We start from the raw sequence: 144,179 nt of genomic DNA on the forward strand, positions 1-144,179 counted from the left end.
ATAGGAAAAAGAAGAAAAGTCCAGGCTTTATAATCTGGATTTTTATAAATACATTTTCTATATGTCTTCAATATAAGTGACATATAGTGTGAAGTATGTGTTTAAACCTTATATGTAGTAAGATGGTCCTTTAATACCCAAATTAATGGATTATTTAGTATTAGCAGTTTGTTAGAATTAGATATGTTAGAGGTATTAGCATAAAGAATTTTTGGTATCTCTTCCATTTGGTTGTATAATGATTATCTACTAACAGAGAAATAGTTTTAATCACAGAGGAGATTGACTATAGTTCAAGATCTGGCAAACCAATTCCACCGCTAGACCAATCTCACAAATGATGAGCTAGTGCTACTCTAGGGTTATTTGGGAACCACAGAAACTTTACAATCATGGAATTTAATTATTTTCTATATGATTTAGAGGGCGGTGAGGATAATGATTGTATAATATATAGTACTTTTGGTAATATTATCATTTTAATAATAGAAAGCCTCTCTTCCATTATAAAAGAAAGCTTATTCCATTTATTTATAACATTGTTTATAGAGTATAAAATATTGTTATAGTTACCATCTAGTAATTGATGTTTTTAGATAGACATTTCCCAAATATGTTAATTCATTTCTTTGTACTAAACATTTAGTAAACTTCTCAGCTAGACTATTCATATTAGAGTAAATAGGAAGTATTCTTGTTTTACTATTATTAAATAATAAACCTGATTTCCTTTGGAAAATTTCTATAATCTCAAAAACAGCAAAGAAGTATGCATTATTTCCTTTAGTAGTAAGAAGAATGTCATCAGCGAGCAACTGGATTTTAGAGGTGACATCATGACTTAATTTAAAGCCCTCGATACCTGGATTCATCCTTATCAAATTAACTAATGGCTCCATTACAAGAGTAAAAAGTAAAGGAGACAAAGGACAATCCTGCTTAGTCCCTTTGAGTATTTGTTATGTTTTGGGAAGTGTAAGTACCTATTTTGATATAACTTAGATATCCTCTGTAAAAATGCATGATAAGTTGTATAAAATTATTAGGGAAATTTAATTCTTTCAAAATAAAAAAAAAGATAATCCCAGTTAACAGAATCAAAAGCACAGTTTATATCCAAGCTTATTAGAGTTGAAGTCTCCTTTAAGATCTTAGCAGAATCAATTATGGTTAATACTCTCTTAATATTGTCATATGTATTCCTGTTTAAAATAAAACCTGTTTGGTCTTCATCAACCAAAATTGGAAGAAATTTCTTTAACCTATCAGCATAAATAGATATAAATATTTTGTAATCAAAATTTAAAAGAGAGATTGGTCTGTATGAGGAATATTTAATAGGGTCCTTATTAGCCTTTAGTATAGGAGAAATGAGAGTATATTTCCAAGAAGTCGGAATATTGGCCAGGTCTTGGCATATAGAAAAAACTTTATGTGACAAACTTAGGGCTTCTTTAGGCATTATTTTGTAAATTTCAGGAATAATTCCACCATTGCCTAGAACTTTATTTTGTTTTAAAATATTAATTTGGTTTTGAATTTCAGCCATTGAAATTGGTTTGTTTAAAGATTCGACTTGTAATTCTGATAATTCATTTTTGGTGTATTTTTTAACTCATCTACTCCATCAGGTACAAGTAAGCAAAATCTGAGGGTAATGCTACTTGATGCAAGAAGTCTAAACTTCAAAATGCACTCACTCAAGGCAATCCTTAAAATGGAGAACATCGACATCTATGCAGTGACAGAGACCTGGTTCAAAGCTCCAGAGACCACCCCTGAATTACGAGGCTATAATTCATAACACACTTTTCAGCCACCTAACCTGGACCGAAACACTAAAGGCAGAGGCATGTCCATATTCATTAAGGATATCCACTCCTCCAGGCTAGCTGCTCAGCATAATGCATCCGAGATTACCCAAGTGCAACTAACTCAGGTCAAGACCGCAATCCAAATTGTAGCTTGCTACAGATCCCCCACCATGCCCCAGGATTCCCACTCCTCATGTCTTGATACACTGGAAAATATTAGGGTACACCCTAACATTCTAATAATGGGTGATTTCAACTACCCCACCATTAACTGGGAAAACTACTTGTGTATCATCTCTTTTGCTCAACATTTTCTGGAATTCATAAATTCCAATGCCTTAGATCAACTTATCCACACCCCCAGCAGGGGAAGCAATATCCTAGACCTGGTCATTACCAACATGGGCAACTGGTGTTCCACACCAGAGGTCAATTCCTCATTGGTCAGATTCGACCACAAGCTAATCACCCTAGATATCCACATCCCGCCCCCACCCACCATTAAGGAAACCATCATAAAAACTTCTTAAGACAGAAGTGGCAAACTTCACAACACACATGCCAGATGGACAATAGAGGTACAACTGCTGAATCCTACAGAAATGCACTTTATAAGCATTTACACGAGTGCATGGATTGTGCAATCCCTAACAGAACCAAGATGCTATCCTCCAAAAAAGGAAGCCAATCTGGTGGTCCCCTGCCATAAACAAACTCTACAACAGAAGAAAGAAACTGATGCAAAAAAGAGTAAACTCCTATGATTGGAGGAACTCCCTGGTCAGCCTCAGTGAGAAGCTGAGATCCCTCATAAACTCCTTCAAAGCTAGTTACAAAAACAAAATCACCACTGATTCTAAAGACAACCACAAAGCATTCTATAGCTATGTCAAGAATCTCAATGGCAACACTCAGATCTGCTCTGAGTTACAGCACAATGGCACTAAATATACAGAATCAACTGATATTGCCAACATCCTGGCAGATAGGTTCAGTGCTAACTTTACCCACATCTCACCCCCTAAAGGGCCCATCTCTATACTGGAAGAATGCAAAGTTCCTGTAATCAAGGCTGCACAGGTAAAAACCACACTCTCCAAAGCCAAGAACACAGCATCCATGGGACCTGACAACATCCCAGGCTGTGTTCTACACAAACTATGGAACAAACTGGCATACCAGCTAAGTACCTGGTTCAATCATAGCCTAACCTCAGGCTTTGTGCCCACTGAATGGTGCACAGTGACAGTCATCCCACTCCACAAAGGGGGAGCCACCACGGACCCCAGGAACTACCGCCCCATTAGCCTGATGAGCCTGGTCTGCAAGGCTATGGAACATATCATCATGGAACTTATAAACAGTGACATTGGTAATCTCCAAACTCTGGACCCCACCCAGTTCGGGTTTGTAAAAGGCAGAGCATATCTCCTAAACTTGACAGACTTCTTTGAAGCAGTCACCAAAGCCATAGATAAGGGTAAGGTGGTTCACACAGCCTGTCTAGATCTCACGAAGGATTTTGACACCATCCCCCACTCTGGAGTTATAGATAAACTCACTAAACTAGGTATAAATCCCTGTGTCACAAGATGAGTTGCCAACTGGCTCACTGACAGAACTCACACTGTGAAAGTAGCAGACTCCAAATCCTACTTCAGACCAGTGACAAGTGGAGTACTACAGGGTTCAGTCATGAGCCCTCTCCTGTTTGGTATCTACTTCTCTGAAGTACAGGCTAACACAGAAGGTCTTTGGCTAAGGAATTTCACGGAAGACTGCAAACTAGGAGCCATAATCAAAACTCCTAATGATGTGGACATCCTACAAATGGGCCTCACTGAGACAAATGCCTGGTGTCAAAGCCATGGCCTCAAGCTCAATGCCAAAAAGTGCAGTCATCCCTTTTGGTAAAAACTCTGTACCCATGAACTACCACATAGGTGGTAGTCTACTTAACACTGAAAGTGTGATAAGAGACCTTGGGACACAGGTGGACAGTAGTCTCTCCTTTGATAATCACATCACCACAGTAGTCAGGAAATCCTTCTATGTGGCACACCTCATCACAAAAGGTTTCTCATCCAGGAAAAAAGAGGTCATTGTTCCCCTCTACTCATCACTCATTAGACCCATTATAGAATACAGTGCCCCTTTTGGTATGTACCTCACAAGACATCTACAACAACTGGAAAGGCCACAGAAATATCTCACAAAGAGGATTACCAGCCTCAAATAGATGTTGTACGCAGACTGTCTCAAAAACTCCAGCTTTACTCCGTAGCATATCGCCTGCTCAGAGGCGATCTCTGCCTAACATACAAAGCTATGTCAAACCCAGAGCTGTTGAACATGCTCCACTTAAAGAAATCCCAATCCCTCTGAGCTGCACGCTCTAGGGCCCTAAACCTTGTCACAACAATAAACAGAATGTGCTGAAGGGATAGATTCCTGTCCCAGAGACTCCCATACTCTGTAAGAAACTAACTATCTATATCAAACAAAGCTCCTCATTAGCACTCTTCAAGAAAAATCTTGATGAATTGATGGGAGATAGGAAATTCACCCCGGGGTTCACTTCTGTGGCTCTGCTCAACAGGTGCACAGAAAAAATATTTTTTTGGGTGCAAAAGCCAGGGTACCTTTTTGATTAGGCTTATATAGGCCCTAGGGCCAATAGCCTAGTACCTACCTATGAAACTATGAAGCTCAAAAACTTTGCATTGTAACTTCCAATGGGCAGAGCTTAAGCCTTTTGACAGACTTAAATTATGTCCTCACATTTCAAACAAATGTTCATATTTATGGAACCATAGAGGTTATGAAAGAAATATAAATGGCAAACCATTCAGCACAAATTATTTTTATAGTGGTAGTATTCTTTAGGTTTTAGGTCTTAAACTGAATTTTATAAGTCCCAGTAAATAATATTATGTTTGCAATCTTTGCAAATAACTTATAATATCTCAGCGACTATTCAGGTTACACACATATTGTCAGCAGCATTCTATTCAGCTAGCAGAGAGCTTTCATATGAGGCTAAGGACTTTTGTCTTTGTTACTTGGTTGTTGAAATATTTAGAAAAATATGAAAATAATATCTATATAAATTAATATAATAAAAACAACACTTGATATAATTTTACCTGCATTAGAAAGAGGTTAAATATTAATGCAGTTGAGTTTGCCATTGTGTAAGCTTTAAAATGAAATATTTTAAAATATTATACAAAGCATAGTTTTGGAATTATTGATGCAAATATGAACAAGCAATATTTGACACCTAGAGGCGTCAGTAGGAGTTAACGTCAGATGCACCAGGAGGCATCACTCAGATGTAATGAGTTAATAAAGGATCTAACTACTTCCTTAGTGTCTATTGTACTTGGTTTCTGGTTAAGTTTATTAAAATATTCTCTGAATTCCATCAGTATATATACTAGTTCTGTAACATTTTTCTTTTTTTAGGAGAGTCAATCTCTTTGATATGGTTAAGTTTACTAAGTTTCTTGGTCTTATTAGCTAAATTATTTAATGACTTGGGGTTAACAGAGAAATTAATGAATTTAAACGTCTCTAAGTTAATCATAGTCTTGTTATTTAAAATTTCTAAATATTTACTATTTAACACATTAATTTCTATTTCTTCTTTTTTATTATTTTTATCCATTTGGTTGAGTGATTTTAAATTGTCAAGTTTCTTTTGTATCTCAATTAATTCTTTGTCCCATTGCTTTTTTCTTGGCATACCAACTAGTAATTCTCCCATATAAGTAAGCTTTTAGCACATCCCATATGTATATCTCAAAAGTATCAAAAGTACTGTTAATCTTAATGAAACATTGAATTTCTGAAGTAAGAAAGTTATATAAGCAAAGATTCTATTAATTTGTACATAATAATTTGTAGTGATTGGTAGCTCAAATTATATAGCATTTGGTCTATATCACAGTCAAAGTTTTATAACTTCGAACAGGGAATATTCAAAGTAAAAACAAAATAAACTGTTGTAAGCAGGGGGGGCAAGCCCCCCTTCACCCCCCACGACTTAAATATACCAACTCCGAGATTACACCACATTAAAATGAACGAAAACCTCCCCTTACAGAGATTTCCTTTTAAATGCTCGAACTTGTACAAGTTCAAACTTATGGTCTCGACCATATAGGGTTCAAACTTGTACAAGTTCGACTATGTGATAGGTACCCTATAGCATTATGGTCCGAGAGGGGACATGAAATTACTTTAACCTTACTCAAACTATTAATCAACTCATTTGAATGATATACTCTCAATTCTGGAAGGTATGGTTGCTATGTGACAAATGTGTGAAAAAGAGAGATTCTGGATTGGAAAAGTCATTAATATCTCTAATATGATATGTGTCAGTGAAATCTTTCAAATATTTGGCTGAAGATAAAATTCTCCTTTCACCAGAAGCATTAGAATCCTTATATGTCAAAATGCAATTAAAATCCCCCACCAGAATAATGTTTCCTTTTGATTCTGTAAAATTTTATTTAAATGTTGTTTCACAGTGTTGGCCCTAATTCCTGGAACTCAGTATATATTTATGAGTAAGTATCTTCCTGTTAAGTTGTAATGTAACAGAACAAAACATAACCTTGTCTTTATATGTATCAATAATTCTAGTAATGGGGGAGGAATTATTCTGTAGAATAGCTACTCCTCTTTTCGTTTGCGAATGGTGGGAATTTGATAACACGGATTAATGTCTAGTGTTAAGTTTATCTATTTGCTCAGCCAAAAGATGTGTTGCTTGTAAAACAACAGCTTGGGAATTGTGTAGTTTCAAGTATTTGTGTAAACTTTCCCTCTTACAATCATTATTCAGACCATTGATATTAATAGTGATACATTTAAGAAGATACATGTTGCTTATTGAAGAAGTTTGCATAAAATTTGACCATTAATTTGTTTTGTATACATAGAGAAAACATCATTCCATCAGCACTGATGTGTATCTTAATAAACATGTGATCAACTGTAGATACGACAGTTATAAAAATCAAAACTGTATAAGCAGTAGACACCAAAAAAAGAACACAAATAATCAAAATAAAGATCAAAGGTCTGTAACCACACAACCCCTCCAGGAAGTTAAATACTCCTAAACTTTCAATGACAACTCCTGTATATTTGTTAGTAGAGACTGAAGTTCCTTTTTAAGTGCAGAATCCTGAGACTTAGCCTTGGAGAAGCTCATCTTTTAGTCAGGGTGATGAGAAGAAATTATCAAGTTTCTGTTTGACAGGAAAAGTTCAAAAAATATATAAAATTTTTGATACAATCCTAGGTGATACTTATAGGTATCATATATTGTATAAAAAATCCTGCTAGGATTGTTTAAAATTAGTAAATCCTGTCAGAAATCTTTAAAGTGACAGCTGAGGAGAACTGCTGTTAACTGGAACACATCTTGGCCATGCCAACCAAATGAATTCTTCAATCACTTTGGAGTGTAGATGTCTTCTAAGAGGTGGTTTCAGGGGAGAGACAGAGAGAGAGCATATGGCTTATTAGCATATGCTTCTTTCCCAGACTGCTGCATTAGGGTTCAACATGGCTGTGTGGCTAGCTCTATGCGGTACTGCATGTTTTTTGTGTTAGAACAACATGCAGCAGCATGTTAAGGTGGCTGATGAATAACAAAAGGTTACCATGACATATACATGGATGCCTGGGAGGTGTACATGTCTTGGTACCTTTATGAATCCACCTAATGTTTAGTTCCCCAGTACATTTCATTTTGTGTATCTGACTTAAAATTATAAACCTGATACTTTGAAAAAAGTAATTTTAATTATTTTTTAACTCTGGTGACAATGAGTATTCTTTTAAAACTAGATTACCAAGCTTTTTCCCAAAAGCTGTTATGTCTTGTATTCACACATTAAAAATGTTGATATCCTGTTTGTTTATCTCTTTGTCCTAAGACATTAAACCATAGGTACTTTCATTATATTACTAGTCACTTAGCCACATTCATGCTATAGGCTATCAAAGCACTGAATCCATCTCTGTGGCAGTGAAGGCTCTAGAAAGTGGGAATAAAAGAAGGTGAACAGGATGCACCAGTAAGCAGATGGGAGCAGAGATTTGCAGTGGCTGCAGTCAGCCTAGTTCTGACTTAGGCAACCCCAGCTTCATAGACCTACACTTCAGTAGTTTTTTTGGTCCCGTCTTTCTCTTATTGAGACTCCTATTGACTGTGGTGCCTTCTTGTACTCAGCCCTTTCACAAACTCCTAGGCAGGAATGAAGGTGGAGGAAAACTTATTTGTGCTGTAAGGAAAATAAGGATCAGGATTCCACATGTGGGAAAAACAAAAGGGTTAAATGGCAAAATATTAAACAATGGTTACATGCTTAATGGTGCTTCTTTACTAAAACTCTTCTAAAAGGATGTTCTTTATGTTTGGAGACAGATCCAATGAGATTTACAAATGGATGCCTCAAAAATAAAGTCTCCCCACATTATCCGCTATTTCATTAAGACATTTGTAATCAAGGTTAGGCAAAGAATGAAGGATTGTGGGGGTAATTTACTATGAGTGTGGAAGAGTGTTGCGCTGACATTCAATTAACTATCTTAAGATAATTTTCACTGTTTCCTAATTTGCAGGAGCATCAGCTTATAAATAAACGGTATTGGATTCCACTGGACAAGAAGAAGGTTGGATGCTCCACTTCTGATATCTGAGTGAGATATGGAAGTAGAGGGGTGGACTTCATATGTATGTTTTGGTCTTGACCAGCTATACAGAACTTTTGGTACTTTATTCCCCTATGTTTAAAAGACTTCTTAAGACTAACTTGAAACTAATGACAGAATCCATGATTTTAATGCGATCTGTTTCAGTTAAGTCATTATGTTATAGTGAGTAGGGATGGCTTGCCTGATGTTTAGATAACTGTAGGTGTGTTATAACTGCTACTTGGAAATCCCTGTACTCTTTTGTATACAGGTTTTGCAAAAAGCCCTATCATGTTACTTTAGAAAGATGTATGCAGTCAGTTTGGTGAGATGAGCTGCCATACTAGGATTAAGAGACTACTCATCTCAATGGGAACACTTTATACAAAATTGATTAGCAGAGTATTGTACAGAAGAAAGAGATTTATGTTTTGTGTATGTATAATCCATGGTTCTATAAATATTAACATTTTTGTTATTTTTCCTCTGTTTGTATGTGTCTTTGTGTGTGTGCGTGTGCATGTGCGTTCATGTCTGTGTGTGTGTGTGTGTCTGTTTCTTGTAGTATCTCTCCTTGCCTCTATTTTTCCCCTTATATCAAGACACTCTCTCCCACTTAGGTGTTTTGTTTTTTCATATTTAGTCATTTGTAGGATGGTTGAATAAGGAAAGCACAAGCAACTTGTTTTTAGCAGTATGTATTTAGATCTGCTTAATTAAGTACACCAGCACTAATGTATTTTTTAATCTTTGATGTTTTGTTAGATAATTGTTTCTAAAGTTGTTGAATAGAGCTGTTTCTCCTGTTCTTGGACCACATGGACTATATTTTGTCAAAATAATAAATGAACCACAAGCCTCCACTACTCAACAGCTACCAGATAGATACAAAATAGTGAAGATAAGTCCAAAATACCAAGGTAGCAACCAGCAGAAATCCAAACTTGGATATTTTCAAAATATACTCCAACACAATTTCTTCAACCAAGGGTGTAGTTTATTCACAAGCAGATAAAACCTGTAAAACAGGTGAGCGCTTTCACAAACCAACTGTTTGCTTCATCAGACCATCCCATTAACTCTCCCATCATCCCCTTAAATACTCGAACATCACAAAATCATGTTCAAAGTAACCAATCACACATCACAGACAAATACCTTCACAGTTCTCTACCATTTAAAGCACCAACCATCTAATAATGCATATCAAAAATCCTAACATACATACATATAATATCTAAAAATATATACATACATGCACACACACACACATATATATATATATTTTTATATATATATATATATATATATATATATATATATATATATATATATAAAAATTACAAACATATAAAAATCGTAATACTTAATATAGAACAAGAGATTATTTCATCAGCCTCCTGTTCTTCAATCTAGGGGTAATAACTATATGTTCATTCAGCCCTTTTCCCAGATGTGCCCCCAAATTCACAATCCATTTAAGTTCTTTCTCTTCTGTTCTACCACTAATATTGCCCATCCTAACATCCTCAACTAAGTCCAACACATTAAATCTAAATTGGTGGTCAGCTGCATATTTAGCACATGTTTAGCAATAGCACTATAATTCTGTCGTCTCTTCAGGCAGTACATGTGATCTCTAATACATTCCCTCAAACATCTGTTTAGTTTGCCCATGTAAAATGTTTGCAATATATACAACGGGCAAGGTACACTAAGTTTTTACTGTTACAGTCCGCATCAACTGTAACAGTCAATTTCTTGCTGTATCAGGATGTTCAAATACCAAAACCTCAGAAATATACACACAAAAATTATACTTGTTACATCACTATTACTTCTTGGATAACATAATCTCTGTTTAAGTGGTTTACTATTCCTGTATACCATGTGGGGTTTCTCACCTACTAAGTGTGCTATTTTACTATCAACTTGCAGGGCATGCCAATTTCTTTCCAATATCCCTTTTAACACCCTATTGTCACTAGTATATGTGAACATGAATGCTACACTGTCAAGACTTTTATTCCGTTTAGTACTATTGTAACTACTAGCTGAGTAATAAGGACTTGCTCTATTTACCCTAGTATCTCTAGTATAATTGCATGCCTCCATGATGTAATTGCCATCATAACCTCTACCCTTGAAGTCACTTTCCAGTTGCCTAAGTTCTTGTTCAAAATCCCTGTCTCTATCAGCAAGCCTTGAGCACCTTATAGCTTGCCCTCTCAGTACATTACAAAAAATGTGTGGAGGGTGCATACTAGAGAACCCTGACTTTTAGAGAAATGCTTCAGAAACAGCAAAATGCATCATCACATTGATGACTAGTGTTGTTTAAATAGTTTATATGAAACAACTTGCTTCTGTTAGGAATAATGCTATTACTATAAATAACATCTGTATATGAGAGAGAGTGAGTGAAAAAAGAATTGGCTTTATATCCTTTCAAGTTTTTTCTTCCTAGTATACTTCATTTCATAGGCACCAGCAGACTGAAGTAACTTTTCTACACCATTGATGGTTTTGCATGCATGTTAGTCAGTGCTTCCAGAAAAAGGTATATGATATTATAGATCATTGGGTAATCTTAAAGAATGCTCCTTAAGAAAGAATCAGACAACTGGATGGGTATTCCTAAATTCACACCCAGTATGACTGGCCTATCACTCTAATTGAAAAAAGAGGTGTGGTCTAAGGGTGAGTACAACCAGGGCATAAATGCCTTGCAGACTGTATCACGATATGAAATAAAAGGCACACCTTACTGATCACAGTAATGTCCACTAAGGAAGTAAATGATGCACTGTGGCACTTATAATGTTGTTCAGAGGTAGCCCAGAGAGAATTTAAAATAAATAAATAAACAAAGGGCACCTCTTCATTAACTACAGTAATGATCACTCCTGTTAAGAGGCACCCTAGATTCAAATAAAAAAATAATATAGAAACAAAATGTACTACCTCACTGACCAATATAATGTCCTCTGAGACAAAAACTGCTACTATATTTTACTGCAATGATTGTTAGTAACATCTAGCTGTCCTTTGAACTGTTTTATGAATGTGTGGCTCTGGGATTTTGCCATGCTGTATCTTAAAAGGGAAATGGTCTTTAGCCTGCTCTGATATTTGTTATAATCCCCCATTCAGATTAGACTACGTTGCTCTGTACCAACAGCATAACGGCATTTTCACTCTCACTGAACTTCACATGTATGAGTGCATACAATTGATCTCCTGCACGCTAAAATTGAGAAAGAAAAGTCTTGACTCAGTTATTTGGCTTTTTTGTGTGAACTAGTGCCTTAAAAATACACATTAAAACAATGCTGGTAGTATTTTCCACCAAACATTCTAAAATTCCCTTAAACTTACCAGATTTCACACTGTATTAGGCTGGACCACTCCAGCACTTGCTTCATTGCAGTAGATAGAGGTGATGCTTTTGCCCTGATCTAGTGGCTGTTGTCTCTTTCTCTTGTTACAATTCACAATTTGTCACTAACCGGCTTGCTTGGAGACGTTTATTTGAGTTGTAAAGTATAACATCAGTGTATTATTCCTACAATATCTTATACTCTACGTGTAACCCCCCCATAAGGAACTGAAGTTAGACGCTCCTTATAGCTGAATGTACCCAAAGTATGTGATAACATTTTGTCTTCATGCATAAGCATCATTGTTCAGATGTTGAACTGGTTTTAATATAATTTGCTGTTGTAATCTTTTTTCTCTTATATTGGTGTTGTGGACATGTTCAGTCAATAACAATCTGCTGTAATGTAATAATGATGATGTAATGTACCTGCCAGTTTAACATCAGTAGACCAGACACTACCCCTTCTGTAACATCTGCATGCTAAACAGATTTGCTTAGATTATGTCTGCACTGCTTTTTGTTACCTGTTAGCTTTAGCCTCACGTTACAATTTCCCTCTTGCACCTGCATCTGTCCTTAAATATTTCTTTCTTTACCTTTTTGTTTACTAGTGCTGTTACAGGCTAACCCAGAAATGACTAAAACCAACAAATTAAAGAAACAAATAATAGGCTCTATCCCTGCTGACTGCAGCAACATCTTCTAAGGCAGATACTGATACTGCATCGAACTGTGCACTTCTTAAATAGAGTCGAGTAGTCCTTTGATCTGTTTTATGAATGTGTGCTCTGAGAGTTTGCCATACTGTGTCCTTGCAGAAAAATGGTCTTTAGCTTGTTCTAATAGTTGTTTTAAGCCCCCATGCTGATTAGACTAAATTATTAAGTACCGATGGGCACAGCAGCACCTGCACTGTAATTGGATGCCTTATGTGTATGCAGTTCAGTTCTTGCACACTAAACTCAAGAAGAGAAGACTTGGCTCAGTTATAAGCTATTTTTGTGCAAGCTAATACCTTAATAATGCACACTAAAAGAGTGCTGGTAGTATTTTCCACCTAACATCTTCAGGTTCTCTGATTTCTGCATCCTATTAGTCTGGGAAGCATTTCGAATACTGTTCTCTGCTAGATGATACTCATTTGCTCACATGCATACTTAGATTGATTCCAGCACCTGCTCCACTGCATCCTGGTTTGATCTTCTTCATTTTTAAACTTTCTGAATAACCACAACCTAAAAATCAACCAATAAATTGTTAGCCTCATCTTCATTCAGACTACTTCCAAACCCCCTACTCAGTTAGAGACATCTAATTTAAGTAAGTAAAAAAAAAAAAAAAAAAAAAAGAGAGAGAAAAAGAAAAAACATACATTTAACTACAAGAGCCATCAAAATGCTTGACATCTGTCATCTCACAATTCTTACAAATGTCATTGTCCTTTCCTCATTCCTGATGTGTTAATGGATAACAAACTACCACTCCCTTCAAAACTTTGATTTCTAGTTACTGTCAAAATGCATACCAATACCCATCATATAATCCTATAGTACTGTCAAATACCCTACATAATTTGCATATGAATGTATTCAAAATAAAATTCTTCCCTACAAAAAACTCCCCAACCAACAACTGAATTACTCTTTAAAGTACTACTGAAACTATTGTGTTATTACTCATCTTTTTCCAGTTTTTGTATTTTATGCTTTATCAATTACCATCATTCCTATCATGGAATAAAAATCTGAATATACAAAGTATTAGCAGCAAAATAACTGAACTCCAAAGCTGGATTGACTACGGCAAACTTGATATTTTAGCCATAACAGAAACTTGGCTAAAGCCATATATCTCTGATGAAGAAATACTGCATTCTAGATATAACATAAACAGAGTTGATAAACTTACAAAAGAGGAGGAGGAAAATATATATATATATATATATATATATATATATATATATATATATATATATTCTCCAACCAATTTTACCTAGCAATTACCTATTCCCTCTTTTAATTCAGTTGAAATATTGCTAGTCAATTTAATTTTATACACTTACTAACAACTCAACATAGCTTGTCTTTATATACTTAACATGCTAACTCTACAAATATTTTCACTTTCAAAATAGCAAATCAAAAATCCACACAAGGAAGCTATTAGGTTGTATATAAAAAGTCCAACAAAAGCAACCAATGAAAATACTAGGAGAGGCTGACGTGAATAAATAATTTTATTACACAAAACAAACTGTTAAATGCTTTCAACCAAGCACTAGGTCTTCATCAGAATAACTAACACTTACTACACAGTCCTTTTTAAACACATTAACTTAATCACATAATTACATAATTAGTACCAAATGACTTATTCATAGATGTCTTCTTTTGTTCCTATTTCTTTTCAATGTTGTTGTTGTTGTGTCTTTTGGCTTTTCCCAGTTAGGGTTCGCCACAGCGGAACTTCGGTCCGCTAATGATTGGCAGTAGATTTTTATGTGCCAAGTTGCTGGCCCTGACACACAACCTTCAACGAAGGTACACCCATTCATGCATGTCTCCACACAGAAGACACTCTAGCTGAGAATCGAACAGGACAATGTCTTACTGTGAGGCGACAACGCTACCGCAGCTCCATCATTTCTTTTCAATACTATTGAATAATTAACCAGCCTATGTTTTGCTAAAGCATTCCTATAATTTTTTTATTTTTAATAGCATGCTTTAGCAAAACATTCTATGATTTACAAGAATTTTAAGAAATTTATTTTTACAGTAATTGACTGTGTTCCTAAGGATGTTAACAGTAAAAGACATGATGAATTAGAATTTTTGGAAAGTCTGTGGTAAGTCATTTTTAATAGTTAATTATTTAGTAGTACTGAAAAGAAATACGAACACAATAAAGATGTTAACGAATAAGTCATTTGGTACTAATTATGTAATTATGTAATTAGGATAATATGTTTAAAAAGGACCGTGTTGTGAGAGTTAGTTATTCTGATGAAGACCTGGTGTTTGGTCAAAAGCACTTAATGGTTTGTTTTGTGTAATAAAATCATTTATTCACTTTAGCCTCCTCTAGTATTTTTGTTTGTTATTTTTGTTGAAATATTTCCACTTTGTTGGATGTATTATCCAGGATCTCAATGAATACTAAGTAATATAGAATCATAATAGATAATGTTAACATAGACTGGCCAAACCCAAAAAACATCAACAAGAATTTCCAGGTAGTAACCTCTTTGACTTTTTATTATTTTTTTCATTTACTTATTTGACATTTGTTAACCGGGTTAGTCCAACTGAGCCAAAGGCCCATTTTCAGAGGAGACAGAAGGAGAAAAGCTCTAATTAGTTCACAAATCTTGTAAAAATTATAAGCATAACAAAAAATGGACAGTTGTACAGAAGACATAATATGAGGAATATTAGCAACAGTTATCATTACATACAGTAGCTAAAGAATAACAAAAAGTAAAAATAAGATTACAGAATTACTACAAGATATAAGATACACTTATTGTATTTGATAGAAAAAGACAAGGTGCTGATACAATTATTATGTAATAATTATTTTTAGTTTTTGTTTAATGTGTTTAAACTAGTAATAATAGACACCATACAAAAAAGATAAAACCTGTGGGATAGAATGCATTAGAGACTGTATGCTTATTAATACATTTCAAATTAGGAACTCTAAATAACTCTATCAGTGACCATCACCCCACATTTATCTTTTGGATTAAACAAATACTAAAACAAATTGTTACCTTCAACTGGGTACAATGTAAGAGGAGTTTTAATGACACTTTCACTAACTTAGTTAAACCATGCAGCAGTTATCCTCTAGAAACCCTCCATTTAGATGTGGATATTGGGCCACACTGACTACTTTAACTATGAATTCCTAACTATACTTATCTCCATTGTCCCTATCCTTAGGGTTCCACTTCTAACCATCAAAATTTCAAAACATCGAAATTCTGATCATTGAGACCAGAACATCGCATTTTGAAACATCGAAGGTTACAAGTGTACAAGTGTAACCAAAAAAAAAAAAAAGAAGAAATTTTAACAATTGCATGCAGAGGGGCTGTGCCCCCCCCACACCCCCCTACTTTAATATTCCAACTCCGAGACCACACTACAGTGGAGTAAAGGGAAATCTCCCATTTAGAGCTATATGCAGAAGCGCTAAACGGGAGATTTTCCATATCCTATCTGTAGTGCCATCACACAGATAGCACATAGACACACACAGTATGCAGGGCACCACGGTGCCCTACAAAATCACAAGCGTTCTCCTACCTACACTTACCTTTTTCTTCCCCTTCAAATCTTCGATGTTTTAAAACTCGATGTTCTGGTCTCGATGATCTGAACTTAGATGTTTTAAACATTTGATGGTTTGAAGGGGAACCATCCTTAGCTAGAGAGTTAAAAACACTATCACCCCTTGGTTATTGACTACAATTAAACAGTTAATGACAAGCAAAGATAAGACATGGAAACAATGGAAAGCCTCCCAAACAATACAAGCTAAACAGATCTTTGATTTCCTTATGGTTAGGGTTAGCACCCATTACTAAAGAGGGCAAAGGGTTCTGCCCCCCTGCACCACCTTATTAATGGGTGCTAACTCTAACCTTAATGCTGCCCCTTCCCTCAACCCTAACCCTACAACTTACCTACATAAAAACCTTCCCATAACACTGCCACTACACATGACAAACGCAGACACACAAACATTCACGAATACACACAAACAATACTATATCTGTCCCCTAACCCTGACACTAACCTGTGAAATATCCAAACTTGCACACAGATATACAACACCTGTCCTTCACTCATCCCCAATCATAACCCTAACTCACATGCAAATACACAAATGCCCTCACCCCTCCAAACCCACTTGCCTGTTTCAACATTATACACCATTGACATTTCCATTGCTTGGACCCAAGTATCTTATTAGAAGTATTTGAATTTATTTATTTTATTTTTATTATTATGAACTGCCTTCAGAAAACTTGCATAGGAGTTGTTATATGCAGCAAGTAAATCCAGCTTTTTAGTGGGCATTTGTTGTCACAGTCTGGCCCTATGCCTGATGTCCATCTGGGAGTTACTTAATCACAGCACAAATGGACAGATAAAGATAATCTCCAGAATATATGAGTATTAAGTTTTCATTATGTCTGAAGTAAACATCCTATATATTCATCAGATTTTTTTTTTATTGTAATTTTTCATATTTTCAAATGGCTAACTCAGTGGAGTCCAATTCGGAGGTATGCCGTACTAAAGGTTATGAGGTAAGATTTTCAGTTGTAGGGATGTTTTGTAGCTGAGTACATTACTGAAATTAGCTAAAGGTGTTGTAGTAACATTTGGCAGCGATATAACCTTTCAAAGACTGCCCTGTGCTTTTAATTCATGTTCCTTGATTGTCAGTCTGACATTTTGCATATATTAATTTTTTATTGTGGATGTTGTGTTGAGCTTCTAATCAGTATGATAAGTACAATCATGGCTTAAAATACTTATTTACTGATTTATCATTACATCACAAGTAAAACTCATATATAGTTCTCTTGAATACAGATGTTTTGCCAGTAGACTTGTGTACCACCCCATTTACAATTTACACTCATGTAATAAACTGCATTACAAGAAGATAAAATTGTGTATGTGTCTAGACAGCTGGAATGATCAACAAAGTGCATTTTGTATTGGATCCCCTTCATAGGATTAAAATTTCAGAACATCTAACCTCTGATCATCGAAACCAGATGATCGAAGTTGTGAAATATCGACCCTTGTGAATGGAGATCGCTGTACAGTGTGGAACAGGAACTTTACCATTCTCTTCACTGTAGTGCGATCTCAGAGTTGGTATATTTAAGTAGCAGGGCGTGCAGGAGGGTTTGCTCCCCCCTGCAAAAACATGAAATAAGTTTTCACATTTTACATTTTTTTCATAGATTCAGTATTTCAGAACTTCAGTTCTCTGGTCTGTGATGATCAGAGGTTCAATGTTCTGGAATTTCGATTCTATGTAGTAGACCCTTAGTATCACAGCATCATGAGATATTGGTGTGAAGAATTTGCTATAGTATTTTCTATGGTTACAGAAAAAATGGTCCTTTATTTCTATGTACCATTAGCATGGGTTGGTTTTGCCATTCATTTCACACAAAAAATGTATATTTAGTAAATATCTGATTTTTCAAACCTCATTTACTATGAGTCTAAGAATAGTCTGTCTGAATGTGAGACAATGTGGACTTACAGCAATCTTGCACTTAGTGTATGTTTTTTGGAGTATTCCTTTTTTCAGAGGTGTAGTAATATTGGAACTTGTCTATGTTAGTTCATGGGATATGAGGAGTTTTCCTCCTATACTGGGGGTTGCATAGGGGGATTACCTTACTACAAAAGAAACATAAAAGAAGAATAATGATGTTTGATGTTTGCTTTTCTGTACTTTCATAGTTGCTGTTCCTAATTCATGGGATCATACTTGTAACTCTTGAAATTACAATAGGGAGCCATATATTTTGTATTTGTTAAGCTGATAATCTCAGTATGTATCAGAATCAAAAATTCTACTGGTGCATTGTAATGGTGGAATTTTTATGAAATGAGAATCAAAAGTAATACTGTTTTCTAAGGCAAAAATATTTTCTGTCATTTTTACATATTATAGCAAAATGTAAACATTTTACATGCTCTCAGAGATGTATTCATATCTGAGATCCTCTTGCCTACTTTCGCTAAAACCTATTGATCTGTGCAAAACAGAATAAAGGTAGGACTGTCAAGAGATATTTTCTGGAAAATTTTAGAATGTCTTGAAGTAAAGTGAGAGAATGGTATTTGAAGTTAGGGTATAATTCAGGCTGGAATGATCTTTGTAAATTAAATTGATGGAGTGAAACTTGTAACAAAACAGTCATCTGAAAATAAATGTGAAGCTTTCAGCTCTCCTCAGACTAAGGCTACTTCAAGACATTCTAAAATTTTCAAGAAAATATCTCAGATCCTGTATCCCATCTCAAAAAACTAATTTCCTATGACTAGGCAATTCAGATCCTGTATCCCATCTCAAAAGACTAATTTCCTATAACTAGGCAATTCAGATCCTGTATCCCACCTCAAAAGACTAATTTCCTATAACTAGGCAATTCAGATCCTGTATCCCATTTCAAAAGACAAATTTCCTTACTTAGCCATTTGCTCACCCAATATTTCTGATAGAATATTCTTGTAGGGACTTTTTTAAATCTGCCAACTCATTACACTCCCAAAACATATGCTCCCAGTTATCTCTTTCTTCTCCATCACACCTCCAACAATTGTTATCTACCAGAGGAAAATTCTTTGATTTCTGCTTGGGGAGTAAAAATACCTGTGCAAACACTTCCAAGCAAAAATCCTAAACCTTTTGGACTTAGTTGCATAGTTGGGAGCCATGCATATGTCTTTCCATTGTTTTCTTGTAAAATGCTTTTCCAGTCTCTCTTCCCAATCTTTTCTAACCTCCGCTGAATAATTCTTATAGTTATTATGCAATATTTTAGGTGCCCTACTAATTATCCCTTTTTTAACAGCTGCTTCTGTTCTACATTTGACTAAAAACTCTAATTGAGCAAGTATTTCACTTAAAATTCCCCTTTACCATTATCTTTGCCTGTTCTCTGAGATCAAGACCTGGTAGAGAAGGCAGTCTCTAGCTTACAATCCAAATGTCTACTTGACCCCATCCCACTCTATTAGCTTTCTTGCTTGAGATACTTGCTCCCAATATCTTGATTCTTTGAGAGGTTTCACCAGTAAATTCCAACCCCTTTCACCTATGTTCTGTACCCCTACTTGCAGTCATCCCTATTGGCAAAATCTCCTTTCTCCATTTTTGCATCAGCTTAGTTCTTAGAATACTTTGGGATCCTTTATGAAAGTAATATTATGCATGGATATTATTCTCCTCAAGGATCTACATCCAAAATCCCACTCTCTCTCTGTTTCTTGTATTTCCCCCTTGTTTTTTCATCATCCCCTTCCACTCTGAATTATAACCAGAGACTCCTAAAAATTTCTTAAGCTCCATAATAGCAGTTTTTGGTAGAATATAAATACATACCATTGTAATACACCTTACTTGCTAATAGCCTTTACTATCACAAATCTACAATTTTGTCTTTTTGTCTTTATTCCCCTCATCTATAAGTATTGGAGCACCTCTGATAATTAGTAAAAAATGCTCCCTTTTTCCTCTGTCCAAAATATTCTGCTGAATGTCCTTTCTGAAATCCTCTCTTTGTCAAATTCACATGCTCATTTCTTTCCAAATTAATTTCCTGCAGCATTGCTATTTGCAATCTGTATTTCTTAATATAATTCAGCACTCTTTCCTTTTTATCTATACCTATAATGTCATTTATATTCCAGGATAATATGGACAGCATAGCCATCATGATAAAAAGCTATTGTTCCCACCTGTTATACATGACAGTTTTTAATGTATATTTCCAGCTTTTGTGTTACATGCATATACTAATATTTGGCAGGCTGATCTTTTGTACAGTTCTTTTTTCTCATCTCCATTTGAGCCTGTATCACATTTTCAACACTTTGTTTTAATGAAAACCCTCAAACAAAAAAACTAAATACAAAACACCGCCCACCCAGTATTAACTTGGAACAAACACACAAAACTATGACATCATCAAAACATGAAGTTTAACCCTCCAAAAGGGAAAAATTGTCCCAAATTGACAGCTATACCTACAGGAATTATCTAACCTGAAATTAAGAGTACCCATGCTAAAGCACATGCTACAGCCTGTGCTTCCACTTACACTGATTGCTGTCTGTTATTTTCTTATATCTCTTCTCCTTCTCTGATATGAAAAACAGCTTGTATGCTTTCAGAAAACATTAAATTTTAGCCCTAAGTAAAAGTGTAGTGGCTATCTTTAAATAAAACTAAATTGTACACTGTTCTATTAACTGCATTCAAGTATTAAGGCTGCTAGGGAGGTTGTTACCTCTAATTCACTTCTCATAATTTCAATCTTAATTTTTTCACTGAACTACTGCAAATTGTAGCATTAAATTTTGCATTTCCCTCAGCAAAGAATAATCAGAATTCTTAAGATTAACTGCTTGCCCCAGCAGACAGCTTGCCTCCATGGAAATGTGCTCAGCAATGTGTCTTTGTAAATTTCACTCAGAAAAAAATACATAGCTGTGCTCAGCTGCAGACAGCTTGACTCCAGTGAACATTTGCTAGTGGAAAAAAAAAAACAAGCTAATATCTTTACAGTTGTAAGAAGCTTAGCATTTTCATGGTTTTCAAAACTTTGTCTTATTTTTAAAGCCTACATGCTTATAAAAACAATTGTTTACAGCCTAAGTCAAAAGCAGAAATCTAGACATTCACCCTTGTAAAATAAAAAGAGATAATATCCTTACTCTACATATAATATAATCAGTGCATTTTTACACTCCATCCCTACTCCAGCAGCCCAAGATCACAGCATATGAACATTAAACTTGCTTTTCTCCAGCCTTTTTACTCTTGTTGTAGCCTAACACCTATATATCTTACAACTAAATAATTTACTTGTTTAATATCTTTAAAATATACAACAGTCACTGAAAAGACTCCATCCACCATTTAAAATACTCCTGACTACACACTATGCAAAACTATTTTACTCTACATAACATGCAATTTACATCATGAAATGTTTTATATAAATACTAATAAGAATAAAAATTGTTTTATTTACAGTTAGTTTTCCCCTTTTTAGTGTCCTACTAAACATTAATGATATCAAGTGGGGTATATGCTTTACAGTCCTCCCACAAGTTTAACAAGGCTAACAAAAGTCCTGTGTTTTTCAGGTGCTGTTTCTTGTATAACCTGTCTTACAAATGTTATAAGCTGCTTTATAGTCTTCCATTTATTCACACAGAGTTGCTTTCCTCATTTTCCTGTTCATCTCCACTGCCAAACACCAAAATCTGGTTCAAGTCTAAGGCACTGCCTATTCTTCTATCAACTCCTGTGCTTTTTTCTGTCTCTCAAGAATTTTACTTTAGAATATTGGAAAATGTTTCACTGGCAAAGTCTCTCTATGAACCTTTCTGCCAGAAGAATGACAATCAGAGGCCTCATCTGCTTCTCTTACTCACTTTTTTGTTGGATACATTTTTTATTTTCTCCTTAGTCTGTTCTGCATCAAAAACTGACTTTGATCCTTCAGGAAAAAACACTTTGAAGACAGCTGGATAAAGCAGCTCGAATCTCACACCTGCCTCTTGATATTCCCTGATTGCTGTGATACATTTATTTCTCTTCTGCCTGGTGTACAGTGAATAATCATTTTCTACAAACACTCTGTTGTCTCCAATTTTTAATACTTTGCCCTTCTGCCACAATTTTGTCAAGATCAACTCTTTTTGCTGTTATGACTGAATCTTTAGTAATATAGGTATTGACTGTTTTTTCATGGCCAGGTGTGGAGGATACATTTGATGTGCCCTTTTAATTAACAAATTCTGCTGTGGAATACCAGTCCAGTTGCTTATTTCTGTTTTCATAAAATTAATCCAGTCTGTCCCTTCCAGTCAAGTTTTCTCTGTGCACTCTGTCTTCTAACTCTATTTTTAAACAGTTCTTCTTGAGAAATCTCATCTCCATACAGCTTTTTTCATGTCATCTGGTGATTTTTGCAGTTTAAAGATTCTTCTATTTTTCCAGGCTTTTGTGGTTTGAATTGATATACTCTATCATGCTTAATTTATTTTAATCACTTCTGTGTACATTAGATTTATTTTTTCCTCTAAATTACCAGAAGCCATCTCTTGAACCAAAGCTGAAGCTGGAACTGTTTTTGCTGAACAGCTGCAGATAATTCCCAAACAGTGTTTTCTCTTGATTTTTTCTGGTTGATTTTATTTCAGGTTTTCTGATTTTTCTTTGCTGACTTCCAGGCAGTATATTTACTAGCCAGTAACTGAATTTAACAAAAAAAAAAAAACAAAAAAAAAAACACATGTTCAATGGCTCTTGTTTTACTCAGTTTCTGTTTTCATATTGGGAGAACTGATGTTATGCTGTTTATTAGTGTGCAGCATACCTCTCCACTGCCCAGATTTTCTCAGAATGTCCAGATTTTTGCCTTATATTTTTGGTCTGTTCCTTATAAAGAAATTTTTGGTTTTCTGACAAATGAATGGCAAAGCCTAAAAACTTTGAATCACTGTTTGTATTGATATTGTCTGACTGGCAATGATTCTTAACTGAAGAGTGATCAGCTTTTTGCAGCTTAGGGAATTCTACTTCACTACCTTAAATATTGCCCAGTTTACACCTGACTAAGGGTAGGAGAAATTGATGCAGAGTACAGCATCATGTTGTCAGGTTTTATACTGTTGAAAGGTAATAAACTGATTTTGCTGCCATCTAGTGTTTTAATATGTTTTATGTGGGTTTCATCACATGTTTAGTACATTGAAAGGTTTAAAAGCTGCCTTATAGCATTGATAAGTAGCAGAGGGTATGAAGATTGCGTAAAATATTTTTTTTAACTGTCAGCATTTGTGGTCTATTTTCTGAATGCTCATGCAATGGATTAGTTATGTAGTGAACAAGAACCATCTTACATACTTATACATTCAATATATTATGTCGGAATGTAAACCAGGAACGAACGACCAACTAGAATAATTATGTTTATTCCACAAGTAACAAAATACGTATTGTGAGTGCTTTCATATAATAAAATATTATACTTCATCAGACAAAGATCCAGCACATTCTGTTCATTTTAAACTTTCAAGTAATGGTGTCATCATGATGTAATTTCCTTTATCTAATTAATTACTTTCCAAATCAAACAATACATATTGCAAACACCACATTCACTAACATCAACAATTAAAATAAATAAATAAATAAATAAATTAATTAATTAATTAATAAATAAAAAGTATTATGTCCCTATTGCCCTCAGCAGCCTACCTACTATAAACATGTATATATACTTATATAAAATACTTAAAATGCAATTATGAAATTTATATTACATCTATTGTTTTATATAAATTAATTAACCTAATATAATTAACCATTAAATACAACATAATCAAATATCAATTCACTATAAAAAATGTATATATTTTCTAAGATTCTAAAAAACATTTGCATGTATATATCTCTCCTATACTACATTTTATCTCTCCACCTCTCCTATTAATATAGCAGCTTATTATGAATAATCAACTTTAACAACTTCTATATTTCTTTTAACCTTTCTTTAATGGTGACAAATTTTATTTCTTTTTAGCGCTTTTAATTTGACTAAAGGTGCTATGGCACTATGCTCTTTAATACCTGGCCAAGTGTCTGCTTGCAACCTTACTTGCCATTCTAATTCTTTAATTTCTAAAAGTACATTCCATGCTTTTTTGTCGTCAATTATAACTTGATCTATGGTGGTATAAGTAAATGAATGGTCTGGATGACTATTAATGTGTTTGGCTAAAGCATTATTCATATTCAGTTTTTTTATTGCATATTCATATTCATATATATATATATATATATATATATATATATATATATATATACGCTGAGACAATTTTCTTTTGGTTTTCCCTATATAATATGCTAAGCATGATTTACTCTTGCTTAAATAAACTACAACTTTTGATTCACAATTAGATTTACCTTGTATTTGATATGTTCTATTTCTTACTAAAAACTCAGTGCCAACTTCTATTTTATGGCACCATCTACAAAAACCACATTTTTTCATACCTAGCATTTTAACATTCCTATGCAGATCATTATATTTTAACAAATCTTTCAAATTTCTCCCTTTTTTATGCATTATAAGTGGCTTATCTCCTACTATATTCCTTAACTCTTCTTCCTGATTTAGTACACTCCAATTTTTCTCAAAGATCCATCTTAAAATGTTAGCTTCTTTACAATATGTAATTACCAATGCCACTGCGAATTTATTATTCTTATCTTGGTTTGTACTCTTGAGTATTTTATATAAGTGTATATATACATGTTTATAGTAGGTAGGCTGCTGAGGGCAATAGGGACATAATACTTTTTTTTTTTTTAATTGTTGATGTTAGTGAATGTGGTGTTTGCAATATGTATTGTTTGATTTGGAAAGTAATTAATTAGATAAAGGAAATGACATCATGATGACACCATTACTTGAAAGTTTAAAATGAACAGAATGTGTTGGATCTTTGATGAAGTATAATATTTTATTATATGAACGTGCTCACAATACGTATTTTGTTACTTGTGGAATAAACGTAATTATTCTAGTTGGTCGTTCATTCCTGGTTTACCTTCCGACACAGTGCTTTGTTGTTTTTTAGTTGGTTTTCTATTTTTTATTGTTTGTTGGTGATATGGAAGGCGCTCTGTCGATTGGAACCCAAGGAGAGAGTCATGGGCCAACTGAATCTAATTTAACAAATGGACAAGGAGATACTGAAGGGTCCGTTGCACAACGTTTTGCCCTAGTTATGCAGCTTTCTAAGTGTATGAATAATTTGTATGAGCGTATTGGGCGTAACACGAGTAAGGAACTTCCCAATAAATTGGTTGCTCATCAAGGGAACAAAATGTTAACACTTTACTTGCTCAGCAAGTTAATAATAGTAACAATACGAATGCAGGAATTGGATTTCATCTCACACCGCAATGTCTTAGACTGGCCCCTAACACTGGTTCCGGTGGTAATCTTGCTGGCGGTAACTGTTTGAATAGTGAGGCAGGAGCAAGCATGCAAAGAATGAATATGAATCATAACAACAAAAGGGATGTGCCAGTACTAAATGAGTGGTTGACTACAACGCTTTCTTTCAGAGCTTCTCAAGGAGCGGATAACATGCTCAATGGTAAGCTGCCTGAATTTGACTACAAACTTATGCGCTGTAAGAAATTACAGCTTGAAAATGCTTACCTTTCTGAATGTTTGTGAAGTAAAGTAATTACGAAACGGTTACGCATGTGGCGTTTCCCTTCAGGACTAATAGAGAATTCGGCTTTACATATAGAGCTATTAAAACTCTTTGATAGAACAGGACAGGAATTGCTTGAATTTTTAGTAAAACATAATCAAGCAAATATTGATGAGCTCAGTAACAACTTAAGCACATTAGATAGCACTATTCGTGAGCATAACTCATACGAACAGGCACAATATGAGCATTTGCACATTTACAATAGTGTTGAACAACAAACTGAATACTTGAAAAGGAAAAATCAGCAAACTTGAACGTGATCTTCGAGATTATGCTAACGGAGTAGCATATCCTAGGCCCCCTAAACTTCAAGCACAGAAAAGGTTTAATAACACTAACATAGATGAACACGAAAGAGTTTATGAATATGATAACAGTGAAGAAACATACAATCATAATTATCCTGAGCTAAGAAGATCTTAAAAATAGAGGCAATGTTCCTTTTTCAAGTAGTCAACAAGCAGCGGGGTTTCAAGGAGTGAGACCCAAAATGAAACAATGGAGGACTTGAATAATATGGAACACAATGGATTGATTAGCAGTGACACATTCTAATCAAATATTAATGATGCTTGTGCAGTGGTGTTTAATAGTAAACAAGATTTTAAAGTGCACAATTTTTCAAATGTAGCTTGTACTAGTGAAACAGCTGACTTATTGGCAAAAGGAATGACCTTTGTGCCTTCTGCTTATAGTAATTTCTCTAATACTATTTTAGATTTAAAGTTGTATCTTAGGAAAATTAATTTAAAAGTATTGTACCAGACTAACATAATTAGACATACAAATATGTCCAGTATTAGTAGTATTTATAACCCCCCTCCACCCTAAACTGGTAGCATATGAGAAGATCTGCGAAATAGACATTTAAGATTTGAAAAAATATCATTATGGAAGAAAGGAAGTGAATAATCTTAGTACAATAGAGCAGCAGACCTTGACTCAAATAAGACAGGAAAAGATACGTATAATGAAACCAGACAAAGGGGGGGGGCAGTGATCATGGATATTCAAGATTATAATAGAAGGTTAAATAATATTTTAAACACTGACACATATTTGAAAGTGTTAATGAATTAAATTAATGGAGCATATAAAACAATCTATATGCAGTTAAATGATAGGTTCATAGATAGACGTATCAGTATAGAATTGTATAATTATTTGAATGCATCACCTGCTAGAGTCCCTGTGTTGTTTGGAACCCCTAAAGTGCATAAATCTATTTCTGATCCACCTATGCGTCCCTTAGTAGATGGAAGGGACTCTATTACATCAGCAATCGCAAAGTATATATATTTTGAATTTAAAAATATTCTTAAAAATCAAGAACAAATTTGTAAGGATTCTTGGTCATTTCTACAATATATGAATAACATAGAATATAACAGTAATGACATCTTGGTCACAATTGATGTATTTGATCTGTATACGGTTATCCCACAAGAAATAGGTTTAAAATGGACCAGTGAAATTCTACAAGACAATCATACGCAACAAGACAAAATTAATTTATTAATGGAGTTATTAGAAGTAGTTTTGAATTATAATTTTTTTAGTATTTAATAATGAATATTATTTACAGACAAAAGGCATTGCGATGGGCTCCCCATGTGGGGGAGCGTATGCTAATATAACTATGGCCTATTAGGAGAAGAAATATGTTTTTAATAGTAGATTTAATAGATTTATTAAATCATACTTTAGGTTTCAGGATGACATTAACATTATTTGGCAAGGAACACAAGACATATTGGAATAATTCCTGTTGTATATAGGTCAAACTACAATATTTTTTTAAGTTCACATGGAATATTAGTAATAATTATATGGAATATTTAGATATTAAACTTATTAAAGACTACAAAGAAAATAGATGTATAGCTCGTATATATAGGAAAGAGACATATTCCAATAATTTATTACATTATAGCAGCTCACATCCTGAACACTAAAAGAAGTCCGTCGTAAAAGGACAGTGAGTTAGAGCTGCACGTATGATTACTAAAGAGCAGCATTTTTTTGAAGAATGTTCTAATTTAAGATCCATGTTCCTTGCTAGATCATACCCTAGAATTTTTTTTAAATGACATTATGGAAGAAGTAATAAAAGAAAGAGAGGTTATTTTAAACCTATTTTAGATTAAAAAAAAAACTTTAATATGCAAATTGAAAATTGTAGCATAGAAGGAGAAAAAGAGACTAGTGTTGCATCCCAAATAATCGAGAGTACAAACCAAGATAAGAATAATAAATTCTCAGAGGCATTGGTACTTACATATAGTAAAGAAGCTAACATTTTAAGATGGATCTTTGAGAAAAATTGGAGCGTACTAAATCAGGAAGAAGAGTTAAGGAATATAGTAGGAGATAAGCCACTTATAGTGTATAAAAGAGGGAGAAATTTAAAAGATTTGTTAAAATACAATGATTTGCATAGGAATGTTAAAATGCTAGGTATGAAAAAATGTGGTTTTTGTAGATGGTGCCATAAAATAGAAGTTGACACTGAGTTTTTAGTAAGAAATAGAACATCAAATACAAGGTAAATATAATTGTGAATCAAAAGCTGTAGTTTATTTAAGCAAGTGTAAATCATGCTTAGCCTATTATATAGGGAAAACCAAAAGAACATTGTCTCAGCGTATATATGAACATGAATATGCAATAAAAAAACTGAATATGAATAATGCTTTAGCCAAACACATTAATAGTCATCCAGACCATTCATTTACTTATACCACCATAGATCAAGTTATAATTGATGACAAAAAAGCATGGAATGTACTTTTAGAAATTAAAGAATTAGAATGGCAAGTAAGGTTGCAAGCAGACACTTGGCCAGGTATTAACGAGCGTAGCTCCATAGTACCTTTACTCAAATTAAAAGCGCTAAAAAGAAATAAAATTTGTTACCATTAAAGAAAGGTTAAAATAAACATAGAAGTTGTTAAAGTTGATTATTCATAATAAGCTGCTGTATTAATAGGAGAGGTGGAGAGATAAAATGTAGTATAGGAGAGATATATACATGCAAATGTTTTTTAGAATCTTAGAAAATATATACATTTTTTATAGTGAATTGATATTTGACTATAGTGTATTTAATGGTTAAGTTAATTATATTAGGTTAATAAATTTATATAAAATAATAGATGTATATAAATTTCATAATTGCATTTTAAGTATTTTATATAAGTATATATACATGTTTATAGTAGGTAGGCTGCTGAGGGCAATAGGGACATAATACTTTTATTTATTTATTTATTTATTTTTAATTGTTAGTGTTAGTGAATGTGGTGTTTGCAATATGTATTATTTGATTTTGAAAGTAATTAATTAGATAACGGAAATGACATCATGATGACACCATTACTTAAAACTTTAAAATGAACAGAATGTGTTGGATCTTTGTCTGATGAAGTATAATATTTTATTATATGAAAGTGCTCACAATACATATTTTGTTACTTGTGTAATAAACAGAATTATTCTAGTTGGCCGTTCATTCCTGGTTTACCTTCCAACACAGTGCTTCGTTGTTTTTTAGTTGTTTTTTTTATTTTTTTATTGCTTGTTGATTCAATATATTATGTTTTAGCCATATTTTCTGACAGGCTTTCGATATTTGGTCTATTGACTTTGGTCATTCTGCATTTGGTCTTTTGGCATTAGGGAGTTATTCATGCTCTGTATGAACTAATGTACATTGAAAACAAAGCTCAATAGTTAGCTTCCCTCCTGTTATATTCATTGTGTTCTCTGTGTATCAGTTGTACTTTGTCTAACAGTCTTTTATATGTACATTATATTGTCTTATCTGGTTGTCTGTGGCTACATATAACATGAAGCTCATGCCATAAGTTTAAAAGGCCCACCTATAAGGTTAAAAAGCACTAAATAAATAAAGTTAATCTAGATCAAGGCAGGGTACCAGTGCAAATAAAATGCATGTTTCTGAATGGCGTAAATGCCAATATACATCTGTCAAATGGGAATCTTGCACCCCCTTAACCCAGTCTCTTTATCCATTGCAGCCCTAAGGTGTAGATGCAGTTTGGATCTGGCATCTAATTCTGGATTAACAGCCACATTTATATCTCCTCTTAATGTTATGACAGCCTGGAATATATCTATTTTCATATCTTGAAGCTTTCTGGTGTATTTTTCTGAGTGGATAGTGGACAACTAAGAGGTATAAATGTGCATGTCTTATGAAACATCTCCATGAAAATATAGGCTGAAGAGTAAAGGACAATTTCTAAAGAAAATAGAGTAATCTGAATATAAAATAACTGTTTTACTTTGGAGCTAGGAAGTCACATTGTGTTAGCAATAAGAGCCCAGGGCTCTAGCCTTCAAGAACCCCTACTGACACTGTACTGTAGAGGTTGTTTTAAATCATTTAACTATCGTGATAGATCAGCACAACTCATTTTATACTCAGTAACCTACCAGCTGCTCTGAGGTGACCTGTGTCTCACTTTTTCGAGTCACAGAAGTCTCATTACTATTTGACCTCCTATTTCTTCTCAAAAGCAATGACTCTACAAACACTTGTACTAGGAATCTAAATTTACACCAAGCAATAAACAAGACATGCTAGAGTATTAATTTTTAATGCAATGTGTTCCCAGCCTGTGGAATAAGCTACCACTACAGATCAGGCAAAATGCTATCTTGTCAGCCTTTAAGGCTCTTCTTGATGACTGGAATGATGGACACAAATTTACACCAAGGTTATTGTATATGGAGCTACTTGATTTGTGAGGTGGGCTTACCAGTTATTGTTCCTGTCACTCCTATGATTTTTGCATCAGTTGTTTGCCCTATGGATAGACCTGATTAAGGATTCCTTGAAAGTTAATTGAATAATAGAAGTAAAAAAACTGAAAAAAAAAACGGCAACCGAGTGTAGAAAACTCTCAAACCTTTAATAAAACAACAAAAGTAATGTTACAAAGTGCTTTTCATCTAGCTCAGTGCCTTGACTTCCTCAGGCAATTCCAAATTGTGAACAAAGTGATATTTAAATGTTAAATAAATTAATCACATGACTTCTTCACATAATTATGTATAATTATGTCTCATATTTAAATTTAAAAAGACCACTGTCACCAATAAATACTGTTAAAATATATATAAATATGTTAAATATGTATAGTAATTCTTCCTCAACAACACCAAATTGTTCCTACTACCAAAATATTTTAAATAACTAATTCACTCACATTGTACCAGTAGCTATCACATTAAAAGAAGTACCTAACTTGTATAAATTAAAGTATTCATAAAAATTCTACTGAGTTGCAATTTCCAACTATATAATTTTTAACCATCAAAATCATTTTTTTAAAAAACTGTTAAGGTTGTATCATATAAAAACAAGAATAATAACTTGATAAACTTAAAAATTCACACCACATGACTACGGTTAAAGTAAAACATTTTACCTCCACGTACTTTTTAAATGCAAATATGGCAAAATAGTACAAGCTTTGTTTAAACCCGGATGTTGATGGGCATTCAAACGGAGTTGCCATAATAACTCCAATTGTGCCAAAAATAGTGAAGCAGGTCTATTGTTATCATCTTGTTTTATTTGATCAATAATCAAGAACTTAAACCTGTGGTGTGGTGCTGTAGAAATGTGTCTAGCCAGTGCGTTTTCTGTCCTTCCCTTCCTAATTGCATACAGATGTTCATAAATTCTTTCTTTAAATTTTCGGTCAGTTTTCCCGACATAGAAGGCAGGGCAGAGAATGCACTGTGCAAGATATATTACCATTTTACTACTACAGTTGTACCTACCCTTAATTAAATACCTATAGTTGTTAACTGTAAAATACTGGCCTGTTGCTACAGTTCCACAATAATTACAACTTTCACATTTAAACATTCCTGGTGTTCTAGTAGTTCTAACTAATGGGGTCTCTACTAGATTTTTCAAGTTCCTACCTTTCCTAAATGTGAAAGTTGGTTTAACACCTATTTTCTGAACAATATCAGATTCATTTTTCAAAATGTTCCAATTTTTATAAATAATTTTCTTAATCGCTACTGCATCTACACTGAAAGTCAATATAAAACTAATGTTGTACGGTTCAAATATTTTCTGAGTTGTACAATTGGCTCTACTTAATTCTTCACTATCGGACATTAGTACCACATTTTCAATATTTACATTACTATTGTTTTCCATTTTATTTAAAATGGGTTGACAGAACCCTATTTGATGTTTAGTTGATACCGCTAACACCAGTTCATTAATAAGTTTTATAGGGTAACCCCTTTGTACAAACATTTTAGTTAACAAATTGCATTCAACATAAAAGTCTTGGATCGTAGAAATCATTCTAGCAGCTCGAACTAACTGTCCGTTAACCACTGATCTTTTAGTGGAAAAGGGATGTGCACTTGTGTAGTGCAAGAATGAATTACAATAAGTAATTTTACAATGTATTTTTTATGTATAAATGTTATATTCGTTGTCTTTTTTTATTAAAACATGTAGATAAGATATAATGTCCACTGAAATTAGATGTACATTTAAGTAGTTAGAACTGTTATTCATTGTATCAACAATGAACTTCGCTACAGTTTCATTACCGTTAAGTACAATGAAGATGTCATCCAAAAAACGCGTGTAGTATACCACATATTGCATCGCATCGATATTTGAAAAAAATATAGGTGTATTCCCAATGGGACATCACCATGTTTGCAAAACTAGCACCACATGGTGATCCCATTGCCACATCTATCAGTTGAAGGTAAATTTTGTGGTCAAAGGACACATAATTATTGTACAAAATGATAGTTAACAATTTCTCTACAGTTTTAAGTTCATTTTCTGGGGCCCCTAAAATGCTCATCCAGGCTAGTACAAATTCTATTCCATCTTCATGTGGGATTGAACTATATAAATCACTTACGTCCACGGTCAAAAAGTTGTTGTCTTTATTGAATGTAAGTCTATTAATTCCATCCAAAAATGACCAGGAATCATGACTAATGTGCAATTCCTGTTTAACATATTTTTTAAGGATGGAATCAACCAGTTTTACACAAGCATAAGTAGCGGACTGGCAAGCATCTACTAATGCTTGCATAGGGGGTCGATTGCATTCTTGTGGATTTTGGGTACACCAAACATTTTTGGTGTTCTTGGGTGGACCATTGTTAGATAATTTAAAGTACTGGTGTCTAGATGTGCTTCTATAAACAAATCAGTCAAATAAGTGTTTATCCTATGGTAAGCAATATTCAATTAATTTTTGCTTCCTTGTAAGTATCATTACTTAAAATTTTGTTCATTCTAGTTAAATATTCCTCACAATCCATAAAAACCAATCCACCCCCTTTATCCGGTTTCATAGTTCTAACTGGTTTATTCCTTAAGTCATTTAATAAATCCCTTTCTACTTGACTTTTGTTGTTTCCTGTAAATTTTGAATTTAATAGAGTTCTAATGTCTAGCTCACATATTTGGTCAAAAGTACGCAAAAGTGGATGCATAGGTGGATTGTAGGTACTTTGAACACAGTTCACTATGATAGGAATTGTTACCATTAAACAAAATTGCTAAATTAAGTTTCGTTAAATACACCTTAAAATCTAACAATGTTTTTTCTAAGTTAGATCGACGGGTCGGTACAAACGTAAATCCTCTATAAAACACTTCTACCAAGTTCTTATCGATGTTATAGTCTGTAAAATTGTAAACTTTGAAATTGCCGTTTGTATTAAATATAATGTCACATTTTTTGGTATTAGGTACAAGTTCATCTACCTTTTTGCTTTTGCTTTGCCTCTCGTGTTGTAGGGCGTTTTTTTTTGTTGTTGCACCTGTAGTTTTTCGTGTTGTTTGTTGTTTGCTGAATGAAAATTTTGGCAATTAGATTGTGCAACTGAAGCATAAGAAGAAGTTCCTTGGTTAATGTTAGTTTCATTTAATTTTTAATTTTAATTTTTTTCAATTTGCTGATTTATGCTCTCAAAAATACGTTGATGATCGTAAACATAACATGAATAATCACAGTGATTAACAATGTCCCTATTTAACATTTCTACTTCACAGGATATCTCATTCATCTGTAGTTCATAGTGTTTACACATCATGGACATTAATTCTTTGCCCTGCTTATCAAACAGTTCAATTAAGTTTTTATGGAACTGAGAACCAGTCACAAGCCTAGTTAGGTACTGCCACAACCTTAACCCTTTTAGGGACTGTGTTAGCTTTTATGTTTTCCATAGAATACATGAGTTCCAACTGTAATATTTTGTGTTTTAATAACTTGTAATCAAGAGTTTTTAAATATGAAACAAGCGTCTGCTCACCGTTTTCAGTCGGTTGTGCCACATTTGATGATGAATTTTGTACTATCAAGTTTGGGCTATTTCGTAGCCGAACTGAAATGTCCAGTGCTCCAAATAGCCCCATTCCTATGCGTGGCAATTGTTCCCTAGATTGGGAACTAACAGATGCAATAACTGATACATTATTTATGCCCACATTTGTAGGTATTTGTTGATTAGTGAGCATATTCTGTCCCATATTGGTCATGCCATTGTGAAAATTACTGGATAATATCTTCCCCTCAAATCTATCGTTCTGTGAATTCCAGGTGTTAGTAATAGGAGAAGTAAGTCTTTGAGACAACTGGTCTACTTGAGTTGCTAGCTCGTCTAGCAGTTGATTCATTAGTCCTAGTAACATGGTTAAATTTCCAATGTCCGACTGTGAACTTTGAGAACTTTGAGATAGCTCAATAGTTTGGTTTTCAGAACCCTCAGCTGCCATAGTAACACACAAACTCTGACGAAATCACACACTGCTGTAGTCCAAACTATACAAGCTGAAAAAAACAGCAACTGAGTGTAGAAAATGCTCAGATTTTTGGTACACATAGATACCTCTGAGGTAGGCATAGCCACAGTCTTGTCTCAAGTTGCAGAAGGATAGAAACATCACATCTGTTATATTATCACAAAACGAACAACAACCCTAAACTGTCTTGTTGGACAGTGACCCATCACCTTATAAATTGTTGGTCATCTGTCATCCAGGCTGCAGGCACTAATTTATGTATTTATTAAATTATTAATGTTATTTATTTATTTATTTATGTATTTATTTTCATTTATTTATGGTACAAGGAAATTCCAAATGTGAAAAAATATTTTTTAGAAGAGAATCATGGAGACAATCTCTATAAAAATACAAAAATGCAAAATGCAAGTAAAAGAATAATGAAATGGAAAATACAGGAATGGAAAATGCATGAAAATATCACAGTATAATTTACAAGGAATGAAAATTGAATCAGCTATCTCTTGGAATGTAAAAAAAAACAGAACTAAGCAAAAAGATGATGTAATGCGAGCTAAGTTTCCAACAAATAAAACTTATAAAGTATTTTCTAGTACTGTGTATTCGGATATACTATAGAAAAGTATGACAGACAAGGAAATTAAATTAATTCAAGCAAATCATTTTTATTATTTATTTTTATATTTATTAACTTGGTAATCACACTAGTCTGAAGAAACTTTTCAGGCACATTGTAGGCCAAATGCCTAAAAAATTACATTACCACATGTCGAACAAGGAATACAATCATATTATACTAAAACAATTATACTAAAAAAAAAGAAAATCAAATATGACAATGCAGTTATTTCTTAATAAAATACAGTACTGTTATTTCCAGGTCATACATTGGCAGTTCTAGGTGAGGATTCATACATATGTGCTATGTCACCTGTAGGATTTGTATGTCTGCTATCTTCCAGCATCTTCATATTAGAAGAATACAAGAAGTACTACTCTCAAACATATTTTCTTTAATTGCAGAAATAAGCACTTTCATTTGCTATATTCATGTATGTGATATGAGCACATGATATAGTTTGTGTCATTTATATGCTAAAATAAAAAAAAAAAACTATGTAAATAGCACACCATTTTTTCCACAACTTACACAACAATGACAAAAATGTGTGTATATGCATCTCCTTGCAAAAAGCCCAAAACAAAACTGTAAAGCACAAAGAAATTGTTTCAATGTCTGTACAGTGCTGTACAAAATTGTAATGCATGTATTGCAAAGCCTGAAACATCTATTTACATTTATGGCAAACAGCTTTTTGGGCATCTGCACAATATAATCTTACACTCTAAATGTTGGACCTACTATGCCTGGTTGAAAGAATAGAGCATGTTCATCATTTGCCTGCGCTCAGTGGCTTGAGGGGAAATACTTTGTCTTAAGTGCAGCTATCACCTGCTCAAAGCATCAAATGAGCAAATGATTTTTATTTCAGGAACACCCCACCATGGCAATCAGTAACTCCACTCCTGCAACATTTGATGAAAAGTAAACAGTAGCATGGCCATAAAACCCATGCTCACAGGTACAATACACTAACACCACAGAGCAACAAAGTGTGTTCCAGGATTAGGGGACACATTTACTCCATATCCAAGGCACAGCAAGAATGTCTCAGACTCCTATGACTATGCCTAGAACTTTGATAGGAATTTGAACGGGAAGACCTGCTAGTACTGCATACAGAAGCTGGCCTGATGCCATGGGACAACAATAACTTTCACTCCTAAAGAGAAAGGGAAACTCAAGAAAATGAACCCATGTCATCCTGCTCACATAGCTCTCAAACTATACACTCAGGAATCAGGTACAAAGTCAAAAATAACTGGATAGGGAGGAAGAATATCAAAATCAAGGACAGATTTTAAATATTATTCTAATTCACATAAAAAGTTAACAGAACAGTGGGTTTTGCATGATCATCATTGCTCATTTTTTGAGCAATAAAAAGTATGAAACTACCCATTCCCGTGGCATAGAGGTATGAAGCCCTACTTGTGACCCAAGTGACTTATGTCCATTTATAAGGCATGGGAATGGGGTTGGAGGATGGCATTCAGTAGCATAAGGGAATCTTGGGGGACTTGGCACCTCAGCTTAGTGCAGTTCTTGGAGTCCAGACCAGAAGAATATGTTGTCATGCCATAGCTGCATAGGTCAGGGGGCAGTCATACAGGGAAACTCATGTGTTCCTCCCCCAAAATGGCAGCATTAACATCCTCTAGAAGCTGCTGAGATGACATTAGGAAATCCTGGGTACAGGGGAGAATGTGACTTTTGCTGGGATAATGGCCTTACAATCAGCTCTTTCATCATGGGGGAGCAAATAGGCCAGTAGTGGCTCTCACACCTCATGAAGAAAGACTGGGATAGATAAGACAGTGAAGGAAGAGGGCTCTGGGTTAAAAAAAAGAAGTATGAAACTCTAATGGTTGGCATTATTGACTGCCTGTAATCTTCTGTGATGTACCAGAAAATCACCAATTTTATGAAGGACAGGGCAAATATAAGAGGCAAAATCAGAGACAGCCTGAAAAATCAAGAAACATTGAAAGATTTGCCTGCTTCCATTTCTGCTAAGGTAATGATCAATAGATTTGTATGTGGGCTGAAGGAGGAGGTAGAAAGAAGCCTGGACATCCTGACTACCTTAGTCCAGCAGTACACTACCTCCACATTAGCAGAGGTTATGTATCACATTCCTTCCAAACAGTGTCTAAACCAGATGATAGCCAGAATCAGGAGTAAGATGGCAAACACACAGAAATAATTATTTCTTTCCTTGAAGAGACTGACATCTGCCAGAACTCTAAACTACCGTCAGGGTAGGGCAGAATTGGATACATGTCTTGCAGAATCAGATCCTTTGTGGAATGCGACTGTTGTCTTACCATTGTAAATAGAGGAGCCACAAAGTCTATTTATCATCTATATCTGCCTCTTGTAATGAGTATTCTATAGTGACATGTATACTGGCACCATCTCAGGATATAGTATGGAGTGTTCCTCTGATGAGTTACTGATGTGCAACTACAACTTCAGAGTCCACCTCTTGTGGTTTGTGTATGTGTGTGTATGTTCGGTATCTGCTGTTACTGAATGCTTTTCCAGGTTTTTGATAATTTAGTTTGTGTGTATTGTTACCGGTATTTGCTCAGAAATCTGATTTTGTTTAAGGTATTTCCTGTTTTTTGATTAGTTAGGTTGCATATGCATTACTGTATTATGATTTACTCTAACTATACTTGGGAACATGATGAACTGCCTGCAGAAGATCTGTACATGTATCAAAATCAATAATGCTAGATGCACTGGCTTGGGTGGGTTTCATCTCCCCACAACCTTACCTACATGTGGTTACTGTAACCCTAACCTTGCCCTCAACCCCTACCCTACATATTAAACTTCTAAAACTTCTTTCCTCAACATTACCAGTAAACATGAGACACACACACACACACACACACACATACACACACACACACACACACACACACACATATATATATATATATATATATATATATATGTGTATGTATATATGGTAAACCATAGACAGATAGATATAGATACAGAGAATATTTTACTTATACATCATTTTCACAAGGAAACAAGGGGAACAGGAAACTATAGATATTTAAATAACTGAATTAAAAAACATGAAGGACTGTGAGTTTGGTGATTTTTCACAATTCGCTGATAAGAGTTTAAATTGTCTATCATATGCTAACACTAGCTAAAATACTGAATATGTGCATTGTTATAAAAATATAAGTATACAGTTAAAAAAATACATTTTATTTTGTCATTTGTTGGCTGAGTAATCCCACTAGGTACAGGTCTGTTTTTAGGGGTGATCCAGTAATCAGTGTTTTGTTAGCAGGTCATTGTCTTAATTCACTATGCTTCACTATGTAAGTATTGCCAGTAGGTAAGATTAAATACTTAGATATAGATCCTGCAAGCTGCGTTATAGAATTGATATACACAAAGTTATACTCAGCCTCTTGAACATTTTCACAGTAGTCTCACTAAACACTTCCTCTACAACAGTGCTTAATGAGGCACCATAATTGTGGAAATGGCAATATTCAAATTCTGACCATATGTACACAGGTAACAACTGGAATGCCCACAGAGATACCTTACTAAAAGGATACAAGACCTAAACAACATGTCCTACATGGACCAACTCAAAGCCCTGTCACTATTGAAAAATTAATTATCAAGATGCTGCTTACTGTGATGGATCCAAAGTCTTCTTAAGACACTAAGGTCTTGCTGGCTGGATTCTGCTGAAATCAAAGTCTAGTTATAATTGCATTCACAGTCTGTTGCCCACAGAAACCTGCAGAATATACACTGATGCAGCACCAAACTCTGTCACTTTTAAAAGCAGTAATTAATAAATAACTTTTTATAACAAACCACACGTACTACTTTTGCAGCTTTAGTTACACTGTACCACTTTACTTCTCAATTAGCATAGAAGATAACTTTCTGTATAAAATACTTCTCTTAACAATTTAATTTGCTATAGTATCTTTATAGTGGTTTTACATCCTTTTTTGGTCTTTCTATGAAAACATCTGTTTGCTGGTGTTTGCAGAAAAATATGTTTTCATCCTGTAGAGAAATAATGCTGGTATTGTCTTTATCCATTCAAACTTCCATGCTTAACAGTGTCATATGATAGAAACACATACAGATTTTATACAGATTGTTTTCCTGTTGTCCATTCTTTAAAGAAGCAGGTTAGCTTTCTTACTGACAATGTGAAATGCATACATCCTGTTTTTTACATTTTTACTAAGTCTGTAAGAGGTCAGCTTTCTTGATGACAGTGTAAAATGCATACATTATTTAATGATTTTGTAGGAAAACATGTCCATTAAGCAAATTTCTTATTTTTTCAAGTCACAGTAATTTAGTATGGATGCTAATCACATATTGCTAAACTCTATTTCTACATTTAACCAAGCTTTATTTTATACCTTATTTATATTGCATATTTGTAGCAGAATAATTTCAACCTTAATACCTTGTTGAGCATACTCTTACAATTCCCTCTTTTTTAAACATACTAACAAAACACTTTACACTGATATGTATTTTTTTCTTTTGATACAGCAACTCAAAATGCAATTTTATACAGTTAATACAATGATAAAAAGTATTGCTACTAAACCTGAATGTATCTAACAACTTTTTCTTTTGCAGACCATTCTTTGAAAATATTTTATCATTTATGGGCTATGTCTGCTTTAGTTTCATTTTTTAACTTGATTAATTTATTCTTTTGCAATCACAGAATTTAATTTATGACTTAGATCTCCTTCATTAACTCTTTGCAGCTGCTGAATTAACTATTTACTTTTATTAATCATTTTATACCAAAAGATTAGAGATAGACTAATGTCTATAAGAGACAAGAACTATGTGCTACTGCAAATGTTATTTAGTGCTAAAAATATAGAGTTTCAATGTCATTTTAACCATAACATTGTGATCATATCTCTGAACTGCCCATCAACATCTTGGTTGACAGTGAAGTGAACATATTAAACACCTTGATAAAGTACTGAACTGGGCTTAGATAAGAAATATTTGAATGTAAATATTTCAGTATATTTAATATTTGAGGATTAAAAAAAAAACATGATTTATACACTAAAAAAGCTATGCACATATTAGTCCATTAGCTGTATGAGTACAATATTTTAATATAATTTTCCTCTAACTGGGGTAACCAATACTAGTACAGATAAAATTATGGTCCAAAAAAACAGTGATAACATTACAACTAGTAATAAAATTACAACCTGACAAATTAATTTTGAACTTGTTACTTTACAATGTGTCTTATACAGTATATATCTACACAGACTGTTTGCTACTCATGCATTTCAATCTAGTAGGTACACTGGACCCATTTTTTAAACATGGTTCTCCATACATATTCATTGCTAGACATTAATTTAATTTGTACTGAATTATTCTGTGTTTGTACATACAAAGACTGTAAAGTACATTTAGTCTAATCTTACAAAATTAGTAACATTAACATCAAGCAAAATCTTAGAAAAAATGTATGTCTCTTTAGAAGTATCTAGTGGAATTGCCACCAGAGGCAACTACATACCCAACAATTAGAAACATTCATGCTTTTTACATACCAACATTGTCTTGCCAAAAACATATTAAAATACAATAATAATTAGCATGATAGCTATTAAAATATCTTATCCTGTCAGGTTTAATCTGTTTACCAGTATTTCTAATGCACTAATACCTGTTCCCCTCCCCCAAAAAAGTATTGTCAAGAAGGAATGAGATATTATTTCTTCCTGTAGCTTTATTTTCGACCCTTTGCAATACTGCTCACACAGTCAATGTAAAACTGAGAAAGTACCCCTCCCCCTGTAGTACTGCAGTATTGTTTATTTGCTTTATGCTGTGAAAATAGAATGTATACCAGCTCAAAGCTTTGATTATACATTTGCTTTATTATGCAACTAACAAACTATGGACCTTTGTCTGATTTGATAATTTTTTGTAAAGCTTTTGCTGCTTACTACTACTAGTAGGTATTTATACCCTTATGCATAATTTATTTGAACTGTATACATATTATGGCCCATCTGCTGGCTGTAACTGTGTTTTTTTTAACTTTTTATAACAAACCACACATACTACTGTTGTAGCTTTAGTTACACTGTACCACTTTACTTCTTGATCAGCATAGAAGATAACTTTCTGTACAAAATACTTCTCCTAACAATTTCATTTGTTATAGTCTCTTTATAGTGGTTTTACATCCAGTTTTGGTCTTTGTATGAAAACATCTGCTGGTGTTTGTAAAAATATATATTTTCATCCTCTAGAGAAATAATGCTGGTATTATCTTTATCCATTCAAACTTCCTTGCTTAACAGTGTCATATGATAGAAACACGTACAGATTGTTTTCCTGTTGTCCATTCTTTAAGGAAGCAGGTTAGCTTTCTTACTGACAATGTGGAATGCAAACGTCCTGTTTTTTACATTTTTGCTAAGTCTGTAAGAGGTCAGGTTTCTTGCTGATAGTGTGAAATGCATACATTCTTTGCTGATTTTGTAGGAAAACATGTCCATTAAGCAAATTCCTTATTTTTCAAGCCACAGTCATTTAGTATGGATGCTAATTACATATTGCTAAAATCTATTTCTACATTTAAGCAAGCTTTATTTTATACCTTATTTATGTTGCATATTTGTAGCAGGACGGCACAACGATTTCCCAGCTGGAACAGGTCACAATTTATTAACAGAATATGAATAGTACAACACAATATATCCAAAACAGACTCAGTATTGCCAAGAGTTAAGCGCTTTCATCAGTCTTACGCAGACTTCATCAGAACTGCCATTTTTTTCTCAAATTTCACTTTTATAGTCCATTTTGGCGCCAACAACTTTTTAAAAATTTAAAGGCATCCTAACATATCTACCAAAGCTAATTCAACACATTTAATAAAATATAATATAATATATATGTATGTATAAAAATATAGTAATAAAATCTGTGTGTTTACACTACTAATTCCATCTGCTGAACATATATATATATATATATATATATATATATATACACACACTATGTACTTGTTACAAGTCAATTGTGCATTCCTATCTCATACTTGAAATTGAAAATAAAAGATGTCATATAAATATGACAGCTAAGATGTCGTATATATGACCATATGTATTGTATTAAGAAAAAAGATAAAAAGAATGCCCTATGTAAACACATTGCATTAAACGGGGACACACACAGTTTTAAATTTACCATAATAGATCAGGTTGAGATGACAACAAGGGGTGGTAATGTGTAAGACAAATTAGCCAAAAAGGAGAGTAAATGGCAAATTTTTACGGACGCTGTTAGGTCACCAGGTATAAATGACTTTATTAGTATCAAACCATTTTTAAGCCTGGTATAGAGTCTTTTACAAATATATTGTTATATATGACATTACAACATATTATATGTATATATGTTTTTTTTAGCTCAAGTATTTACCAATTGTACATTTATATTTATATGACATCTTTTATTTTCAATTTCAAGTATGAGATAGGAATGCACAATTGACTTGTAACAAGTACATAGTGTGTGTATATATATGTTCAGTAGATGGAATTAGTAGTGTAAACACACAGATTTTATTACTATATTTTTATACATACATATATATTATATTATATTTTATTAAATGTGTTGAATTAGCTTTGGTAGATATGTTAGGATGCCTTTAAATTTTTAAAAAGTTTTTGGCGCCAAAATGGAGTATAAAAGTGAAATTTGAGAAAAAAATGGCAGTTCTGATGAAGTCTGCGTAAGACAGATGAAAGCGCTTAACTCTTGGCAATACTGAGTCTGTTTTGGATATATTGTGTTGTACTATTCCTATTCTGTTAATAAATTGTGACCTGTTCCAGCTGGGAAATCGTTGTGCCGTCCTGTACCTTTGGTGGATTTATGTTGTGGTTCCTTTCTATTATATATTTGTAGCAGAATTACTTTCAACCTTAATACCTTGTTGAGCATTCTCCTACAACTATACTGGGTATCCTACAGACTGCTAAGAGCTGATTTGTCTCTGGTATACAAGGTGTCCTCCAACCCATTACTTATGGATTTACTGCATTTAAGCAAGTCAAATGGCATCAGAAATACTTGGTCTAGGGATCTGAACTTCTTCTGTAATATAAACAGAATGGTTTGGAGGGAAAGATATACCTTGCAGTAGATACCTGCTGTGGAACAGACTTCCCAGCTACTTAAAACAAAGTTTATCCCTGTCCATATTCAAGCATGGCTTTGATCTCTTGGTGAGCAACAGCAAATTTACCCCAGGACTGTCCCCTGTACTATTAATGGCAGAGGGAGCTTTTAAATGCAGCAGCTCAAGGAATTACTCAAGCCTCTAGCACTCCAAGAAGAGGAGGAAATAGGTGGAGTTGAGTGGCTGCGCATAAAAGCAGCATGTTAGGACTACATAAAAGATATGTGGCCAAGCCAGGTATGGAAATAAGATACATAAGTAAAGCTGGTGGTGGAATGCAGAAGTCTAGGAAGTCATCAAAAGAAAGAAAGAGTGCAGGAAGAAGTGGGAGATAGAAAAGACTGACCAGGCTAGGAAGGACTACTGGTTGGCTAACAAAGAAGCTAAGAAAGAAGTTGCAATAGCAAAGAATAGGACATTGGAGGAACTCTACCAACTTCTAGAAAGGGGCACAAAGAAACTATATCAAGTTGCAAGGCAAAGACAGAAAGATAAAGAAGATAGTCAGACACCCTTCATAAAGGATTCCAGCAACAACCTGCTCACCAGTCCACAGGACATCAAAGGCAGACTGAAGGAGTATTTCCAGCAGCTTCTGAATGAAGAAACCCCTCAGAATCTGTACTGCCCCAGAAACAGCATACAGTGAGAGAAGAGGAGCCCACCTTAGAAGAAGCAAGAACAGCACTAAGGAAGATGAAGTGAGGGAAAGCAGCAGGCTCAGATGAGGTCACAGCAGATTATCATATCTGCTGTGACCTCATCTGAGCCTGCTGCTGTCTGGGTGAGATAGGGGAGAAATGGCTTCTGAGGGTACTAATAGCAGTTTGGAGAGAAAGGTGTATCCCAGATGACTGAAAAATAAGCATACTCATGCCAGTGTGCAAGAACAAAGGGGACATCCACAACTGTGGGCAGTACAGAGACATCAAACTTCTACCACATTGCATGAAAGTTCTGGAGAGGATGATTGATAAATGAATACACAGAGTAGTAGAATGTAAGATGGGAGATGAGCAGTTTGGATTCAGATCAGGATGCAACACAATTGACCCGATGTTTGCATTCATTCAGACAGGTATTTGAGAAGAAGCTAGAGATGAGGATAGAGTTCAACTGGGCATTCCTAGACTTGGAGAAAGCATCTGACAAGGTCTGAAGAAACCTGATTTGGGCAGTACTGCGGTAGTTTGAAGTCCCAGAAACATTGGTAGAATTAGTGTAGGCTATGTACAAGGTCCCAGTGGCTCAAGTATGAACAGTGTTCAGCCTCACAGAGGGGTTCCCAGCATACCTCTCAATGACTTAGCACAAGAACTCTGGACAAACCCTGATATAATGGGGGGACAAAAAAAAAATAGGGACGTATTTTAAGTGTTGCTCTTATAAACTTAAAAACTTGCTAAAATAATAGGATTTGTCTTAGCATGCGTTTTTCTTGAGAATATGAAATCTGAAACTCAAATATATGTCATTATTTTGTGACTTCAGTCCTCAGATCACCCCAGCAATTTGCCAGAAAACACAGGTTTTATGAGGAACAGACCAAAAATATGTCACAAAATTCTGGACATTCTGCGAAAATCTGGACAGTTGAGAGGGATGGTTCCCAGTGGGAGTGGGTGTATACCATGGTTCAGCTCTGAGCCCACTGCTGTTCATACAGTTTGGAGGGGACAGATGAACAAAGCTGCTGCATGCAGACAATGGTGCAGTACAGACAGACTTTGAGCTAGAACTTCAGCAAAGGATAGGAGAATGGAATGCAAATCTGAAGGCACATGGGATGAAACTAAGCACAGATAAGACAGTGGTAATGGCACCAAATTGGGGAAATCAGAAGAAGCTGAGAATAGTGATAGAAGGGAAGATAGTGGAAGAGGTAAACAGCTTCAAGTATCTCGGAGGGGTGGTTGAGGAGAAGGGTAGACTAAATGGAGAGGTCAAAGCAAGAATCAGAGGGGCTGCAGCCAACTGGCATAGAGTATCAGGTGTAGTCTATGACAAAAGAATGTCAAAGAAGCTGAAAAGTAAGGTGTACAAGACAGTGGTGCGACCAGTACTACTGTATGGTACAGAAACATGGGCAGTAAAGGCAGAACAGTTGAAGAAGCTAGAGGTGATGGAGATGAAGTGCCTGAGAAAGGTGGCAGGATGCACCCTGCAGGACAGACAAAGAAATGAGGACATATGAGCAGAAGCCAAAGTAGCTCCAATTGCAGAAAAGATCAAAGAGAACAGATTACGGTGGTTTGGGCACGTGTAGAAAAGCAGAAGACAGTCTGGTAAGGAAGATTTGAGACAGACAGGAAGGAAGTAAGAGGAATCAAGGACGTCCAGCAAAGAGGTGGATGGATTGTGAAAGAAGATCTGTGACAATCAGGCATGAGTGTTGAAGAAGGCAGGAGTGTGGCACTGAATCGAGAGAGTTGGTGACAGTTAACACGATACCACAACCCCATGCAGACAAAATGGGAAAAGGGGGGATGATGATGATGTCATATTTATTGTACTTTTCATGACAGACATTCCCAGAAAATGTCTATGCACAATTAAAATTAATGCTGTTGAAAAGATAAAAACTTGACTTTCATGTAAATACCATCTGACTTATTAAAATTTCATTAGTGAATTTTGTTCACCAGTACAGCCTTTCCTTCAGTACACATTGTGCATGTTGCCTGACATTTCTAGATGCTGTCAAAAATGAAGTTTTATGTGCAAAAAAGTGAGTTCCCTTTTCTGCGTATGACACTATCTGACAAAACTGAGGAGACACTTTGGTGTCATACCTAACCATTTGCTGATCTTCAGTTAACCATTACTGCAACCTTCTGCATAAAGAGTAAAGCAACACCTGACCTGTCAATGGCAACTACTTTTTTAAATATTTTGATTTGCTGTTCTTCAGAAACTTCATCTGCTGACTCCCCAGGTCAGACCTATCTGTTTTTCAAGATCTCCTCAAGACAGAAATCAGATCTGGCTTGTTCAAAAACCAGCAGTACTGTAAATACTGTTAAATGGTCACATTTTGGTTATATGTTTTCTGTGGTTGCTAAGCATTATTTGTAGGGTTCTACTCATTTTGTTTTGGAGGGGAGGGGAGAGGCTCAGAAGGTTACAGAGACCTTAGCATCAAATCTGTTAAAGTGACAAGTAATTCTTTTCTGTGCAAATTATTCTGTGTGTTCACTTTAGCCATTTCTGTATCATTGTCTTAGACCTCACTATTCTGTCCAACCCCAGGATTAGACATCATATTTCATTACAGTAACATCAAAATACTTCCAAGACAGAGAGACCGAAAGAGAGGGGTACACAGTTCAGTACAGAAAAGTAGCTTGCTCAATCTGGTCTTTGTCAAAATTTTCTAATAATTCAGAAAGCTTCAAACTCAATTGAATCTTCTGAACATGCCTTCTCAGTTCATAGATCCAAATCTGGGATGTGATCAAATGGCCTTTGGAGCTCCAAAAGAATTAGGGAGTTGAGATAAAAGTCATTCTCAGCTACGAGAAAGGGCAATTTGTGCCTGCATTTCCAGCCCCATTATTCACAGGTGAATACTAAGCTAACTGTCCTGAAGGGCCATTTTAAGCCAAGCCAATAATCTGAGGTCAGAATAAAACCTTATACTTTGTGCTTATAATTGAAGACCTTAACCATTATGCCAAACCCACCCACGAAAAATGTTCTATGAACTAGCCATTCTGTGTGGAACATTGTTACAATTAATCCTACACCTTTACAGCTCAACTTCAAATGCAGGCATCTGTCATGATCTAGCAGATGAAAGTGCACTCACTCCATGCCTTCATTCATTCCATTCATTCAGTCAGTCATTCTTTTATTCATATATTTTCTAATATCTGCTTTATCCCAATTAGAGAAGTGAAAACCTATTCAAAGAAACAGAGGTAATAATACAAAGAACAAGTCCTTTACAGGAACAGTGGTCCATCAAAGGATATACTTTCACACATGGCTAGTATGACAGTTCCCTTAACACTATTACCTTGGCAAAGAAAGTGAAACATCTGGAAAAAATTCAGGTAGGTACAGGGAGGACAAAGACTCATCACAGAAAGCACCACATTCCTGAACCAAACCAGAGAGCCAACAGCTGTAAGGCAATAATCCTAACTGCTGTACCACTTTAAATTCATATAGGTGTGTGTGTGTGTGTGTGTGTGTGTGTGTGTGTGTGTGTGTGTGTGTGTGTGTGTGTGTGTGTGTGTGTGTGTGTGTGTGTGTGTGTGTGTGTGTGTGTGTGTGTGTGTGTGTGTATATGTGTATATATATTGCATTTGTTTCTACATGGCAGCATTATCCCTTGTCATAAACTTTAGCAACACAGTTTTATAATTCTACAGTTTTGTAAGAGATTCTGGTGCATCAGTGAAATTCTTTGCATCAGTTTCCAAAGAAGGAAAAGCAAAATTAATTAGGCAGCATTTTAGTCCTGTGTGACTTATGCTTTGGAACATGAGCATATGTAATTTGCTATCCTGACTGCAGGGAAGCAGTGCTTGTTTTTGTGTGTGTGTGTGTGTTTTATGTCTGCATGCTTGCTATTGTATTAATTCTGGCAAAAAATGAAGGCAGTTGTTGTGCTTAATGAAGAATTAATATACAGACTAACCATTAAGAATCACTAATTTAGTAAGATTACTGTTGGTAACCCGCGGTGGTGGTGCTGCGGTAACGTTGTCACCTCACAGTAAGACGCTGTTCGGTTCAATTCTCAGCTAGAGCGTCTTCTGTGTGGAGACATGCATGAATGGCATACCTTCGTTGAAGGTTGTGCGTCAGGCCTGGTAAGCCGGTACATAAAAATCAACTGCCAATCATTAGCGGACCGGAGTTCCGCTGTGGTGACCCCTAACCGGGAAAAGACGAAAGATACAAACAAACTGTACTGTTTAGTAAAAAGAGCAGGATGTGCTACATTTGATCAAAGTAGATTTTTAAATACCATTTTGTTGAACAAAAATGAATTAAACTGCTTTAATTGAAAAAAAACACACTTTGATGTAAAGTGAGACTACCTGTACCTAATTATAATTAGCTTCTCTTCCCCTCCTTCCTGCCAACTTTATAGGCTATCCTTCACTGCGCCACAGTGTTGATCTTTACTTAGTCAACCTGCTAGGCCTCTGTCTTTCCCATCTATTCCCCTCCTCCACTCTCTCTCCAGATCCCCTGTCTATTCCTCAGTGCCTCATCCTTTTTCTCCTTCTTTCTGAAGTGCTGTACTATGTCGTACTCTAAGTTCATGTCTCTCTAGCCAAAGTATAAATAGTTATAAAACATCTAATAGTATCAAAATTATTAGCTGACCTCTGCCAATCCTGTCTGTCAGTAGTATTGTTGGTTTAGATAGTCCCTCCATTATTTATTGCATTAACAAAAATTAGGAATTATTCTTGAGGGACGTTGATTTGGTTGAAATACTAGGGGACAAGCCTTTAGTTACATATAAAAAAGATAAATCTTTGAACGTTTTTATGGAAAGGAAGTGGAGTAGACCGGATAAAAAGGTAAATAGGCAATTTGGTACTTCAAAATGTGGTAGCTGCTCCCAATGTAGTTATATTAATACTGCTGACAGATTTGTTGTTAGGGACAAGGTATATAGAATTGCAGGATATTTTTCACGCTTCACTTCAAGTTTTGCTTATTTAGCCCAATGTAATTGTTATCCTGCATTCTATATCAGTAAGACCAGTGGACAATTCAAAAAGTATATATATGAGCATATGTTATATATCAAAAATAAAAAAATAACCAATGTATTGTATAGGCACATTGATAGGTGTAGTATGCACTGTTTTAATTTTCTTATAATAGAACAGGTTAAATAGCATTTAATATTGGATGCCACAAATCATCCTGGACCTAACGATTCCTGCTCTATTAATTCCTTATTAAAACTAAAGTTTTATGGGGTTAGTTAAAACTAATCAGTTTTAGTATGATTAATAACAAATTCTTAGTTATTCATAGTTTATTTAGTATTTTATTAGTAATTTATTTTGTGCTAGTTTTTATATGCATTTGTTATGTGTTATGGTTTCATTGGATGATTGCATTATGCGTCACACACTGAGGGGTATTTATGGGTGTGACTTAGAATTCTTCAATTGTTCTGAAGAAGTTCTTAATGAACGAAAGCGCTTAACCTATTAAAGTTTTATATTTCCTTTGGATGGTAATTCACTGATTTTTACAATCTTTATTCTGTTTGAGGCTTTTCCCCTGGGCCTCTTCTGAAATAGAGCTTGTGCCCAGTTGGACTTCACGGTGAACAAACATTAAATAAATAATGCAAAACCTGTTACTCTATCAACTTTCTAAGTTTGTATGAGCAATATTTAAAAAGTGTTTCTATTTTTTTGGGCCTTTTCCCCCATTGTTTATAACTTTTTCCAGATTTCTTGCTGTAAGAGGTTGAGAGGTATAAAGTATAAAGCAACCATAGCTTGAGTGTTGCAGGCAAACACAACAATATAGCAATAACCCACGCCTGGGTGTGGGTAATGCTAAATTTACCCACGGTTGGCGTGGTTTGGTCCCGAGGCCCGAGGACCAAACAAAGCCAACCGTGGGTATTTAGCATTACCCACATCCAGAAGTGGTTATTGCTATTATATGACATTATTTAAGAAAAGAAACTATTACTTTTCTTAAATAATGGCATAGTATAATGCCTGTTTACTGCCCTTCGCAGATGTCTGGCATCCGGCAGTTCTGATGTACTGAGCGCCTGCGCGAGTACATCAGAGTTGTGAGCAAACAGCGGAGAAAGCAAGATCTCCGTTGCTTTTAGTGTTTAGCTATGTTAAATGAGTTTAACATAGCGAGACAGTTTTAAAATAAGCAACGGAGATGTCCGCTGCTTATTTTAAAACTGTCTCGCTATGTTAAACTCATTTAACATAGCTAAACATAAAAAAGCAATGGAGATCTTGCTTTCTCTGTTGCTTTTTAAAACACTGTCTCGCTATGTTAAATGGGTTTAACATAGCGAGACAGTTTAAAATAAGCAACGGAGATCTCCGTTGCTTATTTTAAAGCTGTCTCGCTATGTTAAACCCATTTAACATAGCGAGACAGTGTTTTAAAAAACCATGCTATACTAATGGAAAAAAGTCCGGGCGACCGGACCTTTTTCCATTAGTATAACTCGATTTACAACGGGCACGCTGGCCAATCAGCGTGCACGTTTTTCGGCAGTCATGGTATAATACTGCTTAAAATATCCCTATGATGTCCATCATTTTTAAAGATATCTCTCATTTCAACTCAAAATTTGACAGAGCCTCTACAAAACTCTGTGATTGTTTTATGAAAAGGTGGTGGGTGGAGTGCAGTTATCTAATAAGGATAGTCATTACAGTTACTGACTTCTTTGATTTCTGAAAATGCAGGTTAATTCACATAGTCATGTATTGTCCCACTTGTACTATTTTATTGTGTTCCTTATTTAGGGCCTTAGTCCAAGATTATTTTTGGCTTGATTTCTGATTCTGGAAGTAAGATGCTGAGAACCATGCTGTTTGGTAATACAAAGATGTGGCTGCGCTGTACACTTCTGTGCACACTGCCTTGTCACTAGTAATGCATTTTGAAACAGAAGCACATTGCAGAATGCGCTGGTGTACCTAGAAACCCAAGTACACTAAAATTGTGCACATTATCAGGTCATTAATATATGGTGCATATAGGGCACATGGACCTAGGTTCAATTGATTAGCAGCTGTCCACTACAGAAAAGGTTAGCTGCAGTTTGCAGGAGAATAGAAATAACATAATCTTACCTGGTCAGTGAGCATGTCTGTCTTTACTTCCCCAACCACAGAGACACTGATTTTGTCATGCAAATAGTTACTACCACATATTTGAGCTTATCTGAAAAACTGACATTTCTCTCTCTCTCTATCTATCTCTTGGAATGAGTTCTGGGTAGCATGCTGTATTTGGACTACTTACAAGTGTTGCTTTATATTGTTTTAGTACAACTGCTGAAATAATGCAAAGTAACACCTTAAGAGGTCATCTGTAAAAGAGTACAAATTCTAGATGCTTTTACAATTGCATGGGGTTTGAAGTACATTAGAGAAAACATGTACATTTCAGCTTGCAGGGCTAACAACAGAATTTCTGGAGCATTGCATTAGATGCTTTTATAAATGAATGTCATAGTGACATCTGCTGGTAATGTTTTATACTGTATTATTTAAAGAAAAGGTGTGATGGCATCCTTCAAAATCAAAGTGTGATTAATATTTGCAACCTTTGTTTTAAGCATTTTGTATTTAAAGAACCACCAAGTGCAAAATATATAAAACATGTAAGATTGCACTGCTGTGTTGGCAGATGTTTTGGGGATCCATTCATTCCATGTGTCATTGTAATCTACGCTATCACACAATAGGTAGACAGAGTGAGCTCAGTGTTGCTACAGGCATGTAGGCAATCTCTGAAAGCTGAGAGCCTGGCAGTCTTATGAATTAAAGGGGTTAAATCTCCAGACTTTGTTTAACTTAAAAGAAATAATCAAAAGAAAAGGGAAAAGAAAATGCCTAGCTCATTCTATCACAGTCTGTTCTTCCTAACAACTGTTTGTACAGGCTGATCGCTATAGCTACACCCGCGAGCAAATAATGTGCTCAAGTCCCATGATGCATATCATTAAAGGGATTTTTTTCCTAATTAGATTTCACCTCCAGAAATATTCCAGTATTTTCTTTCTCTGTGTTCAACCTGCTTTACATAAATGGTATAGCATGTGTAAACAGAGGTGTCATCTGCTGCTTCTAATATGACACTTCTATTAACCTGGCTCACCTCAGTAGACCCCCCCCCCCCACACACACACACACAAGTAAGATCAGTTTACTTTAATGCTTCCTGCAGTGTCTGGACCTGCTATCACTTGCTGTAGACAAACAGAGCAACACATTTATCATTTGACAGTGAAAAAAAGAAGCTAATAAACATTTATCGAAGCAGCTACTTAATAAAATCAGAATAGCTCTAAAATGTAAATATTGGATGCAATTTAAACTTGTTTTTATTTCAGAGAGAGGGTTGCTTATCATAAAAAGCTATGAGGTAATATTTGACTTGTTACTGTGTCCACAGTTCACACACACATTTTCAGTTGCAGTAGCGAATGAAGCAACGCATTTATAATTCGACAGTGGAGAAAAGAAACTCATAAACATGTATTGAAGCAGCTACTTAATAACTTTGTAATGAAAATATTCCAAACATTCAATACAATTTAATCCTGTTTTTATTTCAGGGAAAGGGTTGCATATCATAAAAATACCTAGTCAAAAGAGGGGAAGCCACCTCAAGCAGTAGATCTGTAACAAGCAGTGTACCCTAGGGTTTGGTCTTGCGGTCTCTGTTATTTGGGATATACTTTTCTGAGGTGCAGGGCAAAACCAGTGGGCTATGGATGATCAAGTTTGCAGATGACTGCAAGCTGGGTCCTGTCATCAATTCCCCTAGTGATGTGGATATCCTCCAAGAGGGTCTCACCCAGACAAATGACTGGTGCCAGAAACATGGCCTCAAGCTGAATACCAAAAAATATATCATCATCCCCTTTGAGGAGAGTGACGTCTCCACAAATTATCACATTAATAAAAATGTCCTAAGCAAACAATCAGTTGTGTGGGATTTGGGAACCCAGGTTGATAGCAACCTGACTTTTGACCACCATGTTGCTTCCATTGTACAGAAAGCCTTCTACATAGCCCACCTCATAATTAAGGGTATCATATCCAGGGACAAGGAGGCCATATCATCCCTTATAAGGCCCATTATTGAGTACAGGGGCCCTTTTGGCATGTACCTCACAAAGCACATGCAGCAACTGGAGAGACCACAGAGGTTCCTCACCAGGAGACTCCAGGGCCTCAAACATCTACCATACACAGATAGGCTAAAAACCCTATCCTTCTACTCAGTTTCATTCACACAGTCTCCTCATAGGTGACCTCTGTCTGGCATGCAAGGGGATCTCGGACTCCGTCTCGATGGGACTGCTACATATCCACAAGTCAAGCTCCACTCGAGTAACCCGCACGAGCGGCCTCAACCAGGTCTGTGACATCAACAGGACTTGTTGACGGGACAGATTTATGTCCCAGAGTCTCCCCCATCAGTGGAATACACTCTGTCGCCATATAAAGCAGAGTACCTCTTTTCCCCTTTTTAAGCGCAACCTGGATAACTGGATGGGAAACAGAAAATACACCCCTGGGATTCTACCAATGTCCCTGCTGGACAGGGGTATCAGGTGCTGACTTGTCTAAACGTGGGCTAATCTCTTGGCTAGGCTTACAAGGGCCTCAGGGCCAATAGCCTTGTACCTTCCTATGATCCTATATCATAAAAATCTGTGAGTTAATATTTGATTTGTCACTGTGTCCACTGTTCACACACACATGCATGCATACATATATGCATAAATGCATGTCTATTCATTTATTTGCCTATATATTTGTGTATTTTTATTTTATGTCTGTGGGTTTGTGTGTGTGTGTGAGTGTGTGTGTATGTGTGTGTGTGTGTGTGTGTGTGTGTGTGTGTGTGTGTGTGTGTGTGTGTGTGTGTGTGTGTGTGTGTGTGTGTGTGTGTGAGTGTGTCACTGATTGCATCTTGCATTGAATAAACAAAGTAAGCAAAGAAAAAACTTGTTTCTCTTCACTTCTCCATCCTGTCCACTGTTATTTATATATATATATATATATATATATATATATATATATATATATATATATACTCACCCTATACCCACCCTAACTATATATACTAACACCAGGATCGCACTACAGTGGGGAAAAGGACATATACTTTTGACTTGCCTTATTGTACTACTTTAGCTGATTTGGTCTTAGTGAAATGAGTTTAGGTGAAATGAGTTTTAGGTGAAGTGATACGTATATATATATATATATATATGTATATATATATATATATATATATATATATATATATATATATATATATATATATATATATATATATATGTATATATATATATATATATATATATATATATATACACACATGTATATGCACAAACTCAGAGACTGATACAACAGTGAGGAAAATGATCTTTATACCCATTGTTCACTCATCTCACATACACAAACCCCACTACAACAGTCATTTCGCAGTCACACATTTCTACATCAGTCTCACAAACAGACACACACACATGGCACACACAAACAATGCAGACTAAACATTTCACAATGAGGTACACATATTTTGTTTTCCCATTCTTGCACTCACATTCACATATGCTATGCACACATATGAATGCTTTACTTCAAACATCAGACACATAAGCTAATGATTCTACAGAAAGCTCCTTAGTACCATGTCCACTACAATAACACCACAGTCACTCATTCAAAATATAGACACACAGTCATTTAATTGTCACATACAGGAATTCAGAAGAAATACTTTGCATTTGCTTGCATTTTACTTGGTCTAGGGACCTTAATCTAGTCTTGTGGTATCACTCACAATAGTGAGAGCATTGTGAATTGCTGCAGGATCTGAGCCTCATTTATTACATTTCTATTGTATTTTTTCTGTTGGTATTTTATTTAGACTGGGAACCTTAGTTTTCTAGTATCACTCAACAGTGAGAGATTTGTGAATTGCTGCAGGATTTGAGCCTTATATATACACTTATACTGCATTTTTATTGTTTACAGATTAGACTCTGCTCTAACTCATCTCCTATAACCTATGCTGAGCTGTGCAGCACTGGTTTAGAGTGCCCCATATAATTGCAGGCACCTAGAGTTTTAATTTTCCATCTAAAACTTCCTTTGCTATTTTTTCAAGTATCTAGCTGAGTGTAGAACAGTTAGTTTGTGTGCTGAGAAGGATGTCCCCCAGCCCAACTCCAAATCGCAGTTGCACCCCCACCTCATACATCACAAAAAAGAGGATCTACAGTCATGGATGTGCACTTTCCTATTGTTTCTGCAGGCAGCCTAGTGGAAATGGGCATACTGAGGTAATGTAGCATTTGTCTCATATTTACTGACAACCACCTTATTCTTAAGCAGGCTGACACAGTATGCGAGAGATATAATTACATTATGTCTTTGGAGGCAAAGCTTTTGCATACAGACACTAATATCTCCAGACAGGTTGCCAGTAACAAACACACACACACACACACACACACACACACACACACACACACACACACACACACACACACACACACACACACACACACACACACAAACACACACACACACAAACACAGAGTCATTACACCTACTATGGATCAGACACATAAATTCACATATGCTGCAGCCCTTAAAGGTAATCTACCCAAACCTCAAAGGCCTCCCATACACTGCCCGTATCAACCTCTCAAACACTCTACAAGCACAGCATTCCCCAGCATACATACTGCCACATCTCACAACGTCTCAAGCTCTAAGGCCTTAATTCCATCTGCCACACAATCCAATATACTGGTCATTGGAGTCTCTATTGTGAAACACCTTGATGCTCCCCTAATCAGGCTGAGCAAACAGACAATCACAGTCAGTTGCCTATCAGGGGCAAGGATCCACCAGACCACACATGCACTCAGGACACTGAACCACAAGTGCCAGAATGACTCTGTCATAGTCCATGTGGGTGTTAATGACCTGAGATGTACCTCCCTGGACTACATGGAGAGAGACATAACAGACCTTTCTGATTATGTGTCACAGGCAGGACTGATCCTAGCAATGATCAGCATTCTACCTTGGATGATACCAAGGCACATGCATAGACCAAAGCCATTAGAGCTCGTGGGCACTGATAATTGGGAAAACTGCCTTGGCTTAAAAAGGCTCTAGGGATGTTAGACTAGTAACCTCCTATGATACTATGATCCAGGGGCAGCTCATGCTATAGGACTGCAGGACTGCAGCCCTCCCACCTCTGTAGAAAAACAAAAAAGTAACATATTAAAAAAATGAAAAGTATTTAAAATAAGCATAAACTTAAACTTATTAAATAGAAAACTTAAAATTATGAGTCCCAGACACTCCGCATGCATGTGCGCACGCACTGGACTCACAGACACAACTCCAGACTGCTTTAAAAGCAGTCTGGATAGGGGAAAGGCAGAGATGCCCCGCAGATGCCCAGAAGTATGTGCGGTGATAACCGCACAGAACAGAGGAATGTCAGACTGCATCATCTGCAGGCTAAACTACTGAGGAGTTGAGTTTTCTGCAGCTGGACCAATCAGGCTCTTGCAGGCAGGACTTTACTGTGTGTGCACGGTACTTTCATGTGTACGTATTCAGATGGGACTTTGGAGTGTGTGCGGTACTTTTTGGTTTGTGGAGCTAATGGGAATTACTTTGGAATGGTTCACGGAGCTTTTGCATGGAGACTGTACTTTTAGGTTTGCGGAGCTTTCATTGGAGTGTGCGCGGCATGGATGGACTTACTTTCGAAGTTTCAAATGGATTCATGGAGCTTTGCAGTGTGCACATTTATATAGGTAAGTGTGTTGACTGGGACAGTGGTGTGTATGTGTGTGTGTGTATGTGTGTGTGTATGTGCGTGTGTGTGTGTGTGTGTGTGTGTGTGTGTGTGTGTGTGTGTGTGTGTGTGTGTGTGTGTGTGTGTGTGTCAGCTCTATTGATATACATCTGTTTTCATTATATAGTTAAAATCAAAGTTACACATAAGTGCTAAAGTGTTCAAATATCAAATAATTTCATCCTTGTCAGTCCATTTTTATCGGTTCACTGTAATTATGGATGCAATGTTTGGCAGTCATTCATAGTTCTATTTTAAAAAATGCTTAAGATGCATGTGTGCTATAGGGCCAGTACTCTGGTTGATGCCAGTTTAAACATGCCACAAAGCCTTGTCAGTCACTTTGAGAATGTCTAACCTGCATGACTTGTTTTGGGGTCATGTCTTGTGCCTCTTTGCCACTTCTCCATTTCTTGTAATCCGATAAACAAGTGCTAGCTTCCCTTTAGGTATGGCAAGAATACCCTTCTCCTTTCCTTTCCTTTTATATAATACATGTTCCATCAACAGGTCTAAATGTACAACTAGCTGGTGCATAGAAAATATTATACAATCCAGTCCTACTGTGCAAGCAAGATACAGAGCACACTAAGTGAAATAATGGCGACAGTCACAGTTGTATTTAAATCAAATAAAAATAGTAAAGTCGGTTAACAATCTTTGGCTGCTGCTATAAAGGATCAGAATGGGATTGTCTGGAAAGAAGGTAAATACAGACATAAGCTATAGTGCACTGTTGTTGTCTTTTCCTGGTTAGGGATCACCACATGGGATCACCTGTTCGCTTATGACTGGCAGTGGATTTTTACAGTGCCAAGGTGCCAGCCCACAACCCAGCCTTCAGAGAAGGCACACCCATTCATGCATGCACCTACCTGCATGTCTTTTAAGTTCTCACGACCACAGGGAGGACATGCAGACTACGCACAGAAGGCACTCCAGCCCAGAATTGAAACAGAGAGCCTTTTGCTGTGAGGGGGACAACACTAACCGCTGCACCACCACTGCCATAACAAGGTATAGTGCACTACAGGTTTTATATTGACTGTTAACAAACAGGAAATTAACAGGAAATTAAAATAAACAGATTATTCTTTCTTTCTTACTGCCTACCTGTATGTATAAACTGAAACAGCTACATTCCAAGACTCAACTCTAAATGAAATGAAAATACAAGTAGCATACTGCTGCCAGAATGTGGCTGTACAGTAACTCACAAAACAGCAATTTTTCAAACTTAATACACAAGTAGCTGTTATCACTCATAGTCATCCAACACTTGTGGGGGTAGCCATGATATTTGTACCACAGGCAGACAAATGCATCCTGCGAAATATAGTATGCACCACACTAGATAGTACCATTAAGGACTGGAGCAGGACTAAACTTATTAAAATGCATTGCACTTTCTTAACTGGTTGAACTAAAACTCCCTTTTGTGTGTCGTGCACTTAATAGTGAAAGAAAACTTTCCTGGGCTGCATAAAGCATGGCTTTGGGCTGCATGTAGCTGTGGGCCCCTGGTTGTTGATCCCTGTTCTAAATTAGTTTATTTATCCTAAATATTTGTTTCTTTTATTTTGCATATTTTAAAATACCGCACATTTTCCAGATTATCTCTTAAATTCACCACCCAAATAATGAACCTGAATTCATTGCATGTTTTCTATTTTCAACAATCCTGTGCTTCACTATAGTATAAAATCTTGTATTTTTGGTCTGATTATTATTTTATCTATTTTTATTATTTCCCTGCATTCCCTCCTCAAGTCTTGTCTATTAGTCTTTTGTTGTAGCTGCTGCATTGTATCCTAAGACACAAAATAAATGAACTTTGTAAATCCATATAATTAATTATGATTATGAATCAGTTATGAATTAAGTAGTTTTACATCAATAGTAAAAAGATCAAAATCCTATATAGAGAAAGGGTTATAGGGATATAATTCTGCACAATGTAAATTGCTCTGCAAGCTTCTAAGTCCTACAGATAAGCTTACAGCAAAGTTATGCTGTAATTAATGTTGCCTCTATTTTTATGTGCTGTATATGCGCAAGTATGGCATTTGTACATCTGTCTGGCTACAATAAACAAAAAGAATGAGTACACACAGAAATACACACACACACACACACACACACACACACACACACACACAGTGTGTGTGTGTGTGTGTGTGTGTGTGTGTGTGTGTGTGTGTGTGTGTGTGTGTGTATACATAACTACATAACATGCAACAAATACATTAATTGCTATGATTTATGGTGTCTGTTGTTCTACCTAACTGTGCAGGATTGTAAAAATTGTTAAGTAGATTATCACTCATTAAGAGATGCTAACAACTACTACAATTGAGTATGCAGGAGCAGTTTTTAAAATATGATTAAACAGCCATCAAAACTATAAATGTGAATTGATCTTCATGTGTGTGCAAAATGACCTAGATGCTATATATTGGTGGCTAGTAGAAAATACCTCAGGTTTGAGCCCTGTACCTTGGATGCAGGTGGCAAAGGCCTGAATTCCCTACCCACCACCATTTGTAAAAATAAATTGCAGATTGTTGCCTCATATTTGTTCTGTTCTTTTCCTCATAAAATCTATATTTTTTATATTTTTGTTACACACTCTGTAGTGCAGTCAGTGGTGCAGGGGGATAGCAGTGTTGCCTGACAGCTGCATCCTCTCTGGTTTGATTCTTGGCCGGGGTGCTTTCTGTGTTGAGTCTGCATGTCCTCCCACCTTAGTACAGATTTTTGTCTCATATTTGTTCTGTTCTATCCCTCATAAAAAGGTTTCTGCACTTTTGTTTCCATATGCAGTCAGTGGTGCAGTGGTAGCATTGTTGCTTGACAGCTACAGCTTCTTTGGTTTGATTCTTGGCTGGGGTGCCTTCTGTGTGGAGTCTGCATGTCCTCCCATCTTACAAAGACATGTGTCTGGAGTGTTTCTCTCTGAGCCTGTGCTGAAAATTGGCTTTTGTTCCAAGTCAGACTTTCCTGGTTAACAAATGTTAAATAAATGAAAATGACAGGCATTTGAATTTCAGACTTCATATTCTTCAGAAAGTACATGGTAACACAAAACCTTTTATTCTAGCAATTTCTAATTTTATAAGATGGATATTTGAAATTTGTCCCTATTTTTTGGATTGTATTTCCCCATTATTGGCTTCGTCCAGGTTTTTTGTGCTAAGGCTAAGAACTATGGTGAGAACTGAATGTTTGTTGATAACATGGCATTTTATTCTAGCAACTTTCCAACATTTTGGGCTTTTGTCTCCCCCCCCCCCCCATAAATGTTAGCTTTTTCCAGATTTCTTGTGCTGCAAAGTTCACAGATACAGCTGAGTGTTGAGTAGATTTTACAAGGAGTTGAGAGCTGCAGGGGAACTAAAGTTTAGTGCTGCTTATGCTGAGCTTACCTATATTGTTAATAGCATGACAGGTAGTGTACTTGGTTTTGATGCAGAAGGCTCTGGGTTCTACTCCCACAGTAAGTAGATGCATTGCTGATACTGTGCTGTAAAGAGGGGTGGATGCTGCAGTACTTTTTGGTGAAGATACTTAGTAACAATGAATCTGTTATCAGTTTACCATCCATTCCCTCTTGCAATATTACTAGCTTATTTTTTTAATGCAACACAGGCAATTTATTCCTCAAGGGCAACAGGCACTTTATTTTTAGATAAAACAATGAAATATAAAGTTATTTGCTAGCAGCAACCTCTTCATTAGTTACAGATTTCTTTAATGTGGAATTATTTAGATGACTTTTACTACTTAAGAGATTGTGCATATTTACTGATACTGGTGGAATGTAGAGGTTTGAGTAGACTTTTATGATGGAAATGTTCTGAATTTGGCAGTTTTGTCATTATCGGTGCATGCATTTTATTTCATCGTTTACTGGAAAAATGTTCAAAACAATAAATTTAAAATGCCGTCTAACAACTGTACTGTATTGTACAAGGAATATAATTTAATTTAATACAATCAGGAAGGTGTATCAAAGAGCATGTGTATGTTTCGTGTGCAAGGGGCCTATGATTTGAAAACAGCCCAAAGTTAATCTTTATCTGCCACTGGAAAAATGTATTTTCTTTGAATGTTGGTTTCAATGCTATTTCAATAAATGTGAGTTTCAAGGGCAGAGAAGTTTTAATGCTAAGTCTAATTTCATTGTGAGACTGCATTGTTTTGTTTAGCACATATCTTAAGTGTTTGTTGTAAAATGCAAAATAAAACTTTCAAATGAAATCCAAATCATCGCAGAAGTAAAGCAGTATGCACATTACAGTGTTTATGGGGCGAAATAACCAAGGAATGGGACATTGGAATGGCTGCAGGGTGGAGGCTCCATTCGACCATGATTTTGTGAGGGGGGGGGGCAGCAAACTCTATGACAGCCCCGGCTGAACTATACCTCTCAACTGTCCAGAGTTTTGCAGAATGAATAGATTTTTGCTTCTTATTTTTGGTTTGTTCCTCATAAAATTTGTGGTTTCCTGGCAAATCATTTAGGAATGAAGTCACTAAATAATGACAGACATTAAGTTTCAGACACCGTAACCTTCAGAAAAGTGCATGCTAATGCAAGACCTGTTATTCTATCAACTGTCTTAAGTTTATACAAGAGCAATTTTTAGTACTGTTTGTATGTTCCCCCAATATATTTGGCCTTGTCCAGATTTCCTGCATTAAGAGGATGAGAGGTACATGCAAACAAATTGTTTTATAGAATTAGGAATATCCAAACCTCTCAACTGTCCCCAATTTTGGCTCAAAATGTTGCTGTCCCCCTAATAATCCCTCCGCAAAATAGCAATTTTGGAAGAAAATGTGGAGGGTTTACAATTATAAGTAACTGCAATGATCAAAGTTATAGATTACTTTTATTTCTGAAATGCATGTAGATTCTCTAATTTTGTCAGCTGCTCAAGTTAACAGTAAAGGTGTCCCTTCTTTGACAGGTTCCTAGCTGTATTGTGTGGCAATTTTATATTTTTGCATCACATTTTTGGTCCATTTTTCATAAAATTGTGGTTTTCTGACAAATTAGTGGCAAATCATTAAAGACTGACATTAGAAAATAATGACAGACATTTGAGTTTCAGATTTCATACCCTTCAGAAAATTTACCTTATGCAAAACCTACTATTCTATTATCTTTCTAAATTTATAAGAGAAATATTTAAAAACTGTCCTTATTTTTGGGCCTGTGTCCCACTTCTTTGTATGGCTTTGTCCAGATTTCTTGCTCTGAGGTTGAGATGTATGAGTGTCAGAGCCATCACCATCAGCCAGAGACACTTCAAATTGTGACATACTTGTTGCACCCCACTCCCCCATGTAGTGACTCTTGATGTGTTCAAGCAATGCAAGGAGCAGTTATGCAGTGCAAGTGTGCAGAGTATTCCCCCATCCAAGGGGGACACAAGTATGACCGTGGCTTTTCATCTGACCTTGATTTTGCAGAATGTTCTGGTTTTCTGCCATATTTTTATACTGTTGATTTATGCTTCTTATTATTCAGAAAATGCATGTTGTCGCAGTGCCCTGTTGCTCTGTGTTTAAGTAGCAATGCATTAATGACCACCAGGTAAGCTTGTCAGAGATTGTAAGATGCAAGTAAGTTTTAATAAGCATACTTCTAAAGAATTACTAACATTGAAAGCCTTTTTTGTTGTTGCCATGCAGAGAATATTTACATAACTAGATAACATATAAGCCTTGGGTATTGAAATGCATATGACGGTATTTGTAATAAAGGACAGGATTACAGTATTTTCAGAAGCTTATTACATTCGTTGGAGACTTGCAGTCATCTTTGCAGGCTTTACCCGTAAACTAAACAGAACGCGAATCTATCATGTGTGGTCCATAACTTGTGCAGTGATCCTTTAAGCAATTTATATTGAGCTTGTTTCTTGTTCGCTGTTCATTTTTTACTTTGATCATGTCTTCCCCATGAAACAAGTAGATAGTTGTTGTAAGACTGCAGGTCTTTTTTGGATAAGAAACATTTTTACAAGTGGGGGTATCACAGAGATTGCTACTTTCAGCATGTTACTTGGTAATTTTATAAAGCTGAATATAAATTATAATTGGAACTGCACTGCAAGAAGAAGTGGTTTGAGTTGAGTGCTGCTTGTTTTTTATACTTGATTTTGACTGGCATTCCAGTAATGTATTTAAAAAGTAATTTATTTTTTCATGCCTCACAACCTATGTGTTTCCATCTAGATATTAAATAAGCTGTCATGTAGCTAATGCATTGAAATATTTTTTTCTTCTACACTTCATTTTGTCTTGATTGGACTCTCGTAATGATGGTTTTGCACCTAGGGCAGCGTATTTAATTAAAGTTCAAGTTGTTGTGGTTTTGAGCATAGCTCCACCCCTTTCTAGTTGGCCACACTCTTTCCCATTGGCCCCACCTATTCAGCTGTCTTCTGCAGCTTCCCCCTTTAATTTGAAGTCACCAGCCGCCACTGCTATGATTCTATGGAGCATGAACTATAGTGCTGTAAATCCCAGGCTGTTACTGAAATGGTAGTAACTATAAAATAAATATATAAATGACTATAAATATATATATATATATATATATATATATATATATATATATATATATATATATATATATATATATATATATATATATATATACATACATACATACGTATATAAATACACACACACATATAGAAATATGTGTGTGTGTGTGTGTGTGTGTGTGTGTGTGTGTGTGTGTGTGTGTGTGTGTGTGTGTGTGTGTGTGTGTGTGTATGTAATCTACATCTGGAGACATGCATTGTAATAATCTGAAAGTTTGATTCATGCAATTGGAATGCATTTGACTGAGTTAGTATATTTAAAGTTGCATGGGTATGGGGATGTAGCCCCCACACATGCATAGCCAGTGTTAAGCACCACCAAAACCCATGACTGAGGGGGGTCCCAATCTCTCACTGCAGGTCAGTGACCTCAGGGATGTGGTCATTGGATTCAGCAGGTGGGTTTCAACCAAGCCAGTATCATGGTTTACAATTATATATATATATATATATATATATATATATATATATATATATATTTTTTTTTTTTTTTTTAGTCTTTAAACTTCAAAACGAGCTTCCAGCACTTCCACTTCCACATGCAGCAAGCATTTTTACTAGAGTTTTACTAAGTTTGCTGAGGAAAGGAGAAATGTTTTTCGAGACTGAGTGGAGTTCATGAATTAGAGCAGACAAGTGGAAATGCATATGAGCACAGGGAAGCCTTTTCATAAGCTTTTTCAACTATCCTTTTAAGGGCAAAGCAATTATCAAAAAGGGTCTAAAACTATCATTCTCATGACAACTGAAAGCTCTTGGGTCCAGGGAATGGGTCACTTTGTTTGCCATCATGGTGAGTGGCCAGTTGTGGAACAGGTGTGAGTTACAAGAATTCCAAAAGGAAAGTTTCTGTTTTTTTTTTTGGGGGGGGGGGGCTGGCATACCTCTCAAATGTCCAGATTTTTTGCAGAATGCCCAAATTTTTGTCAGACATTTTTAGTCTGTTCCTCACAAAATTGGTGGCTTTCTGGCAAATCAGTGAGGATCGACTTCACTATAGAATGACATACTTTACATCCATCAGAAAATGCAGGCTAAGGCAAATCATGTTCAGCAGCTTTCTAAATTTATACGAGCAATAAATAAAATCTGTTCCCATCTGTGGACCTTTGTCCCCACCATTATTTTGGCCTTTGTCCGGATTTCTTATGTTAAGAAGTTGAGAAGGGGGATCTTTGTAACTACTTGTATTTAAATGTTCCCTGCCTTTGTTCTTCATTATCTTTGGGTTTGTCCAGAATTCTCATGTTGTGCTCTGGAGGGATGGATGGAAGGAGAGAAGGGGTAGGGGTGAGCAAAACAAATGTGAAATGCCTTCTGTTCCCCCCAACAAATGTGAAATGACATTTGTGTCTTCATTATTTTTGACTTTGTCCACAGTTGTGCTAATAAGAGGTTGGGGGTGAGATGCTGTGAGAATGTTGCAAAATGGCCAGATTTTGTTGGATGTCTCTGATGATATTAAGAGGTTGAGGGGGTAAGGTGCAGTAAGAATATTGTAAAATAGCTGGATTTTGTTTGACATTCCCTGGAGGGTAGAAAAGCAAAATGTATAATGATTTTAAAGTGTATGCTATGTATACAGTCTGTAAAGAAATGGCTATACAGTATCGTTTTGTTTATAGAACAATGTTCATGCTTTTCCTGATGTTATGCCTTTGTTTTTGACTTTGTCCAGAGTGGAGCTAATAAGTTGGGGGGGGGGGGGGGGCAAAGGGCTGTGAAAATATGAGAATGTTGCAGAATAGCCCAATTTTGTTTGATGTCTCTCTCAAAAGTGTTTTTTTTGCTAAACATTCCAGCTTGAGGTTGATGAATGACTTGAGCTTCAGACTGACTCAAGGACACTCTACAAATGATGTTTTCCCCTTACAGGGGCCCTTGCTTGGAGACCAGTCTTGCTGGGTAAATGCCATGCTAATGAGACAATCCAGGGCAGTGGTGAATGCTAATCACTTCACCACAGGTTACAAATTGTAGCTTACCACAAAGAAAAGAAAAAAGGCCAGTCATTACCTTTCCGATGATTTATTAAAAGTCACAGTCTCTACACCAGAACACAATTTGTCGTTGCTGGAAAATGCAATTCCACAAGTCTTATTTAAACAAGCACAGCTTCACATGATAAAAACTTTTTGTTATCCAAACTTCAAGCAGTACATAAGCAGTACACAAAATTAACTCCTCTAGTGCCTCGGCTCTTCAGCCTTTACAGGCTAACCAGCCTCGGGCTGTCCCCTGGAAATATTTGCCGCTCCTGTTTGCTTGGCTGAGTGATTCACAGAATCATTTTGCCAAGAAAAAAAACAGTCTGTGGGAGGAAAAGTGAATGTTGTCAAAAGATGGCATTCACCTATTCACTCCTATGGGAGTACTTGTTCTGCAAGTAGGTGCAAAGGAGCCATGGGGGTGGAGGTGTGCCAGTGTGTGTACATGTGTGAGTGTGCATGTCTCTAAGGCATGAATGAGTCTGTGTGTTTGTGTGTGTGCATGCATGCATGCACGTGTGTGTGTGTGTGTGTGTGTGTGTGTGTGTGTGTGTGTGTGTGTGTGTGTGTGTGTGTGTGTGTGTGTGTGTGTGTGTGTGTGTGTGTGTGTTTTTCAAGTTGATCTTTTTGCCTTTGTCAGGTTTCTTTAAAGTGATAGTTCATTTTATGTAATCTATTATATTCCTAGGATTTGTTATGTCTTGTTTCTCAGTTCTTCTCTTTGTAAAAACATTTTTATCAAATTCATCTTCCATAATACAAAAGTGCTTGCATTTGTCCAGCATGATACAACAAACCAAAACCATAAAACATTATCTACAGATTAAGAAATTAATAAAGTAAAATAGTATTTAAGAATACATACACCGTTTCAATGCTGTCTGAAAAATAATGCAAAAATTGATAAATATGGTTAGTCATATTTGGACTATAGATATTCCTGGGATTCAAAAACACTGTAGCCGTAATTGGGAGACACCCCTACTCTGTTTACTTTGCTTCCATGATGAGCCCGGGTGCTTATTAGCAAGGAGAGAAGCCAGGTAAGTGTGCACGATGAGTAGCCTATTAAAAGACCTTGTTGGAGCATTGTGCAGCTGCAGGGATGTATAAGCAGCAGTAAGGCTCAACTGTCATGCATGAGCCCTGACAGTGCTCAGTGCTGCAGCCAGAGAAAGAAGTTATGTGGCAGTCTCACATGGTTATGAGACATGTACGGAGATGTGTAATGACACAGTGATGAATAGATGCAGAGAAGATAAATTGTGGAAGGTAGTAAGGGAATGAAGATGAAGCTAGGAGGGTAGAATGGGTAGTATGGCAAAAGAGCAAACAAATAAGCATATAACATAGACAAGATTGGGAAAGGAGACAGTGACATAATCAGGGTTCTGGAAAGCAATTGAGATGTGGACATTACACACACAGATATAAATGTCAATTAACTTAAGACAGAAACACAAAAAAAGTAAAAAAATGGGTGGAAAAGAGAAAAGTACTAATATATCAACCAAATATTTACAGGTGCAACGTTAGCACAGTCTGACCACTTTGCTTGTACTATTATGTAAATGTCAGGAAACAAGCACAAACTATAAAAATTATGTCTTTATACAGAAGATCTCTGGGGCACAAATCCACAACCTTCCTCACTTGTATTGTGCAAAGCACTTCATTTACAGATTGAACTACAGCAACAGTGAGACCGAAGGCTTCATGGAAACATACAGCAGTTGGGTGTCATACAGTTTCAGAATGAAAGAGTACGAGTCAGCGCTGGCTCCTCAGGACACCGCCTTTGGGGTCTAATCTGTCATCCACAAACATAGTCAGCTTTGTAATACTTTGCAAAGTGAACGCCTCAAATCTTGATAGCTGTGCCATGTTATATGTGCCAACTGCCACACAGTGATGCTCATCTTATGTGAGTGGTAAGTCAGGAGCAGCCTTAGGTCAACTGGTGCCCTAGGCAAAAGGGCTCCATGGTGCCCCCACCACACCACCTGGTGCCCCCATCCTGGTCTACTTACACCAAATAAACACTGGAAAGTGCCCCTACTAGTTGGCCTATGCCTAAGGCCGGCTATGAGTGGTCTGTGCTGGCTAAGGCCAACATACGTAGTACATGATAGCTGAGTTCTTAGTAGATGAATGTGTGGAACATGTCAAGCTAGCTTTCAGTTATATATTGAGCAGTGTTAGTGCTAAGCAGTAGTACATGGGCATCGACAGTGACCTTTGCAACCCACTACATTCTGTATGATAACAAAAGATACGCGATTTGGAAGCCCTAGAGAGGCATGTGTGAGGCGTGTTTATCTATTTTTTGAATATATTAAAGATTAGAAATCAAAGGATAGGTAAGCAAAGAAAAGGGGAAGCAAATAGAGAGTAGAAGAGAAGGTGAGCAGCCAAGGAATGACTAAGACGGAGGTGGAGAAGGCTGGATAAATACTTTTTGTGGGATAGGTTCCCATTTTTCATTACTAAATAAAGATACGTTGAGGAAGGAAGGAAGAGAAGTAAGATGAAGGCAAGAAACTTAGGGCAGATAGTGGGGAAAGACGGAGACATCTGACAGTGTGTGGTAACACAGTGAAGAATAGCGAACACAATGCTGAGGCAGGCTATTGATGATAAGCTGAAGTTTGACTTACATGTGCAACGAGCTATCAAAACAAAATCACCAAAATTAGGGGCACTGTATAGAACTAAAAACTACTTAACTGATTCATCCAGGAAATTTCTGGCCTCTACACTCCAGACACTCCCCCTAACTATATGGTTCTACAGTACTCTTAACCGTCAAGCTTCCATCCAAAATAAACTGAAAGCTGTGCTGCAATAAAATAGCAAACTTTGTCAGTAACTGACCAAACAGAACCCATCACTACTTAATTCTGAAACAGCTTGATTGGCTTGAATTACCCAAGCAACTCACTTTCACCCTTACACATTTAATATACAAACCATAACAAAGCAAAGCTCTGCTAGACTTATAGTATATAGACACCCCAGCTAGGGCACTTCAATCTCAAAACAAAATGTTCCTCACTACCTACAAACTACACCTGTCAGCAGGAGCCTCTATCTATTCCAGCCATGTAGCCCAGTCTTGGAACTCTATCCCCTCATCCCTTAAACATACCTGCAACCTTTCCAATTTTGAGACCAATCTGAAAAAAATATCTGTCTGACACCTGGAACTGTACATGCACAACAACCAAAATAGATGCATGACCACCTACTTGTTATAACTATGCCTTTCTCACCCTAATTTCACTAAGAGCTCCATAATGTAGCAGGTAGTAATGGCCTAACATCAAAAGAAGCTCTCAGTGTAATGATACCGTGCTACTAATGTATGGTCTTCTAACTCTTCAACCAGCACTTCATAGGTTCATAGGCTGGTACTAGGCTATCGGCCCTAGGGCCTATACAAGCCTAGCCATAACAGTTCCTCAGCTATTTCTTCCCACAGTATTTACTTTCCTTAATACTATTTATTTTCCTCTCTAATGTCCTTTCATAACATTCTAGTCTCTCTAATAATAATCAACTCCATCTCCACGTCCTAAATTGTGCTCCTCATCTCATCCTATTTTACTGTATATTTTGGCAGTAGACATTATTAGAAATATAGTCAATATTTGAATAACTATGTGTTAGTTTACTTGACGTAGGTTATCCACTTATGCAGTACATCGTGCTATTTGCAGTATATATTGTATCATTAATATTTCTGTAAATGTATTTCAATCTGTGTTTTTATTTGTTATGGAGACTTTCTTCCCTTGTATATAATTACTTATCAGCTACTATAAAATGTTGTTATGTGTGTTTTTGTTGAGCCTTTCTCCCCATTGTAAAATGTTTAATCTGTTGTTGGGCTTTCTCCCCCTGTATATAGTTACTCAACTACTGTTTAAATGTTTTTGAATCAGTTGTGGAGGTTTCTCTCTGGGTCTCCACTGAAAATGGGTCATTGGCTCAGATAGACTTTCCTGGTTATCAAGGAGAAATAAATACATAATAAAATTAGAGAAACAGAGAGAAGACAATGTTGAATGGAGGATTGAATAATCAAGTGTGGTGGGAAAAAGGGAAGAGAAAACCAGGATTAGGTGCACACAGCTGCAATCTGTGCCAGCTATGACCCAATGGAAGATTACTCACCGCCCTCAGTACAATCACCACTGACCCCTGACTCAGACAGTGGGCTGTGCCTGACATGGATGCTACAAAACAATTCACAAAGAGGTTCTCCATCAGGCCAGTTTGGTTATCCAACCTTCTACTAATAGTCTGCCCCACAATACTGGCCAGTTGCCAAGGACTAACAAAGGTGTCATCTCCACTGGCATTACTACATGTGGGTACAACAATCCCTGCATCCAGTGCATGTCTACCTGTACAGAGTGGTGCAGGTAGGGCTGGAGGCATGGAGGTGGCTGTAGCAGGCTGGGACCTAGCTGTGTTTGGTGCTTCTGGTGGTGGCTCTGTAACTGCCACCTGTGGGGTCTGACAAGTGTTGCTGGTGCAATGGGCACAGGTTGTGATGCTGCTGAACAAAAACAAAATAATAAACAAAATAAATGCATGTTACAGAAAGAACAGTGATAAAGAGGACGATGAGAGAAAAATTCAGATACATACAGCTGATATTTTACTTGTTGTATGACTGTGTTACACTTAATAAATATGAATTTTTAACAAACACACCTCTCAAGTTAACATTCCTGTTACCATACACAAGTGAAAAGGTGACCTGCACCCACTGCCATCAATACCTGCATTCATAGAGTCATAGATTCATAGATTGTTTCTAGGCTAATAATCTGGGAGAACATTATAAGCCTAGCCAAGTTTTCCCAAAAGAATAATGATATCCTGTAACCAAACATTCCAAAAGAAAAGGATTAACATAAGGAGCTTCTTCAAAACTTAAAGAGGAATGTAGTCCAAGACGCAGTAATGATGTCTGAGACAAATGTACATATATAAAGGAAAAAATGTTGCTCAGACTTACCTTTCACTCACAGGTTACAACCAAAGTAAACAAGTAAGATTGCCCATGACATAGATGTCCACCCACACAAAAAAGCAGTCCATACATATTTCCCACATCTAGTGATTTATATAGTATAATGAGACAGTAACCTCAACTGAAACATTACGATAACATAAATGGGGGGGTGGTTGAACCCATAGTCATTCTTATTAACATCCTGACCCACTCGTCCAAGTATATGGCAGGATATATGCAGAAAGATTCACTAATAACATTTAACAGTCACACTGCTACCTTCCACCAATGGCAGTTATCACAAAAGTGGCAGTGATTTCTGGAAGGTAGACTTTTTGAAAATGACTATTACTATTAACACTCCAAGCTCTACATTCTGAAGGAGGGCTACTTACCCTGGGGTTCTCTTAGGTGCCTCAGTCTCTTTTTGTGCAGCTGCGTATTCACTTTAATGTCTTTCAGGGATTATGGAGAGAAGTAAAATACTGTGCAATATATGTGGATGCCATGTAATGGCAGGTTATATGTGCAATTAAGATAAGTTCTACTTACAGTACCTAGGTGGTGACCCTGTTTAACTTCATCTTTCCATTAGAGCAGGAGATTAGGATTGTGGTGTCTCACATCACTGTAATGGTGATAGTGTTGTTCTCACATGCATGAGATGCAAGTGGCCTGGGTAATAGCCTGGGCAACCTATTTCAGGATTCAGTCTTATACTGAACCCCTTTATAGTTCTCCTGCAGTAACCTCTGACTGTAATCCTGGTAGAGGAAATGCAGAAAGAGTTTTGACTCCTCCACATCTTCTTTGTCCTCTAAAAGGAGCACTACCATCTCCTTCTCCAGCCATGATGCCTCACTAGGATGAATCTAAATTGGCACCCAAAACAGATGTGCTTGTCCCATCTGTCACTCAGTGACAGGCACTGAGGGACACATCATTTGTGAAATGGATAGCAGGCTAGGATAATAAATGTACTGTATTATTATGGTTCATAAGGAAACTTTTAAAGTGAGAAACATGGCAGTCCTGTATCCATGTGTATGCTGTTAAAATCAGGCAATACATCAGCAGCTCCATTTACAGGTGGTTAGATTTTGAGTTACAGATCCCCTTGGAGGTCTGGCCTGGAATTGCATATGCAAAGTACTGCTCACAACAATGCAGGCATGTGCACGATGAGGGGACTTGAACACAATGGCTATCAGGTGTGCACTTAGTGCAAATTGAGTAACTCAGAAACAGTAATGAGTTGAGCCCTAAACAGCATAATAATATTGAACTGCCAGGTGAATCAGAATGATATAAGTGCATTGGCAGACAGAGACCCTCATCGGGCTACTGTACAGCAGTTAAAAGATGAATAACTGGAGCAAATCAAGCAAACATACAGCTCACCTTTAACAAGGTAAAAGTATTTTCTACAAGTCTGTCATTTCAAGTACAGCTGATTTTCACCACTATTGCATTTTTGAACATAATAAGAGACAGGTTTGTCAGTAAGTGTGTTGTACAGGCATATTGTGAGAGGTATTGTAAGAGTAAATCACTCATACTCACACCATCACAGCTTCCAGTACATCACACACTTTCACTAACACTGGCCCATCTCAAAGTGATTTATATTAAAGCCCCCCCACCAAACTGACAGAACATACCAAAGCATGTAGAACCCACCTTCTCTCCTCACTCTTATACGCATCCCCCATACTTACCAACCTCAAAAGGTCAGAACTAAGTAAATTAGAATCATGCTATAATAAGATTGCCAAATTTGCAACAGATTCCACACATTCAACCCATCACTGTCAATGCCTAAAAATTTTTTCTTGGTTGGAACTACCTCATATTATGAACTATAACCAGTTAATAATGGCTCACAAAATAATGCACAATCCTAACAACATACCTTCCCTAAAAATCTTCTACAATCCTACTCTAACATTCGTACTCTTCGATCATCTAACAAAGACTTACTCCAAGTAACCAAAGTATCCCATACATCAGGCAACTCTCTGTACTCTAACTTTGTTGCTAAAAATTGGAATACCCTTCCACATAGTATTAGATTCATAAGCAATCTTAATCATTTCAAAATATATCTCAAAAGACACTTTGAATCCTGGCTTTGCACATGTAGCACTCCAGATTAATTATTAGCTTAGCATTACTTATACAATTTGGCTGTACATACTAACTCTGTTAACATAGCCCTTCTAACAACGCTACTTCTCTATAAGGAGTTACATTCCTAGCTGCAACTCTCACCTTGGAAGTATTAACTATGCACTGCTTTGCCTAAGTGATTCTCCTTACTTAATTTTCTAAGTAATGTTATGTTCCTCCACTTATATATATAAATTCAACCATATATTTGTTTATATTCAAGTGTTTAAAGTCTTGTTCTATTTGATATTATGTATATATTTTTGTTTTTACATTTTTATCCTGTAAATGTGTTAACACTCTTTTTTGCCAATTTTGTTTATAATTTCTATTACTTATTGTGATAATTTTTATGTAAGCTTAGACTGGAGCTTTTCTCCCTAGGCCTCCACTGAAAATGGGCATTGTCCCAGTCAGACCATCATGGTAAACAAATGTAAAATAAATAAATGTTTTAATTTCATAATTCTTACCATACACATTTCTCTATAAATGATATTCACTCCCGAGCTCCCTTTCCCACCTGCTTATATTTTGATAACTATGCCCTGCCCTTTGTACATTATTACCTCTGTTGCCTATTTCTGATGCAGAATATAGCCAGCCTATGTATAAGTAAGCATAGCCTGATGTTGGTTTTGCATGCATAACGTTTATTATAGTGTAGCTGCTTTCTCTTGCCTACTATATTCTGAAACTATGTGCAAGCAGATGTCTCTATGCCAGTATCATGGCATAATATACCCACTTCCATCTGGCACAATCATCCCCTGCTGCTCAGTCCTCCTCTAACTCCTTGTCTGACACAGCTTCTACTACCTGGTGTGCTGGGTTCTGCCCATGAAAGTGACCACTCTATTATGACATTTTCTTTTTAGAATGGCTGTTGCTTTAAATATTTAAATATTCAATTTTTGAATACTTAATTTTTAAATATTTAATTAATTGGTGGTAATTGAAGGATAATATATAATGAACGGGAGGTAGCGATGTAAATTTGTTGTTCTGATGAAGTCATGTAGCAGTGTGATAGGGACAAAAAGCATTATAGCTTAAACTAAACTTGTGTGCTGGATTATTGGAGAATTTGGTTTTATTCACATTATAATAAAATCTCAAGAAGTTTTAGCAGTGACATTGGTTGTTATCACTACTACCATTGCAGTTGGTACACTATTCAAAGATGGCAACTCTACTGACCTCCCCAACTGTAAGCCAACTACCATTCTGCCCCATCAATTCCAAATTCTAAAAATGTGCATTCACTCCCAATTACTTCACTTCATTGCTGACGATAATCTGATACCCCCTATACAATGTGGTTTATTCGCCTATCATAGCAGCACTACTGCCATCCTCAGCATCATCTCAACCATCAACCAAAGCAGAAATCAAGGTAGTATCAGTAATATTTCCCAACTTATCTTATTTATTTTATTTTATTTTACATTTGTTGACCGGGCTAGTCTAACTGGATATATGTCCATTTTCAGTAGAGGCCCGGGGAGAAAAGCTCCAGGACAATAACAAATAAAAAGTAAAATAGTGTAGAATAAAATAAAGTTTACATAGAGAGAAAAATACTGATATACATTTAGGTACACACTGGTTAGTAATTATTTACAAAAATATCAAACACACTGGTAAGTAACTAATTACAATACATCAAAGACAATGGTTTAAAAAAAAGAGAGTACTATTTACAAAATTATAGGATACGACATTTATAAAGAGTCAATCATAGTAGCTTACAAGTAAACAGTTCTACTTACAAATGAAATAAGAACAAAAGTGTCAAGAGGGATAAGTAGAGGGAAAATTAGTAGAGTTAATCAGCTAGTCAGGGTTGTTGCAAGGGCATAGCCATTTTGTTCTGAGGAATATTTTCAGTTTTTGTTTGAAGAGGGGTAGAGAAGGAAGAGAAGTAAGGACAGTAGGTAGAAGATTCCAGTTTTTCCCAGTAGTGTTTGAGAACAGAGAGTCACCTGCCAAGTTGTTTGACTTACTAATGTTAACTAACAATTTATTTGATGAACGTAAATTAGTAAGATTTTTATAGGGGGTAATGATGTTTGAAAGTATTGGAGTATTATTTGGGTGGTAGAGGATCTTATGTGCAATGATAAGTTGACTATACTGGAGCTGATTTTGTAGCTCAAGCCATCCTAGTTGTTTTAGATTCTGACAGTGATGGGTTCTATAGAGATTACCAGTGGCAAATCTTGCAATATTGTTATAGGATGCAGCTAGTTTGAAACAATTATGTTTTGACAGATTAGTATAGATTGGTGAGGCATAAAGTAGTGTTGAGATTAGATGGGAGTGGGCAATAGTAGATCTTGCTATAGGAGTGAGGAAGGATTTGACTCTATATAGGGAGCCCATTTTTCTGTTGACTGTTTTATAGTGTTATTAATATGGGAGTCGAAGTTGAGGTTGTTGTCTATAGTAATTCCTAGGAGCTTGGTGGTAGCATCAGGGGTTATGACGGTACCATTGTTAGAAGTAACAGAGAAATCTAAAGGTATATGCTTCCGGGTAGGGGTAAAAGTAGGAGCTTAGTTTTTTTTGGATTCAGGAGGAGGCATCGTTTTAAGAACCATGATTCTACTGTGTTAAACATTTCCTGAGTTAAGGACTGTAGTTCTGATGAAGATTTGGCTGTGCAGATTATTGTTGAATCATCTGCATATTGTATATAGGTTGCATGAGGAGTAGCTTTACAGAGATCATTAATAAAAATGGAGAATAATAGAGGACCAAGAATAGAGCCCTGTGGAACACCTAGTGTAACTGGCAGGTGGGATGATAGATTATTTTCCCACATAACAGCTTGCTGTCGGTTGCTTAGGTAGGAGCTGAACCATTGTACAGCTAGAGTATCGAGTGAAAGTGATTTAAGAATGTTTATAAGCAATGTGTGGTTAACCATATCAAAAGCTTTTGATAGATCAATAAATAGAGCTGAAAAGAGAACATTATTATTGCGATTTCTGTTAATGGTGTCAGTGAAGGATAAGAGGGCTGTAGTGGTACTATGGTATGGTCTGAAGCCATGTTGGCTTTGTGCTAGTAAGTTGTGTTGTAGTAGGTGGTCCAGAAGCTGATGATGAATACATTTTTCCATTATCTTTGCTAAAGGGGATAGTAGGGCTATAGGTCGATAGTTGGAATATTCATTGGAGTTACCACCTTTATGTAGGGGGATAATGTGTGAGATTTTCCAGATGATTGGGATGGTTCCCTCATTAATGGTTCTGTTTATTAGGATTGATATTGGATAAGCTACTGCTTTAGCTGCCTTTTGCAGATATTGTGCTGGAATCTGGTCAGCAGAAGGTGTACAAGGCTTAAGTTTTAGAATTAGTTTGTAGATAAAATGAGTAGAGATGGGTTGAAATATGAAGGTAGGAAGAGAGCTAGAAATGGGGTTAGGGAGGCTAGAGCTGTCAGGGTTTAGCTGGCTGGCTAGAGATTGGATGGCTTCGGTAAAATGTTATTAAAGGCATTAGCAGTTTGGTTGGGAGTTTCTTGATTAGCACCAGTTGGGGATGGTGTGCTGCAGTGACCTGGGTGTAACAGACTATTGATACTTGCCCAGAATTTCTGAGGATTGTTTAGGTGTGTTTGTTGCATTTTGCAGTAAAAGTTTTTTGTCTGAAAGTATAGCTTTTTTTGTCATATTTCTCATTTGTTTAAATATTTGTTGATCTGTTAGGTTTTTGTAGTCCTCCACCTAGTCCAGGCTTTATTTCTAAGTAACATTTTTTGCCTGGTGTCTTTAGTGAGCCATGGGGCTGGTTTTGACCTAGTTCTGATAGTACGCTTTGGTGCATATTGGTCAAGGATATTTAAGAAGGTAGAGTTAAAGTGTTTAACAGCCTCTTGAAGAGGGAGGGTTTTTAGTGGATAGCAATCACAGGAGCTAAGTTCAGTTTGGAATAACCTTTGGTTAAACTGTTTGTTTGACCATATTGTCCTATATGATGCTTGGTGTGGGATATCATTCTTTTGCCTGATTATGTAGGTCAAAGAGTGGTCACTTACATCATCAGGGAAGACACCTACTTTGTAGGGTTGGTGGTAGTTATTAATAAAGATCCAGTCCAAGGTGCTCTCTTTATTGGTAGGTTTATTAATTCTAGTTGGGGAGGTGATGGTCTGTGAGAAACCATGAAGGTTAATGTGAGAAATAGGATGGTCAGTACCAATGCATCTCCAGTCAATATTGAAATCACCAAGGATTATAGTTTCTTGTGGGAAGGTTGATGATACCCAATTAAGTATATCTTCAAGTTTAGATACATTGTTTCCAGGAGGTAGGTAGATGCAAAAGATGTACAAGGATTTATTAGAATTAAGTTGTACTTTAGAAATAAGAACTTCAGCATTACTGTCTTTTGGCGGGTTATAAGGTAGAGAAGTGACTTGTAATCCATCCTTGAAAAGAATTTTGACACAGTCTCCTGTCAAAAATCTAATGTATAGACTGGACTCTTCCGGTTTAAACAAATCTTCGCATCGAGATATTCTGGACTATAATAATGATGTAGTGTTCACTTTTAGAACTAACAAGAAGAAACACTACATTTGAGCACATTCAGGGGAACGGAGGGAGGAGCCACAGTTCAATGGTGGCTCCGAAGTATCTACTGAATGGGAAAGTGATTCTGGGGACTTTCCCAAGTTACCAGCTGCACAAGATCCCCGATATATGAATCAAACATTCCGGATGGGGCAGAGAACTGAGCATGGGAATTACAGAAGCAATAAAAGAACCAGAACAACTCCAGAGTCTACAGATAAGCAATCGTATTAAGAACAGAATTCTTCGCATTACAAACACAAACAAGTTCGGTGGAATTAATCAAAGGACTGGAAGCACAGTATGTAATTTTGTTAATAGTGAAAAGGAAATTGGTTATGTCATTAATTTATCAGGTTATGTGCTTAATGATATAGAAAATGAAGTACTTAATAAGGGTTTAAAATTTGTACCCATTGTTGTTCCTAGGCTACATATGCTTAAAAAAGATATGTTTTGTTTAGCTAGGAAACTGCATTTGTTAAATTTTTTTCGTGGTAATAAGATTGAGAATCAGGAAGTAAGTTTTGTGGAATGTATATCAGGGGATGACAGTTTTTATTCCTGTAATTTGGAAATAGAAAATGACACTATATACACTGCATATTCTAAATTAGATACCTCTAATATTGTGATGAAAAGCCAATTTGTGCCACTTTTTAATCATAGGGGTATTATACAATTTTCCTCTATGGTTGACTTTGCATTAGAAACACTGTTTAAAGAATTCATGTTTAATAGGAGTTCTATTCAGTACAACCTTACTAAATTGGAGTGGCCAGCATTACAGGGGCTGAGCAAAAACCAGCAACTCATATTTAAGCCAACAGACAAAGGGAATAAAGTTGTAATAATGCATTTTGCCCAATATGCTAAAATGTGCTATGACCACATAAATGATACCATCACCTATAGGAAAAGTTGTATAAAAGAATATGAAGAAGCCATTGATAAATATCTGGACTTTTTGTTTAAGGGTGTCAGATTGGGCTATTTTACTAATGAAGATATGAAAAATAAATTTGATGTACGGGGATGTGAAATTGCCACATTTTACTGTCTGCCCAAGATTCACAAAAACATGCATTACCCCCCTGGACGTCCAATAGTTTCAGCATGTAAATATTTTTTTAATAACATGGGCAAGTTTTAACATAATTTTTTGTTACCATATGTTACTAAACAGTTTTCATTTATTAAAGACAGTTACGATTTTTTAGAAAACATAAAATCTGTATCATGGCCAGAAGAAATGCATTGGTTAACCATATATGTCAATAGTTTGTACATCAGTATTGAACACAAACATGGACTTGAGGCATTGAGAAAAACATTGGGAGATAGCCCCATATTATTATATATTATATTATTGAACTTCTTGAGTTTTGTTTAACTAATAATTTTTTGAGTTTGATGGTAATATATTTCATCAGCTACAGGGTACAGCAATGGAGGCAGCTTTTGCCCCCATGTATGCTAATGTTATGATGGGTCAGTTTGAAATGGATTATTTGTATAGTTTAAAATTCTACCAAGAACATGTAATACAATATTATAGATATATTGATGATTTGATTTTTATATGTAAAGGGGGTCAGGATAAAATTATTTACTTCACTGAAGAACTTCAGAATAACCAATTTGCTTTAAGGTTTGATGGTGTACAAACTGGGAAATCAGTGACATTTTTAGATATTTGTTTGACTGGTGAAACTAATGGAAGAATTATAAGTAAAATGCATCATAAATATGAAGGGGGTATGCATTTTCTTGCGCAGTCAGTTGTCATCCACCCCATTTAATAGATTCCTTACCCTTTGGGGAATTTTTTTCGGGTCCAAAGACATTGTAACAATGACACTGACTTATTATATGAGTTGAATAAAACAGCTGAATTATTTATTGACAGGGTTATTGTAGACATGATGTATATGCTCTGTTGCACAAAGCTAAAAAGCACCCCTATAGACAAGCAGATAGGTTACAAACATGGCGTTCTATGAGTAGAAATAATAATGACACATCTAACTTAAGAAAAATGCATGTAGTCACTACTTATGATGTTTTATCTGATGAATTTAAGGGGTGATTAAACACTATTGGAATTTTTAATTAAAGTTCAAAAAACTTTCTGATATAATGTACAAAGTGCCTCTATTTTCTTATCGTAAGGGCAAAAGTATCAGAGATATGTTGGTACAAGCTAATTTCTCTGTTCCTAATAGTAGTATTGATTCTGTGATTAGTGTTGCTGGTACATTTCCATGTGGAAGATGCAATGCATGTAAATATGTGTGCAATACATTTAAGTATATTAATGGTATTTCTTTTAAGGCAAATCACAAGTTCTCATGTAATACAGAACGAATAATTTATGCTATAAAATGCCCTTGCAACATGTTTTATGTGGATGAGAGCAAGAGGTCTTTTAAGCTTAGAATTCAAGAACATGTTAGGGATATTTTAAATGCTAAGCCTGAGAGCCTTTTTGCATTGCACTTTGATAAATATCATAACAGAAGTTTAGATGGTTTGCAATGTATTGTATTAGAGTATGTTTGTAGAAAGGGATGTAATTTGGATATGAAGAAAAGGCTTTTGTATAAAGAGACTGTTTTTATTTTGAAGTATGGGACTTTAAGCCCAGTAGGTATTAATGTGGAATGTAATTGGAAAGCTTTTCTGGCTTAATTGAATACAATTAAGCAATTTATGATAATTGATTGTGCTATATATATATGCTTGGATATTGTTTGTGTTTTTTATTCTCCTTTGAAGGCTTCCAGCCAAGGTGCTAGGGATTTTTATTACATTTTTCTACTTTGGATCCTGGTTGTGTCATTTTTCTATCTAGCCAGCAGTGGTGCATGAGCTTTGTTGTTGCTGTGTTAAACAAATCTTTACTCTGCTAGTTTGTCAGTTATCTCTCCAACAGCAACAGGCAGTTAAATGGCAAAACGAAATCTCTTTCTTTCTCCAAATTTCTGTAGATGCTCCACAGTGCTCAATTCTTGGCCCTCTGCTTTTCACTATATTCATAAATGACCTTCATGCAGAAAGTAAGCACACCACTATCAGCCAATATGCAGATGATGCAGCACTTATCTGCACTGCTAAAAAATGTAATAAACTGCAACAATTATCCCAGGATTCCTTCTCTTCCATAGAATCCTGGCTAAGTCACAATTACTGCGAAACCACTCCAAAAATCCAAGCTAATTCTATTCACTCCTAAACATGTCTCTGATCAGAAAACTCTCTTCTCCCTAACTTCTACCAACAGCACTAAAATAGAACTCGCAACCCAATGACAATGACATGAAATTTGGCTACCACATAAAAGAGGTATTAAATAAAAAAACATCTTAACCCGGGCGTACTACAAACAGCCAAAACTTACCTAATTAGAAAAACCATAGCCATGGCCTGCCTTCTACCAACTCTTTTCCATGCAGCTCCCACAATCATTCAATCCATTCAAACTAACTTGCTCAAACAACGCTATAACAAAGTAGCCAGACGAGCTGCTAATCAAGTATAGAAATCGCACCATCGCCTGTACTAAACAGATAAACCAGACAAAATTACTACACTTTTTATCCTTGTTCCAACTAACCACCATACAAAACTTCATTTATAAACCTGAAAACTGCCCTTCTTTGAATTAGTCACCATTATACACCTACTGTATGTTCCACTGACACATTCTTATTGCTCATAACCAAATCTAATCATGTGGACTGCTATATTTACAAGATATGGAATTCCACTTATACTACTCTGAAGCAAATCAAGGACTTTAAATCATTTAAGCTACACTTGATGGAATCCTGGTTATACACATGCCATATACCAGGCTAAACCAAGGATCTGACCTACTGTAATTCAGGTGTGACATTTATGTGACTTCCAATCTGACCTTGACACACACCCATGTCAAGGTTTAACTCGAAGAAGAATAAATTATTAAAAAATGGGGGAACTTAGGACACTTTTTAGCTGTATGCATTTCATTCCTGTAATGGTACAGCTTAAAACCTAATGGAACCCTGGAAGGGAAGTTGGATGTCATAACATATGATTGCAGTAATTAACACCATTAATACTCTATGCATTATCACTGTTACAACTGGCATTTACCTACAACTTAAAAATCATAATACACAAGTATTCAGGGAAACACTAATAAGAAGATGAATAATTAAAATGAGTATCCTGCTATATAAACAGACACTGCTAACTCTTCACCCTCACCACTGCAGAAATGAAAGTTTTTTTATATCATGTATTTTCATTGTAACACTGAAAATTCAATTGATATATGATGCACCTAACTATGTCTGAATTCTTCTTAAAAAATGATGATTGTACTATATCTTGCATAATGATTGGATCTTGTAACATGCATACAATATAAGAGAACAAGAAAAATAAAAATGTTTAAAAAAAAAAAGAAATTATTCTATTTTTTGTCTTCGAGGCCACAAATTATTGTGTATGACAAAAGAAAAATTGACATGCAGTACCTCAACTGACAATATACTTCAAACTAAGGAAACATTGCATAATATAACAAACAGTATGATACGTTTTCATTCAATTTCAAGGTATGAACTAAAGTTAAATACTGAAGAAACACTCTTTACTAATTGTACCACTTCAGAATATATACACACACCTATGTGCACCACCTCAACAGAATTTATTGTGCAAAACAGTTAATAATGTGATTATTCACTATAGAGATGACTTATGACATCAGTGAACGGGAGTCAGTGAGCACTCAGGCATGACATTCGCAAACAATAATATGAGTACCTGTTCTGAAAAAAAAATAAAAACATAAAAAGTAATAATAATTATTTGAAGATGAGAAAGAATGTCAGATGAAGGGTGACAGTAGGCCACGTGCCAAACCACATAGCCCACAGATACCACTGAATTCATTAAATATAATCTATGTGTTTTTTTACAGGAAAGGAAACACTAACCTGAATGTCATAGATTATAGTTCTGGAGTAGATACCTTCCCTTTACCTGCACAGCCATATGCAGTGTACAGACCTGCTGCATGGGGTCACTTACTACTGCTGCAGGCTGGTTACCATTGGTCATAGTGGGACTGGAACTGGGAGCTGCAGTGACAGCATGGGGTCATCTCCCCACCACTGGTGCATGATCATGTTGTGCAGAATGCAGCCTGCAGTAAACATCATGCATGCAATAGCTGGGTTATACTGAAGGGCAGCCAGACTCATCCAGGCATCTAAAATGACTCTTCAAGAAACCAAAGCCTCTCTCATTGAAAATACGGGTCTGGCACTGGGCTGTGTTGTTGGTCACTTCTGCAGCTTCACTTGGATTTCTTACTAGTGTCATGAGCCACAGCTACACTAGACATCCAGCAACACCTGAATGAAAGAAAAATAAAAGAGAAAGAAAGAAGGGGGGAGACATAACAAAGAAAAAGTGATTTATTATTTAGCAATACATTTTACCATGAATACCTACTTAAATAAAATATATTTTTAAGACATGTTGTATATATTGTAAATAGTTTTAGCTTAGCCATCTCTCTTCAAAGCCTGCTCTCCCACCCCAAACAGATTAAACGGCTCTGCATTTCAGCATCAAATATCCTATATGCTATGGTTTCCATGTTATCATTTTAATTACTGTTTGTATTAGGCTGCTCACACACCACCAGCCTGAGTTTCAGCTTTACATCTTCTCTCTATTCTCTTTCCACTTTGTCTAAGTTATATCTCCTAGAATTTATTTCCTACTAAATTCCTGGTTACTACTACATGTCCATTGTATGGCATATATTGGAGTAGTGCTTTACTGTTAGTATATACCATTTGCATTTACATATATTTCTATTGTTAGTTTAATGACTTAGCTCTCTGTATGTTTCATTATCTTGCCATATTTCTACTGTGTGTATGTGTAGTCATTCCTGCTTGCTGCTAAATGTGTGCTACTGTTTTTCTTCTTAAGTTTTGCTGTCATATAATGGAATTACAGTTGCTTCTTTGCTTCTGCTTATACTGCCGTGCCACCCTTTTTCCTCTGTTTTAGCACTGAATGCATTTCTGTGTCAATACCTATTATGTTCATAATATCTAAATACACAGCTCTTTGTTGTCTATGTGTGTTGTTTTAATCTTTCTGTTAACTTACATATCACTTCTTCATACTGTAGTTTACTCTGTTTACCATTTTTTCCCGTTATTAGAGTTCTTTGTCACTATCACTAAGGTACAAGTATCTCTACTACTTAGACCCCTCGATCCTATCTGTTTGTTTCCTCTGTTATATTGGTAGCTTCTCTTAGGTGTTTTCTGTTGTATATCCTAATATTCTTTCTCTTGTTTAACCCTTTTATTCTTTCTCCCCAGGTTACCAGTCCTCAGCAAATATTCAGTGCAGTCATCATGCTTAGCCGTCTCTCTTCAAAACCTGCTCTCCTACCCCAAACAGATTAAATGGCTCTGCATGTCAACACCAAATACACTGTATGCTGTAGTTTTCATGTTATCATTTTAATGACTGTTTGTATTACGCTGCTCACACACCACCGACCTGACTTTCAGCTTTACATCTTCTTTCTATTCTCTTTCCACTTTGTCTAAATTTACATCCCCTAGAATTTCTTTTCTTTTTTTCTTTCCTGAATTGGTACTTTCCAATTTTTTCCAGCTGCTCTGATTGTTTCTGCTGTTCTTAGCTACATCAGGTTTGCCTGCTCCATTTGCCCTCACTATGCTCAGGCTCACTCCACTCCCCTGACCTACCCCCAATTCCCACACACCCCATCTCTAAATTTATAGTTGCTGACCTCTCCCACTTGACACTCCCTTCCTTCCATAAACAATTTTAATACCACTTACCATCCCACTAATTAAACACTCAGTCCTACCTTTTAATTCTACTTCTACCCCTCCACTACAGCTAACCTCTCTTATTACACCCCTCACCACACTCCTCTTTTCCTCATCTTTCTGTTCCTAGTTTTCTAGCTACCTCACTCTTTTGCACACATCCATTAACAGCACCACAACAAGATGTCTTCAGTATTACCTTATATTTACTTCCACAGCCCAATTGCACTTCTACTTCTCATAATAAGAACCTCTACTTCTCTATATCCTATATCCACTACTCCCTACATAGGGTCCCCTACACTATCCACACTTAATCCACCTTCCTCACATTGCTACTGTCTTATATCTCCAAGCTGTTATGGCATTAACCCTCTCATATGCCTAAATCACCATATACTCCAAACTAAATCACATACTTACCACACTACATTTTAGTTCAGTCTAACAAAATTCACCAGTTCCAACTCCACACTTCACACCAAATTCTCAATGTTAATCCTCAGTGGGGATATTCACCCTAATCCAGGTCCAAAGTCTCCTTTTGTTCATCCTAGCCACAATGCTTACCCTCCTCTCTCCACAACTTTTAATTATAAATCTCTAAAAATAATCACACTAAACTTTCAAAGCATCTGTAACAAAATTTCCAACTTTCACACCTGGCTATCACAGTACACTCTTGATATTCTAGCTGCCACAGAGACCTGGCTTAAACCTACCATAAAAGACACAGAGATTATCCTTCCCTACTACAACCTTATTAAAGTAGACAGAAGTCACAAAAAAGCTGGAGGAACCGGCCTCTTCTATCATAAGTCTCTCAACATTGCTCATCATGCTATTTCCATCCCTGTATTTCATAAGGCAGAAATCCTTATCACTTTCCTAAAAATTAATAAATCCAAATATGTATGTCTTACAGTACTATATATTCCTCTAAGTCCAAACATTCCTTTCCTTTAACACATACTATCTTGGCTATCGAATACCATACAAAATGAAACTATCATTCTAGGAAACATCAATATTAATTGGCAGAACCTCTCTTGTAATTTCTCTACTTCAAGCATTAACCTTTTTAACTTCATTTAACTCATCTCCACCCCCACTAGATTCTCCACCAAAACAATTAGGGCTCCTTACTTGACTGGATTTTAGTTTCTGACCTACTAAATTTTTTGATGCTGGGACTCTACCTGATCCTTTAATTGATCACCTACCTGCTTATGCACTAAGAACTTTCTCCCACCATCAAAAGGACCATCAGTACAAAACTGTTAGGAATATCTCTAAATTTAACCAACATTCACTAACTGACACTTTAAAGGCTATCAACTGGTCCATCCTCAAAACTCTTCCTCCAGACGATGCAGTCAACCACTTTAATACAACTTTCCTTGGCATCTTTAACCATCTAGCACCACTAAATAGGAAAATAATTAAAAACAACTATGCTCCCTGGCTTACCAAAACTACAAAAGACCTTATGAGATCTAGAGAGAAGCTCTGGAAACTATGGCACACTTTCAAATCTTCCTCTGATCTAAAAAAATATAGGCATCACCGCAATCTGTGCAAAAAGCAGTAACTAAAGACAAAATGGACCACTATCACACATTAGAATCCACTAACAAACATAACTCCAAATCATTCTGGTCATCTCTTTCATCTCTCCTTAATCCTGGAAAAAAAACTAACCCCAACCCTTTTCCAGACAAAAACAGCACACAAATAGCCAACATCTATAACAACCACTTCTTGCAATGTATACAAAATGTCACCTCAAATACATCATCTTTTCCCACCACCACACATAACTCACCTCCATCACATCCTCTCACAAAAAGTTCACTGCCTCCTTCCTTCCCACATGATCCACCCTCACTTTTCCACTCCACTGCTACCACAAGCTCACCTACTTTCTCACTACAGCCTGTTCCCACTAACATAATCAAAAGACTCCTCCTCAAACTCAAAGACTGCACTAACTCTCCTGACTACCTTCCTGTAAAATATATTAAGGTAGCAGCTGATGCCATTGCATATCCTATATCCATTCTCATTAACAGATCTATCCTAGAATCTTATGTCCTAGCTGTCTGGAAACAAACCTTCATTATACCATTATACAACTCCATTGAATTGTCAAACTATTAACCCATTTCCCTACTTGCACCACTCTCTAAACTCCTTGAGAGAAGCATCCACTCACAACTACTCCACTACCTCCTTAAGAATCAACACCTCACTTCTACACAGCATGGCTTTAGACCAGGACACAGTACTAACACAGTTTTATTGCCCTTCACTGACACAATTAATGAAGCTCTTGACTCAGGCAAACATGTTTCCTCTCTGTTCCTTGACATATCGAAGGCATTTCACACTATTCCCCATCAGCTACTTATACAAAAGCTCAAAAACCTTGGATTATCCTCTTCCACACTTGCCAGCTCACTAGTTATCTATCCAATAAACAGCAAGCAGTTAGATGGCTTGACTCCCTCTCTGCTTTTCAATACAACTCCACTGGAGTTCCCCAAGGCTCTATCCTTGGTCCCCTCCTATTTAACATCTTTACTAATGGCCTGTATACCTCCTCTCAACACAGTACATTAATACAGTATGCTGATAACTCTACAGTCATCTGTTCACCTGACTCTATACCACATCTCCAACAAATTACCCAAACTGCTTTTACATCTATTAAGACCTGGCTTTCTAATAATCATCTACTCCTTAACCCCACCAAAACTAAACTTATACTCTTCACCCCCAAAACATACTCTATAAAGAAAAGCCAATTTACAATTTTCTCACAGAACGATATTATAATTGAACATGTCTCCCACACAAAACTACTAGGAGTCACCATTGACAAACACCTTAAGTTTGATCTACATATACAGGATAACATTAAGATAACACACCAGAAACTTAGAACTCTCTACAGACACAAACATTTCCTAGATGCTCACACTAAATGCACACTAGTCCCAGGTCTCAATAACCTACAAACCTACTTAAAATCTAAGTTCGAATCTTGCTACAACAAAATTGCTAAGTTTGCCATCAATGCAAAATACTCCACTCATCACTGCATAGCCCTCCACAATCTCAATTGGCTTGAACTTCCACTTTACCTTACCTACATTCACCGAATCACAGCACATAAAATCATTAATACACCCATGGCCTGCCCAGCTATAAATACAATCTTTAAATCATACATACCAAACAAACCTCTTAGGACAGAAAAAAAACAGCATGTACAAGAGCATCATCCAATGAAATCAGTCAGGAAAAAATGATACTCCATCTCCATAGCTAAGATCCTACTACAGTCTCACAACTTTCAAAAACACCTTTCTAAATCATAGATATGCTCCTGCTCACCCCCAGGCTGATTACTCAGACTTCTTCACACTTCTTCCTCCCTCCCATCATACTATTAGCTCTGTCTGCTTTAATCACCTTACTTTAACCTCTTACCCTTCCTCTCGCATCCTTTGTCATTCTCTTAACTCGACTAACCTAATATACTATTTTCTCTTAATCTACTTCTCTTCTCCATGTTCCTACTACTACAGCCCTTCCTTATTTTATTTCCTAAACTGCCTTCTCTACTATTTCAAAATTTCCTTATGATTACTCCAGTAATTTATGCCATGAATAGCATAGTCACTACATGTAAAATTATGTAACTATACTATCTAGATAATTTTGGGTTACATATAGGCTACTGATAAGGTGAAATTATTATTATTATTATTATTATTATTATTATCACTATTATTTTTATTTATTTTTTTGCTACTGTCAAGTGAATGCTTTTGTTTATATTACTACAATTTATCTTTTTGTTTAAATTTTTTGTGGAATCTTTCTCGCCGGGCCTTTGAAAGAATAATAGTAACTGTTGCTAGCATGATTATTAACTTGAATAAAAAGCTGAAAAAATGATATGAAATATAAAGGGTTAATTTAGAAATAGTATAAAATGCAGAAAAATAGTAAGGGTGCTAGCAAGCATATATAGCTTAATTAGAATTTGGCATCAATGTAAAGGAGTATGTTATTTAGAAACAAATTCTGTAAAAATAACTGTGCAGATGGCAGCTGGAAGGACATCAACAAAGTAAAGAGATGTAACATCAAGTTTCAGATAATGCAAGACTAAGTTTCCATGGATCATCAAACTTCAAAGAATCAAAGACAAGGGAACAAAGGAAAACTGTTATACAAAGAAAGAACTGTTATACATCAGACTTTGAGAAAAAATATCAGACTTTTTTGGTATAAATTTGACTGTGTATAAACAAGCTTTGGTAATTTGCCATAGAGAGCATCTGTGCTGCATGCTTGTAGATCCGAAAGGAGAACGTAACAGTAAAGCGTATTAACTGAAGCAGTGTCTCTGTGTATTCATTGTACTCAGTACAATACAGTAATAAGACTAGTTGATTACAATAAATAGTTAAATAAACTGTGGTATGCATGCATGTAAATGCAAGTAACAGCAAGAAACCAACAGAAGACATCATATAATTTTTCAGCCTCCACTGAAAATAGGTTCTTTATGGCCCAGTTGGACTTTCCTGGTAAACAAATGTCAAATAAATAAATAAATAAAATTTCTTAGTTTGAATCTTTTAAGATTATATTAATTTCTAACAATGAATGTATTAATTGTAAAATTTTATATATTCTCAATAAACACACACACACACACACACACACACACACACACACACACACACACACACACACACACACACACACACACAGTTATATATATATATATATATATATATATATATATATATATATATATATTTCCTGTTATGAACATGAAGACCACTGGGTATTCTACAGTCTACTATGCAGGAATTGGCAGTAGGGTAAGCAAGTGTGCCAGATATTGGAATTGTGAACACTGCCAGAATGCTGGGCAGAAATGTAGGTGATACACCCCCAGGCATCATACACTACCTGGCGGTTGATTGGATGGTAGCCTTTCCTACTGCAGTACTGCTCCCCTTGTGAACCAGTAGGGGCCTAATTGCAACATGGGTGTTATCTATTGGACTGAGTACCTCAGGGAAATGTGCCATTTGAAACAAAGGCATGCATAGTCCTGGCTCAGATGAGGTGACACTGGGAAATAGATATACTAATCAACACATGTCAAGAGTACATCCAGGAACTGCTGAAGTATCTTCAAAGCAGAAGCCCATGAGAAACCCGTCATGACCCCAGTATGTCTCTGGAAGATCCCCATAACAAGTATATTGTGGGATATACATATCTTAGAATCCAAAGGGACAGAAAGTTCACGCATCAAATCAGTAGGCCTGGAGGGGAGTCATACATGATTACTAAGACCGTTATAATATCCCTGTAAACTCTGAACCTATTGCTTGATTATCAAAATTAAGGCGGGGGTATATCCATATTTATCAAGGATACCCACACCTCCAGGTTAGTGGCACAGCACGATGCTTCAGAGATTATCCACGTGCAACTAACAATGGGCAAAACTACAGTTCAAATTATAGCTTGCTTTAGATCACCCACCATCTCCCAGGACCCCCATTCCGTATTTCTGGAAACACTGGGAAACATAAAGGTCCTACCAAACATGCTAATATTGGGTGATTTCAATTACCCAAACATTAACTGGGAGAACTACTCAAGTACTAACTCTCTTGCCCAACATTTCCTAGAATTTATAAACTCACACACCCTGGATCAACTGGTCAACACTCCTACAAGAAGTGACAACATATTGGACCTGGTCATCACCAACATGGGCGACTGGTGTTCCACACCAGAGGTCAACTCCTTGCTGGTTAGATCTGACCATAAACAAATCAGTTTGGATATTCACATTCTGCTCTCACCCCTGGACAAGGAAACCACCGTGAAAAACTTTTCAAAAGCAAACTTCACGTTACTTAAGACAAGGTGGAAAGTTTCAAAGCCCCCATGCTAAAGGATAACGCTGTCCAAGCTGCAAAATCTTTTACTAATGCATTCTATGGGCACCTACAAGAATGCATAGATCGTGCTATCCCAAACAAAACCAAAACTCACTCCTCCAAGAAAAGGAAACCAGTCTGGTGGACCCCTTCCATAAACAAGCTATACAATAGGAGAAAACTAGTACAGAAAAGAGTAAAATCCCAAGAAGGGAAGACATCCCTGATCAGTATCAGCAAGAAACTACGATCCCTCATAAAATCATCCAAGGTGAGCTTCGAAATAAAAATTGCCAAGGACTCCAAAGATAACCACAAGGCATTCTTTAGCTAGGTCAGTCAGTCACTCGACTGCAAACTAGGGGCTATAATTGACTCTCCGGCTGACACAGACATCCTCCAAAAGGGTCTCACTGAGACGGATACCTGGTGTCAAAATCATGGCCTCAAGCTAAATGCCAAAAAGTACCCACAAACTACCACATAGGTGGTAGTCCACTAAATACAGAAAAATTAATAAGGGATCTGGGGGCCCAAGTAGGTAGTAATCTCTCCTTTGATAATCACATTGCCAAAGTGGTTCGAAAATCCTTCTATGTGGCCCACCTAATCACAAAAGGGTTCGCATCCAGATCAAAAGAGGTCATTGTGCCCCTCTACTCATCACTCATCAGACCCATCATAGAGTACAATGCCCCATTTGGGATGTACCTTACAAGACATCTGCAACAGCTGGAAAGACCACAGAAGTACCTCACCAAGAAGATCACTGGCCTCAAACAGATGCCCTATGCAGCTCAACTGAAGAAACTCCAGCTGTACTTGATTGCATACAGCCTATTCAGAGGTGATCTCTGCCTGACATACAAGGTCATGTCCAACCCAGAACTGATGGACATGCTCCACCTAAAGAAAACCTTATCTCCTCAAGCCACATGCTGTAGGGATCTAAACCTCACCACAACAATAAATAGGACATGCTGGAGGGATAGATTCCTGTCCCAGAGACTTCCTATGCTTTGCAACAAGATTCCAATCTACATTAGGCAGAGCTCCTCGCTAACACTCTTCAAGAGAAACCTTGACGACTGGATGAGAAACAGAAAGTTTACCACAGGGATCACTTCAGTGGCTCTACTGGACAGAGGAACAGGGAAATAATCTAAGGGGGCGGCAAAAGCCAACACATTCTGGCTAGGCTTATAAATGCCTTCGGGCAGATAGCCTAGTACCTACTTATGAACCTATGAACCTATATCTCTGTCTTCTTGGCCTGCGAGTGCCACTGGATGCAAGTAGTTCTGGCTTGGCTAAAGCAAGCAACTGTCAGCATCATCATGGATTGCAAAGTAAATAGAATAGGCATAACTTGTCCTCTTTTTATAAAGAATCTGCAGACGGCATGGAAAAGTGGGAAAATTTCACTATGAATCCCAAGTAAGTGGGAGAACCCTTCATTAGCATGCACTGTTTTACATAATTTCTCAAGTAGAAAAATCATCCCTGATCAGCATTAGTAAGAAATTGAGGGCCCTCATCAAGTTAACTAAAGCTAATTTTGAAAAGAATGTTGCCAAGGATGCCAAGGATAACCATAAGGCCTTCTATGGCTACGTCAAAAACCTAAATGGCAATGCTCAGGTCTGTTCTGAGCCAGTACAAAATGGAACAAAATACACTGACCATTCTGACATTGCCAACATCTTGGCTGACAGGTTCAGTGCAAATCCCCCACCACCACCTACAGGGCCTATTACCATTCCAGGGGATTGTGTAAGTTCAATTATTACTGATACGTTGGTTAACAAGGCTCTATCTAAAGCTAAAAACACTGCCTCCATGGGACCAGATGGTGTCCCAGGCTGTGTCATACGTGAGCTCCAAAAGGAATTAACCCTGAATCTTAATACCCTGTTCAGTCTCAGCCTCTCCACAGGATATGTGCCCATAGAATGGCGCATGGCAACGGTGGTCCCACTACACAAGGGTGGGGCCACAACTGACCCTGGGAACTACCGACCAATAAGCCTGACCAGTTTGATCTGTAAGGCTATGGAGCGAATCATTATGGAACTCATAAATGGAGAGATTGGGAACCTCCAATCACTGCACCTCACACAGTTCGGCTTCGTCAAGGGCAGATCATGCCTCCTGAACCTGGTGGATTTCTTTGAGACAGTTACTCAGGCTATAGATAAGGGAAAGGAGGTACACATGGCTTACCTTGACCTTGCTAAAGCATTTGACACCATTCCCCATTCAGGTATTATTGATAAGCTCACCAGCCTGGGCATAAACCCTTACGTCACAAGATGGATCGCAAACTGGCTCTCAGACAGATCCCATAAAGTAAGAGTAGTGGGATCTATGTCCAAATCCAGACCAGTAATGAGTGGTGTGCCTCAGGGCTCTGTCCTGGGGCCCCTCCTGTTTGGCATATACTTCTCAGAAGTACAGGCAAGCACGGAAGGGCTGTGGCTGACTAAGTTTGCGGATGACTGCAAACTGGGTGCTATAATAGAGTCTTCGGCTGACATGGAGATCCTCCAGAGGGGCCTAAACGAGACTGATGCATGGTGTCAAAGCCATGGTCTCAAGCTAAATGCAAAAAAATGAGTAGTAATCCCCTTTGGAAAAAAACAGAGTACCCGCAAACTACAATATAGGAGGTAATCCCCTGAAATCTGAAGAAGAAATAAGGGATCTAGGTACCAAAGTAGATAGTCAGCTTTCCTTTGATAACCATGTTGCCAAAGTGGTTAGAAAATCCTTCTATGTGACCCATCTGATCACAAAAGGGTTTGCATCAAGATATAAGGATGTAATGGTGCCCCTCTACTCTTCCCTCATCAGACCCATTATTGAGTACAATGCACCAATTGGAATGTACCTGGCTAGACATCTCCAGCAGCTGAAGAGACCACAGTGGTACCTAACCAAGAGGATTACTGGCCTCAAACAGCTACCTTATGCAACACGACTGAAAAAGCTAAAACTGTTCTCTGTTGCATACCGCCTTCTCAAAGGCGATCTCTGTCTAACGTACAGAGCCATGTCCAACCCAGAATTGTTGAACCTGCTCCATCTTAACAAAACCAAATCTACTCGAGCTATACGCTCTAGGGATATAAACCTCATCACAACAATGAATAGAACATGCTGGAGGGATAGATTTCCTTCGCAGAGACTTCCCTTACTATGGAACAGGGTCCTGATCTACATAAGACAGAGCCCCTCACTATCACTCTTCAAGAGGAACCTTGATGAGTGGATGGGTAACAGAAAGTTCACACCGGGGATCACACCAACAGCACTACTAGAAAGAGGCCAAGGGTACTAGCTGTTAGTACAAAGGTCTAGGGAGCTACTAAAGGGGAGGTGAATACCGCACAACGTGGCTGGGCTAATATATGCCTTCTGGCAGATAGCCCAGTACCAACCCATGAACCTATGAACCTATTTACATCTCATTATGACTTAATTTGCTTAGGCTATTCATGCATTAGAGCAGGTGGCCTATCATGGCTTTCCTGTGCTTATTCGCTGACTGCAAGTATAGCCTTAACACACTTGCTTAATGACTATAGATGCTACCTTTACTGACAGAAAAGTTGACACTTGGGCCATCTTTACTAAAAAAGTTGTCTGAATAAATAATTTTGTTTTATTTTATTTTGTTTTAAATGCTATTATTCTTCCTCCTTGTTAGTTATGACTGAGATAATACATACACATTAAAGCAAAAGCTGTATTCCAAATGTATTCATCATAGTTTATTGTGGTATCACTTCCTGAAATCATAATGTAGTGATTTTTAATACGTTCTCTGTTCCTGTATTTACCAGCTATCTAGGCCCTGATTTAGCCATGAGCATTTGTTCTCCATCACCATGGTGACAACCAGCCATGACGCAGTTCTTCTGTCACCAAGGCAGACATGAGGATATTTTCTGTTTTCTGTCACTAAACCTCCCCCAACAGCTGACAGGCATATTCAAAGATACATGAGAGCCTGCTCTGCCTTCTAATGTGTGCATTCATATTCTCATACATGATCCATAAAGGCTACCAGAACCAAGTGAATATCCCCAGCCTATATGCAGCATGCCATGCCTTTTCTCTCCTGCATGTATCAACACTGTGGCTGAATAGACCATCTCCTTCCATCCAGGCTGAGTGATCTAGCATACTTTCTGTCTCAACAACAGTGTTCAGCTTCTCAAGCACCGTGGTAGTTAGTTGAGCCTGACTTATTTGGGTCTTAGTCAAATCTTTATCACTATATGACATGGAGCTGATACAATGCAGTAACTGTGACATCACGGTTACTGTAATGACAACATCTCTGATGTCACAGTGAAACATTACAGCTTAAAGTATAGATTACAGTATAAATGCAGATGAACTGGAGGGAATTCTTAAGAACATATGAAATCTGTTTATGCAGATTTTGCAATATTATATTACAGGAAGACAAACAAGTTATTTCTATGGTTCAGCTTTGGAAAAGTAATCATATAAACCAGTAAGCAATAAGCAGCTAAGCATTTTGGATAAAAGTTTATAACTTTTATTAAAAATAGGAACAAGGTAACTTTCACTCATAGACCTAAGCAACCTTGAAATCTAAGATATGGCTACTTTTAAAAGAATATTTGGCACTTATAGACGCTTATTTCTTCTTTTTAGCAAATAGAGTATATATGGATCATATGATAAAGTGAACCAAACCATTTTTTTAGTTTTCAGTAAACATTGTTAAGTTACTAACTACTCAAAAGGTCTAATAACTTACTTGACACTGTAAATGAAAAGCTTTTACTCTGACCTGCTATGTCAAGGTTGCTCACAAGGTGGCAGAAAAAATACATCACTTGGATTGTATATGGTTTACAAACTCTTTTGACATAATCTGATTGAATTTAAATAGCATTTCTTTCAGCCACTTCTGAGCACCATTAGCTGCTTACAGATAGTTTTTCTCTGCTCACCCCTATTTTCTAAGTTGTTTTAAGTAACATCACAGTTGATCATTTTGAGTAGGCGAACAGTTTCTCTCAGAAGTGAAGCCATCTCTCTCTCTCTCTCTCTCTCTCACTCTCACACACACACACACACACACACACTTTTTTAGCTGGTAAAGCACATGCCATTCCATTCATCCCACACATATTGATCTCAGGAAGGTTCCTCCCAGAAGATGCTCATTCTACTCATCCTCAAAATGTTCCCACACATTAACACGTCTGAACAAGCTCATAATGTTTTGCTTTCACAGGCTCCATGTCTGAACAGCACTGGCTCTGAGGCTGTTGCTTTGGATATGTGCCAGTCAGACTCTGCCTTAAGCCATTGTTCCCAGAGACCCGGCAGCGCAGCAGGAGACAGATGAATGTTTTAATCAAATGTGGTATGACAGCACAATAGTATACATGTATAACAGTAGTCAGGTTCAGTAAATTTCTGTTCCAGTAGGTTCATTATTATAAATTAATGTTGCACTTCTTTGTAAAAATCCACCACTAGCTAACTGTAAACATACTGTATTTATCTCATCTCATCTCAAAGATCATTATCTTGTCACAGTAGGGGAACTTTTGTGCTTTGGTGATCCTCAGAACTATCTGGGTCATCATGCACTTGACAAACAAGTTAGTGGTGATGGGACTAAATTATGGTAGTCTTGAACAAAACTGTGAAGACTTCTACTCAGACTAGGGTTACTGGAACCCGCCTCTGGTCTGGTATAGTATGTGCCAAATAGTGCCTCCTGGATTAAGCACCCACCTAACCTGACAAGTCTCAGTCTGAAATAACATAGATTCATAGGTTCATAGGTAGGTACTAGGTTATCTGCCTGAGGGCATTTATAAGCCTAGCCAGAGTGTGTCAGCTTTCGCCACCCCATTGATTAATTAACTGAGCCTCTGTGAAGAAGAGCCAATGAAGTGATCCCAGGGGTGTATTTTCTGTTACCCATCCACTCGTCAAGGTTTCTCTTGAAGAGTGTTAGTAAGGGGCTCTGCCTAATGTAGTTAGAAATTTTGTTCCAAAGCATGGGGAGTCTCTGTGACAGGAATCTATCCCTTCAGCATGTTCTATTTATTGTTGTGGTGAGGTTTAGCTCACTAGAGCGAGTGGCTCGCAGTGACTTGGATTTCTTTAGGTGGAGCATGTCCATTAATTCTGAGTTGGACATGGCTTTGTAAGTCAGGCAGAGATCACCTCTGAGTAAGCGATATGTGACTGAGTACAGCTGGAATTTTTCCAGTCGGGCTGCATAGGACATATGTTTGAGGCCAGTAATCCACTTGGTGAGGTACTTTTGTGATTTTTTCCAGCTGTTGGAAGTGTCTTGTGAGGTACATCCCAAATGGGGCATTGTACTCTATGATGGGGCTGATGAGTGACGAGTAGAGGGGCACTATAACCTCTATTTCTTGATGCAAACCCTTTAGTAATTAGATGGGCTACATAGAAGGATTTCCTAACTACTTTGGCAATATGATTGTCAAAGGAGAGATTACTATCTACCTGGGTCCCCAGATCTCTTATTACCTCTTCTGGAAACATGGAAACATCACACTGGATCTGCAACAGCAAAGTGCAGTTAGGGTGTGGTTCAGGTGCTGTACAAGGCTGGTGGAAGCAGGAATTACATAGATTTAGGCAGCTAACACCCTGCAGATGAATCTTCCTTTAGGAACAAGAAACATCACCTAAATGGTGAGAAAGGAGCTTGAACTGCTGCACAAGGTAGAAAAATACCAGGTAGATCTAGTCAGACTCTCATTTGTACACAGTGTGAGATTTGGAAAGAAATGTCTTCAGCTTGGGTGCTCTGTCTTATTCTGACGTTTCTTCTTATGAGACACCTCAGGCAATAGTGGAGAAACTCTTAAGTCGCCCTCAGAAGGTGGTGCAGTTGAACTTTTTATGAGTTATTGGCCAGGAGTTCCGAACATGTCTGTTAGTATCAGTGAGGAAAACTGACAGTCTGTGCCAAGTCTTTAGGTGCTCAAAGGGGGCCACCTTCTGCCCCTTTTTTACTTGGAGACTGTAGTGCTCATATAGAGAAAGTACAGTTGTGTAAGTGAATTTACCATAACAGTAGTAGTAACCCAAACTGTATGGGTTATATCCTGCTAAGGACAACTGGTATGTATTCAAACCCTCTAGGGACCTAAACCTTGTCTCCACAATAAACAGAACATGATGGAGGGATACATTCCTGTCCCAGAGACTTCCCATACTCTGGAACAAACTACCTATCTATATCAAACAAAGCTCCTCATTAGCACTCCTCAAGAAGAATCTTGATGATTGGATGGGAAATAGGAAATTCACCCTGGGGATCACCTTTGTGGCTCTGCTCAACAGGGACACAGGAAAATAATTTTCTTGGGTGGCGAAAGCCAGGGTACCTTTTTGGCTAGGCTTGTACAGGCCCTAGGGCCGATAGCCTAGTACATACCTATGAACCTATGAACCTTCCACATGCTCTAACCGTGACATGGCTCAGGGAGAAGCCATGTAAAATCAGTGGTTAGAGTGCTAACTGTTCAGACCTTTCTTAGCACAGAATAAGGGAGGACAGAGTCCTGAAAATGGTAATGTGCTAGGTAAAAGATAATAAATTAAGTGAAACTCCCTAATGTCGACATCTATTTAGTCGATGCAGTTTGGCTGACTAAACAAATGCTCAGCATGTCTGTGAGATCACACAGTTCCTGCATTTGGGGAATATGCCTTTTTCCTGGTAATATTCAATCTTGCAGTCAATGTACATAATTAGCAGGGGGCATGGGACACAACCCCATATGGGAGGTGTAGGGGAGTTTGCCCAACCCCCAAAAATATGTTTTTATAATTTTTTTTGTAAGTTAGTTTGAATGCCACAAGGATATTCCTCACGCATGTATAATGATGTGTCAATGTTAGTAACATTGACATTTGCACATTTTCATTAAAGTATCCATGTGCGTGTGTGCGTGTGTGTGTGTGTGTGTGTGTGTGTGTGTGTGTGTGTGTGTGTGTGTGTATTTTATATATATATATATATATATATATATATATATATATATATATAAAAAATGTATTTGTATATATATAAAAAATATATATATATATATATATATATATATATATATATATATATATATATATATATATAGATCTACTTCAGTAGATCGACCTTTTAAATGTTCGAAGATGATATGGACGAGACCATAACATCAAACATTAAAAGTTCAAAAACTGAAAAAAAAGAAAAAAAAAGAAAAAAACCCAAAACTAAACCTGCATAGCAGGGGACAAATCCCCCTGCACCCCCCACAACCCCTGCTACTTAAATATATAAACTCTGAGATCCCACTACATTGCGGAAAAGGGAAATCTTCCCATTCCGCACTGTACGCGGATCTCAATTCAGTCTGTTTGAACTTTTAAATGTTTGATGTTATGGTCTCGGCCATATCGTCTTCGAACATTTAAAAGTTCAATCTACTGAAGGGGACCCATACATATATGTGTGTGTGTGTGTGTGTGTGTGTGTGTGTGTGTGTGTGTGTGTGTGTGTGTGTGTGTGTGTGTGTGTGTGTGTGTGCATGTTTTTGTAGATCTCACACAGACATTTATCTGTATCTATATCTATATATCAATATCCATTTATCTATATCTATAGCTATATCTGTATCTATCTATATAGATATATAAATGTCCACACCCTGGCAAAAAATGGTATAACAATTTGAGGATGAAGGGAAGGAGCGTGTGGCTACTGCAACAGTGATTTATTCAAACATCTACTGTTATGGTCAGATCAATTACATAACTGTGCTGTGCTCATTGTTAGATTAGTGCTGCAGTAGCCTAAGCTCTATGGGTAGATTACAAAATCATAGAAAGCCTGAAAGGAGGAAAACTGAGGGTACAAGAGCCCCTAAAGAATGGTCCAGGCAAAACTTGCCCTAGATCTGGATGAATAATCTAGTTTGTATTGTTTTGTGAAATTATGTACAGATGGCCAAGTTGATGCCTGTGGGATACTCCAAGAGTCTATGCTTTTCCAAAAAGTCACAAATGAAGCTAAGGTCCTGGTGGAACTGGTACTAAACCTGACAAGATGTGACTCATTTTGGTGGGTATAACAGAAGTTAATAGCATGAGTCAACCATTTGGAAATGATCTGTTTTGTTACTGGTTGTCCCTTTTTCTTATCCTCACAGGAAATAAATAGTTGATCAGACTTCCGGAAGGTTTTAATTCTTGCAAGATAGTACTGAGCTGTCTGTAGACATCCAGAGTTTGCAAGATTTTTTCTCACTTGTTTTTAGGTTCTGGAAATAAGACAGCAAAATGAATAGTTTACCTCAAATCTAAACTCTGAAACTATTTGGCCAAATGATGAATCTTGAAAGAAGAGAAAGAAAGTGTAACAGTTAATGCAGAGGATTACGGCTGTGAGCTGTAGTTTCTGTGGCAAAGAGTCTGATTTCTGCAGTTCCTATTTGCCAGCTGTGTGATCTTTCTGAGGGTGAAAATCCCTCTTGAAGGATATATTCAGATGGCATCCAATAAATATTATCTTGTGAGAAGAAATGTTAGAAGATTTCCGAATGCTCGTTTGGAATCCCACACTATGGAGGAGGTCCTTTACCAAGGTCAAAGATTCCTTGCATTTGAGAGAGACTCTGCAGATATAAGACAGTTATCTAAATATGGAAAATGTGAATACATTGCAACCTGGAATGACCTATTCCAGGTGTCAGATGCTTTGTAAATACCCTTGGGGCTGTAAATAACCAAAAGGGAAAGTAGAGAACTGAAAATGTAAACCAGACGGAGAACATCTTAAAATGTCTGAAATCTTTGAGAACTGGAATGTGATGATAAGTATCCTTTAAACCTAATGTTACCAGAAAAGATGAGGTATAAGAGGTAACAGGAAGTGAAAGGGCAGCATTTTCAACTCTGAGACTTTGAAAAAAAAAACACTGAGAAAGAAAAGAAAATGACCAGCGCTTGTCACTAAGTTCTTTCCTTCTTTGACACCAGTCTGGTTTAACAGATGTGGAGGAATCAATAGAAACGGAGGAGTGAACTTCCATTTCTGTATCCTTGTTTAAAGATTCCCAGACCCCATTTGTCTGAAACTATCTGATTCCACAGAGGAAAATGAAGACCTAAAGCTTGGGAAAGATTTAAAGGATTGCTAGTTGGAAGGAAGGGGGACTAGAAGAGAAAGACAGTCATTCTGCCTTTTTGGACTGTCCTTGGTTTTGGGAGGATCTCTCATCTTTTTTTAATCTCAGTGCCATTGCTTTTGTAGCTTGCTGAGATGGTTTATTTTGTTTCTTCTAAAAGAGTCCTGAATTTGAAGGAAAATCCTTAACAAACTTTGAGAAGGGAGGTTGAAAAATCTGAGCAACCCCCTGAAATAACTTCCCTTTTTTCATCAAATCTTTTCAGGATCTTAGCAGCTGATGTACCAAATAATTCCTCTTTGTTAAGGGGATAGTTTAAAATCTCATCTTTGACATCTTCAGTTAAGTTTTGTGAAATGTAACCACACAAATCTTCTTATAAGTAAGCCAACAGGAACTTCTCTAGATAAAGCAACAGCAGACTCCTGGGAACACTTTAAAGAATGGTTAACTGAAAAACAGAAATAATTAAACTAATCAGAGAAATTTTATTCTCTGAAGAAGGAAGATTGGCATTTAACTTCCTCATATTCTGAAAGGAAGACAGCAAAAACTTGTGAGTTTGGCAGTTTAGAATTCTGATGGTACAAGTAATAGAAGAATAAACTTTTTCTCCTAAAGCTATCAAAATCTTTCTCATACTTGTCAAAAGGAATGGAATTAGCATTTACAAACAGACTGGCAGCAGAAGGCTTTGCAAATGAGTTGACTGCAGGGTTAGATTTAGGGTTAGAAAGCAAATATTTAGATATCTGAGATACCTTATATGAGCTAGCAGACATTTTAGGGGGCAGGATGCTGGCTGGCATACTACAGGTTGTTGGAAAAACATCTAATGCTTGTAAAATATGGGGAACAGCTACAGGCTGAGGAAAAATCCAGTTGCAATAAATCATAATAGTTTAACTGGGGTACTCCAATTTCACTATGTTCCCACTGAAAAAAAATATTTCATTTTGGAAATAGTTCCAAAAAATATAACTATGCAAGTGGATTTCTGGGGCATCATTATCTACAGGATAAGAATCAGCTAACTGAGGAGGATTAATAGACAAAATCCCCTCTCTGTCCAGTCCCTGTTTTTGCTGACTGGGAATCAGTATCAGAAAGAAAGGGAATTATGTTTCATTTTCTAGTTCATGAAGAAATGGAGTTTAAGGAATTAAAGACATGAAATTAGCCCTCAACTTTCTATTTCCTTTTTCCAAGAGACCCCCCGCCCCCCAGAAGCATGAGCACTAGCCTGGGAAACAGTTTTTTATCCTGCTTATGTGGTGAAGCATTATCCACCCCTCCTCCAAGGTCAACAACAGTGATACTCCCATGCCCACAGAAGCCACCTTACCAGCCGCAGAAGACATGCCTTACCCTTGGTCCTTAATGGCTTCATGAGGAGTTGCAACACAGGGATCCCAGGAAAAAGATATGTGATCTGTGGAATAGGCTTTGGCCATAGTAGATTTACCCATCAGTGACTGAGGCAGACAACACGCCTTCTTAAGAGGCAAAGACACCTTAGAATTGTTCTTTTTCTTGTGGACAGTGGAGGGAAGAACTGAGGAGCAGGTATCCTACTCCTTGATTTGGCTGAAGAAAGAGCCAGAAACTCAGCTAGTGAAGTCTGAAAGAGTTGATGAATATCCTGATAGAAAACTCCATATTATTTAAAAAAAATATTCAGTGACAACCTCCAAAAACATTTTCCAGTCCCTAACTGCAATATGTTACATAACTAGGTTAAATTACTTCATAAATGTAATTTAAGTTTTCCTCACAAAAATGAAAATGGAAGATAAAGAGGTTTGCCTAATGACAGTCTACAAATGTATACGTCCAAGGTAAAATAAATACTTTTCTTACGAAATAACATAGCTATTCTTAAAATTAAAGTTTTTGTGAAAGGTTTTCCCAAGAAAGGTATTTATCTGCCTGGCCTTGAAGTGCTATTTAACCATCTATCCCTCAAAGTCCACAGGAGGAGCACACTTCAATGGCAAGAAAGTTCTGAACAGTTGGCATCCTAACCACTAATTTTATGTGGGTATCCAAAAGCCCTTCAGAGGTTAGGGCATGTGAAAAGTGTCCTAAGCCTTTGAATACTGGCTAGTTGCCATATCTTTGGCAGGATATAACTTAATAAGCTAAGGTTACTACAACAGTGATCTGTTGATGAACATCATTACAGATGCCCAGATAGGTATGAGCAGCAGAACAGCTTCCTATATCTGAACATGAATGGTAAGCTATTACTGGACACCTGTACAGTTCAGGAATTGTCAATTAAAAACACCACGTTTGAACACAAGGTGACTCGTATAAGTGTCAGAGAACCTTGTGCCAAAGTTTGACAATGTGGTCACATTGTCAGATCTGAGGCCGTACGTTTTAGAATACTGAAGTGAAAAGAATGGCAGAGTTGCAATTTGCTCACCACTAGGTAATGTGTTAGATACTCCAGATACTACATTAGATGGGCAGATCTGAGAAATCCAGTAAATAGTGAAGTTCTCTTTGGAATGTCTGGCAAAGTTCTGAGGTTATGTCAACGATTCTTGTTTTACATAGAGGCAGCCACTCTCAGGAATAGAGGAGATCAGAGACTGCAATTAAAGAAAAATGTATGTATTATTGACAGAATTGTTACAATATGATTACTTGTGTAAAGCAGAGAAGAAAACACACTCAGAGCTGTAGAACTGCTGAAGTTTTAATGTGTTCTGGTACCTCGGCTCAAAAAGCCTTCAAAGGAATAATTTCACAAACACTCAGCAATATGATTTATACCAAACTTAATTAATCAATCAATCAATTAAACACAAAATAATTTTCATTTAAAGAAACCATGTGCCAAATCATCCATCAAAAATATTTAAAGCATAAATAACACTTTAAATAAAATCTATTTATAAATTTAAGTTAATCTGCAATTCCTAATATCGCCCAAATGTTCCAAGACACAAATTTTAACCATACGCTTGGTTTGACCAATATACCATCTAGGCGGCAAGCAAGATAGTAGGAATTGCAGATTAGACAGTCCCATTGCTGATCATTTTCATAAAATACATGGGGGACAGGATGATTCCTTCTGTTTTTTGTGTGTTAGCTAAGCCCTCTTGTCAAGGGGGTAGTCATTTTGTACAGAAATTGTTAGAAATGGAAAGAAGATTTATTCTTAATATAGGTACACTTGCTCCTAAGGGTTTGAATTTGGACATTAACTTAAAGACTTTAGAAATGGGCGGCCACAGTGGTGCAGCGCATAGGGTTGCCACTTCACAGCAAGAGGCTCTCTGGTTTGATCCTTGGTTGGGGTGCCTTCTGTGCGGAGTCTGCACGTCCTCCCTGTGGTCTCGTGGGTTTTCTCTGGGTACTCCGATTTCCTCCCACATCCCAAAGACATGCTGTAGGTGGATTGGATACTCTAAATTGGCCCTAGGCATGAGTGCATGCATGTGTGTGCCTTCCGTGGAAGGTTGGGTGCCGGGCTGGCAACTTGACACCGTAAAACTCCACTGCCAGTCATGAACGGATAGCTGATCCACTGTGGTGACACCTAACCGAGAAAAGCTGAAAGAAGAAAAAGAAGAAGAATTGTTTATACAAAAAAACAGTAGAAAGAAACACACAAAAATGTAGAAAACAGCAGATGAAGTAAAATAGTAATGTATAAAAGTGTGCAGGTGTGTGCATGAGTGTACATGAACGTACACCAGTATGCTAAATGGGTTTACTAGCTATGCTCCCTTTTGCCCAGACTATAAGGTAGTTATCACTGCCACCAGAACCCTTCACCAGCTACCTTAAGGAAAACACTACCTATCTATTTGCAACCCACATTCCAAAATCAAGTATTAAGAAAAGCATAACATACATATAAAAAGACCGACTTTTAACTAAAATCACTTTTGGCTAACTTATGGAATAAAGCCTTCATCAGGTCTGTGACAAGACCTAAAATCATATACATAGGTAGATAAGTAAAAAGAGCTAACTAGATAGATACAAGAAAAAAAGAATATAGCAATCTAACCATAAACATTATCTAACTAGAATACTATAAATATAAATATATATCTGTCTAATAATATCTAATATGTATTAGTGTGTATAAAAGTTTAAAGTTCAGAAAAAATTATTTAGAAAAAAATATTTCAGAAAAAATGATTTTATTTGCAGCTCAGAAAAAAATGTCAGTGCTTTGTAGTTAAAAAAAACTGTCATGACAGTTTTCATGTTTATAGTCCCAAAAAATGTTTATTCAATGAAAATCAGTAGAAAAAACACAAAAAAATAGTGGATGAAGTAAACAAATAATGTATAAAAGTGTGTAGATGTGTGCATGAGTGTCCATGAGCGTGCACCAGTATGCTAAATGTGGGAATTAAACCAATACTTCATGGTAATAGCGGCATGAAAAATATAAGTTTGGAATTTATCATTTAAATCTCTGGTGTGATGCAAGAGTGTACTAAATCTAATCAAAGCAGAATTGAGGTCAAAATAACTAAATATATACACATTTATGCAGATACTACACATCATTTTTTTATTGTTAGTACATAAAAATATTTCAGTAGTGCTGTCGCCTGACAGAAAGACATTGAAGGTTGGTGTCAGGGCTGGCAACTCGGTACGTAAAAATCTACTGCCAATCATTAGCGGACCGGAGTTCCACTGTGGCGACCCCAAACCGGGAAAAGCCGAAAGACACAACAACAACAACATAAAAATATTTCCTCAAAAATTCCCTAAAACACCTTTACAGGTTGTTTGGTAGCTTATGTAAATTCAACACACTCTTAGAACGATAGTAGTTAAGTCCTGTTTTTTGAATGCATTTAATTTCAGCTGCTTGCATAATTCTGGTTTCTCCAAAATACCATTGACATCCTCTTCAAGCTCATCCAACTCCACACATTCAAGAAGATAAATTAAAAATCAGAATCCGCCTTAAATCCATCTCTTTATTTCCCTGTCACTCATATCATTTTATCTTTCTTTCCTTACAACCCTAGTGCTTGCTACTTTTTCATTTTCGGGCTTGATTAATGTCATCTCTTGTACTTGAATTGTTCTCTATGTATTATGTAATCCATTATATACTCCTTTGTCACATAATTTTTTTGTTAAAATGTTTTATTTTTGACTGCTGTTAAACATTATTTCATTTCTATAAAATTTTGTTCTATGGAGCTTTTCTCCCTGGGCCTCCACTGAAAATGGGCCATTGGCCCAGTTGGACATTCCCGGTAAACAAATGTAAAATAAATAAATAAATAAATAAATAAATAAAAATAAATAAAATGTCTGGGGTGTTCTAATAAATGTTTGGGCAAAGCATTCTGCTGGCATTTACATATGATGCCAGAAAGATGATCTGAGATCCTCCTTTTTAGTTTATTCATAGTCTTACCAACATAAAATGTGGGGCAGTCATTACACATGGCCCTATATACAACTTTTTCAGTATTACAGTTACTGCCTGCTGATGTTTGCACCGTCTTTTGAAGATAGGGGCACTCAAATGAGTCACACCCCATCATGTACTTACAAAAACTCCATTTAGGTGGCCGGCAGAGTTTAGTGCTCATGTCAGTCTGGTTATTTTTAGTTTTCTTTTCCACACAGCTATGTATGCTTCTTCTCTTTTTATATACAAAACTAGGATGCTCTCCTAAAACCCTTACAAGCTTCTTCCATGTTTAGTATTATGTCTTTCTGAATTCTTCTCATCAGTTGTATATATTTCTTCACATTTTGTTTACTGGGATAGTCTGACTGGGAAGAAAAGCTACAGTAACTGCATTCAGAAAAAAATTGAGTGATGTCTTTGTAATACAAATATACATTCCGATAATGACATACAGAAAAGATTATACAATTACAAGTATATAAAGCAACAGCAAATTATTAACATAGCAAATATCAACATTAAGGAAAGCATTTGGAAAAAAGATGCTTGTGAAAGTTTGAGCACAAGTGAGGAAGTCAATGAAGGGCACATAATGGAAATGAAGACAATGGGATAGAGTGATGGTTACGTAGCCGAAAGCAAATGGCACCGAAAAGGAGAACAGAAGTTGTCATAGAATATTAAGACAGTGTGAAAATATTAAGGAAGAGTTGTATTCACATCTGTGCAAAAGCAGTTTTTAATGTGAGAAGGTGTGAGGAGAAACATCATTGTCTTATGACATCTGAGCATGTATAAATCCAATTTTTTTGAAGACATGTTTGCAATGTATTAAGAAACATTGTATAGTTTGCCTCCAGATGACTTTTTGCTGGAAAGCTACTCAAGTGTTTTGCTGCCATAACGAAGTTCGATAGTCACAATAACGACTGTAGGATCTTTATGTTTGTGTCATACTTGAGTTTTGTGATCTAAGTTCTGCTGAGTGGTCAAGAGTGTATGTTGTAATTCTAGCCAATTAATATTTTTCAGAGCTACACAATACTGAGTTTTTTTATTATTTGCAAATGTATCAATCTTCTTGTAATATTTTTGCGGTATTATTTCAGTTTACACAGTTTAGATTTTTTCATACTTGTTATTGTGGGAGATGCATACAGAGGGGAAGGTAATAGGTAGGTCTGAGTGACATTAGTTAGATAATATTATAATAGATAAGGCAGATCTGAGTGACATTAGTAAGAGAATATTATTAGAGAATATTATAATAGATAAGATTGTGCCTTAGGTAACATTGCAAGCTTCTAGTTAGTTTTGCCTATTAGAGGTTTTGTCTGAAAAACTTGTCAAAGATAGTGTTATTCAGTGATATAATATTGATGGCAGTTCCATTGCTTGAGCCTGCATCATTTGCAAGGATAATAAGTTTTGTGTTATGGCCCTTTCATTCCTTTTCTTATTGACCTTTTAGTACTAGTGGGAATAAGAGCTGTGGAATATTGAACATCATCCTCATGGATTAGGTGTAGGGTTTTATGTCTCAACTACCCTCCATTAGGTACTGGGCATGCTGCTGAAGTAGGTCTACAACAGTGGTGCTATGTACATGCTTCCATACTCACTATCAGCTACACGGCCACCCTTTGTTTATTGCAGCTGAAAGCCCTCCAGGTGTAGCATCTCTAAGCCACTGAGGACCTGATCGCTTTGGGTCCCTCCCCACTTGTGTGAGCAAGGAATCCTCTCACACAAGCTAAAAGCAGAGAAAAATCTAACCAATAATCATCCAAAAATAGACTGCAGCCCCAGGTTTAACTCCAGGAACCTTGTTGTTGCCGCTTGTGTAGTAGCCACTGAGGACCTGATCACTTTGCCCCCCCCCCCACTTGTGTGAGCAAGGAATCCTCTCACTCCAGCTAAAAGCAAAGAAAACTCTAACCAGCAATCATCCAAAAATAGACTGCAGCCCCAGGTTTAACTCCAGGGACCTTGTTGTTGCCACTTGTGTAGTAGCCACTGAGGACCTGATCGCTTCGAGCCCCCCCTCCCCACTTGTGTGAGCAAGGAACCCTCTCACTCCAGCTAGAAGCAAAGGAAACTCTAACCAGCAATCATCCAAAAATAGACTGCAGCCCCAGGTTTAACTCCAAGAACCTTGTTGTTGCTGCTTGTGTAGTAGCCTCTGAGGACCTGATCACTTTGCCCCCCCCCCCCCACTTGTGTGAGCAAGGAATCATCTCACTCCAGCCAAAAGCAAAGAAAACTCTAACCAGCAATCATCCAAAAATAGACTGCAGCCCCAGGTTTAACTCCAAGAACCTTGTTGTTGCCACTTGTGTAGTAGCCACTGAGGACCTGATCGCTTTGAGCCCCCCCCCCCCAGTTGTGTGAGCAAGGAACCCTCTCACTCCAGCTAGAAGCAAAGAAAACTCTAACCAGTAATCATCCAAAAATAGACTGCAGCCCCAGGTTTAACTCCAAGAACCTTGTTGTTACTGCTTGTGTAGTAGCCACTGAGGACCTAATCGCTTTGGGTCCCCCCCACTTGTCTGAGCAAGGAATCCTCTCACACCAGCTAAAAGCAAAGAAAACCCTAACCAGCAATCATCCAAAAATAGACTGCAGCCCCAGGTTTAACTTCAGGAACCTTGTTGTTGCCCCTTGTGTAGTGTAGGTGCCCGCTTTTGTTACTACTGTTATGCCTTGTTTAAATCTGTTACAGTCAGCTAGAGTGCATACCCCAGGGGCAACAGCTGCAAATTTTCTTCCTCTTAGCCCACCCCCACCCCTTTCATCCATTTCACTGTTGATAATTTGTTGTATGTTAAGGTATTTAGCCCCTCTCAATAGTCATAGCCTTCAGTCTCTCCTCCTCAATACTTGTTCTTCACTAAACACTAAACAGAGGTGCAATGTCTCCAGCTGCTTTTAGTTTTAGCTACATTGTGTGCAGCAAACAATGAGCAAAGGGGAATACAAATATAAAAGAGAATAAAATCTACCATTGCAGACTAGTAAGGAGCATACAACTTCTGCCTGTGGTGTATTCCTACACATAGTTTTCTTGGAGAAACCTTCCAGTCCTTGAATAAGGGTGCCTGTATGTTTACCTTATTTCCTTGGCTGTCCTTTGATAATTAGCTAGGTTAGCAGAGTGCCTTGGATTCTCCCCTGCTACTTTAAATTTCAATTGATGGTTTCTCTCCCTTCCCCCACCCCCCAAGTGATTGGCCAGGTACAACACACCAAAGGTTTTAAAAACCCTGGATGCCATATTTGCTCTAATTGCAGCTGAAAGCCCTCCAGGTGTAGCATCTCTAGTAAGTGTCTCTGGACTAGCTGATAGTTTTTTTTTTAGCTAAGTTATTTCTGGAAGATGTAGCCCCACTCCGTTCACTCCACTCACTTCGCTCATCTCCCACCCCATTTCCACCCACCCCCATATCATTACCTTTATACCTATCCATACAACCACACCCCCTTACTTCTTTCCAAATCCCCCACCCCTCTACTTCCTTTTCTTATACTACCTCCCTTCTTTGCTCCTCCCCACACTTACCTACTATCCACTATCAAAGACTACTATACCTTACTCTCACCCCTTCCTCTCATCCTCTGTTCTACATCCCATAAAGTAACATGTCTCTTACAACTCAAACTATACTCTTACCTTCCCTACTCCTTATACTCGATCACCTCACCTCCTATAACTCACAATTACCTACTCCCTATTTCCATCCCTCAAACACCACTCTTAACTCAAGTACTACACCACAACCCTATCTACTAATTTGCCCCTCCATCCTTCCCCCACCACTCCCATTCCTAAAATAAAAATATCTCCCCCCTCCCCTTTAAAACAAAAAAACAAAGTCTACTTACTCAAATTAAAACCCCATTACAAACCTCTGCTTCTATCTGGTGACATTTATCCTAACCCAGGCCCTACAGACACTACCCTGAACAATAACCCCCCTATATCTAAACCTGCCAACTCCTCCAACCCACACAAATAAGTACAATTCTGCACTATCAACATCAGGAGCCTTGTAAATAAAGTTCAAGAACTCCATGCTAGGATAGCTAACTATACTCCTGACAAAGTTACCCTAACTGAAACATGGTTAAAACCACACCATCTGGACATATTTAGATTAGATCGACCTAAAAGAAAAGGGGGAGGAGTCTCCATACTCTACTCCGATTGTCTCTCCCAAATCAGTCCCACACTAGACTTACCCTCCTTCTCACCAGCTGAACTCCTACTGACCAACTTCAAACTTAACAGTTTCAACACCATAACTGTCACAGCAATCTATATTCCCCCTGGAGATAATAACATACTTGAGAACATCCTATCTCACCTCTCACATACCATCCACAATGAAATAATTATACTGGGAGATGTAAATATTGATTGGCTTACAATACAAGCTCCCAATACTACTTCACGTATGAACCTACATGGGTTTGAGCAGCTAGTCACAACCCCAACCTACATTAATAAATCTCACCTACCTAGCTCTTTTCTTGACTGGATATTGGTCTCTCACCCACAAAACTATCATAACTCCCAAACTCTTCCAAATGCCCTCAGTGACCACTGACCTATAACAATTACCAGACATACTCCCCTCCTTACCAACCAAACATAACAAATTTATTACCACCCGCTCACTTTCTCATTTCTGTCCTAACTCCTTTATTCACCAATTCTCCAAAATTAACTGGTCTTACCTCACCACTCTTCCTTTAGATGAAGCTGTCCACTCCTTCAAAACTGTATTCCTAAACATTATTAACTCCCTTGCTCCTCTTTGCACAATTATAATCAAATCTAATACTGCTCCCTGGATCACTAAATCTACCAGTACCCTCATGAAAGACCGGGATAGGATTTAGAAAATGTGGACTAAAACTAGGACCCTTCTCTTCCTCAGAAATATAAAGACCTCAGAAATAAAATAAAAAAAATCATCCATTATGACAAAATAAACTTCTATGTCAATCCTCCCTCTACTCTTAAATCAGACCCAAAGAATTTCTGGAGCTCTATTAAACAGACTCTGCATCCAGGAAACCCTTCCTCCCCTAACCCATGTCCCAATGCAACACCTGACGACATAGCCAGCAAATTTAACAATCATTTTATAAACTCAATAACCTCCATAATAAATTATCTCCCCCCAGAAACAACACTACCACCCCCACAAACTTTATACCTCTTCCAAACCCTCAACTACTTCTGTCTAAAAGCAGTATCAACTATGTAAAGACATTACTCTCTAAACATAAACCTTGCTCCCCATCTGTTGACAAGCTACCCTTTTACTTCCTGCAGATTGCCTTTGAACCTCTTGCCTATCCTGTATCCATCTTAATCAACAGATCCATTTCTGAATCCTATGCCCCCACTGTATGGAATAATTTCTTTACTCTGCCCATTCACAAAGGTGGCAACTCCTCAGACATATCCAACTTCAGACCGATTGCCATACTCTCTCCACTTTCAAAAATCATAGAGAAATGCATTCACAAGAAGGTAATGCATTACCTTCACCAGGAAAACCTTCTCATACCCACACAGCATGGTTTAAGTCCCAAGCATAGTACAACTACTGCACTCATATCATTCAACAACATAGTCTCCCTAGCTCGTGATAACAATAAACTTGTCTCATGCCTATTCCTTAACCTTTCTAAAGCCTTTGACACTGTCTCTCACCCATTCCTTCTAGATAAACTCACTAATTTACATTTCTCTCCCCCAACTATCTCCTGGTTCTCCAGCTATCTCTCTAACCACCAGCAATCAGTTAAATGGCTCTCTGCACTATCCTCCCCTCTCACTGTACAAATGAGAGTCCCCCAAGGGTCCATACTTGGACCACTACTCTAATAATTTCACCAACTTGCTCTACTCCTCTTGTCCCCAGTCATCTCATGTGCAATATGCTGATGACACAACTGTTATAACCATTGCTGACAACCCAACTGACCTCCACTCAACTACCCAGGCATCCTTCCATATCACTGAGACTTGGCTTAGTGATAACAAACTAATACTTAATCCAAAAAAAAGCTAAGCTCCTACTCTTCCTCCCTAAAAACATCACCACACTCAAAAGTACATTCACCATCTTATCCTGCAACAACAGTATCATCTCAGCTGAATCTAGTACTAAATTGCTAGGTGTTACAATAGATGATCAGCTTAAGTTTGATCTCCATATTACTAACTCGGTAAAAAGAACTCATCAGAAACTTGAACACCTTTTCCGTAGCAAGAAATACTTAACTAACACTGCCCGAATAACTCTCTCCCAGGCTTTATTACTCCCAACACTCCTGTACAGCTGCCACATATTCACAAACCTAAATTCTACACTTATTTCCAAGCTTGAAACTACCTATAATAAGATCGCCAGATTTGCAACTAACCAATCCTACAAGTCACACCACTGCTTAGCACTACAGCAACTAGACTGGCTAGAATTCCCTCAGCTGCTCAAACTATACCAACTACAAATCATCCACTCTATCCTCTATCTACCCTCCTTCTGCCCCAGCCTCTCCACTATCATGTCCAAATATTCCCCTGCTAGGATGCTACGCAGCTCAAATCAAGAATTATTAGAAATCTACAAACCCAAAACCAAAATAGGCTGCCTTCTCTATAACTATAACCCAGCTACATCCTGGAACCAACTCCCCTTGGAAATAAAATCCCTCCAGCATAGCAAAAGTTTCAAATTAGCCACAAGGAAATACCTAAAACCAAAGTGGTCTTGCCACTGTAGCCAACCACCCTGAAACCATCATCCTTTCACCTATTTCACCACCTCACTCAATGTATCTCTAACACTATTCCCCTGCCTCTTCTACCTCTTCCCTTCCTCTATCTCCAACCACTCTTGATTCTTACAGTCTCAAAACAACCTACCTGTCTAGTCTGTCCCCTATACTCTACCTCCCCTACATCTCCTACTAGCCATTCTTACTTTCCTTTCTTGTTTCCAAACTCCTATACAACTAGATCCTACCCACTTTAAATAAGCATCTGCCTAACTATTAACTCATTTTGCTCTAAACAGCTTAAATAATATTGTAACTAGTCACATTTTCTTCTGCTAATTGTTTAAAACCTTGTTTGTAACAACTCACATACTTGTCTGCCAATTGTTAATACTTTGTATAATTGAATTGCCTGAGGAGCTTTTTTTCTCTCCAGGTCTCTGCTTGTAAGATCCTATAGTTGATTTTTACTACTATGTTACTAAAATTTAATAAATTGTTTTCTAGTCTTGAGGAGCTTTTCTCCCCGGGTCTCTGCTGAAAATGAGCCAAAAGCTCAGCCAGACTAACCCGGTTAACAAATGTAAAATAAGTAAATAAATAAATAAATAAAACTGGGACTGGCATGTGGCCCTGATGACAAACCAACTTCATCCCCATCTTCTAACATCAGTCATGCATCTTCAAGGCCTTGCTGCAATTCTTCCAGCAGGATGAATGAATGAGCATTAACTGACCACTTCCCTCCCCTCTCGCACCTCTGGCACCTAGGTCAAAAAATGAAACTACAATTTCCTAGTGTGTAATTTGGGCTTATTACTTGGAATCAAAGAGGTGTATATTAGCATTTGTATTTTTAACCAAATGTCTTTTTCTTCCAAATTCTTCTGACTACTTATTTTTACATTACTATTTATTATTACTATTTTTCTTTTGTTTTAGATTTCACAGTATCTTACCTGGATAACTGAATTACTTTATTATTATTGCTGATAGAAATGTTTTATTTCTCTCAGGGGCTTTTATCTTAATGATGCCAATAACTTCTGGCTTTTCTTTATTTATAAAAATGTTTAACTTGATCTTATACAACATTCTCTTGCCTTCTGAATTAAATAAAAATATGCATACTCAATATAATGGTGAACCTATGAGAAGATCTGTGGCTGCAGGGACTCTTGTCTGGCAGTTTTGAACATAGTGTTAAGGCTACAAGCTGTTAATGAGCTTCACCCTATATTTCTGGGATTGATGTCCTCATTTTCCACTTGCAAACTATGTGACTCCGAGCACATCACTTAACCAGAGAATGGTCCTTAATCACTCTTGAAAAGGGACACTTATGCCCACTAGGCTAACCCAGTTAACAAAATATAAATAAGTCTCAGAATTCATATCTGTGATATTAGAATCACCTAACACACAAACCCTACACAGGCTACCAGTCCCTCCCATTGGTCATATAATGCCCTGCTAGTCTGGAATGTTGCAGTTCTCAGTCCAGTAAAGAAAAAGAAGAAAGTGAAGGGGAAAATGAGATAAGAGTCTTTCAGCAGCCAAATCCTTCCCCATAAATCCCTCATACCCAGTTTCCATAAATGTTGTATCTGACCATTAAGAGCTATGGCTGCAAGAATTAAAATGAAAGAATCCCAGTCTGAATATTGTTGGATGGCTTTTCATTGAGTCATTGAGTCCCATCCAGTTAATAATGCAATGGCAACCAGCTGACCACTACACACATTTTGTCTAGTGATGTATTACTGAGGATATCCAGGGATATAGAAATGGCTGTGGTAAAATGTGCCTTGGTCATCCTTGTAAATGTTTCTCATATTTCCTATAACACAAAGCAGCACAGCTGTTTAGTAACCTTATTACTTCTGTGCCTTTAGAAAAGGCACAAACACTTGGTTATCTTATGCATATTCTCAGCTCTATCCCCATAATATCTGTACATACACACACACACACAAACACACACGCATATATATATATATATATATATATATATATATATATATATACATATACATATATATATATATATATATATATATATATATATATATATATATATATATATGTACTGAATTACATTGTAGCCAGTGATTTGTTTAGTTAGTTCCAGGTATCTCTTTGTTGCTCCTCAACACCTAAGCTCCAAATTCACATTTACATTAAGAGGGTCAAACACTGCCCTCTTGTTGCAAGAGAGGGCTGATTTCACCCATCTCAGCTGGGAATTGCTGGCAGAAGGCTGATTGTGTGCTTACTTGATTGACCTGTATGCTTACTGTAAAACTTGCTTTTTTCTGAGTGTTTATCAGCTTCGCATTTGTGCTAAGCTGTTCTTCACACAACACCTATTAGTGGTGCCTTGTATATGCACAAACACTGGATGTTGACATTTCCCTGCAGAACTACCTCAGAACTGTACTTCAGTCCCACTGTGCTCACCAAGCAACCAGTTTGTGCATTAAGCAGCACTTACACATCCAGTTAAGTCTATTTAGATCTGCATTTCCTTATCATAGCACCCGGGACTATCACTGCTCAGTGAGCATCTGGTTTGGGCACTGGGCAGCATTACAGGCTGGGTTAGCTGCAGGATACATCAGTAATTACCCCCCCTTTCCAGTTATAAACCCTCACCACTCCTATCCCTTGCAAATACAGTAAGACCAGCAACAAGCTTGTTGAGCATGGGCAACCTGAGGCAAGTTAGCAATTGCATCGTGTACACAGAAAATCACTTAATTCTCCAACAGACAAATACAGTACATGAGAGATGTGCTTACACATTGTCACTGAAGGCCAGACTCTCACATACCGACACAAAATGCAACAAATAGGTTGTCAGCAACTATACCTCACCACTTACCGCACTCACTAAGGACCACACATAGACTTACATATGTCAAGGTGCTCACAAGTAACCTACCCAAACATCAAAGGCCTCTCGGGCGCAGTCCTCAGGAACTCAACATGCACACGAACATGACACTTACCAGCACAACACATAAAGCCACATCTCTTTGTGTCTCAGCTACAAAGCCCATAAGGTGAAGCATTCTGGCCACAAGTGACTCCACTGAGACCTACCAATGTCCCTCTTAAAAGGATGGATAAAGACAAGGACCAGGATTTGGAAGATGATGCAAGCACTCAGGTCACTCATCCCTAAGTACTACTATGACTCAGTCATAGTCCATGTAGGTGTAAATGACCTGATACATACCTCCCTGGACTAATTTAAGAAAGAGACATGATTGAACTGTCAGAATGTGTGTCACAGGCAGGTATGAGCTTAACATTGAGCAGCAATTGGCTTAGCTACTGATGTCATTCCAAAGGGGTCCAATATTTGTTAGCCTGGAAGGATAGTCTCCACCTGTCAAATCTAGGCTTTCAGATACTGAAACAAAATTATCCACCCCATAGGCATTGTCAAGCAGACAAACCTTCCAACATAACAAAAGCTAGTCAGGACATGCTAAAGGTGTTACTGCTCAATGCTAGGAGTCTCATCAAGAAACTGTACTCCGCAGAAGCTCTCCTCAACCTGGAGAATAACGCTGTCTGTGCAGGTACTGAAGCAGGTGTAAACCGAGGTAAATCACTCTGGCAGTGCATTGTTATAATGCCTATCATACATTTTGTTCACCCAGTGAAGATGAAAAAGTGAAAGGTGGAGGCGTATCTATCTACAGAAAGGATAATCTCACCTTAAGGCTGGTCAAACAATATGACATGCTTGAGCTATTGTATGTCTGACTAACTGGGAAAAATTAATTACTGTATTCTTGCTAGCTACAGTTCCCCCTTTGTGAACCAGGAAACCCACACATCATACCTATATTTACTTGAATCATTCACCATCCAGCCCAACGCCATACTCATGGATTATTTTAACAACCCCTCCATTAACTGGGAAACATATATGACTGCTAACAAAGATTAACAAAGATTTCTCAAATTTCTGAATTCTAATACACTAGAGCAGCTGGTGTGTACTTCCACCAGGGGAACAAATATCCTAAATCTAGTACTCACAAATGTGGGAGAGGGCTGCACCCCCTATGTGTAATGTCCTCACTGGTAAGATCTGATCACAAAGTGGTCCCTCTGGAAATTAAGATAAAACTAGGCCCCCCACTGAAACCCCAAAACTGTAAGAACTTTTTTAAAGCAAACTACCTCCTATTAAGTGACAGCACAGCTAGATTCCACACTCCACCAAATCCAGGAAACACAGAGGCCTATGCAGAGGAGTACACAAAAGCTCTCTGCAACCACATAAACAACTGCATAGAAATGGCAGTACCAAACTAAAATAAGCCCTGGTCAAACTGTAAAAACAAGCCAGCATGGTGGATCCCTGGTTTTAATAGGTTGTACAGCAAAAGAAAGATAATCCTGTCGAGAAGTACGAGGGAATGTGCACAGCAGAGCAAAGTCCCTCATTAGTGTAAAAAATGAATCAGGGAGCTAGTCAAGTCTCTGAAAGCAGACTTTGAGGTAGAAATAGCCTCCAAAGCTGAGGATAACCATAAGGTATTTTTCAGTTATGTCCTCAATTTTAACAGCAACACCCAACAGTTTGTGGAATTAGTTACTGATGGCATCTCCTATACTCAGCCAGAAAATAATGCAAAGCTGCTGGCTGATAATCCAGCTCAAATATCTCTTCCCCATCACTCCCAGTTCTCCCCATGAAACACCCTCCACCTCTTCTCCGCCAATTATTACCAATGAATAGGTAGCCACTGCACTGTCTAAAGCTAAAAGGATGGCATCAACGAGACCCAAAGATATACCAGGTTGCCTCTTAAAAAATGTAAATCGGGATATATCAGGCCCAATAGAATCTCTAGTTAACCACAGCCTCTGGACCAGCTTTGTTCAGATAGACTGGAGAGCAGCTAGGGTCATCCCTCTGCATAAGGGAGGATCATCAACTGATCCATAACATTACAGACCCATAAGCTTGACTATTCTCATTTGTAAGGCCATGGACCTGAAAAATAAAGACATAGGAAACCCCCAAACACTGGACCTGACCCAATTCAGCTTCATCAAGGGCAAGTCTTGCCTACTAAATCTGGTGGACTTCTTTGAGAAAGTCACTAAGGCCATGGATGAGACAAAACAGTGCATACCTCCTAGCCTGACCTGGCCAAGGCATTTAACACAATGCCCCACTCAAGTATTATAAGTAAACTCACAAAGCTGGGCAAAAATCACTACTTCATCAGATGGATAGTCAGTTGGCTCAAAGATAGGATGCATGTGGCTAAAGTAGGTGATTAAAAGTTCCAGCAAGAGGTCAGTTACTAGTGGTGTGCAACAGAGCTCAGTTCTGGGACCACTCTTGTTTGGAACAAACTTCCAGTTCATGTAAAGTAGAGTTCCTCGATGACTCTATTTAAGGGTAACCTGGACAATTGGATGAAAAACAGTAAATTTACATTGGGGGTTTCACCTATGTCCCTCTTAGACAGGCGCAGCCAGTGTGGATCTTAGATTCACGGTCAGACATAGACTATATATCTTGATCTATAAGAAAACAAGGGTATAACATGGCTAGGCTTGTAGTGGCCTTAGGGCCTTAGGGCCAATAGCCTAGTAACCTCATATGATCCTATAATCCTATGAATATACTTCTTGGATGCTAATGACAATGTGGAAGGCCACTGAAGGACAAAATTTGCAGACAACTGTAAGCTCAGGGCAATCACTGTATCCTCCAGTGATGTAGATATCCTTCACGAGGATCTAAATCAAGCAAATGACTGGTGTCAGAACCATAGCCTGAGACTAAATGCAAAGAAATGCTTTATCATACGCTTTGAGAATCAAATATCCCCACTAACTACAACATAAACAACACACCCCTAAGAGTAGATTCAGAAGTGAGGGATCTAGGTACACAGATAGATAGTAGTCTGAACTTTGACCATCACATATCCACAGTGGTGAAGAAGTCGTTCTATGTGGCACAACGTATAAGTAAATGTATGATATCCAGATCCAGGGAGATCATAGTCCCATTTTACACAGCCCTTATTAGACCAATAATCAAGTACAGTGTGTCATTTGGAATGCACTTACAACAACTGGACCAACCTCAAAGGTTCTTCGCTAAGACAATACACATCCTATGCAGATAGACTGAAAGCCCTTTTACTCTGTCTCCTACTGAATATTAAGGGGCAACCTGCATCTGACCTACAAGGCACTCACAAATCCAGCCTAGATGTAGCTGCTACATATCTGCAAGACGAACAGTAAGAGAGTCAACCTTTCCTAAGATCTAAACTTAGTTAGTAAATCAAACAGAACATGCTTGAAACAGATATGTGTCCCATAGATAGCCTCTTCTTTAGAATAGGCTTCTCATTCATGTTAAGCAGAGTCCCTCCCTGGCCCATTTCAAGACCAGTCTGGATCGACGGATGGGGAATTGTAAATTCACACCTGGGGTGGTGCCTATGTCCTTTAATTAAAATAATGGGGTCAAAGGCCCAAAAATAGGGATATATTTAAATATTGCTCTTATAAATTTAGAAAGTTGCTAAAATGGCATGATTTGTGCTAGTATGTATTTCCTTGACCATCAGCGATTTGCCAGAAATCCACAAGTTTTATGAGGAACAAACCCAAAATATGAGGCAGAAATCTGGACATTCTGCAAAAATCTGGACAGTTGAGAGGTATGAACTAATGCACAAACTCCATCAAAGAAAATCCTGCCTCCAGCTACTAATGAAATGCTGAATGAAGACCTGACAAGCCTGCAAGCCGCCTCCACAGCTATTCATTGTTTGATAACTTTCATGTACATTTTAATAATGAGTATGTGGGAAGTCTCCTCTGTCAGGTTCACTAACCCATAGCGAGAGCCTGGCTACTTATTTAAATCTAATCTGCACTGGAAGATAGCACTCTGTGACCTGCCATTTAGATTGTCTACTCTCATGATCTGCCAAAATATTTTCTCTGTAAATCTTTGAACCACTGAACTGCTTTTTGACCAGTCTAAATTTCCCACTACCTGTACTTGCTCACTTGCATTTATCCTGCCTCTAGCCTCAGTTTTCATAAGAGGTGATGTGTTCTGTGTGATATTCAATCAGTTTCATGAGTGCATTGTATATGCTGCAAAATTTCTGATTAGTTACTTGAAAGCACCACAAAAGATAGTTACCATGTTATAACACCAGACATTATTTCATACATTTTTGTTAAACAACTGATACTGGCTGCTCCAAATTCAAAGTATAATAAATACCACTGTTATATTTTCCTATTTCTAAAAGGTTCTGCCAGATAATGTAATTTCTTGTCACTATGATATAATTGTATGCATTATATTTAAAATTCTGCCTGACCCAAGATGTATGTTTGGAAAAAGTTCAAGAGGATCAATACACTCAGTTGGTTACCAAATAACTGAATGAATAAATGCAATTGTTCAACTCTATAATGGAGGAGTAAAAAAGTACCCTTGCGAAGTAGAGTCTGGTGTATCTAACCTTAGTAGTTGTGATGATGTGAGGTATTGCCAGCTATGCCAGGAGAAGTAGGGCAGTGGATGTGTAACGTATGTCAGCATAGCTAGCTGGAGTTTTGTAAAGAATTATATGCCATTTGTATATCAAACTGATTTGTACAGGTGCTGATGCTGAAAATGCATCGGTAAAGCTGCTTGTGTTAAAAATGTACCGACAGTGAGTCCTGATGGACAAAAAGGAAATACACTTGTATGCCAGAATGTATTGTAACTGTTGAAATTAATATAGTATAACAGGATACTGGAAGAGAAAAGGTTAATCTTAGTCCAGCTAACTTTGAAAAATAGTCTGAAATTAAATTATCTGGTTTAGGCCATAAAGATTGTATCTTACAGTTTTGATTGCAGCCAGAGACAAAATGTATGTGAAAACCAGGACAACAAACCCACATCATCTTGCCTTGATCTAGTAAGTGAACTAGGGGACAGTAATTATTTAGATTAGTCAGGAAAATATAGTGGGATTAGTTAGGTATTGTTTTTCTGTATCTGTGTGAATCTTTCCATCAGTGTTATTTTTTTAATATTTCTATGATTGAAACACTGGTGTATTTTGTAAATAGATATGTAGAATTTTCATGTTGTTTTATTGTTTATTATTACATATATTTAAATTTTTCATTTTGGCTGCTCTTGTAGAGAATATTTTAAACTTTGAGAGTACTTATATTTATTGGTGACACTGGCCGCTCCTGAATGCCTTGCTGCATTGCTCAAACATTGCCATTTGTATTAGTATTAATTTTACTTAGTATAATTCGATACCCTAGTAAGAGTCCTAGAGTAGCTGGCTTTGGGGTGTTCTGGTAGCAATATCTACCTTATAGTCGTGGCAGAGGGGGCATAGCTGGTAAATCTGTGCCAGCCTTTCCCAGGTGTGTGTGTGTGTGTGTGTGTGTGTGTGTGTGTGTGTGTGTGTGTGTGTGTTTGTGTGTGTGTGTGTTGTGATGACATGGGCAAGTGCCAGCATAGCCAGTTGGAGTTTTTTAAAGAATGATATGTCCTTTGAATATCAAACTAATTTATACAAGATGCTTGTGTTTCAAATGTATTAGAACTGCATATCATTTGTATATCAAACTGATTTTGTACAAATGCTCATGCTTCTTCTTCTTTTGGCTTTTCCCAGTTAGGGGTCGCCACAGTGGAACTTCGGTCCGGTAATGATTGGCAGTAGATTTTTACGGTGCTGAGGTGCCAGCTCAATGCCCAACCTTCAACGAAGGCACGCCCATTCTACGCATGTCTTTTGAACACCACTCAACCACGGGGAGGACATGCAGACTCCACACAGATGGTGCTCCAGCTGAGAATTGAATGGGAGAACCTCTTGCTGTGAGGCAACAACCCTACCGCTGCACCACCATGGCTATTGCTTCTGTTGAAATGTATCAACAGTGCACCCTGCTGAAATGAAGAGAAATGTACATGTACTATTGTACTTGAATTAAATGTATTTGTTTTAATAGAGTAAATGAGCTGTTAAATCATTAAAAATCACCCCATGGTGCTGTATAGGACTGAAGTCACTGGGTCTGGGGAAGAGCCTTTGTCCATTACCTCAGTGAAATGAGGGAAGACCCCAGGCACTGCCATAAACATTTAGATGTGTATTTTTGGCCATCTGTTCCAATTCTTGTCTCAGGGGAATTATGTGAGAACTTAAAGTCAGGTGACTGGATGAAGTCATTTTGTGTCATCCCCATGCTGGGCCAGTAATCAAGGAGCCTGATTCCTCACCACTGACACTGGAGAGGGACATGCACTTTGAATACAAATGGATACACTCAGTATTTCCAGATGCAGACCTCTCTGCATCAAGTAAAGTTTCCCTTAAGAGCACACATGGAACACACTCAAACCAGGGTCTGGATGTCTGTTTATCTGTCTGCCTCCAGGTCCCCAATGAAACTCCCCACTGGTACAGCTGTAGGGTTAGGTCCTCAGCTGAGTGTCCAAGCCAAGTCCTCTAGCACCCTATCTGTTAACCCAGGCTTCATGTCCCTGCCCCAAGTAGCTGACACACCTATGCACTCTTTTAAGATTTCATTTTCACGCACGCACGCACACACCACACACACACACACACACACACACACACACACACACACACACACACACACACACACACACATACAGGAAAGGCTGACACAGATTACCTGCTCTACCAACTTTGGTCAGACTACAAGGTAGTTATCACTCCCACTAGTCCATTACCATAAGGCTCTTAAAAGGGTATCCAATCATACTGTGCAATAGTAATACTAATACAAATGGTGGTAGTTCACCAAGACGGCTAGGCCTTCTGGAGTGACCCACACAGTGTCACCAAATAAATATAAGCACTCTCAAAGGTTACGTACTTTCTACAATGATCTGCCATAACAAAAGTTTTAAATATATTTAATAATAAATAATAAAAGTGCATGAAAATACTGAAGGTATATTCACAGTAAACGACAGAGTTCAGATCACAGTAATTATTTAAAAGAACATTGATGGACACATACTATATTCCTGACTGAATCTAAGAGAATAATTGTTCTCTAGTTAAGTTACTTACTACAGCAAGGCAAGATGCTGTGAGTGAGGGCCTTTCTAGTCAGGCTTTCCAAACAGAATATTCAGTACTCTGAGATTTATTTTTTTAATAACTAAAATATAATTTCCAAGAGGGTTGGCAGAATGACCTCATCTGGTCACCTGACTCTAGGTTTTCACAGTATTCCCCTTTGAAGCTGAGAAAGGAATTATCTCAGATGGCCACCATAGGTACATAGGGTCATAGGATCATAGGAAGTTGCTAGGTTATTGGCCCTGAGGCCCTTACAAGCCTAGCCAAAACTTTAGCCCATATTCCAACAAGTCAGCACCAGATGCCCCTGTCCAGCAGAGACAAAGTTGGAGTCCCAGGGGTGTATTTTTTGTAACCATCCAGTTATCCAGGCTGTGCTTAAAAAGAATTAATGAGGTGCTCTGCTTGATGTGAAGAAGGAGTCTGTTCTACAGAAGGGGGAGTCTCTGGGACACAAATCTGTTCCGCCAACAAGTCCTATTGACGTCACAGACCAGGTTGTGGTCGTGCCTGCAGGTTACTCAAGTGGGGGTTGATTTATGGATATGCACCAGTCTTTTCAAGGCAAGATCTGACATTACTTTGTATGCCAGACAAAGGTCACCTTAGAGGAGTTTGTATGAGACTGAGTAGAGGGACAGGGCTTTTACACTGTCTGTATAGGGTAGATGTTTGAGGCCCAGGATTCTCCTGGTGAGGAACATCTGTGGTATCTCTAGCTGCATGTGCTTTATGAGGTACATGCCAAAAGGGGCATAGTACTTAAAAGGGAAGAATACAAGGATGTTATGACCTCCTTTTCCCTGGATGAGTTATCCTTACTAATGAGGTGGGCCATGCAGAAAGCTTTCTGTACAATGGAGGCAATATGGTGGTCAGAAGTCAGTTTGCTATCAGCCTGGGGGCCCAAGTCTCTCATGGCTGATTGCATGCTTAAGACCTTGTTATTAATGTGCTAATTTGTGGGAATGTCACTCTCCCCAAAGGGGATGATGCATTTTTTGGCATTCAGTTTGAGGCCATGTTTCTGGCACAAGTCAATTGTCTGGTTGAGACCCTCTTGGAGGATGTCTACATCACTAGATGAATTGATTATAGCGGTCAGCTTGCAGTCATCTGCAAACTTGGTCAGCCATGGCCTTCTGATTTTGGCCTGCACCTCAGACAAGTATATCCCAAACAATAGAGGCCCCAAGACTGATCCTTGGGGTATACCACTCATTAAGCATCTACTGCTTGAGGTGGCTTCCCTTATTTTGACTAGGTGGGTTCTATCAGTGAGCCAGTTTGCTATCCATCTGATAACATACAGATTGATGCATACAGATTGATGCCTAGCTGAGAAAGTTTATCTATTATACCCAAATGGGGAATGGTATCAAATGCTTTGGCCAGGTCCAGGTAGGTGGTGTGTACTGTCCTCCCCTCATCCAGGGCTTTGGTGACTGTCTCAAAGAAGTCAACAAAATTTAACAGGCATATGCTCCCCTTGATGAAATTAAACTGTGCAGGATCGAGTCTTTGGAGGTTGCCACTGTCCTTGTTAATGAGGCCCATGATAATCCATTCCATGGCCTTGCAGATCAGACTAGTTAGGCTGATGGGTCTATACTTTCCTGGATTGGTGGACACACCACCTTTGTGCAAAGGGATAGTGGCTGTCCTCCACTCAGCTGGAATGAAGCCAGTACTCAGGCTTTGGTTGAATAGGGTGCCTAATGGTCCTGCAAGTTCCTTCCTGAGTTCATGTAGGATACAGCCTGGGATGTTATTGGGTCCCATGGAGGCTATATTTTTTGCCTTTGAGAGGGCAGTGATGACTTACTCGCTAGAGATAATGGGAGGGGGCAGGTGCTAGGGATGTCCTGATTTAATGATGGGTTGGAGGGGCAGAGGGGTGAAATTTTCACTGAAACTGTCTGCCAGCAGGATGCACTGTTGATACATTTCAACACAAGAAAAGCTCACAAATACATTTTCAGCACAAGCATCTGTACAAAATCAGTTTGATATACAAATGACATACAGTTCTAATACATTTGTAACACAAGCGTCTTGTATAAATCAGTTTAATATTCAAAGGACATATCATTCTTTACAAATCTCCATCTGTCAGTTAGCTGAAAACTCCTTGAGGTACTGCAAACTTGGGAAATAATGTGAAACAAAGATCTCAAAGAACAGATACCACCAGAAGTAATGTGGTACAGATGTTGTCTATGTACCACTAAACAAAAACTTGACTAGCCAGATGGAGAGCTTCGATCTCAAGGAGCCCCTGGAACAAATACTATAACAAATCATGTGTGCTCAATGATGTATTTCATTTTGTCATTGCACCTTGTCTGGCAGTGTTAACTTTATGAAAGACTTTGCAAACAATGTCTTAATTATCTACTCTTTTTCACATTGATAATTTGTTTCTTTTTCTTATAAAAAATATGTCTCATTGATTGTAACTTCTGATTTACCTCATTTTCAGCTCTTCACAGACTGCATCATGTAACTTTTACAAAGCTTGCCATCTCAACAATTACATCAACAGGCTCAAGTATGGAAAGTGTCCCATCAAGAATTTTGGACAAAGCCAACAATATTGGGGGAGGGACAAAGGCCCAAACTCAAGGACAATTTTTAAATATTATTCTAATTCATTCAAAAAGTTAACGGTTTTGCATCAATGTGCGTTTTCTGCACAATAAGAATTATGATCCTCTAATGTCTGTCATTATTGACTGAATGTAATCCTCAGTAATCTACCAGAAAATCATATATTTGATAAAGGCCAAAGCAAAAATATGAATGAAAATCAGGAGCATTCTGTGTCATCAGGAACCATAGAGAGATATGGTCCCATCCATCACCATTGCGAGGCATATGAATGGAGGAATGTTCATTTGTTTCTACCTTGATTTCTCTTTTAGTTTCTTCTAGACTAGAGTCTAGATTCAATAATGATAGAATCCTCCATCTAACTAACATAAACTTTCTCCTGCAATATAGTCAGTGTACATTTGTAACTGCATTACCCTTGAATGTTTATGGATCACCACATAACCTACTTCCATAGGGAAGCAGAGCTTTTGCACAGTTGCCATAACCACATTCTCTTCTTTCTTAGCCGCTGAGCAGTCCATTCATATTTGTTCTTGGATTTTATCTATCGGCATGGCAACAACTAATATGTATATTCTTCACATGCCAAAAGACAAGAATATTAACATCAGTTATAAAAGAAAAAAAAATAAAAAGATACTGAAAGCAGTAGATCCAGGTTAAAAAATCACTGCATGCAAAACAGTTTATTTTTCGCTGCTGCTCTGGATGTTTTTTTTTAACTATCACATTCTCTCTCAACTTGTTAATTAAGTTGTTTATTGTATCTAGCGTTTTGTATATGAAAGTCTGAGAATGTGAAAGTTTTTTGCATGTGCAAACAATATATGGAATTGAAGTTCCAGGGATTTAATTAATTGATACCAGTGTTTTAAAGAGAAATATTACACACACACACACACACACACACACACACACACACACACACACACACACACACACACACACACACACACACACAGAGACATTATACATGTGTGTTTCTGTATATATACAATATCTGCTTCCTGATTAATTAAAACTTTAAACAGCAGCTTATTTATCAGAGTATTTGGCTACTGCAGGATCATGCCTAAAAATTATTACTCCATCTTCAGTTCATAGGTAAGGAATACGCTAGCTGCTCTTGCGAACCATTTTAAGCTTAGACAATTTGCCTTTTTGTGCTCAAAATAACCTTTTCCAACCTATTCCAATAACCTTTTTTCTGATACTTTAGAATAATAAATTTATTGTGTAAGTTTTACTTGCTGCAAAGCTCTGTTTTACTAAAGTGGTTGTATTTTAGACTTGTAATGTCATCTCTGATAGCTTGTTCTGAAATTGCTATCTATAGCTGTATGAATCCAGCTGCATGTCTTGACATAGCAGAATAAATATGTTTAGTAGTTATATTCTGTATTTATGTAAGAACTTCTAATATGGGAGTTACGGGACTAGTGTGCAGAGAATCACAGAATGAGAAATGACAGACTTTAATTCACATAGTATCAGTGAATGTTAAATGAATCATGCAATCTCTTCTGATGTACTGGAAATGAAAGGTTAAGTGACTCACATATGGTCACAGTGTATGCATCTAAGGGCTGCTAACATTTAAATCCAGATCCTTAGCTTTGCAGTTGAACTAGTAAGCTCTCTGCTGCTTCTTTAGTTTTGTACACAAACTCCTTAACCACTATGTTATGTTTTTGATCTTTTTCACTGTGTTTAAAGCTCTTTCTGAAATAGCTGCTTAATTATGAAAAACGTCTGACCCTAGCAATGATTTTGCATTTGGTAACATGTTATTTACTTACTTTTTTTCCCTTTTTACACAGGATCACAGGATCCAGATATCATACATGTTTGCCACACACAAGTGCCCATTTATTTTTCATTTATCAACTGCACAAACTCATTAGCCACAAGGGCCTTTTCATGGCATACTCTCCATGAGTACTTGGCTGAGTAAGTCTTTTGCTCAGTCATACACAAAGAGAAAAATGAGAGAAGCAAACCCATGACTTAGTCTGTTTACAGCTCATAACCTTAACTCTGTTATGCTGCTAGATTACATAGTCTGTAAACTAACAGTGCTATAAATAAATGAGGTTTGGCTACAAACCAATTTGTCCAGGAACATCTTCAGAAGGGGGTTAGATAAATATATTAGTGGGATTTAAGAGGGTGGGGAGGATGAAAGGGCTAAATGGAAAGAGGGATGATTGGGAGGATATGAGGTAAGGGTAAGGAGGGGCTTAAGGGGTTTAGGCAAGTGTAGCTGGGTAAGGAATCACATTTTGGCGTGGACTTGCTACCCATCCTCCCTCCCTTTTTGGTGGATTGGTGGGGATTGTGTGGTATTTTATTAGTCAGGGTAGGATGGAGAAGAGAGGCAGGCTTGCTCTCTTCTGTTCCCCCTCTGGTATTGGGATGTTCATTTCAATGAGTGTGGAGAGGAAAGTGAGCAGTTGGAGGCTGCTTGATAAATAAGAAAATGGAGGTAAGGATGCTGCTTATGTAGTTGAAGGCATAATTCAGTAAATGGTATATGAAGTGAGCTGTTGGATGCTGCTTCATAAGTAAAGTGAGGGGTCAGGATGAATAAGGTCACACTATCCTGATTAACATTACATTACATGGATGTTTATGCTGTGATTAAAATCAACAATACTATGTTTATCTGTAATTAATAAATATTGGTTATCACAGTTATGTTATGGAAGTTTAATAAAAGTCGTCAAATGTCATTCGGTGTGATGTGTTTATTGAAGTGGACCGGGACAAATAATAATTAATAAGTAGTAGCAGGAGCACATTCAGAGAGCAGTATTCTGCTTTGTGATACATTTGTTTATGAATATACCTATCTCTTAAATTAGCATTGCTCCTTGTGCTGCTCTGCAGAGTAAAATATAAGAATTTCAACTATAGTTTGCTGAAACACAACTATAGTGTCACTCAGTATTTGTGTATCCGTTTGCCACTAGCATCTTAAGAGTGAATAGAAAAAAAGAACGCTCTGAACAGAATGTTCATTAGGCCAGAATTTGAAATACAAGCACACGGAACATGATCTAAAAACAAACTATGTATAATGAACTACCAGAACAGCAACACAGAGGCCTGTATTGTATTTTAACTATTGAGTTCAGAGAGGTCGGTAAGCTGTAACCATGTATTTTTATGAGATGAGTCAGAGTTTGTTACAAGTGCAAAGCAAATATCTGATGCTTCAATGTACATTCAAGAACAGAGACAATAATCCACTAGAGAAGCTTAAAATAGTTACTTAGCAACTGACTATCAGAGCAATGCAAAGATTTGTAGCAGGGTAATTTCCTTCTTGCGGAGTAAACAAGAGTCGGTTAACGGCAACCAAGCCTGCTGAGTAAGGCATTCTTGCCTTTTCCAGAGGATCAGTAGTTAATCAATACATCTACAGCAAATCCACTGGCATATTCAGATCTGCCTGTTGTAGCACTGTGTGCAGGTGTATAAGAAAATAAGGTATTTCACTAGCAATGTGTCTCATACAGGGCAAGAAGTAACAGGATTATGACATAGGAATACCATATTAAATACACAGCTGTATTATGCATACATAAACATACAGATATATGATGTGGTATTATCTGTGTTATCCCCTCATTTAAAATAAGGTGAATTATGAGATGGTACAAGGCAGACACAGCCATTTTGTCACACAGTTGAGCTGACTTTTAATGTTTAACAAGGCAGTACAAACATGAGAACTTTATTATAAAATTGAAATGTTGCAAAGCTGTACTGGAGGTACAACATATGGAGCAATCTGACACGTCCTACATAAGAAATATTTTCCTCATGACTGTCTTTTTAGGGATAAAATAGGTGCAGCTCTGCAGATCTAATAAAATGAGATAATAATTTCACAATTCCACCTTCCTTCTATTTCCCCTTCCACAATTACTCTTTCCTTAAGTTTTGCCTATGCCTGTCAGGTGCTGCATTTGCTGTCATTTCTGCAGATGACACCACTGGCAGGATACCATTCCTCTTCTGTCCTGTGCCATAAGCCTCTTCTCCTCCAGACTGTCATAGTGAAAAAAATGTCCTCCTTTTCCAAACAACCATCCCCTAACGTGCCAATAATCATCAGGAATGCTTTACTTGGTACTGTGTCACAAATATCAGCTGATGTATATGGTTAATGTCAAGTACTTTAGCTTGTGTACTAGTATGTAACTCTGGTCAGTGTAAGGCAGAACATACTATACCCAGTGGCATGTGGTCATTTTTATTGTACATGTACATACATAAAAATAAAGGTAAATGACTATTGGTCTGCCGAATCTCCCTGATTACTACTCCTAGTACACTACAGTTGCCCTTTTATCTTTACTGCCATCCCATTGCTCCACCTGTCCCATGCCATCTTGAATGTCTCTGTTAATTTGCTATTCTCCACCTGTTCCCAGAACCTGTTGAATGTGTCCACATCCTTTTCTGTGAAATACTATATCTTCATATCAAAGATGAAGTTTGTTCCCTTTGTCTAGAGCTCATACTCCATTCTTCTCCATCCTTCCTTTCAGCCATAGGTGCCGGAAGCTGTTGAAGACTGGGGGGGGCAGAGGGTGAGAGGGGCACTTAGTGATCTAAAAATGGCAACTTTTTATAACTATTTACTACCACAACATAGGTTCACTTGGATGACTTTTTAAGCTTAGCCAATTCCCTTTTGATGCTTGATTCTTGAATTAACATTTTCTGATTGGTCTTATCTATCCAATGGCTGATAATTGCATATTAGCCCTAGTGAGAATAACCAATCATTCCATAGATAATTTGAGGGGACCCATATAAGAGATGTAGCATTCAGTAACTGCCTCTATCAATTAGTGGCATGAGGGGCAATCCTGGAGTATATTTTCTGTTACCCATCCTTAAATCCAAGTTGCATTTGAATTATGGATGGATGAGCTTTGTTTTATTTTTATGGATAGTCTGTTCTGGAACAGTGGTAGCCTCTGTGGTATATAGCAATCTCTCCATAGCATTTAGTTTAGATAGCTGGACTGAGTATTTCTGATGCCATTTGACTTGCTGATGTTCAGTAGGTCCATCTGTATTAGGTCGGAGGATGCCTTGTATGCTAGACATGTCACCTCTAAGCATTCTGTAGGATACTGAGTAAAGTAATACATTTTTGAGGTGGTCCATGCAAGACCTATTGTTTAGGACTTGAATCCTTTTAAGTAAGGAATCTCTGAAGGCATTCCAATTGTTGCATGGGGCTGGACAGATACATGCCAAAGTGGGCATTATACAAAATGATTGACCTAATGAGAGCTTTGTAAAGGGGGACAACAACATCCCTAGATCTAGTCGCAATCAATTTGTTTATAAGCTATGCAATATAAAAAGGCGTTCTTATGACTCTGGGCACATGTTGGTCAATGTTAGGTCACTGTACACACAAGTTCCCAAATGCCAAACAATTGGGTCAGTTTTCAGAGGGCATTGTCATGATTTCGACACCAGTTATTGTTTGGGACAAACCTTCCTGCATGATGGTTAAGTCATTTGGGGATTCAATAACTGCTCCTAGCTTGCAGTCATCTCAAACTTAGCCGGCCAAAGCCCTTTGGTATTTCCTTTTACTTTTGAGATGTATATGCCAAACAGAAAAAATCTCAGCACCGAACCCTGGGGGACTCCATTGGTGACTGGTCTCTTCCCCTATTTTGATCTTCTGCATCCTGTGAGCAAGTTGGCAATACAGCTAGTGAAGCAAATGTTTACTCCTCCTACATTATTCATCGTTTGTACTACTCCTGAGTAGTGGATTGTGTCAAAAGGCTTGGGCAGGTCAAGGTAATGTGGTGTGAACTGTTTTACCTTCATCCATTGCTTTGGTAACAAGAGTAAAGCTTAAAATGTGCCCATGATTTTGAGCCATTTATACTTTCCTAGGCAGTTTTCAAACATCTATGCATTATTTGATTCCCCTTCCTGATTGTATTAAATTATATTCCTTGTTTAGTACAGCACCAGTTGCTATATTGTGTTTTTAATTTTTAGTTTTGAACAGTCTTCTAGTAAGCAATGAAACAAAATGTATGAACCAATGACAAAACTACCCATTTCAGAAAACCATAAAAGGCCAGTCAAACTTCTGTCATAACAATCCACCAATATCAGTAAATATGCAAAATCTCTGCAGAAGTAAGTCATCTAAATAATTTCACATTAAAGGGACCTCTATCTAATGAAGAGGTTGCTGCTATGAAACACCTTTCAGTAGCAGTGATCCATCTGAACACTGTGGGAGTAGAACACACAGCCTTCTTGATCAACAGTAAGGCATTCACCTGTTATGCTACTAACAATATCAACAGACTCTGAATAAGTAGCACTAAACTTCTCTTTCCCTGTAGCTCTCAGCAACTTTTTTTATTTATTTAACATTCATTTACCAGGAAAGTTCAACTTGGAACAAAGCCAATTTTCAGCAGAGGCCCAAGGAGAAATGGTCCAGATGCATGTCTTTGTAACATGGGAGGAAATCAGAGCACCCAAAGGTAACCAACACAAACACAGGGAGGACATACAGACTCCACACAGAAGGCACCCCAGCCAAGAATCAAACCAAAACTTCTTGCTGGGAGGCAACAACACTATCACTGCACCATCCACTTGACACAACCAAATCTCTCAGTTTCATAGCAGAAGAAATCTGGAAAAAGCCAAAGGCCCAAAACCAGGGACACATTTTAAATATTGCTTGTATAATCTTAGAAGTTGCTAAAATAAATAGTGTTTTGTGTTACCATGTGTCTCCAAAAAACTTAAAGGGCTATCATTATTTAGTGAATTCCATTCTCACTGATTTGCCAGAAAAACACAAAGTTTAAGAGGAACATACTAAACTCCCTGGATCACAAGTGGTAGTGTGGGTACAGCATGCAGGCTCCTGTACCTACAGTACAGGGTTTGAGCCCAAGTAATTCTAACCACCAGCCCTAACTAACTGGGGCATTACACACACACACTTCCCTATGGAAGGCACTTAATACTGTGGCCCTCTGTACCTGTGCAAATAATAATTGTGTCTTGACCTCTGTACTCTGCTATGTGATAGTCTATGCCTGATGCATAGTATGGCAAGCATCCTACCTATGGTTGCTTATTGCTTATAGTCACTTACTGTGATGCTGAAAATGTTTTTGATCCCTAGGGACAGTCACCTAGATATACCGTGGCAAAGTTTGCAATCAAATATAAGCACAGTTTCAAATTATCAGGAACAGACACTTCTCTAGGCAGTACCGCTCTGAAAAAGATAATTGATTAATAATTAATCAACTAACAAACAAATAAGCAAAGTATAAAATCAAAAATGATTATAACAGTTGTTTCAAACTCCCAACCAACAGGTCAAATGCAGCCCATTAACACTTTTAATACAGCCTGTAAAACATTACCCAAATTTGACTTATTTAAAAAAAAAAGTTCAGTTTGCTGTATAAATGCTTATCTTTGTGGCACAGATTGTCTGTAACAGCTTACCTCCCTTATTAGCTTGATATGAAGCCAATGAGAGACAGACTTCCTGGACCTGAAACCAGGCCAATAGTGAAAGTGTTTAGATTCTAAGTACTTATACTTTGGTCTGAGCACCAGGAAGCAGCTTCTACATCTTCTACACACATTGAGTCCAACAGCAAAAAAAGTATTGGAATGCTGGTTTGGAAATAAATACCAGTACAGCACTACAGACCATTCGACATCTGCTGATTGCACCCTATAAAATCAACAGAAAATTGCTACATAACACACACTCACATTGCCCCAAACAAACTATGTCAGAAGCAAGGTGCATAGATTTGTTTCATAAATACACTGTCCCTGACAAGTCAGGTCAGTCATTAGACACACACACACACACACACACACACACACACACACACACACACACACACACACACACACACACACACACACACACCCTGCTCTACATAAACGGAGCTTCTTACGCACAAAACGGACCTGCTCTACATGAACGGAGCTTCTTACACAAAACAGACCTGGTCTACATGAATGCAGCTTGCTTCTTACACACAAAACAGACCTGCTCTACATGAACGGAGCTTCTTACACACAAAACAGACCTGCTCTATATGAACGGAGCTTCCTTTCAGCTCCACAGCCAGCATAACGGAGCACGGGGGAAACAGATAAGCTCTGCATAAAAACATAAAAAGAAAGAAAACCTGCTCTGCATAAAAAACATAAATGGAAGCTCAACCAGCATAATGACGTATGGTGGAAACAGATAAAAATCTCTCCTTACCTCAGCCTGCACATAAAACGGAGCTTCCTTCTAGTGGGGGAAACACATAAAATCCCTCCCGGTAGTGTGATCAGAAATACAGCAGCAGGTTCCACGTACTTTTATGTTTGAATTTACCTCACAAGCATGCCTATAGATCAGCTGTAAAAGTGTGGGGAGGGGGGGTGCTCCAACCCCTTCACTCTAGGGTTCTGGCACCTATGCTTTCAGTTGTATTCCTTTTGAAATACCTGAATAATGTTGTTGGTCCAAATCATGTCCCTGCTTACCATTTTGTTTGTCTCTTGACAGTACATCTGAAACCTATTTGATACCCTTCAGAATCTCTGTATTCATTGTCTGCACCCTGATTTAACAGTTTTATTTCCTTCTCTGTGTATGGCTTTCAGAACTGACTGCAGTATATTCCAGCTGTGACCTAAGCAGAGATCTACACAAAGGAGAGAAATAAACATTATCTTTGGAGTTATCTTTAAATCTGAAATCTATGGCATTGGAGAGGCAACCAAGCATCACATTGCCTTAGCACCTATTTCACTTAGTTCCTGGTGACTCATCTGAGCTGTTATTAATTAGTAAACTTCCTTTTCAGTTGTTTTAATCCAGACTTACTTAAACCATACTAGCATGTACTTTGGTTACTGCTTCCTAGGTGTAGGACCTTACATTTATCAGCAATGAATGCAGCCACCTCCTTCCAGTCCAAGCTGGTAGCTCTTATTGAATTCCTAGTTAAGCTCCCGCAATGTCCAAAGCTGCCCTTATCTCAGTGTCATCCATGGGGAGATTAATCATGGTCTCTCTGCCTGAAGTTATTTGAGATGCAAATATGTAAAAAAAAAAACACAGGACCAAAACTGAAACTTGCAGCACAGCACAGGTCCTTAAACCAATTCCTGTGGCACAACACAGGTCCATGAACCAATCGCTGTGACACAGCACAGGTTCATAAACCAGTCTCTGTGACACAGCACAGGGCCATGAACCAATCCCTGTAACATAGCACAAGTCGATGAACCATCCCTTGCAACACAGTACTACTCATTGTCTTTTCCATTTCACTATTCTCTCATTATTTTCTTCTGTTTTCTTTCTAACATCCACCAGTCCATGCATTTAGTTATTTAATGACCCTCCTTCTTTCAGCTTTCCTGGTGGTTTCCTAAGTGGGACACTAAGGTTATACTTAAGTCTGGATACATGGCATCAGTCAGATTTTCTTTTGCTGCCTTCCCCATTATGTTTTCATAAGATTGTGTAAGAAACATGTGACAATATCTTCTGAACATGCATCCAACTTGTTCATGCCGTGGAGACACCTACCGTCCCTAAAAATCTTTCCTTCAGTACTTTTAAAAAAAATCTGTGCAAAACTGTGACATCACTGATCTGGGCCAGTAATCAAGGAGCCTTAATCCTCACCACTGACACCTGCGAGGGATGTTCACTTGGAACAAAGAGAGATACACACAACATTTCCAGATGCAGCTCTCTGCACCAAGCACAATCCCTTAAAAGCACACAGAGAACACTCTCAGTTCTTGGGCTGGGTTTCCCACCCCCCTTACTCTCTCTTCAGGCCCCAAATAAGACCCCACTGATACAGCTGTAGAGTTGAGTCCTCAGCTGAGTGTTCTAAGCCAAGTCCTACACCTCCCTCTCTGTGATATCAGTGCTCTGTGTCTCTGCTCCAAGTAGCTGACACACAAACTCTTTGAGATTTGATTTTCGCACAGACATGCACACACAGGCGTGCACACACACACACACACACACACACACACACACACACACACACACACACACACACACACACACACACGCCTGGGAAAGGCTGGCACATATTTACCAGCTATGCACCCTGTGCCCAGACTATAAGGTAGATACTGCCAACAGAACACCCCAAAGCCAGCTACTCTAAGACTCTTACAAGGGTATAAAATTATACTAAGTAAAATTAATACTAATACAAATGGCAGTGCTTGAACAATGCAGCAAGGCTTTCAGGAGTGGCCACAGTGTCACCAATAAATATAAGTGCTCTCAACGTTTAAAATATTCTCTAAAAGACCAGCTAAAATGAAAAATTTAAATATAAGTAATAATAAACAATAAAACAACATGAAATACTACACATCTATTTACAATATAGACCAGAGTTTCAATCACAGGAAATATTAAAAAAATAACACTGATGGAAACATTCACACAGATACAGAAAAACAATACTTAATTAATCCCACTATATTTTCCTGGCTGATCTAAATAACTACTGTCCCCTAGTTCACTTACTAGAGCAAGGTAAGGTGATGTAGGTTTGTGGTCTTCCTTGTGAGGCTTCACAGACAGACTGCTCTGAGACTTCTGTCTCATCTAGTATTAAAACATCATTTCAGTGCTGGATTACAGAATAACATCACATACATCCGGTCATCTAGCTCTGGTTCCCACATCACCCCCTTTACTAGAAACTGAGTCAGAGTCTTGCACATATGTGACACCATACACCCACAAAGAGCTTTGCTAAGATGTGTTATACCATCTCAAAGCTATAAAACCATTTAAAAATGTCCACCCATCCAGCGGAGCAATTAGTTCACCCCTAAAGACAATACAGTAGGATTCGTAGTCCTGGTTTTCACAGACATTTTGTCTCTGACTGCAATCAGAAATATAAAATACAATCTTTATGGCCTAAATTAGTTAATTTAATTTCAGACTATTTTTCAAAGTTAGCTGGACTAAGATTAACCTATTCTCTTCCAGTATCCTGTTACAATATATTCATTTCAACAGTTACAATACAGACTGGCATACAGGTGTATTTCTTTTTTGTTCATCAGGACTCACTGTTGGCACATTTTTAACACAAGCAGCTTTACCAATGCATTTTCAACACAAGAACCTGTACAAATCAGTTTGATATACAAATGACATATAATTCTTTACAAATCTCCAGCTAGCTATGCTGGCATACATTAGACATCCAATACCCTACTTCTTCTGGCATAGCTGGTAATACCTCACATCATCATAGGTTCATAGGTTCATAGGTAGATACTAGACTATCTGCCCAAAGGCATTTAAAAGCCTAGCCAGAATGTGTTGGCTTTCGCCACCCCCTTAGATTACTTCCCTGTGCCTCTGTCCAGCAGGGCCACTGAAGTGATCCTGGGGCAAACTTTCTGTTTCCCATCCGCTCGTCAAGGTTTCTCTTGAAGAGTGTTAGTGTGGAGCTCTGCTTAATGTAGACTGGAATCTTGTTCCAAAGCATGAGAAATCTCTGTGACAGTAATCTAACCCTCCAGCATGTCCTATTTATTGTTCTGGTGAGGTTTTGATCCCTAGAGTGTGTGGCTTGAGGGGGTATGATTTTCTTTAGGTGGAGCATGTCCATCAATTCTGGGTTGGACATGGCCTTGTATGTCAGGCAGAGATCACTTCTGAGTAGGCGGTATGCAACCAAGTACAGCTGGAGTTTCTTCAGTCGAGCTGCATAGGGCATCTGTTTGAGGCCAGTGATCCTCTTGGTGAGGTACTTCTGTGGTCTTTCCAGCTGTCGCAGGTGTCTTGTAAGGTACATCCCAAATGGGGCGTTGTACTCTATGATGGGTCTGATGAGTGATGAGTAGAGGGGCACAATGACCTCTTTTGATCTTTATGCGAACCCTTTTGTGATTAGGTGGGCCACATAGAAGGATTTTCTAACCACTTTGGCAATGTTATTATCAAAGGAGAGATTGCTATCTACTTGGGTCCCCAGATCCCTTATTACATCTTCCATATTTAGGGGACTACCACCTATTTGGTAGTTTGTGGGTACTTTGTTTTTTTCCAAAGGGGATGACTATACACTTTTTGGCATTTAGCTTGAGGGCATTATTTTGACACTAGGTATCCACCTCAGTGAGAACCTTTTGAAGGATGTCTGTGTCAGCCAGAGAGTCAATTATGGTCCCTTGTTTGCAGTCATCTGTGAACTTGGTCAGCCATAGTCTTCTTGTGCTTGTCTGTACCTCTGAGAAGTATATGCTGAACAGGAGGGGTCCTAGGACTGAGTCCTGGGGAACACCACTTGTAACCGGTTTAGAATTGGACCTAGCTCCTGCAACTCTCACCATGTGGGTTCTGTCCATGAGCCAGTTGGCAACCCATCTTGTGATGTAGGGGTTTATGTTCAGGCTGGTGAGCTTGTCTATAATACCAGAATGGGGAATGGTGTCGAAGGCCTTTGTGAGGTCTAGGTAGGCTGTATGTACCACCGTTCCCTTGTCTATAGCCTTGGTAACTGTCTCAAAGAAGTCCACCAGGTTTAGGAGGCATAGTCTGCCCTTAACAAAGCTGAACTGGGTAGGGCCCAGTGTTTGGAGGTTCCCAATGTCTCTGTTAATGACTTCCATGATGATGCACTTGCTTCATAGCTTTGCAGACCCAGCTAGTCAGGCTTATAAGGTGATAGTTCCCAGGGTCTGTTGTGGCTCCACCTTTGTGGAGCAGAATTACCATTGCCTTGCACCACACTATGGGTAAAGAGCCTGTGGAGAGGCTGAGTTTGAACAGTGTGCTTAGGTGAGGAGTTAGTTTGTCTTTGAGCTCATGTAGGACACAGCCTGGGACACCATCCGGTCCCATTGATGCTGTGTTTTTGGCTTTGGAGAGGGCTGTTTTAACCTGAGTGTCTGTGATTTCAGGGGCTCTACATTCTTCTGGTATGGTTATGGGCCTTTTTGGTGGTGAGGTTTGCACTGAACCTGTCTACCAGGATGTTGGCGATATTGGTCAGTTCAGTGTATTTTGTGCCATTCTACACTAACTCCAAGCAGATCTGAGCATTGGCACTTAGATTCTTGACATAGATAAAGAGTGCCTTGTGGTTATCTTTGGAGTCCTTGGCAATTTTCCTTTCGAAGCTTGCCTTGGATGATTTTATGAGGGATCATAGTTTCTTGCTGATACTGATCAGGGATGTCTTCCCTTCTTGGGATTTTACTCTTTTCTGTACTAGTTTCCTCCTTCTATTGTATAGTTTGTTTATGGCAGGGGTCCACCAGACTAGTTTCCTTTTCTTGGAGGAGTGAGTCTTGGTTTTGCTTGGGATAGCACGATCCATGCATTCTTGTAGGTGCCCGTAGAATGCATTAGTAAAGGATTTTGCAGCTTGGACAGCATTATCCTTTGGCATGGGGGATTCGAAACTTTCCACCTCAGTCTTAAGTAATGTGAAGTTTGCTTTTGAAAAGTTTTTCATGATGGTTTCTTTGTCTGGGGTGGGGGCGGAATGTGGATATCCAAAGTGATTTGTTTATGGTCAGATCTAACCAGCAAGGGGTTGACCTTTGTTGTGGAACACCGGTCGCCCATGTTGGTGATGACCAGGTCCAATATGTTGTCACCTCGGGTGGGAGTGTTGACCAGTTGATCCAGGGCATTTGAGTTCATAAATTCTAGAAAATGTTGGACAAGGGAGTTAGTACTTGAGTAGTTCTCCCAGTTAATGTTTGAGTAATTGAAATCACCCAATATTAGGGTGCTTGGTAGGACCTTTATGTTTCTCAGTGTTTCCAGAAATGCAGAATAGGGGTCCTGGGACATGGTGGGTGATCTGTAGCAAGCTACAATTTGAATTGCAGTTTTGCCCGTTGTTAATTGCACGTGGATGATCTCTGAAGCATCATGCTGTGCCACTAACCTGGAGGTGTGGATATCCTTGATGAATATGGATACACCCCCACCTTTTGTATTTTGGTCCGGGTTCTCTGGACAAAATGTATGGCACGAGTTGTAGCCTAGTAGTGCTTAGGTGCTCTCTGTAGCCTTAAACCAGGTTTCTGTTACTGCACATATATCGATTTTCTCCATACTGAGGAGTGCCTCAAGTGTGTACATTTTGAGGTTTTGACTTCTGGCATTGAAAAGCATTACCCTCAATGTTTTGTTACATGTGCTATTTACGGTAGTGGGTTTGTCTTTTGAGCCTTGCCTAAAAAAGGCACTATGGGGGTGGGAAAAGCCTTGGCTAGTATTCGAGGGCTTAAGAGTGACAGGTACAAGCCATCTCTAGCGAAGCAGCGTGACTTGTTGAGCATGTCATCCCAGGCAGACAGACACTGGATCCCCTTTGAATGACGCCAGAAACTTAGCCAATTGTTGAACTTGATAATTTTTTTCTTTATACAGTGGTATCATTCTTGGTGAGGGCAGAATGCTACTCAGGGTCTGGGTCATACCAGCCTGGGCTAAGTGATCAGAGAGCTCTTCCATGTCTATTTTCATGTAGTCCATGGAGGTACAGCTGAGGTCATTCACACCAACCTGGACAATGACAGAGTTGTATCTGTACTTGTTCTGGAGTGACCTGAATGCTTGTGTTATGTGGCAGATCCTGGTACTCGACAGGCAGCGAACAATAACCTTCTCCTTATTCAGCCTAGTGAGTGGGACGTCTGTGTGCCTGACTATAGAGTCACCTATTACTAGTATGTTATTTTGCCTTAAGGGCTGTGATTGCGTGGCACACTGGTTTTGTGAAGTATGTGTTTCATGGTTTGTGTTTGGGGGTGTAGGTTGCTTGGATGTCTGCTTTAGCTGGAGGCAGGATTTTCTTTGATGGAGTTTGTGCACTAGTTCATACCTCTCAACTGTCCAGATTTTTGCAGAATGTCCAGATTTCTGCCTCATATATCACAACTACTAAGGTCAAATACACCAGACTCTACTTCACAAGGGTACTTTTTTACTCCTCTATTATTGAGTTGAACAATTGCATTTATTCATTCAGTTATTTGGTAACTGTGACAACTGGGGAGAGATGGGTGAAGGCTGCCAGCCTAGTCAAATAGAATTTGATAAATAATTCTGGCATTTGTAAATAAATGTAAAATACAGGCATGTTTTCTTGAGTGTAAAAGAATATTGTGAAATGTGAAACTGCAAAATATGTGACAACATTGCACTCTACTGGCCCAGTGAAGCATGGTGTGACCCTTTCATGTTAGATTTTGGCTCCAGTGCATCTGGATGAAGGTTTCATGCCCATTGTTTTAAGGCTAAATTTTATGACCAGAATTTAGATGTGGAATGTGCTTTATTGCTCTGGTTTCTTTTAGACTATACATGTGAAATGACTTATATTGTGGTAAGTTTCTGAGCAGGTGTTAGATTGCTAAATAATGCAGTTTGTGGACTGAGAACTCCAGACTAAGTGTCAAAAATGATGTAATTTGGGAGGGCCTTAGAGACATGTTTGTTAGTAATGTTTAAATACTATTTCTCACAAGAGACTGGGAGCATTCTGATCTTGGATATCTAACTCAGCACTCTGCCTATGCTCACATGTAGGTTTTAGCACTGTGATTTATTGTAGGAATAGTTAAAGCTAATAAAGATTAATTGGGTATTTTTCTTTGAAATCAGACCTGTCCTACTGTATTATTTTAAGTTTCTGTGTGATCTGTGAACTCTTAGATATCTCTGTGGTGTAGTAGTTTTGTCTTGTGTTTTAATTATTTATTATGAAATATTTTTAAAACCTTCTACCTGAGGCTGGTTTATGTAGAGATAAATTATGCTTTAGAGTACATTATATATTTATAAAGTTTACTGTCTAAGCCCTTCCAATAAGCCTAGACTGTATAGTCACATTACCACTGGATAATAATATTGCACAGTAATAATTGGACACCCTTTTAAGGGCCTTTTAGTAGTGGATATTATTAGCTGGGTGGTGGCAGGGATTACTACCATATGGTCTGGGTAAAAGGGCACAGCTGGAGAACCTGTGTCAGCCTTTCCCAGGAGTGTCTGTGAAGTTGTATAAATACTTCTCTCGAAGTGTGTGTGTGTGTGTGTGTGTGTGTGTGTGTGTGTGTGTGTGTGTGTGTGTGTGTGTGTGTGTGTGTGTGTGTTTGTGTGGTGTGTCAGCTACTTGGCAGGGACACGAAGCACTGGTTGGACAGAGAGGGTATTGGAGGTTTTAACTTGTCCAGCTAGGCTGAGATCTGGACCCTATAGCTGTGCCAGTGGGGAGTCTTATTGGGGACCTGGTGAGCAAGGAAGCAACCAGCCCCAGACTGACTGTGATTTCTGTGTGCACTTAAGAGAAATTGTACTTTACTGTGTGTATTAGATATCATTTTCTCTTCTAGGAGATGACCTCCCTGGTGTTAGTGGTGAAGATTGAGGCTCCTTGATTACTGGGCCAGGGCACGGTCATCACAGTAACCAACGGGTGTATTGATCCTCTTGGACTTTTTTCGAACATACAGCTTGGGTTAGGCAGAATTTTAAATATAATGCATAAAATTATATCATAGTGACAAGAAAACTACATTATCTGACAGAACCTTTTAGAAACAGGAAAATATAACAGTGGAGTTTATTATAGTTTGCATTTGGAGCAGCCAGTATCAGTTGTTTAACAAAAATGTTTGAAATAATGTCTGGTGTTACAACATGGTAACTATCTTTTGTGATGCTTCCAAGTAACTAATCAGAAATTTGGCAGTATATATAATGCACTCATGAAAGTGACTGAATATCACACAGAATACATCACCTCTTATGAAAAGTGAGGCTAGAGGCAGGATAATTGCAAGTGTGCAAGTAGAGGTAGTAAGAAATTTAGACTGGTCAAAAGGCAGTTCAGCAGTTCAAAGACTTACAGAGAAAAGATTTTGACAGATCATGCGAGTAGACAATATAAATGGCAGGTCACAGAGTGCTATCTTCCAGAGCAGATTAGATTTAAATAAGTAGCCAGGCTCTCACTATGGGTCAGTGAACCTGACAAAGGAGACTTCCCACATACTCATTATTAAAATGTACATGAAAGTTATCAAACAATGAATAGCTGTGGAGGGGGCTTGCAGACTTGTCAGGTCTTCAGTCAGCATTTCGTAGTTAGTCGGAGGCAGGATTTTCTTTGATGTAGTTTGTGCACTAGTTTATACCTCTCAACTGTCCAGGTTTTTGCAAAATATCTAGATTTCGGCCTCATATTTTGGGTTTGTTCCTCATAAAACTTGTGGTTTTCTGGCAAATCACTGATGGTCAAGGAAATACATACTAGCACAAATCATGTAATTTTAGCAACTTTCTAAATTTATAAGAGCAATATTTAAATATATCCCTATTTTTGGGCATTTGACCTCATTATTTTAGGCGTTGTCCAGATTTCTTGCAGTAAGAATTCAAGAGTTATTACTAGTGTCCTTGGGGCTGTTTACTCTCTTAATACTAATATACACTTTTCCTAGTCTCTTTTTTTCTTCCTTTATCTACTTCTTTATTTTCTGTTATTGCACCCCCAGCTTCCCTTTTATTTAAATCTTAACATTTCCTCATAACATAAAGTGTCCATTTTGCTACTGTCTTCTTTTCTCCTTGGTGGACGTCTTTTAACTGCACTATAATTATTTGCTTGTAACCATGCCTTAAATCACTTTATCAGGGACAGCATCAAAAACTGTGTCAGTGATACACCCTCATGACTCTTGGTTCTGTTGTTCAGTTTGGGCAGGGGTGCCTTCTTGGGCAGTCTGCATGCCCTTCCTGTATTAGTATGAGATTTGACAGCTGCCATCCTCCTACATCTCAAAATAGAACTCAAGTGGTGATTCCCTAAGCTATTCATATGTATGCACATGTCACCAAGAGCATGTTAGTCTGTTATTAATCAGCATACCATCCAGGATAGGCTCCTATTTTGTACCCACTGCTTGCCTGAATAGCCTTCAGCTCCTGCACAGCCTTGAATAGAATAACATAGCTACCAGAAAAGGCATGAGTAAGTAGCTTACCCACATGTCATAGTGCTTTTTGTCATTCACAAGGGGACCAGGTTTGTGCTGATAGCATTAGATGTGATGTGTAGTAGCACTCCAAGTACACACTGGCTTCTGTTACATGTGATGTGATAAGTTTTTATACAACCTGGGCAGTCTATGATTCTGCATTTTTCCATGTTATTTTTGCTTCAATGCTGACTAACAAGCCTTCCCTTGATCAGACTGTGCATATTTGTTCCTAAACTCTGGTAATTTCATCTATAACAGATGTGAGAGCCATCTAAGGTGGACTGTCATTCAGGGGTGCTCTGTGCT

Source organism: Protopterus annectens, chromosome 8.part0, assembly GCF_019279795.1.
Source record: "Protopterus annectens isolate FY-2018-M chromosome 8.part0, PAN1.0, whole genome shotgun sequence".
Lineage (NCBI taxonomy): Eukaryota > Metazoa > Chordata > Ceratodontiformes > Protopteridae > Protopterus > Protopterus annectens.